Source organism: Pseudonaja textilis, chromosome 10, assembly GCF_049901715.1.
Source record: "Pseudonaja textilis isolate UNSWEBS1 chromosome 10, rPseTex1.2, whole genome shotgun sequence".
NCBI classification, from domain to species: Eukaryota; Metazoa; Chordata; class Lepidosauria; order Squamata; family Elapidae; genus Pseudonaja; species Pseudonaja textilis.
In genome coordinates, this window is record NC_141999.1 from 14,709,848 (window position 1) to 14,840,336 (window position 130,489).

At 43.2% G+C, this 130,489-nt stretch overlaps 1 protein-coding gene across 1 annotated transcript; it reads right to left on the reverse strand.

Moving 5' to 3' along the window:
• Positions 1-16,750: 16,750 nt before the first annotated feature.
• Positions 16,751-109,419, reverse strand: SDC3 (syndecan 3). The gene is made up of 5 exons (XM_087939842.1): positions 108,891-109,419; positions 36,552-36,678; positions 31,986-32,551; positions 21,940-22,204; positions 16,751-18,832 (listed from the first exon to the last, which is right to left on the reverse strand). Exons 1-5 carry the CDS (start codon positions 108,984-108,986, stop codon positions 18,666-18,668), a joined length of 1,221 nt encoding a protein of 406 aa, XP_087795968.1. The 5' UTR covers positions 108,987-109,419; the 3' UTR covers positions 16,751-18,665.
• Between the last annotated feature and the right edge of the window lie 21,070 nt (positions 109,420-130,489).

Below are 130,489 nucleotides of genomic sequence, written 5' to 3' on the forward strand. Positions count from 1 at the left end.
TTGCTTCGTGAATTTGCTATATGATAGCAAAATCACATTTTGCTATATAATAATAATCTTCAAATGTCTGAAAAGCAATCATATAGAAGAGGGAGTAAATTTTCTTGCTGCAGGTGATGGGACCAGACCAGCGGTGGGATTCAACAAATTTTACTACTAGTACTGTGGGCGTGGCTTGGTGGGCGTGACAGGAGAAGGATACTGTAAAATCCCAATTTCCCCACCCCATCCCACTAACCTGCTTTCCAGGTCTGTTTTCCTGTGCAGGGCAACAAAAGAAGACCCAGCCGATCAGCTGGGACTTGATGGAAGGCAGAGAATCGATGGGGGCAAGGCCAGTCAGAGGTGGGATTTGCCGGTTCTCCAAACTACTCAACATTTTCACTACTGGTTCTCCAGAACCTGTCAGAACTGGCTGAATACCAACTCTGGACCAGACCCAGTAGATTAAAAGCACAAAGTTCAACCTAGCCGTCAAGTTGGGATTCAATTAGCTGGGAAGCCAGTAGAAAAGGCTAATCCATAAACTGGTAAATCCTTCACTAGAGATTTTCATACCGAGATTGAATGCTTATCTCTCAGAGATACTCTAATGCAGGTGTGTCAAACTCAAGGCCTGAGGGCCGGCTCCGGCCTGCGAAGTGCTTAGATCTGGCCCTTGGGGGTCACCCTGGAAATAGTGAACGACCGGCCTGCAGTGCCTCTGCCAGTGAAAACAGAGCTTGCGAGGGCTGCACACGGCCCACACGAGCTCCATTTTCTCTGGCAGAGGGTTGCAGGAGGCCATCGCAACCGAAAACGGTGCTCCGGAGCCCACCACATATGCCCCCCTGACACACGTGACATCATGCTGGCAACGCCCCCTGGCCACATTCCCCCCCCCCTCAGGTCAAACACAACCCTGATGCCGCCCTCAATGAAATCAAGTTTGACCCTTCTGCTCTAATGTATTCTGCACTGAGCAGGAAGTTGGATTAGATGACTTCCAAAATCCAAGTCTATGATTCCACGATTTTAAAAAAATCAGTTTTCCTCAGGAATGAAGACTGTGGGTTGCCTCGTGTTCCATGATCAGTCACAAAGATCTTAACAATGTAAAAGGATAGGAAACGTGGATCATCGGTTGCTATTTATCTCTAATTGCAGACATCTTTTGTCGCCTACAGCTTCTACAGCTACTCAGCGGCCATGGTTCTCCTCTCCTAAAATAAACAATGAAAAAAAAAAGTAGCAATGCAATTATAATAAACAGAGGCAGGTGTTTCAGAAAAGATAGGAAAGTTGCAGATGATGAAAAGGAGAGGTCTGTGAAAGGGCAGCAATTATTGCAGCTTTGTGAGGAGCAAACTTCTTTCAAACCCCATCAGCCTAGAGACCTGTGTTTAGTCACCGATTCACTATGAGCTCCTCTCTTCTCACACGAATAAGCAGTGAATCGGGTTCTGTGATTGGCATTTCCCGAGGATATCATGCTACCTAGGATCACAATGGCCCCTGCTGCCTTAACCTTATCTCTGGCAATCCCAGCCTCTTGAAAAACAGAGGTATGCCTTGTTCTTTTACAATAATTTATCACTTCTGGTTTGGATGTCTGCAGTTGAACGAGAAAACAAGGAGGTAGCTCATAAACAGATTTTTATGCATGTACAAATATTGGAAAGATCAGTCAGGCAATTATACATTATGTTCTGCCAAGTGTTTTGGAGAAGGTGTCCGTATTTTTCTTTCTCTGTCTCTGTCTGTCTCTCCTTTTTCATCATCTCCTAATAAATTTAGGAGAACTCTAAGTACATCTGCTGCCAGATCTCCCTTACCTCCCCACCATTTTTTGTAGCTAAATAAAAATATTGCATGAAATAAACATAGCAACATATGGAAAGTACAAGAGCACCCTGTGCCTTCATTTTTAGGAGATTGGCAGTAATGCAGCCCTGTGCAAAAGCCCACCTAATTTGCTCCTCCTTTGATAAAATGTTTTTTCAGGAAGCAGTATACCCAATCTGGAACCCATCGGTGCTTCCCACCAGTAAATTAGAAGAAAAACATTTTGGTAATCATGTTGTTTCTACGTCTTTGGATTCTCAAGGGGAAAAAAACCACCTTGAAACACAGGATTCAGACCTCATTGTGCAGGTAATGCACCCCAGAAATTGTTTTGAAATCTTTGTGGGATTTCACCCATCTCTGCCTTTCAGTAACCACTGTCCAATGGTCTAGGTATATCTGAGATAAAGAAGGTTTTATAGTTCTCCAATTTATAATTCTCCATTCCTTTCTTTAAATTTCAACTCAACATGTGTGGAAATGTGAAAACGGGTGTCCTGGGAGATGCACATTTATTCCACAATTGAATTATTTGGAGGGAATAGAGTGGGGGTGAAGGTGAATTAAGTAGGTCAAACCTTGTTTTTCTAGCTACCTTTTCAACAAGCTACATGGAACCATAATTTGACTTGGTCTAGTGGTTAAGGCATCAGGCCATGATGTAAAAAAGATATTGAGACTCGAGAAAAGTGCAGAGAAGAGCAACAAAGATGATTAGGGGACTAGAGGCTAAAACATATGAAGAATAGTTGCAGGAACTGGGTATGTCTAGTCTGATGAAAAGAAGAACTAGGGGAGACTTGATAGCAGTGCTCCAATATCTCAGGGGATGCAAGACAAGAAGCAATGGGTGGAAACTAATCAAGGAGAGAAGCAACCTAGAACTAAATAAAGTTTTCCTGACAGTGAAAACAATTAATCCATGGAGCAGAAGTTCTAAATGCTCCAACACTGGAAGTTTTTAAAAAGATGTTGGATAACCATTTCTCTGAAGTGGTGTAGGGTTTCCTGCCTAAGCAGAGGGTTGGACAAGAAGACCTCCAAGGTCCCTTCCAGCTCTGTTATTCTATTCTAAAGCAGGAGACAGTGAGTTCTGGTCCCACCTTAACCATGAAAGAAAGCTAGGTGACCTTGGGCCAGTCTCTCTTTCTCAGCCCAACTCACCTCACAGGCTTGTTGTTGTGGGGAAAACAGGAAGAAGCTGTCTTGGATATGTTTGCTGCCTTGAGTTATTTGCAAAAATAATAAAGGTAGGGCAGAAATAAATATAACTTTAGGAAAACACAAGGGTGGGGGAAGGTTGTTTTGAGCTCCCCCTTGTTTTATTGTGTCTTATGTTACAATGCATTTCTCCCCTCATATTCTTTTTCCCCTTTGAGGTTCATCAACTAATAAAAAGGAATGTGAGAAATCTCAAATCTTAAAAGAATTCTTGGACTCTAATAGCACTTATATACCAGCAATAGCACTTATATAATTATATAGCAATTAGACTTATACACCACTTCACAATGCTTTACAGCACTCTGTGGGCAGTTCACAATGACAGCAGTGTGCTCCCAACCATTTGAGACCTCATTTTACCTACCTCAGAAGCAGTGGTGGGATTCAACCAGTTCCCACCAGTTTGGGAGAACCGGTTGTTAACTTTCTGAGCAGTTTGGTGAACTGGTTGTTGGAAGAAATCATTAGGGCAGAGAACCGGCTGTTAAATTATTTGAATCCCACCAGTGCTCAGAAGGATGGAAGGCTGAGTCCACCTTGAGCTGATGAGAATCGAACTACTGGCAGTTGGCAGACTTAACCTGCAATACTGCATTCTAATCACTGTGCCACCACAGCTCTTAGACTTGGTCAACCATCTAAAATGCTTGCTTGCTTTTCATAAAAAGTACTGAACCTTCAGAATAATTTGAGAGACTAATCCCAGTTTAGGGCAATGGTTCCTTTTACAGAGGACAGCTTGCTCAAAGCTCTTTCAATATTGGCAGTGTTTTGAAGGCTGGGAGGCTACAGACATGGTCCCTCCTTGAAGGGGTAGGCCTGGGAGAAAGTTGGGCATCAAAAGACAACCCTCCATAGCTTTGGATCTGCTGCTTAACTAAAACATACACACTATAGGCATTTGGATTATTGATGACACTGTAAATTTCCAGTCTTAAATGTCCATTATACGGCTAGTCCACGACTTACAACCACAATTGACCCCAGAATTTCTGTCGCTTAAGTGAAACATTTCTTAAGAGAATGTTGTCCCATTTTATGACCTTTCTAGGCATAGTTGTTAAGTGGATCAGTGTAGCTGTTAAATTAGTAAAACGGCTGTTAAGGGAATCTGGCTTCCCCACTGCCTTTGCTTGTCAGAAGATCACAGAAGCTGCTCACATGACCTCAAGGCACTGCAACCGTCATACATATGAGTCAGTTGCCAAGCATCTGAATTTTGATCACATAGCAATGGGGAGGCTATAGCAGTCAGAAGTGCGGAAAAAAAAGTCATAAGTCACTTTTTCAAGTTGTAACTTCAAACTAAATGAACTATTGTAAGTTGAGGCCTACCTATAAAAGTCAATACCCAATCAGATGAGTAACAGTGTGTTTATACCACAAAAGATAAATAAATCTGGTTGAATTATTCCTTCAGATCTTGCCGACCGCTTCCTACTTCAGATAGTCCCAGGAGAATTTAAGGTTTGATACTTTTAGAGGTGAAATCTGGTAAATTCTTTTTTCATGTATGGTGTCAGTGGTGGGATTAAATTTTTTTTTTACTTCCGGTTCTGTGGGGTGTGGCTTGGTGGGCGTGGTAGGGGAAGGATACCATAAAATTTCCATTCCCTCCCCACCCCACTAACCTGCTTTCCAGCTCCATTCTCCTGTGCAGGGCAACCAAAGGAGACCCAGCCGATCAGTTGGGACTCAGGAGACAGAGAATAGATGGGGGCAGAGCCAGTCAGAGGTGGTATTTGCTGGTTCTCCAAACTACTCAAAATTTCCGCTACCGGTTTTCCAGAACTGGTCAGAACCTGCTGAATGCCATCTCTGGTGTCACCCTTGGTACTGGTGGGACTGGTGACAGTGGGCCATGTATAAAGCTTTGCGCTGTTTGTAACATTTCCTTCAGAGCAAACTTGGAGGAAGAAACTCATGTATCAACCGATCTCTCAGCAGCTAAATGTGTTGAAGTTTTGAGCAATGTTGCCAAGTGTAGCTTAATAGCCATCTGTAGCCAGGGAATGCTCAGAGTGGTTTAAGTGTATTAACATTCCGTTTGTTGCTAATTGATTGGTTGTGGGTTGCCTTTTGTAAATTTTTTATATGCTTGTCGATTTTGAATTGGAGACCGGGACTTTTACTTAAGTCTCCTTTTATTTTTTCAAAGGATGTTACAAACTCTTCCTTTCCAGAAATGAATTCTTCTGAGAGATTTTTGTGAGCCACTTGCAAAGAAATACACACACATGCACACACCCCTTTCTTTCTCTTGGCTTGCTTTTGTACAAACACAACTTGGAACGCAGACTTCAGAGCCACAACACTGACTTCTTAATTGGAGACAGAGTGAGGAATTCACTGACCTGTCTACTTACATTAAATTCTGATATATTTATAATTTCCTTAACTTCACAGCCCTCTTTGAAGATTTGCAAAGTGATCTGGAGCTGAGATCACTGGGATTTCAAACACAAGAACCATGAATCGACAAAAAGCTCTCAGCCGATTTTTTTTTTATTTTGCATATTTTACATTTTAGATTGCAAGAAACGGACAATATAGTCCTCGACTTAATGACCATAATTGAGCCCAAAATTTCCATTGCTAAGCAAGACAGTTGTTAAGTGAGCTTTACCCCATTTTACAACCTCACTTGCTATAGTTGTTCAGTAGATTACTGCAGATGTTAAGTTAGTAACACGGTTGTAAAATGAACCTGGCTTCCCAATTGATTTTTTTGCTTGTCAGAAGGTGGCAAAAAGTAATCACCTGATCCGGGGATGCCACAACCGTCATAAACATGAGTCCATTGCCAAGCACCTGAAATTTGATCACATGACCTTGCGGGTGCTGCAATGGTCGTAAGCAGTGGCGGGATTCAAAACTTTTTACTACCGGTTCTGTGGGCGTGGTTTGGTGGGCATGGCAGGGGAAGGATATTGCAAAATCCCATTCCCTCCCCACCCCACTAACCTACTTTCCAGCTCCGTTCTCCTGTCCAGGGCAACAAAAGACCCAGCCGATCAGCAATCTTTTTTTTTTTTTGCATGAATAAAAGAACATGTAAAATTGGGAAGTTTGTGGTGTCACGTATCTGAACACGAGCTACCTCACAAACCTCTTTCATTAAGTCCTTTGTGGCACAGGGCCAGGTTATCTGCCGAACCAAGGAGCAGGGTGCTTCCAGTGGTGGTATTCAAATTTTTTTGCTACCTGTTCTATGGGTGTGGCTTGGTGGGCATGGTGTGGCTTGATGGGTGTGGCATGGCTTGGTGGATGTGGCTTGGTGGGCATGGCAAGGGAAGGATACTGCAAAATTCCCATTCCCTCCCCACCCCACTAACCTGCTTTCCAGCTCCATTCTCCTGTGCAGGGCAACCAAAGAAGACCCAGCCAATCAGCTGGGACTCAGGAGGCGGAGAATAGATGGGGGTGGGGCCAGTCAGAGGCGGTATTTGCCAGTTCTCCAAACTACTCAAAATTTCCACTACTGGTTCTCCAGAACTGGTCAAAACCTGCTGAATACCACCTCTGTTCATAAGGATAAAAAAATGGTTATTTATAAGTCCCTTTTTTCAGTGTTGTTGTAATTTCAAGCAATCACTAAATGAAAGGTTTTAAAAAGAAAAATCAGCAGAAGGTTCCAGGGGACCAATAATATCATAGCCGTGTATGCTATCTGGAGGGAAGCGTTGCAACCTTTCATCTCACACTTCCGTATGATTGATTGAATAATGAAGCAGGCAACTTACGGGGTAAAATCTACCAGCAATTTCTGGTTTGTAATCAAAACATTTACAGCCCATGATTGACACCAGTGGTTCAGTCTCCTTTCCTGGAGGATTTTGCAACCATCCTAAATGCTCCTGCTCAGACATATTTGAACTGCCAATTATTTCTACCTATACCGCCTGTCACTTACTTCTCAGAGGACAAATTTCCACTTTTCCTTCAGCGATAGCACTTCCGAGCATTTACATTTCAAAGAATCCACTGAATTAATTTCAGACAAAATGTAAATAAGGCACCTGGATTCTAATCAAGAGAATACACAGCAATCTTTTTTTTTTTCGCATGAATAAAGAAACATGTAAAGTTGGGGAGATCGTGGAGGCACATGAGCTACCTCACAAACCTCTTTCATTAAGTCCTTCATGGCATGGGGCCAGGTTATCTGAGGAACCAAGGAGCAGGGTGGTTCCAGTGGTGGTATTCAATTTTTTTAAACTACCGGTTCTGTGGACATGGCTTGGTGGGCGTGGCATGGCTTGGTGGACATGATTTGGTGGGCGTGGCAGGGGAAGGATACTGTAAAATCTCCATTCCCACCCCACCACACGAACCTGATTTCCAGTTCGATTCTGTTCAGTTTTGCAGCATTAATTCAGCACCAGAAAAATTAACACAGATGGCTGACGCTTCATTTAACATCTTTATAAACATAATAAGCAGATTTTGCAAACCAGTTGTAGATTTCTCCAACGCGGAGCAAACTCAGACAGAAACATGTTGCAAATTCAGAGCAGAGCTCCAGTCTTCAGTAGCAGTTCAGGAGCTCAGAAACAGAAATCAGTTTCACTTCAGTTCAGCAGGCAAGCAAGCAAGCAAGTTAGTTTCATCTTCAATAGACAGTCCCAGAGCTCAACATAGCTGCAGAGTTGCAGAGCTTAATATAGAGCCATGCTTAGGTTACTTCTAGTTTCAGTTTCCAGCCTAGGCTACTTCTAGTTTCAGTTTCCAAACTGTCCTCACTGACTGATTTAGTTGCTATGCCTATTCATTGGCTGACCTTGTTACCGTGCTCTATTCCAGTTCATGTATATACTCTGACATGTTCACCTGTGCAGGGCAATCAAAGAAGACCCAGCCGATCGGCTGGGACTCAGGAGGCAGAGAATAGATGGGGGCGGGGCCAGTCAGAGGTGGTATTTGCCGGTTCTCCAAACTACTCAAAATTTCTGCTACTGGTTCTCCAGAACTGGTCAGAACCTGCTGAATACCACCTCCGAGTGGCTCGCATGGGTAGGATGATGGGCTGGAGGTTAGCAAGTCCACATTTGAGACCCAAGTGCTGCCTGAGGGCAGAGTAACCTCCCGTCCTTAACTCCAGCTAGGGACATGAAAGAAGCCCTAAGCTAGGTGTCTCCGAGAGCAATGGTGATGTCACTGGCTAATCCTTTCAACCCGGAAGTGCCTCAGGGCTTCCAACATGAGTGCGAGGCAATTTGAGGAACCATTTTGTCCCTATGGAATTGGCTCACCCCATTCATTCTAGCGGAAGCAGCAGACTGCTGGCCCCACTGGTCAAGGAATTTTGGCTGATGGGATCTAAGAGAACAGCCTTTTCTGCTATGCCCCCTCCTTTTTGAAAATCTTGCCACTGAAAGTGAGGTCCACCCCACCTTCTGGCCTTCCGGAAGTGCCTTAAAACTTAGCCCTGTTGGTTGACTTGGGTGCCCCTTGCAAAATTTGGAATAGAGGATGAGCAGGCCGTCCTGGACTTAGCCATTTCAATGCTCAGTGCATTTATTGTGTGTGTGGTTTTTTTAATTAACTTCTGGGATTCAACAATAATCTAATTAATCATAGGTGGTGTTCAACAGGTTCTGACCAGTTCTGGAGAACTGGTAGCAGAAATTTTGAGTAGTTTGGAGAACTGGCAAATCCCAGCTCTGACTGACCCCACCCCCATTTATTCTCTGCCTGCCGAGTCCCAACTGATCGGCGTGGTCTTCCTTGGTTGCCCTTCACAGGAGAATGGACCTGGAAAGCAGGTTAGTAGGGTAGGAAAGGAATGGGCTTTTGCAGTATCCTTCTCCCATGAGTGGGGAGGGAATGGAGATTTTGCAATATCCTTCCCTTGCCATGCCCACCAAGCCACGCCCACAGAAAAAATTCTGAATCCCACCACTGATCTGAATGTATAGTGGCTCTATTGTTCCTAATCTCAAGCCATCCCTCCTTCTCCTCTTCTTCCTTCACCCTCTCTCTTAAGTGCCCTTTAGGACTGTCAATTGCTGTCCCTGGCTCAATTGCTCCTTCTATTGAGTGAAGCTAATACAAGAAATATTCTGAGTACAGAACAGTTGAGGTTAATTTTGCTAGCTCAGGTATAGGTTGTTTCATAAAAATTCTGTCCCAGGAGACTCGAATAGCAGAACTAAAAGTGCACATTTGCCTTTTGATACAAGGCAAGTTTTATGAATTAAACAAAAGTAAATAAGCATATTATTCCATATCCCTTTCTTGAGTATCTGCAGATCTTTACTCTGGGATTAAGAGAAAGATCGTGTTTATTCTGTTTCATTCATAACACTGGAAAAGTTGGAAATAAATCCATTTCTGATGTGTTGCAGAATGGAGGCTACACATAACTGACTCTTTCAATACTGTATTCTTAAGAGGACTTGGTTTTATATTAGGGTTTCCAAATTTAGCAACTTTAAGACTTGTGGACTCCCAGAATTCTCCAGCCAGCATGAGTGGCTGAAAGGTGAAATTCACAAGATTTAAAGTTGCAAAGTTTGGAGAGCCCTGTTTTATATCTTCCCCCAATCCTAATTCACATTGTCCAGATATAATCCTGTTGCTAAAGTCTTAATTAAAATTTGACATTCAGATTTTGGCATAAGGAAGCCACAATCTGAACATCACAGAACAAAACCAAATTCTGCTTTCTGTGATCTGGGGCCTCAGATCGCAACAGAATTAAAATCAGGTATCAGTACTGCTCTTGGATCAATTCTTGCCCCTCCTCAATTTATGCTCTTCGATATTTAATTTGAACTCATTTATTGAGTTTTATATTCATGTTGTGGACTGAGCATTTTTAGCCCAACATTCTTTTTACTACCTTGACTGTGAATGAATTCACACATTTGTTAATCTTGTGTGATTGAATAAACCACAATTACAGGGAGTTATATAAGTGATAAACCATGGTTTGTAAGACAACACTGGCTAGATTAACACATCGTGCTAAACCCCAAATCAAACAAACATAGGGGCATTGTGCTAACACAGTCTGCCTTCCTGGTAATAGCTATCCCTCCTTGCTTTGTATCATCTGCAAATTGTATAACAGCCCCTCTATACTTTCTCCCAAGTCATTTATTTAAAATGCTGATGAATGCAGGACAAGTTCTCCAAGTAGGTGCGGCTGTGGTTTCACCACAAGTCCATTCACATTTTTCCAACCTGTCAAAAACAACGTACAACCATAACAAATGCTCTGCTTAAATTACATTGCATGGTTTTGACACAAAATTTACGCTTACATTGGCTCTACTGACCAATGTCTACATATTCATAATCCTTTCCTCTGTTCTAGAATTTAACTTGGTTTATGGAAATGTTTGCAGCTTGAGGGCTCAGTGGTGCTCTCTGAGCTTGGTTGTTTTCTTGCAGACATTTCATAACCCAAACTAGGTAACATCATTAGTGTGAGCACCAATGATGTTGCCTAGTTTGGATAGTGAAACTTCTGCAAGAAAACAATCAAGTTCAGAGAGCATCAACCCCTCATTTCAACCCCAAGCTACAAATCAAATGCTTGAGCAGGGGGTTGGACTAGAAGACCTCCAAGGTCCCTTCCAGCTCTATTTTGAATTGAATTGAAAATATCTTCCTTTCTTAATTTGCAGCTTGTTCCTCGTCTGGAAGGTGGTAATATTTATCTCTACTCTCCTGGAGCTCATATGTTTTCTTAAGAGTTTTCAAAGGCCACAAATCAGCTGCTCCAAAGTCAAGTCCTCAACACCCTGGAGTACAAATTATCTGCCCCTGGAGTCTTGCAGTCTAAACAACCCGGACTTCAATTCGTAGCATCAGTTCCATTTGTCCCCAGCTGGAAACAATTGCTCTTCTTGTAAGAGAAGATTATGGCAAATTATATGTTGATTCCTTCCATGGCTGGTTAACGTATCATAGTTGAGTGTTTGAACTCTGAAACATTAACCTTCATGACACAGTGGCTCTCTTAACCATGAGAAATCCTCCTGGCAAATTCATTTGCAAGTTTATACATTTTTACCTTGAATTCAAGCCTCATATCAGTCTTTTTCTTTTCAAGTTACAAACTGATTAAGCTATGAAATCTAGAATTCTTGGCATTATTGCTGGAACAAATTCATCTTAATATGAAGGATTCTCCAATGGAGGGTTAAATCAAACCCTTTGACTTCTTCCCAAAACATTTTTGTTTTTTTAAAAAGGACAAACCAAAGAGTCCAAGTCAGCATTTGTGTTTATTTTGGCTCCTTTTTATAAATGGGCACAACACAGGAGTAATTAAAAAAAAAATAGACATTACCATTACAATGTTACATTGGCAAAAAAAAATATTTTTAACAATTTTTAAGTTTTGGCCATAGACTCTGGTCAAAAACAATTAAACGTGTGGTTCTTTTTAAAAGAAATTTGTCATCCATCTTCCATTTTTTAAAAACAGACACTAAATAGCCATTTTGATACTAATCTCTAGAAGTTATATACATTCTTGTTTTATTTTAAGACATTTTACCCTTTAAAATATTTACATGTTTTGCTTCTTGGAGTTAATAGCACAGAATATCATTTGAGCTATTTTATCTAAATTCTAATGAAATTTTTCACTGCCATTTCAATTCTTCTTGAGAGTTAATTGAGAGATAGATGTCTCAATGCTTTCTTTCTGAAATTTTATAAACGTTTTGTTTCCTATGTACAAAACTGGTAAATTGGATCTTTTGTCTTGAGAGACACAAACAATGGTGAAGTCATTGCAGCAAGCAAGCTGTTTTACTGATAAAAGGATTTTTTAAAAAAAAAAAGTTGTATAAAACTGTGTATGAGTATGGTATTGTTTTTTGCTCTTATTCTGATTGTCAGTTTTAAAGAAGCTATTTCTGATTTCTCACTCACACAAAACACACATATAAATGAATCACAGAAAATTATCTGCATCATAGTGGAGTACAAGAATGCGGTTTCTAAAGCCATCTACCTCACACTTCTACTCTGATTAGCAGCAATTGTCCAGATATTTTTTCAGCCCTATCTCTGAGATATTAATAATTAAGCTTGAAGCTTTTTCTCTACAAGGCGGAGGTTCTGCAACTGAGCTATGGTTCTTCCAAAGTACAATCCTCAAACCGGTCTAGAATGCTGAACATAATTAGAAAAGAATTAAACTCACAAATATATAATTGGACTTGAAGACACTATTAAATAGAAATGGCAATTTGTTCAAAGGTGAAACTTCGTAAGGCTTTTTCTTCAAAATAAATCTTTCACCAGAGTGATTGGCTGGGTCCCTTGTGCTGGTCCTGATATGAGTAAGATTTAAGGCAGTTATTTCTGAAATATTTCTCAGTAGTATGTTCAGAGCAAGGGATGACAGCTAGAGAGCTCTGGGAAGGAGGAAGGAACATTTTTGTTACTACAGTAGTATTTCTGCAGAAGGATATCATTACTTGCCTTGTTAGTCTCACCTTCCAAAATAGCTTAGCCTTCAGGGCACAAATTAAGCCTCAATGCAGTTGGGTTGCTCAAGCCCAGAGGCAAAGAACTGGTGCTTTCCAGATGTTGGTACCAGCATCTCACATTATTCCCCATGCTGAATGAGGCTGATGAGGTGTAGCAACATCTGGAGGACCATGAGGCTTCAATCTTTTACCTGGTTCATCATCACCTCTTAGAATTGCCAACCATTGGCTATCTTGTTTGAAAATTCTGCGAGTTGTATTTTGCGCCACATCTAGAAGATACCAAACTAGAGAAAGTGTTCTAGAACTTAAGAGCCTCAATTCTAGATTTCTTTTACCCGATGATACCAGAGATCGGTGTTTCTCAATCTTGGCTATTTTAAGATGTGTGGACTTCAAAAGTTATGCCTGACTGGGGAATTCTGGGAGTCAAAGTTCACACATCTTACAAGGGCTGAGATGGAGAGGCCCTGCCATTGCGAATCCTCAAGGAAAACACAGCAGCTTTTTAGAGGTTGAGAAACAAAGACTGCCAGAAACATTATGGAATGGGACAAGTTGCTATAGCCAACTTGCCATGGCCAACTTGTTATGGCCAACTCACCACTAGACAACTCACCACAGGACAATTTAATGATGCAATTTAATTATTTGAAATGAATAAAAAATAGTATTAATTTTTGTCATTCACATTTCATTCAGTCCCTCCTTTTGCATTCTTTCTTTAATGATTCTATTCCATCATTTCTTTGATATTAGTGTAACTCCTGTCCTGCAATGAGCTGTCCTGTGGCAAGTTGGTCACAGCAAGTGGGCCATGGTGAGTTGGCCATGACAAATTGTCATAGACCCAAAACATTACTGTCTGATAGGAAGTCTGGAATTGGAAGTGTGTGGCTTAATCCCTATATAAGTGGGAAGTTTCAGACAACTACTGTGTTTGCTCACTGCAAAGCTTGAAACCAAGTACAGCCCTCCCCAACTTGGCGACTATAGGTATATTGGAATGTGAACGCCATAATTTATAGTCATGTAGTGTCCCTACTTGGAAATGATGTATTATCCAACACAACTATAAAGTGTTGGTTGAAGAATGCTTACGCAGTATAGTGTAACACCAAAACTCAACAGCTCATAACAGCTCATAAGCAGTATATTCAAAGTTGACAAGGAGAGAGATTAGCCCTCTTTCTACCATTAAAAGGAACTAAGTTAGAGTCAACTAGTTAACTGTAGTCAGAGTGAACTAGTCGATTAAGCTCTTTTAAGAAGAGATTGGTCAACCATTTTTCTGAAATGTGTAGCGCTTCTTGCTGGAGCAGGAGATTGGACTACAAGACTTCCAAGGTCCCTTCCAACTTGGTTATTCTGTTAGAATTGAATTTCAGCATCTTAACATCTCAGCATCTTTTCATGTTATTCTGTTAAAGCAGACAATTCGACTTCTCAAGTTCAAACCTTTTGGTTACAATTACTTAAGAGGCACAACTAAATCCATCTTCCACCACTGACTCAGGCAATAACAAGACTCCAACAGATTTCTGTTTTCTTTGGGATAACCACATTTATCTTCCTCTCTGGAGGGAAATATAAGCATAACATTTTGCTCTGTTTTTTCTTCCCTTTCTCCCTATTGATTTACCTTCCTTCCTGGTGAGACTAAAGCCATTAAATCAAACCTGTTCATTCTCTTTTTCAAGTGTTATGACTAAAGAGTGGGAGTTTAAAGGCTCGTAAAATCTCCTTCAAAACCTCTAAAGGCAATTTTCCATGTCCTGACATCAAACAGTTCTTAAAAGGAAGCCTATATCTTCTTGATATCTACAGCTGCAATTCCTTGCATATTTTCCATGGAATAAATCTCTCTCAACCCACTGGAACAGACACAAAAAGGTCTCTTGAATCAACTGAAATCTTTACAGAGTGCCATACATGGATTCAGACACATTGCTGAGTCGTTTAAATCATAGTTTGCTGAACAATCCAAATGACTGCGAACCTTAGCAACCTTTCCAGGGATGTTCCACTCTGTACCTCCACACAAGATCTGGCGTAGAGAGATGGGGTATGGGGTGAGAGTGGGATGAGAGAGCAACAGCAAGCCAAATATTGTGGCTAAAAAGCTGGACTAGGAACAGGGAGAACCAGCTTCTAAACCTCCCTTCGACACCCAACCAGATGGATCACTTTGAACCAGAAACTTTCTCACAAACCTAGAGAGATCAAAAGCCATCTTTCTACCAACCTGCACTGCACTGACAGAAGATGGCCCATAACCTTCAATGGGATTGTCCCACAATGGATTAATATGGGCTGAGAATAAAAAATATGCATATGCCCTCACAAACTTCAAGTGTGAACATACAATGTTCATGGACATACATACATACACACACATATGCACACACACACATGTAATTTCAACATTTTCCTTTTTTTCCAGTTTTATTTTTGTTGTTTTTGAATTCAACAAATTTAAGTGTCTCTCAAATCAGGCTCCCCTCCTGATGGCTGTTCTGAATTTGGTAAGAATTCAGAAATCGGTCTTCCCGTCTGTTCTTCTTCTCAGGTGTTTTTGACTGGATTCCCATCTAAATACTAACCAGGCCTAATCCTTCTTAGCTTGCTCAAGTCCTAGCTTGATTTTTACACATGTGCCCAATATAAGCCCCCCCACCCCAAAAATAAGCCCTAATTAAGATCCCGCCCAATCAAAGGTGCATGGGTAAAAATTAAGCTAGGGTGGCTATGGGGGTGGAGCTGCCCTACTACTAACCTTTGGACAGTTGTATCCAGGCCTTGCACACCCCAACACCCGCCTTGTTGGCCCATTTCTTCTGCAGCCAGCAAGGCTTTCTTAAAGGCCTCTGTAGCAGGTAGCAGAGCCCCAGGTCGATCTGGAGCTCTGTTATCAGCTGCAGAGGCCTTTAGGAAAGCCTTGCCATCTGCAGAAGAAGTTCCAGAAAGGCCTCTGACAGCGAAAAGGAAGCCGGGGCAACGCATGCAAGTGAGGTTAGTCAGTGGATGACATCCCCCGAAAATAAGACCTGGTGCCTTTTTTGGTGGCAAAATAAATATAGGACAGGGTCTTATTTTCAGGTGCCATCTTGCACAACGGACCCATCAGGCCAATAAAATTTCATTCAAATATCCACCCACTCAGACATGCCCAATAATAATTGCATGAAGGAGGGATGAGGGACGAAGGTATTGTTCCTACTCCATCTGTTGGTCCTTGCCCTCTGTACATGAGAGGAAACCTCTGTAACAAATTCATTTTCACTTTACTCATTTGGCCTATCGAATCCAATGTAAGTCTTGATTTTTCGGATTCTTCTAAACCACTTGTTGGGGAACTTGAGGGCAAATCAACGTGTAGATGCTGAATGTAGATGTAGAAGGAATGGATTTTTATCCATTTTCCTGTTTGAATGATTGTAATATTATGAGATAGGTAGGATTTTAACTAACCATTGGTGTTTTAATTTCTTTCATTTTGTTTTGAACAGCTAATTCTATTTTTCCCTCAAGCTTAGGAATGTTAATAAGTTACAGGTAGTCCTCCACTTACAACAGTTGGTTTAGTGACCTTTCAAAGTTACAACGGCAGTGAAAAAAAGGTGACTTATGACCGTTTTTCACACTAACAACAGTTGCAGCATCCTCGTGATCATGTGATCAAAATTCAAATGCTTGGCAACTGGCATGTACTTATGCCAGTTGTCATGTGATCACCATTTGCAACTTCTGACAAGCAAAGTCAATGGGAATGCCAGATTTACTTAACAACCATGTTACTAACTTAATAACCACAGTGATTCATTTCACAACGGTGGCAAGGACAGTCGTAAAATGGAGCAAAACTACTTCAACCACTGTCGCTTAGCAACAGAAATTTGGGGCTCAATTGTTGTCATAAATCAAGGACTAACCTGTACTTTCCAAAAGTCTGAACAGTCTGTATCTGTAAAAAGGTTTGGATACATCAAATCCGAACTGTTGTCTTTTCCATTTTAAGTGATTCTGATATATTACTAGAAGGAGACATCTTTAAGGTTCCAAAGCATAACTTAATGACATTTGTGAGTTCTCCAATTTTTGTAGCAATGAAGAGGCAGTATTGGACAATATGAATCTGGATGCTCCAGGTTTAACAGGAAGTTTAAAAACTAATCTGTAACAATTTAAATAAACATCATACAATACTATTACTTTGACATAACAGAAAAGTACTAATTTTTCCACAATGTTTTTTTTTATATTTTTTCATTCTTTTTTTTCTTTTGTGCTGTTTAATTTTTTTTAGAGATATAATTTACTCAAAAAGGTTGAAATGAAATGAAATGTGTTAATTTGGTTTTTAACCATTATTACTTGTATTATTACTAGCACTACTACTATAATTAACTGCATTGGTTTGAAAATTCAATAAAAATTGCTATCGTTCAAAAAACACTTTCCCCGCCCGCCCCCCCTCAATGTTTTTTTGACAAATCTTTAGATGCCGGAATCTGCACCTTTGATATTTGTTAAACTTTCTCTACTTTTTCAAAAGTGAAACATAATTGCCAGCTTTTCTCCATATGTATTTGTCAGGAGCATGTTAATGTACAACTCTACATCCTTTCTACTTTCTTCACAACCACAAATAATATGATCACAGCTTCTGGTCTTTGCATTCTACTCAAGGTGCATGTGTACAACATTCAGTTAATGCAACAGGAATTATCAATTACCAAGAGCAACAAGCATCTTGTAACAACATTCTATCACTGACATAATTACAGCACATTTATCATTCATATGTCTTTTTTTTCAAACAATTACTACAGATTTGTTATTCTGACTTCACCTTCTAATAGGTTAAAACACTGGTCTTTCCATTGCTTGATTTTATTGCATGGTATCCAACATTCCAATTATCTGGTTCATTTACCATTTTTTATTCTCGTTCTTTGTTCAGACTGGGGTTTATAACGTCCTTATAATTCTTTGGGGTCAGCACAGTCACCTCTCCTACATTGTTAATGGAATATGAAGTTGCTTAACAAACTTGACCAAAACATTTCTCTTGTATGCTTGCTGTTACTCTACAACTTACTGCTTCAGAAGAACCAGAATTCTCCCCCACTCAAGTTCTCTATATACTTATTTCATATATTTTTTTAAATCCCTCTATTTACAGAGTCCCATGGAATCAAAGAACTAGGCTCACGTCATTCTACTCTTGGTTTCCCCAATAAACCTCCCACCAGTCCCCCACCATTGAAGAAATGACCACACCATTCATCAAGATATGTGAAATATGATCTAGTTCCTATAGGATTTTAGAAGATAGCTTGACTTTCTTTTTAAAAAAATCGGTATTGCCATCTCCTCCTCACGATCAATATCTTAGAAAAATGCTCTTCAGCCTCTTGCCTAGACTCGGTAAACTGTGCTAATCAAGGTTTAACGTCACAGTGAATCCCAATAAACCTGGGCACAAGCTTCAGTTGGAAACCAAGGCAAGCTTAGGCTGGGTTTGCAACAGAAAGGTAGCATCAGAGGTCTTTTGGCTGTTGAACAGTGATGAGATGAAGGGGGAAAGGAAGCAAGACACGAGCATTAAGGAGTGCCCCTGCAGACCAGGTTATTTCTTCAAGGAAGCATTCCCAAGAGTCAACAGTTGCTCAGTTGGAAGAGGTGATGGCTTGTGAGCAGCCTGGTCTATCAAATATTGCATCTTCTAGCACATGAAGTTAAACCCTCGTCTCGAAGAGTATCAGAAAGTATTGACAACCAAAAGTGTCCAGTTAATTTTTTTTTTAAAAAAAGATCAGTGCTCTAGTCCTGAGTTAGGTATGAGTCCAGGACTTCCTGTTAATTCCAGAAGATCTTCCAGGAGACAACCAAAAAGGTCTACCTCTTGGCTCCCTTTCATCGGTACTCCTTTCAGCATCTCCTGTACTACAATGCAAGTCAGCTTTGTTGTCTTCTAAAAATGCGCAAGCCTTTTTAAAATGGTTGGTTTCTTCAATCTTTCAGGTTAAACTTGATAAGACTCGATTAGAAAGAGACAGGTTGAATCAGAGATAGGTTTGTGTTGTTGGGGTTGTTGTTGTTTTAAAAAAGGGACAGCATTGAGACCGAAAAAGATGACGAGGCACTCGAGGTTCCAGTCTATGCATAAAATTCCTCCTGCTTGTCAGGTTTTTGGTATGTGACACTTGCCTGCTTGGGCTCTTCCAGCGTGTAGCTTCCTTCGTCTTTCTTCTTCATCCGGTAGATCAACAGCATCACCAGGAAAGTTGCAAAGAGGGCCCCAACGACTCCTCCCACAATCACAGCTGCAAAGGGACAACAGAGGAAAGTTAGTGAGATTTGTATCGGCTTACCTTTTGTATAAACACCCCCCAAAAAATTAATTGAATATTAAAAGCCTGAGGAAGTAGGAGGAATGGGCAAGTGGATGGATGGATGGATAGATGGGTGAACAGATAGTTGGACAAATAGGTATCAGGAGTGTCTACATAAGAAGAAAAATAATTGAATATTAAAAGCCTGAGGAAGTAGGAAGGAATGGGCAGACAGATGGATGGATGGATGGATGGATGGATGGATGGATGAACGGGCAGATGGGTGGACAGATGGGTAGACCAATAGATATCAGGAGTGTCTACATAAGAAGAAGAAAAATAATTGAATAGTAAAAGCATGAGGAAGTAGGAAGGAATGGGCAGATGGATGGATGGACGGATGGATGGATGGATGGATGGATAGAAAGATGGGCAGATGGGCAGACAGATGGGTGGGTGGGTGGGTGGACAGATAGATGGGTGGATAGATATCAGGAGTATCTACATGAGAAGAAGAAAAATAATTGAATATTAAAAGCCTGAGGAAGTAGGGAGAAATGGGCAGGTAGATGGATGGATGGATGGATGGATGGATGGATGGGCGATGGGTGGATGGAGTGTCTACAGAGGAAGAATCAAAATAGTCAAGAGGGAAGCTGCAACCGCACTCCTGAAGCCTCATCCCCTTTTTAACATGCCGCACGCATAAAAATGGAGTGAAACTTTGATTGTATGGTTGTGCACACCATCTTGACTTTTTTTTTTATCATCCTACCTACACCGCAGCTACCTCTGATGTATTTTACATTTCATTGATTCTAAAGAAGGGTTTTCATGCTCCCAAAACTTTAAGCCTTCCATGAAGCTTTGAAAAAACTGGTTTTTCTCCCCCGGGGACTGGACCAGGGCATTAGATAGCCAGTTCTGTAAGGGTTATGAGAATGATTGGGGCTGGCTTTGTATGTACACAAGAATGGAAGGAAGGAGCTCTGCTGGATTGGACCCCTGACACATTTTAGTCTAGCAGCCTTTTGAAAGCTGAAAATTTGGAATTTATTTCTATTTATTTATGGCCAGTGACCAGAGAACTAGCTGCAACAATAAAAACAGCGCATGAAAGGAGGCTCAGATACAATGAGAGCAAAAGGTGTTGCACAATAAATCAAACCTGGCAGGGAGAGAACTTTAAGGAAAATCTGTTTTAAACAACAGCGTGAGAAAAACAAAAACAAAAGAAAAAAGGCCATAAAAAAAAAACAAGGACTGTGGAAAGTTTGGTTTAGAAGGGCATTTGGAGACTCTGAATCAAATCTGGCTTTTGAAACAAATCCGATAAGATCAAATCGCTGAACTGAATGTCTCAAAGTCAATTCTGACTCAGACTGGACCAAAAGTAATCGTCACATCCAGTCAAAATGGTTATGACATGGAATATATATGCTAAACATAATGCACATATAGGGAAATTGCAAATTTGGGCATGTGAACTTTTCTCTATAGCTTTGTGTTTCTCCTTCCTCTGCTTTCTTTCTCCCAAGCTATAGTCCAGCTTGCAGTATCAGATAGCCTGGCAGCTGCCTTAGATTCAGATACAGGTTATCAGAGCTAGAAGGGACCTTGGAGGTCATTTACTCCAAACCCCCCCATACAAACAAGCAGACACTACACCATTTCTGACAGATGGCAGTCCAGTGTCTTCTTGAAAGCTTCCAGGGACGAAGCTCCCACAACTTCTGAAGGCAACTTCTGTTCCATTGGTTGATTGCTGTCACTGTCAGGAAATTTCTTCTCATTTCCAGGTTGAATCTCTCTCCTTGTTCAGTTTTCATCCATTATTCTTTGTCTGGCCTTTGGGTGCTTTGGAAAACAGCTTGGCCCCCTCCTCTCTGTGGCAGCCCCTCAAATATTGGAACACTGCTATCATGTCTTTCCTGGTCATTCTCTTCAGTAGACCAGCCATGCCTTGGTTGCAAGTAATGCCTTCCAAGCAAGATTCACTGTGTCTTCTTTAACATTTATTGAGATTAAAGGGATGGGAAGCGGTCATCAAAATTCTAGCCATGGAATTATTTCCTGTTAGGAACCACTGTATCCCCACATGGACTGGATAATTTCTCTCTCTTTAAGGTACAGCCACAAATAATAGGGGATCAACCTATTTTCCAAAGCATACAAAAGGTAGGACAAGAAGCAATGGATGGAAATTCATCATGGGGAGAAGCAACCTAGAACTAAGGAGAAATTCCCTGACAGTTAGAACAATTAATCAGTGGAACAACTTGCCTTCAGAAGTGGTGGGTGCTTCATCACTGGAAGCTTTTAAAAAGAAACCGAACAGCCATTGGTCTGAAATGGTATAGGACATGGGGCGTCAAACTCAATTTCATTGAGGGCCGCATCAGGATTGTGTGTGACCTCAGGGGGCCAGGGTGGGGCGTGGTCAGGGTGGGTGTGGCCAGCTTGACGTCACTTGTGTCAGGGGCACCTGGGGTGGCCCAAGAGCTCTGCCAGCCAAAATGGGCTCCTGAGCTCCATTTTTGGCTGTGATGGCCTCTTGCGACCCTCTGCCAGCAAAAACAGAGCTCCCTGCTCCCAAGGGTTGCAGGACGCCATCACAGCCGAAAACGGAGCTCGGGAGCCCATTTTGGCTGGCAGAGCTCTTGGGCCGGTCCTTTGTAGTTACCAGGGTGACCCAGTGGGCCAAGCACCCTACAGGCCAGATCTGAACCCTGGGCCTTGAGTTTGACACCCCTGGTATAGGGTCTTCTGCTTAAGCAGGGGGCTGGACTAGAAAAATCACCAAAGTCCTTTCCAATTCTGTTATTCTGCATATTCTTTCTAACAACCTTCCAGTGATCCAGCGAAGTGATGAGCCTTTTCATGGAGAATGGAGAAGGTTGCAGCTAGCTTTCTACACGAATCTGGATCAGTCTGGCAACTAACCGATGCAATACAGTAAATTCCTCAAGGCAGCATTTTGCTTTCAGCACTCTGGAAAGCCACATCATGCACTCCGGTGCAAGGAAGCCAAAGTTCACCCCCTTCTCTCCTTCAAACACAGCTTGGGAGCCAGACTGGCAATCTGTAATACACCTTACCTATGAGCACTTCTTTCCTTTCCAATATGTTTTTCTGGGGCAGTTGTGCTGCTGAATTCCCAGACTCTATTGTATTGTCCAGCAGCCCTGGTTCCATTTTCTTTTTCAACTCTGGCCCAGCTGCAGGGGTGACCAGAGGCACCACTTCGTTGCCCAGCTCGGTCTGAGCTACCTCTTCCTCCTCGTGGATTTCAAAGTCCCCACTGATGGGAACTTCAAGTTCATTCATTGTGACTGTAGAAAGGGTCGTTTCCATGGGTTCCGCCTGGAAGAGAGAGAAGAAGAAAAAAGAGCGTACAGAAAGCAGGAAAGTGAAATAATGCATTTCTCTCCATCACTCCACCAGGCTGATGAGCAAGACAATACTTGTCTACAACTTGGGTTGGCCTGAGATATAGGATGACAGACATTGATGATCCACGCCTTTAAAAGAACCTGCAGAAGTAGGTCGAACAAAAGTTTTAACCCGAGACTATTTCCCCTCTTTTGGGGATGAAAGAGAAGCCTTCAAGGAGACCCATCACCCCTTAAAATCTCAAAACGAGCACTGACTGTTAAGCATTCATCATTTTTATAGGAAGCTATGGGAAGAGGAAAAAGAGGCCAAATGAAAAAATGGTTGTATCCAAGAAAAAAGAACAAGGTATTCCTCCTTCTGCCATGAGCCTAATGATCTTTAATTTCGCTATTCTCCTCCTACAGATGTTCCCTTCTCCATCTCTCTCTCTCTCTCCCTCCCTCCTATCTATCTATCTATCTATCTATCTATCTATCTATCTATCTATCTATCTATCTATCTATTCTTAAGTTTTCGTGGGTACTTACATGTATGGTATTCAGTATATATATATGTCTCTCTTTGTCTCACTCTCTGTGTCCCCATCTCTGTCTCTCTGTCTCTCTCTCTCTGTCTCTCTGTCTCACTCTCTGTGTCCCTATCCCAGTCTCTCTGTCTCTGTCTCTCTATCTCTCTCTGTGTGTCTCTCTTTCTATTTAGAGAGTGTCCCACTCTCTGTCTCTCTCTCCCCCTCTCTCTGTCTCTCTATATCTCTCTCTCTTTCTGTCTCACTCTCTGTCTCTGTCTCTCTGTCTCTCTTTGTCTCTGTCTCTCTGTCTCTCTCTGTCTCTGTCTCTCTCTCTCTCTCTCTCTCTCTCTCTCTCACACACACACACACACACCACCCAAAGACTGCACTGCCCAGGGCTATTTAACATGAGAAGAAAGTTTCAGCAAGACTGCTTTTCCCCCCACCCCCGAATCAAGCTTTATACTTTTGACAAAACAGATCGACTTCCTTCTACTTGGCCTCTGTTCCAGTTTATCTCCCCTGGGATGATGGTGAAATACATGGCAGATAGGTGACCAATTTCACTAGGAACTGTTGTTTTTTGCCGCCTTGGTGGACTCAGCTCTGCTGCTTTTAGGGATGCTGGCCAGGAGAGGGAGCAAGAGATTCATCCCTTTTGAGCTAGCCCCGCCCCCCCACCTCTCCACCCATATTTAGTCATGCCTGTCACAAATTGAGTCTTCAAGATGCGAAAAAGGAAAAGGAAAAGAATAGTCTCCTCCTGTGAGTTTGCTTGGGAAAACAGGAGGAGGAGAATCCCTAGATCAGCAGACTGAAATGTCTAGTGGGTAAAGGGAAGGAATCTGCTTGGACAGCAGCTTCAGGATAGAAATTATGATCCATAAAAGAGCAATGGTGGGCAAACCCCATCTTGAAACCCTTGAGGGGAGAGAGACAGAGTTAGGACATCCTATTGCAAACTGAGTGTGGACTTCCCCAAATTCTCAACAATATTGATGATGGAATTTCGAGAGTTCCAGTTTGCACATCTGGAACAGGCTCAATTTGGAGGTGACTTGATGATGAATGAGAGAAATCAAAACACGAATAGGTAATATAGCCACGTCTTTTCATAATGATGCAAAATGTCTTATTCTGTCTCTGTGTTTCCTGGTACCAGCCTGGGCAATCTTTGTACTGCCCTGAATGAATGAATGAATGAATGAATGAATGAATGAATGAATGACAGACAGACAGACAGACAGACAGACAACAAGAATGAAAGAAAAAGCTTTTAAAAGAGGGCTCTAAATGAATGTTTAAATGCACGAATTTCTCAGGTATGTTGATGAAAAAGGAGGAAAACACATCTGGGATCACAGCCAGGAAATATTTGAAAGCCAGGATGGTAGAAATAATAATATGATAATAACAGGTCCTTAGGGAAAACAAGACAAGTGGACAACAACGCTGTTTCCAATCTAGATACCTGGCTAACTTTGAACCAACCAAAATAAGAAAAAGGGACATTTGAAAAAAAGTACCTGTGGGACAGCAACAAAGAGGCACTGAAGCCAGTACACCATGAAGGTTTACTGAATACCAAAGAGACCAAACTGATCTATAAGAAACAGCAAATTAAGAAAAGGAGAGAAGAAGCCAAGAATAGGAAAGTTGAAGAAAGAGACACAGGCAGGGATAAGCTACTGGGTGATTTGCAGGGGTTTAGGAGAGCCACTAGCTAAGATTCTGTGCAGTTCAGAGAACCCCCAAATCCCACTCTTGGCTGGCCACACCCACCCCACCCCATCCCTCCCAGGAGTCCCTACGTGGCCTGTTTTGGATACAGGTAAATACAGGGCGCGTGTAGAGGTTCAGGAAGGGCAAAAAACAGGCCTCACGGAAGTTCAGGAAGGCCGGAAATGGGCCTGTTTCTGGCTTCCAGAGAGCCTCTGGAGCCCAGGGAGCCCATTTTTGCCCTCCCGGAAGCCTCTGGAGCCTGGGAAGGGCAACCCAGCCCCCGCTGTGGTGCAGGTGGCCGACTAGGCCATGTCCATCATGGCCACCCAGCAACTGTTGCGAAAAATTTTGAATGCCACGCCTGGACACAGGGGCTAATTCTGGCTGCCTTATGAACAAATCCTTAGAAAGTCAGAATTGGGAAGACAATAAACAGATAGCAACTGCCATCTCTGCAAAGTAGCTGAAGAAACAGTGAACTGACTAGGTAGCTGCTGCAAGAAGATCCACAGACAGATTACGAACAATGGCATAACAATGTGGCATTCTGGGACTGTAGAATTCAAACAGACAAGCATCCACTCCACAACATCCCAGAAATGAGAGGAAAGGCTTAGAGGAACAAGTCAAAAGAGTGTCCCAAAGGTGCTTTACCAAAAGGCAACTGGGCCTTCTTGGTTTTTTCCCTTGCAAACATTTCACTTCTCATCTAAAAAGCTTCTTCAGTTCAGTTGAGAGAGGGGGGGTGGTGGGAGACTGAGACTGAGACTGAGACTGAGACTTTTGGCTTCATGCAAGGAAAGCAGCAGAAGCAGTTTGGGGGAGAGAAAGAAAGACCTTTGCTGCTCTCCTTGCGTGCAGCCAGAAGCAGAAGAAGAAAGAAGCAGCCTGGTGGCCAGGCAAGTCCCCCCCCTCCCCCGCCCCCCCCCCCTCACTACCTCGTTTTGCAAGCGACGCAAGCCTTGTGTTCCTGCGGGCCATGTGGGCAGCGCAGCCTTGTGTTGCACTGCACAGCCTGGATTAATGGCTTTGAGGGTGACATTTCTCTGTGGACCACCAAAGTTTTCTCACGGACCACCGGTGGTCCCCAGCTCACTGGTTGGTGACCGCTGACCTGGATGATCGAGAATCTCCACAGGCATTAAGCCAGAGGAGTAAACCCAGCTCTGATTGATCCTTGGCTTGGCACAGGCACTTGGTTGGCACTTGCACTTGGTTCTTCTACTTCATCCTTCACCTCAGCCTCTTCCCACCTACACACAGCTGGTCCCTGCTTTTTAATATGCTAACAATGGCGAAGAAATGCTACCATTCCCTTTTCTTCTTTTTCTGTTTCCCATAGAGAGAATAGAGTGAGATCCGATTTCCCTGCAACACCTGTCATATTTACAACCACCCAGACTGTTAAAAATGATGCCATATATGGCTGTGATTCATTCAGGCCGCATCTGTTGAAGTGACATGACTTTTTTCCCCCTCTCTTTGTCTTCCTCTTAGAAAATGTCATAACCACAATGCGTAATTGATTCAGGAAAAACCATTTTCTCCCATAAGGAAAGGCAATGATGGTCTGCTTGGAGGAACTTTGGAGCTGACATCAAGGGCTCCTTGAAGGGCTGCAGGATTGGCTAACCAAAGTTTTGGGTAATACACTTTCCGAGCTAAAAGTTCAGCATCCCTTTTCTATTGACACAAGGGCCCTAGAAGTGTTTTATAGAACATAGAATAACAGAGTTGGAAGGGACCTTGAGGTCATCTAGTTCAACCCCCTGCTTGACCAAATGTTAGTTTTTACCTAGGATCGAACTCACAGCCTCCGGATTGTGAGGCAAGAGTTCCACCTCTAGGCCACCAGCACTGGACATCTAAATGGCTAGGTCTGCAACAGTGGTGGGATTCAAAATCCCGCCTCTGACTGGCCCCGTCCCCATCTATTCTCCGCCTCACGAGTCCCAGCTGATTGGCTGGGTCTTCTTTGGTTGCCCTGCACAGGAGAACGGAGCTGGAAAGCAGGTTAGTGGGGTGGGGAGGGAATGGGGATTTTGCAGTATCCTTCCCCTGCCATGCCCACAGAACCGGTAGTAAAAATTTTGAATCCCACCACTGGTGTTAGCTACTTTGAGTAATGAAACATCTGCAAGAAAGCCACCAAGCTCAGAGAGCACTAAGGAGTCTTTATTTTTCTCATTGCTTTTGCTTGTTTCAAGTAGGACTACCTTCAGACATTTGAGATTGCACTCAACAGAATAGACTGGAGGATCTGGGATGAATGATATAAGGGAGATTTGTTAAAATGAATAGGCAAATGTTGTTGTTGCTATTGTTGTTGTTGTAGAACTAATACCAATGTAATACCAATGTAATGAACATTATTGTAAACACTTTGATTATTATTTCCTAAAACTATTTGTACTCAGACAACCTACTGTTTAATTGAAAATTGAAATGTTATGTTATAGAATAAAAATTATATCTATGTATAATGATATGACATGACACGACACGACACGACACGACACGACACGACACAACACAACACAACACAACACAACATAACATAACATAACATAACATAACATAACATAACATAACATAACATAACATAGCATAGCATAGCATAACATAATAATATACTGGAGGATCCAAAGATAAATAGTTTAGTTTTGTTTTGTTTAGTTTAGTTTACTGTATTGTCATTGCACCTCGTACAACGAAATCAAACACCATCTTCAGTGCACATCATGACCATGAAAATAAACACAAACACACATCCTTCACAGTCCACACATTGAATTGAAAACCCACAACACTGCACCAACATTGCACTATACAGTAGAATTCAAAAGAGCTACTGCCCTGGAATAGAAGCTGTTTTTCAGCCTATTTATTCAACCTATTTAAATAGGTTGTTATATCATCTGAAATAACAGCTGACATGAACTTGAACCTGGAACTTGAACAGTTCTGGGCTAATGCCTTCCATCACCATTTCACCAACATTCCCCATTGAATCCCAATGACCTAATACGGTAGATCTTGATAAATATATTAAAACGCCAGTTTTCATTTCATTTAAACACTTCTTGGTTTCTAAAACTTTAGCAATTCAAAATCTAGATCTGTTTGCAGCTTAATTTTTTTTTTCGTTCGTGTCATTCCTTTTTGGCGATACTGTTCATTCGATTGTTTTATATGTAAATTCCTGTTCTAAGTTGCCATGGAGACCACACACAAAGGAATAAGACATTAAAGTATTATCTACTCACGTAAATAACTAAATTTTTAGTTTGGGTTAATTACAAGTTTCACTGATGGGGCTCCTGGTTGCTCAGGTTTGTGTGTGTGTGTGTGTGTGTGTGTGTGTGTGTGTGTGTGGTTGTAGACAATAGCAGAAGTGGGATTTCTACAATTAGTTTAATCAATTTTAAAAGTCTGTTTTCTAGTAGGATGGTAACAGGTATCTTTAGATGCATAATTTAATTCTATATTATGTTTCCTCTCCATGCTAATGAGTGTTGTATTTTACAGGCTCACAGAGGAAACACAAATGATTAAATACCAGGGATCTAATTCAAAGCATTGCCAAAGATGTCTCTTTGAGCCCATCTAGTGAGGATGAGCTAATTATCCTCACACAGTGTTGGTTCCTCTGCTGAAATGATTTTTATTATTTTCTTGAACATCCAAATGGAATCTGCCTTCCTGTTGCTTATTTTGTTTCTGGCAGTCTCGCTCAGTTAAAAAAAAAAAAACACAAGTCATCACCTTCTCCTTCCTAACTTCTTTTGTAAATCCCAAAGGTGCTTTTCCAAAAAGCAGCTGGACTTTCTTGGGTTTTTTTCCTTGAAAACCTTTCGCTTCTCATCCAAGGAGCTTCTTCAATTCTCATCCTTCTTGGATAAGGAACGAAACGTTTTCAAGGAAAAACAGAGAAAGTTCAGATGCCTTTGGGACAACCATGATCTGGATGAGTGAGAATCTCCACAGAGATTCTTGTTCTGTAAATCATTCTCACAATCTTCCCATTGACACCATCTTCCTTTAGAACAAAAAAGTACCCGAAGACAGAAAAAGAAGCAATGGGTGGAAACTAATCAAGGAAAGAAGCAACTTAGAACTAAGGAGAAATTTCCTGACAGCTAGAACAATTAATCAGTGGAACAACTTTCCTCCAGAAGTTGTGAATGCTCCAACATTGGAAGTTTTTAAAAAGAGGTTGGACAATCATTTGTCTGAAGTGGAGGAGGGTTTCCTGCCTAGGCCGGGGGTTGGACTAGAAGACCTCCCAGGTCCCTTCCAACTCTGTTATTCTATTCTAAAACCATCATCCCCTGAGTTTCTCCTTGCAAGCCTCAAGGTCTAGACCTCTGGGAATTCTTGGGGCCATTTCTTGGTATTTCTTCCACTTTCCCTGAATGTCTCTTAACATGTGGTGCTTAGATCTAGACATAATACTCAACGCATAACTTGTCCAATGAAGAACAGTGACACACACAAACCTAATTTGGAAAAACTATACCTCTGCCTTTGACTGATTTAGCAAATATGTCACACCACTGACTCACATTTCACTTGTGATTAGTCTCCAGTTCCTTTTCACAAACACTGTTACTAATCCGCAAAATCAACTGTCACATTGCAACCAATTCTACATGGAATAAACATCACATCAATTAAAAACCAGGATCCACGAACACCAGCTGGCAGTCAAACGTCACAATCCCAAATCTTTAATCTCTACCCACACCGACGCTCAACAGCACCAGTTCGATTGGAATAACACAAAAATCATTGGCCACCCTATCGCCCACCGTGCTTGTGAGTTCATCGAAGCCTGGCACCCCACAAGCAATTCCATCAACAGACACAATGACCTACAACCAGCCTATGAACCCCTCAGAATCCAAATCAACCAGATGGCCAACTAGACACAGCACCAACCCTCAACCTGATGGATTTCAAAGATCAGTCATTGTGAAGGATGCCAAGATGTCTGACTTCCTGGGCAGCGTTTATTCTTTTATACCATTTTTACAAGCAAGGAAGAGTAGTATAGACACAGTATTTGGATTGGAGAATAGATTCCACATGGGTGAAACCTCCCAACCACATTGGTACAACCTCCCAACCAATCCTTAAGACTAGTGGTGATGTTAGTAAAATGAGATCACCTACATGTCTGGAAAGTCTAGGACTTTCCACCTTCACCAAGATATAGGGAATGAGATCATGCAAGTAGCCAAGAGGCCCCATATAGGTTTTAAACACTGCAGTTTGCTGCTAGCATCTAGCGCCATCTATAGGATCTCAGTAGCTACTACACAACCAACTCACACAATCCCCCCACACAAGCACATTGCTTCCCATTGACCTTGACCTGATATAATCTCCTTATCAAAATACCCATCACAAAACTCCCTGATGACTCACAGCTGACTCATCACAAGACCCTCACTAGATACACCCATATCTGAAACCCTTATAAACAGAAGAACACTGACATCCAGGGGTGGGATTCAGCCTGTACGGACTGGTTCGGGTAAAGCGGGTAGTTCCCACGATTAGTTTGCCCTGCCCACATACCCCTGCCCTAGTCTGTCTTACATTCCTTTGTTTTTCATGCCAGCTGATTCGCGGGGCACAGCAGATTGCACAGTTCAGCTGTTTTTACTCACCATAGCTGCAGCAGAAGGTAAGTTTTAGCTGAAAAAGTGTCATTTTGAAGTGCTTACACGAGCAAACCGTGCACTCACTGAACCGGTTGTTACACCAGTGGAATCCCACCCCTGCTGACATCCCCTAAACTCCGCTGAAGATGTAGCTGGCCTGGTAAAGAAATGTCTGGAAACCAACCCACAAGCTCGGAGAATGAACCTTTTACCTTCACACTATTGCTATACCCAGCCTGGTATCTCTCATTCTGTACTAACACAACTGATGTTTTTCTTCTAAGTGAAGAACCTCACACCCATCTCTGCTAAATTTCAAGCTGTTACTTTCAACCCACGTCTCAAATCATCCATCTGAATTTTATTTCTCTCTTCTAGAGTGGTAGTAGTACAGTAGTAGCAATCCCACCCAGTGGGATGTCATCTGGAAATCTGATAATCATTCCCTTGACTTCTTCATTCAAGTCATCTGAGGAAACACTGAAACTATTAGAAATTAGGGGCAAAGGCTGTAGCCTCCCGTTATCACTCTACTCTCACTACGGGTAGTCCTTGACTTATGACCATTGGTGTTGTTAAGTGAGGCATTAAGTGAATTTTGCCTCCACTTTATGACCTTTCTAGCCACAGTTATTAAGTGAATCATTTCAGTTATTAAGTTAATAAAATGGTTGTTAAGCAAATCTGGATTCTCCATTGCCTTTGCTTGTCAGAAGGTCATTAAAAGCTGTTCACATGACCCCAGAACACTGCAACTGTCATAAATATGAGCCAGCTGCCAAGCATCCGAATTTTGATAACATGACCACGAGGGTGCTGTGAAAAATGGTCATGTCATTTTTTTTCAGTGCCATTGTAACTTTGAATGGTCGCTAAATGAACTGTTGTAAGTCAAGGACTCCCTGTATTTATTTTTCCTTCTTTGCATATGCAGACTCCACCCCAAATCCTTTTTCTCAGGTGAACAGCCAAACACAGAAGAAACAAAGAAGGGATGAACATTTGCCCTGAAATGGCACTACCAACGTAGTGAACCTATTGCTTCAAAACCAATTGGCCCCAACAATATTGAACTGTTTCTAAACAAAGAATGACAGGAAGACAGGAAAATGGAAGGAAGGGAGGAAAATAATGATTGGCTGGCATTGATTGGTTGATTGATTGACAAACAGGCAGAAAGACCAGAAGGACTGCTTTGTGAGCTTATTATACCTTATCACTAAGTATTGTATCTTATGATTTATCATGAATGTATTTTTACAATGATTATGATAATGATGTATGATTATTGCTTGTATGTACACTGACAGCTTATGCACCGGAGACAAATTCCTTCTGTGTCAATCACATTGGCCAAAAAAGAATTCTATTCTATTCTATTCTCTATTCTATTATTCTCTCCTATTCTATTCTGTTCTGTTCTATTCTACTATTCTATTCTACTCTATTCTCTATTCTATTATTCTCCTATTCTATTCTACTATTCTATTCTATGCTATGTATTCTATTCTCTATTCTATTGTTCTCTGTATTCTATTCTACTATTCTATTCTATTTTATTCTACATATTCTATTCTACTATTCTATTATTTTCTCTATTCTATTAATCTATTCTATTATTTAGTCTCTTTAATAACTAAAGAATATATATTCTATATATTATATTCCATATTCCATATTCTATTCTATTCTGTTCTTTAGACCTGAAAGATTATGGCTTAGCAGGGATGGGGAAACTATGGTCCTTTCGAAGTCCACAAGTCACAAGCCATAGTTCCCCACCTCTGGTTTAGTGCATGCAGAAACCACCATACTGAGAGATACAGCCTGTCTTAAAACACTTTCCTACCTGAGCAGCATCAGTCGGTGTTGCTGTGGGAGGCTGGGGCACTGTGGTAACATCTGGTTCCTGCGAAGTGCTGAGCTGGGCCGTATCTCTGACCTCTGTCTCAGTGGTTGTCCCCAGGGGAGAAGCTGGAATTTCCGTTCTGGCTACAGTAGCCGTTGTCGGGGTTTCGAGCATCATCGACTGTGTCACGGCAACAATTGTGATCACAGGCAGCAGGTCTCTCAGGGCAGTGGTTGGTCTAGAGGTAACCGTTGTGGCGGAGGCCATCGTAGCCATGCGAGAAGCAGTCGTGGTCATTGCGGTAGTAGCGACGTCACGGGCTGCAGGGGTTGCAGTAACCCCTACTGCTTTCCAGATGGTGACTGCTGGCACTTCTGAAATCCTGGGAATGTATAGACCGTTGGTGGCGGATTCAGAAATAACTTCCTCCGTAGGGAGTGGTGCCAGAGGAGTGGCAACCGGTTGCACAGATGTGACAGGCATCACAGCGGAGGTGGTAGCAAGAACGATGGGTGAATCCGTGGTGAGCCGCACAACCGACTTGGATCCGGGATCCTGCTTGAAATCTGCAAGAGAGAACAGGAACTTCATCTAGAAAACAATACAGGAGTATTCCTCGACTTACGACCTCAATTGAAGCCCAATGCTTCTGTTAGTTAGTTAGTTGGTTAGTTAGCTAGTTAGCTAGTTAGTTAGCCAGCTAGCTAGTTAGTTTACTTTATTGTCATTGCACCTCGTACAACGAAATCAAACACCATCTTCAGTGCACATCATGACCATGAAAATAAACACAAACACACATCCTTCACACTCCACACATTGAACCGAAAACCCCCGACATCACACCAACAGTGCACTATACAGCAGAATTCAAAAGAGCTACTGCCCTGGGATAGAAGCTGTTTTTCAGCCTATTTGTCCTTGTTTTTATTATCCTGTACCGTCTGCCAGATGGCAATAGTTCAAAAAAAAAAGGGTGCCCAGGATGAGATGCATCTTTGAGAATGTTTAGAACTTTCTTAAGGCAGCGGAAGCTATAAAGCTCTTCCAAAGAGGGGAGAGGGCAACCAATGATCCTCTGGGCAGTGACATTAACCCTGTGGAGTGCTGGCCTATCTGCTACTGTGCAATTGGCAAACCAACACAGGTGCAATAAATTAAGGTACTCTTCTTTGGTCCAGCAGTAGAAGGTCACCAACAGTTTTTCATTCGGTTGTTGTTTTCTGAGAAGTCTCAGGTAGTATAATCTCTGCTGGGCCCTTTTGACCGGGGCTGAAATGTTAGCACCCCAGGTCAGGATCTCTTTTATGGTAACACCCAGAAACTTAAAACTGGCCACTTGCTCCACTCAGTCTCCACTGATAAGCAAGGGCTGGATGTCTGATCTGTTCCTTCTATAGTCCACCATAAGCTCCTTGATCTTATTGGCATTGAGGACCAAGTTTTAGTCTCCACACCATGAAAGCAACTGGTCCACCTCACCTCGGTAGGCAGACTCATCCCCCCCGAAGATATGTCCCACCACTGTTGTATTATTTGCAAATTTAGCAATATTACTAGCATGAGCAGGAACGCAGTCATGCACATAAAAAGTATAGAGTAAGGGACTCAACACACAACCCAGTGGTGTACCAATGTTAAGAATAAGGGCTGAAGAGGTATGGTTATGTAATCTCACCCTCTGTGAGCGGCCAGACAGGAAATCCATAATCCAAATTCTGTTGCTTGTTCAGTGAATATTGCCCCATTTTTCTTGCCACGGTTGTTAAATGGATCACTGCCGTTGATAAGTTAGTAACCTGATTGTTAAGTGAATCGGATTTCCCCCCCGCTGACTTTGCTTGTCAGGTCACAAAAGGGGATCATGTGACCTTGGGGACAACAGCAGCGGTCATAAAGGTGAACCAGTTGCTGAGCATCTGAATTTTGATCCCAAGGATCTTGGGGAACCTGCAAAGGTCATAGCTGTGAAAAATGGTGATAAGCCACATTTTTTCATGCCGTTGTAACTTTGTACGGTCACTAAGCGAACTGTTGTAAGTTGAGGATGACCTTTACTCTAGATCAGTGGTCGCCAACCAGTGGGCCGAGGATCACTGGTGGTCCGCAAGAAAATTTTGGTGGTCCGCAGAGAAATGTCACTCCCAAAGCAATTAATCCAGGCTGTGTAAGAACACAAGGCTGCGCCACCCACATGGCCTGCAGAAACATAAGATAGTGATGGGAGGGGGGAAAGGGCAGAGGGGGGACTTTGCCCCACTCACACCACGCACCGCGCCCGGCCACCGGACTGCTTCTTTCTGTTTCTTTCTTCTTCTGCTTTTGGCTGCACGTAAGGAAAGTCTTCCTTTCTCTCCCCCAAACTCTGCCAGAAATGAGTCTTCGGGACTTCAGCCCACCGGTTGGCGACCACTGCAGTAGATTATTCAAGCTGATTAATATTAGTTTATGCAGAGTGGCATGGTGGCCTAGAGGTGGAGATCTCTCCTCACAATCAGGAGGCTGTGAGTTCGATCCTAAGTAGAGGCAGATCTTTCTCTCTCTGGGCACACTGAGAATATATCTGCTGAACAAAACTCCTCATTGGTGACAGGAAAGGCATCCAGCCATTAAGGCACTCTGCTAGCTCCATTCAGTTGCCCAGACTCTACCTAACAAGGGATTATGGGGTCATTAAATAATGGTGATTAATATTATTAGTTATAACAACTGCAATGCCACAAGTGAAACAAGATACCACAAAGAGTTATCTTATAATACAAATTGGGAAAACTGTAGTCCTCCAAATAAGCCACAGTTCCCCCCCAGCCCACACAGAATGCCTTAAGGATGACGGGTGCTGGGACTTGTCGTTTAGAAGAATCTGGAAGCATGCCAGTTTTCTGTTAGATGCACAACTCCCAAACTACAAGGGATCTACTCTTCATTCCTACCTGATGGCGCCCACGTTTACTATTCATTTTACTTCCACTGAAAAACTCCATCTCTTCAAAATAACTAAAGTCAATGAATGAATCAAAACAATGCACCGTGAACTGAATGAAAATTGAACTGTGGATATTAGCTGGCAAATTAGAGCATGCCAACTGCTCCAATTTGGGTTTTAATGGCATTCCTGCTATTTTAGTCAGTATTAATAACTTGCTTTGATTTTTTTTTTCAGTGTTTTTTTTACAACCAGAGCTGAATAATAGCATTGCGATTATCTCCGTGCTTCCTTCAGAAGTCATTCTTTTCGATTCAATGGAATTTGCCACTTGTTAATCTTTAAGCGATTTATACTCTTGAAGTATTTTTCCCCCTTTAAAAAGATGCAAATCTCCATAAATCCTAAGGCATCGTTCAACATTTCTTTTAATCTGTTGAATTTGGTCTGCAAGCAACAGCATGGAGAGAGAGTATGAATTGCAAAGGACTTGGGTGGGTGATAGGAACTCCACTCTACAATATTTGGACCCAAAGAATGCAAAGGGGTATCAGATCCAGCAATAAACACATTCTCAGGGGTATTCGATGGACACGGCCAGGATTTCAGCTCATGGTGCATTGGCCTAGAGGCGAAGCTCTTGTCTCACAATCAGAAGGCTGGGAGTTCGATCCTAGGTAGAGGCAGATACATTCTCAGTGTGCCCGGAGAGAGAAATATAAGTGGTGCAATGGCCTAGAGGTGAAACTCTTGCCTTACAATCAGGAGGCTGTGAGTTCGATCCTAGGTAGAGGCAGATATTCCTCTCCCCGGGCACACTGAGAATGTATCTGCTGAACAAAACTCTGCATTGGTGACAGGAAGGACATCTGGCCATTAAAACACTCAGCTATCTCCATTCACTTGCCCAGACTGCACCCCACAAGGGATTATGGGGTCATTAAATGGAGAGGATTGTGGGATTCAAGCAGTAAAACAGGTGAGTTAAGCTTCAAAGCTCCGCTCCTTCTCTTGTCAATAAAAACAGGATTGTTGGCCCCTATCTCAGTAGCAATAGAAATAGCTTAGACTTATATGCCCCTCCACAGAGAGTGCTTTACAGCCCTTTCTAAGCGGTTTTACAGAGTCAGATTAAAAACGCTTAGCGCTTCTTGAGAACTTTTTCCAGTGAGGCAATGGGGGTGACCAGAGACTGTTGATTGTAGTGAGGGAACACATGGCGCTGTGGGGTGTGTGTGTGTGTGTGAGAGAGAGAGAGAGAGAGAGAGAAGGGAAGGAGGGAGGGAGGGAGAAAAAGGGGGAGGAAGAGAGAGAGAAGAATCCGTCCATCATTCTACTGATCTCTGAAAAGTGAGCACACCATGAATGATAAGGCGGGGTCAGGTTTGCAGACTGCATTAAACCATGCTATGAACGAGGTTTGCCCATTGCATGAACCATGAGCAGTTAGCTGAGTTCACACCACATCCAAAAGAAAAATCACAGAAAGCCCCTGGTTGGCTTAGCATTTAAAAAATTCAATCCAAAGATGACATCTGCCTTTCCATCTATTCTACTAATCGGACAAATTCAAGCCACAACTGGAGTGACGTATTCCTTCCTAGCAGGACGTATGCTTTCCATTTTAGTTCCATACTCACATCCAGATCCAGATCCTGAATAGAAGTCCTCCATTTCCTCTAGTTCTTCATCTTCAAAGGAGTCGTCGTCCCCCGAGCCTTCCATGTCAATCGGCCGTTCAAAATTTTCATTCCGCCACTGTTGAGCCTAGCGGATCAAAAGGACCGACACAAATAAACGCATTATTCCCACAGATCCGACAGAAAAAACTTCCTATAGAGCAGCCTAAATAGTTTGGAGCCTATCTGAAGAGCTACAGATCACTTGTCCGGGACTGTGTAACTCTTCCTCCAGGGAACTGAAGATCCTTTCTCTGGCTTTCCTCTCTACTTCCTAGACTGCAAAGCTCATAAATTCCAGGCAGCGCAATTTTCTTTGGCAATGAAGGATAATCACCTCCAGTGCGAATTTCATGAAATCAACGACTAGCGTTCACCAAAGTCAAGCAGCTTGTAAAAGACCACTCACCTTGGGTGTCATTTATTATATATTTTCTCCTGGAGAAAAAGGGATAAAAATAGGTGGAAAACGCATCTAATATTTGTCGTTGTTCATTCAAGGCAGAATGGCTATTTTTCTGTTTTTAGAACTCTGCTGAAAATATTTTTTCTTTAAAAAAAAAAGCTCATAAAAAAACTGGATAGCCTGTTATAATTAACTTAGCTGGTTTAATGTTTCTCAGTGTTGATGACTTTAAAAATGGTTGGACTTCGGTTGGACTTCTGGGAGTTATAGTCCCCGTACCTTAAAAAGGCCAAGGCTGAGAAACACTGATTTATAAACAGCTTTAATGGAGTTTCACACTCTTGCAGATTTGCATTAGCAGAATGTACTTTTGTCCTTACATTGGTATTTGTGTCAATCTCCTCTCATCTAATGCCACATATTTTTGTATCAGTAGCATTTTTTTTTCTTGGAAGATAATCCAAGGATCAAGGAAGAGAAACAGCAACTTATGTGCATCTAAAAATGAAGAGATGCAGTTTTTCACTGGAAAAGTTTGACAGCAGCAGAAATACTACAAGCAATTTTTGCAAGCTTAGCAGAAAAAAAAAACCCTCTGGAATCTGCACTATGGAAGCCAGCCCTTAAGAGAAATCAAATGAATTCTGCAAGCGTCTCCAGCTGAATGTGGTTGCATCAGTGGTGGGTTTCCCAATATTTTCTTACCGTTCTATGCGCACTTCTGTGCATATGGCTCAAATACCAATGCTGGTGAGCTGCCTGAACTGTTTTTTAGCTCAGCTGAGGTGTGGCTATCTGCTCTGCCACACAATCAGCTGTGCTAAAAAACAAGGAAATATAGGAGAGGTAATGGCAGGGGCAGGTGCGTGGGGCCAGTCTGAGATGGTATTTGCCAGTTCTCCGAACTGGTCAAAATTTCTGCTACTAGTATGCCAGAACTGGTCCGAACTGGCTGAATACCACCTCTGGGTTGCATCAACAACTACCTTGCAGCACCCCTATGCTGTAATAGTTAAGGTGTTTACTGGAACTGGGAAGGCCTTGCTTCTCCATTTACCATCGGTCACAAAAGCTCACTAGATCAGGGGTCTCCAAACCCCCAGGGCAGGGACCGGCATCGGTCTATACTCCGCCAGGAACTGGGCCATGCAAGCGAGCGAAGCCCTTTCCACACATGCACAAAATCCAGACAGTGCACAAAACCACATCCACGGAAAAGCTGCCCTCCATCAGTACTGCATATTTGCTATGGTCCTTGGGACAGGCACAGGTCACAAATGTTTGGAGTCACAAATCACAAGTCACAAATGTTTGGAGTCACAAATGTTTGGAGACCATTGCATTGTTGAAGGCTACTTGGGCCATATGGCAAAGTTAGGCATAAGTGATGCAAACTGCAAAAAAGAGGGAGAGAATGTAACCTTGAAGAAGGGTTGAAAACACACAAGCAGGAAATACATTCTTAAGCTGTCAAAATGTAGGGAGTCACCCAGCACTGTTTGAGTGCTGATGAATTATATCATTGGTATCTCCCATTTCAAAGCTGAGATTCATTTACCAGCAAAACTACCTGTAATTTTACTAAGCCACAACAGCCAACGAACCATGGAATTGGGTCTCTGACTTTATCCCTATTTGAACTTAAACGGCACTGGGATTTTGCCACTAAATGATTCAAAGGGAAAATGAAAAATCCTTCAGTGCCAAGAAGTCGGTCCAATGTCCAGTCATCCTTCTAACAATCTCACCTGGCCATCAACCAGGAAAACTGGTTAGGCTGGCAGACCTTGTAGTCCCCATCACACTGAAATATTTATGGTTTGCAGGATTATAAACAGGAAGATGCCGAGGTTGCACTGTTCAAAGCGAAGGAAAGCCAAGGAGACAAGGGAAGCTTTGCTCTTACAGATTCTTTGGGGCTATGTTTTTTGAAAACTTGGCAACCTTAAGATGCCTGGGCTTCAATTCAGCGTGCTGGCTGGGGAATTCTGGGAACTGAAGTTCACGCATCATAAGGTTGCCAAGTTTTAAAAAGACTGCTCTAGAGCCTATGAGAAACCCATGCCTATTTCAAACAGGTCCTCCAGAATACCGTGCGAGAGATTATGAATTCAACCAGTGCGTTCTTCCTGTTTATTCATTGCAGCCATACATGTTTTTATTTTTGTAAATTGCACACCTTCGCCATCAGGCATACTAAGAAGCTGTCCTTCATATCAGATGATGTGTTTAGTCTTTTAGGTCCTCAATAAATAATCACGAGGTGAGACATTACACAAGTCTGTGTCGTTTCCCTTTTCTGCTGAATTCTGACATCACTTTGTATTTATAATGCGGTTTCCTGGCAAGAGTTTTCCAAGGTTTCAAGCTGAATTTTAGGGGCTCTTGTTGGTGATGTCAGGCCCTGAATGCATACACAAAACTCCGTCCTCACTTCTCAGAGGAGAGGCGGGCAATTTTCCAAAGGTCATTTCCCAAAGCTATTGTGGACAATTTTCTGCCCACAATTTTTATTAGGAGGATTTTCAGCAATAAGGCAGGAATGAGGAGCAAAAGCCTAGAATTTTTGAGAGTTGGTGAAATGCATCTAACCATCTATCAAAAACATCCACTAACACTGTCGTTGGTGGTTGGTTTTCCACTGGCTGGTAACCTCTGGCAAGTGGAAATATAGCAGTTGTTTTGGGACTGTTTTTGGAAGTTAGCGGAGTTCAGGACATTTTCCCATGATTTTTCCTCTCAGACCTTTTTGCTAGATTGGCATGAGAAAGGCTAGAGATAACTAATCTATTGCTAGTGGGGATAAAAATAAGATAATATGACAGAAATAACATAAGATGTTAGAGTTATACCTTGTTCACCTGTAGCCTTAACAAAATTGTTGGTTTTCTTCTCAAGGAATATCACAAAAACCTTGTTATCATTTTACAGGGTTACAGTCAGGGCTGGGCTGCTGGGGGTTCGGGAGACCCACTAGCTAAGATTCTGTGCAGTTTGGAGAACCCCCAAATCCCACTCATGGCTGGTCCCACCCACCCCGCCCCTCCCAGGAATCCCCACATAGTCCGTTTTGGATGCAGGTAAATGCAGGGCGCATGCAGAGCCCTGGGAAGGGCGAAAAACAGGCATCCCGGAAGTTTGGGGAGGCTGGAAATGGGACCTTTTCCAACTTCCAGAGAGCCTCCGGAGCCCATGGTGGCCATTTTCACCCTCCCGGAGCCCGGGGAGGGCAAAAACGCCCCTCCACCATGGTGTAGAAGGCTGACTAGGCCACACCTAGCATGGCCACGCCCACCCAACAACCAGGCAGAGAACCCTTTGCTAAAAATTTTGAAGCCCACCCTTGGTTACAGCACCCCAAACTTTACAAGCTTCTGGTCTAAGTAGACATTGAGGTGTGGAGAAGACAGTGAAATCACCAACAAGGTGTTTAGCCAATATTTTTGGCATTTTTTATTTTGGAAAGTCTAGCTATTTATTTAATTGATTTACATGGTTGTTCATCTCACATTTGGGACTCTGGATGGTAAAATTGGATTTAAACCAACAAAAAGCAACAAGTAATAACAATAACAACATAATAATAATCTAATGGCACTCAAAAACAATCTAACCTAGTCCACGCAAACACAAATCATATAAAAGAAATCACATTGATAGGTTTATCTAATCTCAAAACCCCAAGGGAACATCCAGGTTTTCAAAGGTGTATAAATTACCAGCAGAATTGGGGACAAGTGAAACTTAGGAGGTGTGGTGTTCAATGAACAGGCAGTGCAACAGAGGTATCTCTAATACCAAAGAAGTGTACTTGGCTATATAGATCAGGGGTCTCCAACCTTGGAAACTTTAAGCCTGGAGGAATTCAACTCCCACAAACCTGGCTGGGGAATTCTGGGAATTGAAGTCCTCCAAGCTTAACTTTACCGAGGTTGGAGACCCCTCATCTAGAAGGTTATTGACATAATAAAAATCTATCTACTCTATATGGGATAGTTTTTCCCCTATTTCAGTATATTTCTGGATCAAAATGAACAACTCTGAACATTTCTCCAGCCCCCAAGCTTTCAAGAGTCATCAGCTCCCAACCTTCCATATTCTGGTTCCCTAAAGGTATGTTGAATGACAGCTCCCATCACTCTTAATTGTCCATATTGACTGAGAATAAGAGGCTGACTTATAGGCAAACTCATTTGGAGTGAACCAATCTGAGAAAGAATGGGATAAGGATGGGATATGCTTTTCTAAGAACTGGTCCTGGGTGTATCCATCTCAACCCAGGTTTACTGCAAGCCTGTTGAAATGAACGGTAAATTCCACAGGGATTTACTAAGCCTACATCCAGCCCCCAGAAGTTTTGCAAAGGAAAAAAGATGTCATTCTTATCACGTTTTATAAGACACCAAACTAATCTTAGCAGGGGTTTTATTTTATGAGCAAATGTAACAAAACACAGAGAAGGCTGATCAGGATATATTGATAAAAGTAGACTATAAAACTCAGTTAAGAACTGAGGAATCCTGCTGGGATGCTATCCTAACGGTCATTGACATGACAACAGTAACCATAGTAACTGTTTCCTCCTTCATAATGGCTGTGTTCTCATATCTCTTTCTGGGCTTCAGAAGAAGCCGAGGACATTGAGATGAAGGAACACCATTTGGAAGTCAAAGATATTCTCCAACTCTTTGATATCAACTGTGTGACCTTAGCCATCCTACTTAAGTTCTTTCAAGTGTCAGCTCTAGCTGGTTTCACCTTGATGGAATATAAATACTTCCAAGCGGGGGGGTAGTGTTTAAAATAGCAAGAGTGCAATCAGATGAATATTTGAAAAATAAAATAAAATGGTACTCCTTGTAGTTTAAAAACCTGACAGTGATTGAATCCAGAGCCTTGTATATTTTGCCAACACAGATTGTATATTCTAGGTGTCTCTCTTCCACTCCTTCCCAGCTTCTAGCTATGTTAAGAAAATATGGAACCCCAACATCCTACGCATTAGAGTGATTCCCAGACCCCAAACATCCTACATAAGAACAAGTGTTCTCAATGAGCTGATTCTATACTGTCTAATTTGCTAGATGTTTTTATGTTGTCTTCTGGCTCATTCACTGTTTTCAGTTATTAGATTTGTCTTCCAATAAGACATGGTTTTGCATGACAAAAGGACAATTACTATTTTAAGGGAAGCACATACTCCCTGCAAAAATTATGCAAATCTCAATTGTGTGTGTGTATATATATATATACACATACATACACACACACACCCAGATAAAAATAAAACAGATTAAGTGTGGGTTAAGGATATATGAAAAAGTAATTGAACTCAACTTAATTTTCTTAATTTAATTTTGCCAATAATTAAGCATATAAAGATCAAATCAGTAAAAAAATTATCTGCTTTGTCTGCGTGTGCTGTGACTGCAAACCTAACTGTTTAAGAAAACAAGCTATGTTTTGATATATTGTATGCACTCAAAGACCCCAGATATTAAGAATGTCACATAGGACAAAAATAATTTCATTAATTCCCCTTCCAAGGGCAACTATTGGAAGGATGGTTTTTCAACCCACAATCACGAACACACTCCGAATTGGCAATCCTGGTGCATTAATCCCAAACAAGTCAGAATTTGTAAATTCTATTATTTCTCTTTTTATTTTCCAGATATATATTTTATTGTTTACAAATATAAATATCAAACACAGTGCAACTGTTCTAGCATTACTCTGCCATACATACAAGGATATTACTAAACCATTAATATGCATATTATTGGTACAGTATTAATTTTGTTACAATTGTTTTGTCCATCCTACTTGATTAAATCCTCTATCATATCACATTCTGGGTCTATTGATCCTAACCATTTTTTGTTCCAACCTCCACCTCTCTTTTGCAACCATTGACAAAACTTATTCCAGGTATCATAGTATTCTGTTTCCCCCTTATTTTTCAGTTCTAAAGTTAGTTTATCAAGTTCTGCACAAGCAAATACTGTATTTTCCTTATTATCTCTCTTTCTGGTGGTGTATTTTTATTCTTCCAGTAAATTAACATCAAATCCAAGCTTGTATCTTCAAAATAAATGAGGCAAAAAGCGAAAGTCCTCACTTCAGTTTGCATGCTAACCAAATCAATCTTGATTTGCTGAGCTTTGCTGCTAGGGAAGGAACGAAGTGATTTTTCTATCAGCAGAACCAAAGCAGAAATTCAATAGCAAAAAATATATATATTATTTTTCAGGAGTATGTGTGAAGCTTTTTTTGTTTTAATGAAACAGACCCAACCTGGTATGTTAAACTTCTGTTAAGCTTAACATCTCATTTCCCTCAATTCCCCAAGCCTACCATTCTAGAAAATACTTTTATGACATCATTGCTTTGGGGCAAAAAAAAAGAAAACCTTAATTGACCTTACACCATGAAAAAGTTTATCTTCTTGTGTGATGAAAGCAATTGGTCTAAAAAGAAAGAGAGAAAAGCTGGGGTGGGGAAACAAGTTATTAGAAAAGCAGCTTTTAAACCGAGATATAAATAAAATGGATATAAATAGAAGGAATCTGTTCGTATGCTCGGGATTTATTCAGGCGAAATATAAAATGCTCATCACATGCCTCTTAGCCACACGCTATTTCCAAACTGGCTCAGCTCTGTCTTCAGGGAAGAGATGTTAAAAACACCCTTCCCTTCCCCTCCCCTCTCCTCCCCTCTCCTCCCCTCCTCTCCCAGCTTTAAAGCTGGACAGGGCATTCGAAGTAAAGCTCTCGGCTCTTGGCATAAATTGCATCAGTCTGATTTGAGATTTATTCCCAGCTCTGAGACTGGAATGCTGGATTACCTGGAGCAATTCATTTCCCCGTGGATTTCATATTGTGTCCAGCTGTTTCTTTAAAACAACCCCCCCCCAAAAAAACCCTAAACTAATAATAATAAAATACCCTTCAATCTGCCTATATTTACACAAAGAATTCCACTTTCCAAAACCCCATCCTGCTAGTTGGCAGTTAGATGTTTGCGCAGGGAACCACAAACTATTTATTTTAACAAGGTATACCCCACCTTTTGATTGAAGCCATTATCACGGAAAATTGCAATCAATTAAAAGAAAAGGAGAATCAAAAGGTTTTTCGTTCCATGAAGCATCTGATCCTCGGCAGATAAACCAATGAGCTTCCCTTCTTTTTCTGTTTCCATTCATTCTATTGTCTTCTGTCTGGTTGACAAAACCTGCAATTGTTTCAGGTCTTCTGAAGCGAGGAGAATCACAGCCCGGCCTGATCTCACGCTGATGATTGCTCTCGAAAATTAGCCTGTGCCGTGACTGTTAACCAACTTGCAAGGGCAAGCACACAATTGTGAGAGTAGTGGTTTTGGAGATGGTGTGTTTGCTCATGAAGAGCAATAGGGACTCTTGGCAGAGAACGTTTGCACCAGACAATCAACATCCTTGTCCAAAAGAAAGGGTGACATCCGTGACCAGACCCTGCTAGCATGACAGACAAAGGGTTCCTTTGAACTGATACAGAACATTGCCATAGATTTCATCACCACTTCAAGGAGATATATCAAAGCCATTAGACAAAGAAAATGCCATCAGTCTGCCTCATTTCATGTACATATGAGTAAGACTCAGTGTGTTAGAACAAAACTCAACTTCTTAGAAGCTGCAAAGAACTCGGCTTTTCCCATTATGACATTTTTACAAAGCGGGAAGAATAACATGGCCTCATTATTTAGCCTTCATGGCATTGGCACAGTTTATGCACCCGACAAAAGGTCCTAAAATATATGCACCCGCTTATCACCAAAGAACATCTTTTCATGGGCATATACAGCTACAGGCAGACTTCTCGGCCTTAAGAAAGCTGAGGATTGTTCTCAACAACAGGGATGGGGGTAGGAAGGGTATGGCTTGCAGACAAGTAGAAAGCTGCAAAAAGTCCCACTGAATCCTGCATGTTTCTGAGACTCGGTATCAAAAGATTTAGCCTGATTCTTTTTGGTGTAAAAAAAAGATTAGAATTGGAACAGACTGTAGGGTTTTGCAAGGATGGGCAGGGTAGGATTCTACCAGTTTGCATCTATTCACTAGAAGCGGATGTTAACATTCTAAGCGGTTGGGAGAATCAGTTGTTAGAAGAAATTACTGGCCTAATCCTGTAAGGAAGGCAGGAAGGAAACATTCTGGTGTTGCTTACAGAAACTGCCTCTCCGTTAACCCTTATTACATTCTTGGCAGGACTAGACTTCCTGTCTCAGGAACGTCTCTGGAGTTTGTTTCCCCTCCTTTGCTGGTACTTTGCTTGTGTGGAGTGACCTTTCAAAGCTACAATGGCACTGAAAAAAGTGACTTATGACCATTTTTCACACTTGCGACTGTTGCAGCATCCCCACAGTCATGAGAGGCCAGGGGGAAGAGATGCGTGCCTCGATGTGAGTGATATTGAATTGGCCACGCCCAGCCAATAATATGACCACCAAGCCATGTCCCCCCAGTCACATGACCACCAAGCCACCACTACCACCTAAGCCATGCCCACAGAAATGGTTGTTAAAATTTTTGAATCCCACCCCTGAGGACAGGTTATAAAGGATGGGCCCCAGGGACTTCTTAAAGAGTTTCTTCTGAAGGAAAAAACCTGAAGTAGCATCTTCCCCTGCTCAAAACTTCTATTGTTAGGAGCAGCGGTGGGCTTCAAAACTTTTAGCAATGGGTTCTCTGCCTGGTTGCTGGGTGGGTGTGGCCATGGTGGGCTTGGCCTAGTCGGCCTCCTGCACCACGGTGTGGGGGGGGGACGTTTTTGCCCTCCCCAGGCTCCGGAGGCTCTCTGGAAGCCGGAAACGGGCCCATTTCTGGCCTTCCTGAACTTCCGGGAGGCCTGTTTATCGCCCTCCCTGAGCCTCTGTGCATGCCCTGCACTTACCTGCATCCAAAACAGGTCGCGTGGGGACTCCTGGAGGGGAGGGGAGGGGAGGGGCAGAGTGGGTGGGGCCAGCGCTGCTACCTTCCCACCTAAGTGGTCCCTATTTTTCTACTTGCATTTTTTAAATGCTTTCGAACTGCTAGGTTGGCAGAAACTGGGACACGTAACGAGAGCTCACTCCGTTATGCGGCGCTAGGGATTCAAACCTCCGAACTGCCAGCCTTTCTGATCGACAAGCTCAGTGTCTTAGCCACTGAGCCACCATGTCCCTCTCTCATCTGGGTACTGACCAGCTAAATATCTGTTCAGCTTCAAGAAGTCACATAACACCATGCCTTCAAATCATGCCTTATAGGCATATCTATTATTTATCAGTACAATTTATCAGTGCTGGAGAGGAATGTCTAATCTGTCACTCTAGAGTCATTTATTATCTTTGCCTTGATTTTATGCAACCTTTGACCTAATGTTATGCAGACTTGGGCCTAATACATACCTCTTCCATAGACAAACAGCTCTAACCTCTGATAAGAGCTTCTTGTCTAAAAGGAAAGTCTTTGTTGTCAAAATGGTGTGTTCTACCACTTTAATTAGGTTATTTCTGAGGAATTGGGTATACTGGCTTACTGGCTGTGTTCACACAACCTGCATTTTCTGGCCTACAGTTAGTCATTCACTGAGATTGCACAACACAGAGATTCATAAATTAACCCAGCCCAGGTGTGTTCTGCAAATGCAGCCATTAAGTTTCAAACCAAGAACTGACTTAATGAAACAAGGACTCCAAGCTTCATTTATTACTGTGCTTGTTAATTAAAGCAAGCTTCTTTCTTCAAGAACCTTGGACTACCTTACACCATTCACCCTGCTCTTCATTTATTTGATCTCTATAAAAAGCCTCAGAGGTTGCATCATCTCAGAAAGTATCACCCAGAATATCCATCATAAATAAATGACAATCACATCACATCTCAGTGGCGCCTCAGCGGCACAGTGTTTAGAGTGCAGTATTGCAGGCTACTTCTGCCGACTATCGGCTGCCTGAAATTTGGCAATTCAAATCCCACCAGGCTCAGGGTTGACTCATCCTTCCATCCTTCCGAGGGGGGTAAAATGAGGACCCAGATTGTTGGGGATAATATGCTGACTCTGGAAGAATCGCTTAGAGAGGGCTGTAAAGCACTATAAAGCGGTATATAAGTCTAAGTGCTATTGCTATCTCAGAAAGGTTTATGCCAATATGCTCACCGTCACACTGTCTCAACCTTACAAATTCACAGAACAGATTGATTTTCATCTGTAGACACTTTTAGAAATTGACATTCTGGTTTCAGTAGCTGAGTTAGTTCCGTTGTTGTTGTTTTTTAAACTTTGTTGTTCAGTAACACTTGTACCTGCTTAAGTTCTTTTCCGAGAAGTTCCATAGAAAGCTAAAAGAAAGTATAGTATTTGGTATCCTGAGTGCTACAAATGAATGTATCCTCACTGTGCTATTAGATGCAACCGCATTGCAACTGACTGCAATAGCCTTAGATTTAATTTTGCAGCGCTTTGACCAAAAGTGGCAATATTGCAGCTGACATTATCTGCTTTTTTTTCCCAAGTCCTGCTGAGTGGGGGAGTGGAGATTATCAGAATCAAGCCCATGATGTATACCTAGAAAAATGGTCAGTAACTTTTGATGACCCGAGGCGTGGCACAAAAGCAACGAAGTCACAAAAATAGGAAAAAGTCCCTTTAATACCTCCAACTTGACCCCCAATGTCCAGTTATCATTGGCTGGAGAAAAAACTCTCCCAAGAACAATCTTTAAAGGGAAGAAATTCAGCCCAAACCCAAAATACATAGAAATTATAAATAAAAACCAACAACCTCCCCTGGGCTCTGGAGGCCCTCCGGAAGCCAGGAACAGGCCCACTTCCAAACTTCCGGTCCTTCCGAAAAGCCTGCTTTTCTCCTTCCCAGAGCCTCCGCACAGACCCTGCACTTACCTGCATGGAAAATGGGCTGCGTGGAGACACCTGGGAGGGGAGGGGTGGGCGGGGCCAGCCAGTCGGTTCAAATACTGATTCGGGGAACTAGATGCAAATTTAACATCCGGTTCACCCGAACTGGTCTGAACCCCTGTGTGTACGCTATTCATGGCACAATATTGCCCGCCCCTAGATTAAATAGTGCAAGGGAAGCTCAGACTAAACATGGTTTGTGGCAAACACCTTGAAGTCTGAGCACAGATTACAGTTGTATAAAAACCTTTGTAAAGTTACAGGAGAAACAGATTTGATACTTCTGGACCCCTGCAGCCCTCTCTGGGCTGCATCTGCTCCAAATCCTGCACATCAGACATCAACAGGAAAGTTGATTGCATGCAAGGCTGCCAACTCTCAGGTTCCAAAACTATAATAAGCAAACTCTTTAGAAAAATATCCAGCGCAGCTGTGGGAAATCATTCACATAAGCCAGAAACTGAGGATAGTTGTCTTGGGTGGCAAGAAGGCCTACAGAGCATTCCAGTTTTGGCATGTCAGATATATGGACTTGGGGGGTGGAGGCAAATCAGCCTTAGATCCACCTCAAACCAGGTCAGCATGCTTGCCAATAAATGCAACACGAGCAGAAGTCAGCACCCCATTCAAAACTCCCTTTGAGCATGGCTATTTAAACAAAAGACTCCAGCAAAAAAACGTTCTGCCTACCACCCTCCAAGAAAACGGGCATCAACGAAAGGTCTCTTAGCCAGGGAGACTGGCTTCTTGAAGAACAGGAGGTGGGTGGCAGGGCGGGGTTCATGCACGCGCATTTTTTAGACAAGAACATTTTCCATTTGACAACAATGTTGCCTTTCTTTTAAACGTATGCTGTTCCCTTCCAAGTGCAGTCCATTAACATTCTCCCCAAGCAAACACAAACTTTTCCAGTGAGACAAAACATAGCCAAGAAGAAATCCAAAACTCTTTCTCCCCTCCCCCCCTTTTCCATCCTTCTTTACTGCACAAAAAAGCATCCCCCTCATACCCTCCACCCACCACCACCACCCCCAAAAAAGGGTCCTGGAATTGGAAAAAGCATTTTCTCCTAATTTAATCTCTGGAATGAAGCCATTTTTGCAACAACAAAAAAAAGGAAGCCCAGTCTGTGTGCAACCCATTGCATTTGGATGGCGCAATGGTTAGAGTGCAGTACTGCAGGCTATTTCTGCTAACTGCCGGCTGCCTGCAATTTGGCAGTTCAAATCTCGCCAGGCTCAAGGCTGCTTCAGCCTTCCATCCTTCCGAGATCGGTAAAATGAGAACCCAGATTGCTGGGGTCAAGAGGCTGACTCTGTAAACCGTGGTTTTTACCTAATTAACAGTAAAAGTTTTCCCCCTTTCCCAAACAATCAGCCACATGGTCCAATCAAGGTGCTGGCTGGTTGTTTGGAAACGTCACTCCTCCTCTCTTCAGCCACTTGTGGGAATGTCCTTGGTTCTCAGGGGAAGCTATTTTGTTTTGACTACAAAATCCCAGCTATCTCTATTCCCCACTCCATAACCCTCAGTACCATAGTGGCAGCACTGAAGCCCCCAAGATGGTCTCAGTCACGCCAGTTTCCAAATGGACAACTGGTTCTCATGAGGTGTGAATCAGAACTACCCTATTCAACAGTCATGGTTGTTGGGTCAATGCTATTAATGTCATGGAAGCAACTCGCTTGTTTCAAATATTCTATCAGGAAGAAACTGAACAAAATCGGCAAGAGGAACAATCGGATCCAAAGCCACAATCTAAAATTCTAAGGACCGAACCTATAATTTACTCAGGAATGGTTCACTGGCCAGCCAGCTCCACCCTCCATTCAAGGTCTGAGGCCAAAATTACAAGACTTTGAATTACTGGTCTTCCCTTTAGTGTTCACAACTCCCTTCAAACTCTGCAATTCTGATACAGCCTTCCGTTTCTGACTATGCAAACCCTTTCCGTCACCCTTCCTTCATAGCTATAAATAGAGAGGTAAACAGGAGTTTGCTATCCTGCCGTGCAATTACAGGGGAAAGCGTAGCAACAGCCAAGAATATGCAGTTTAAGAACACAAGAGCACAGATCCTCATAGTCCAACTTCTGTTCTTTACAGATGGTCAAACCAGAATTGTTTGGGGTGTATTTAAGCAAAGTAAGACACTTTTAGGGGGCCCAACTTGTTATTAAAAGGAAGGACAGAATGTAGAATTAGCTTCATGCCAAAAGGAGGGAAGGGGGAAAAAAATCCCATCACCTTCTGGCATTTTGTCCTACTCAATCTAATGAAAGAGAAGTTGCCATCACGAAGTTTTCTGAAAGGTGAAACAAATGTTGGGGAAATTCTCATAAAAATAATACACTGTTCTTGCATGGAGCAGGTGACAAGTGAAGATGTGGTGTGTGAAGGCTTCTTCATGGTCAATCTTCTTCTTGCAATAGGCAGGAGCCTCCCTGGCTTTGCACCCTGCTCTGTCATCCCCAAAACAGGATCTTGAGCATCTCCTGCCCTTGGGCATTTGCAGGATGGTAAGAGAATGGCCTGCAAGTCCCTTGGACTGCAATGTGATCAAACTGGTCGGTCCTAGAGGAGATCAACCCTGACTACTCTTTAGAAGGGCAGATCCTGAAGAGGAAAATCAAAGACTTTGGCCACCTAATCAGAAGGAAGGACTCACTGGAGAAGAGCCTGATGCTGGGAACGATTGAGGGCAAAAGAAAAAGAAGGGGACGGCAGAGAAGGAGGTGGCTGCAGAGGTAGTATTCAGCAGGTTCTGACCAGTTCTGGAGAACCGGTTGCGGAATTTTTGAGTAGTTTGGAGAACTGTCAAATACCACTTCTGACTGGCCCCGCCCCCATCTCTCCTCTGCCTCCCCAGTCCCAGCTGATTGGTAGGGTCTCCTTTTGTTGCCCTGCACAGGAGAACGGAGCTGGAAAGCAGGTTAGTGGGGTGGGGAGGGAATGGGGATTTTACAGTATCCTTCCCCTGTCACGCCCAACAAGTTACACCCACAGAAACGGTAGTAAAAAAATTTTAATCCCACCACTGGGTGGTTGGATGGAGTCCCTGAAGCAGTCGGCCTGAGCTTAAATGGACTCCAGGGGATGGTGGAGGACAGGAAGGCCTGGAGGAACGTTGTCCATGGGGTCGCGATCAGGGGTGGGATTAAAACTTTTTTACTACCAGTTCTATGGGCGTGCCTTGGTGGGCGTGGTGTGGCTTGGTGGGCATGGCAGGGGAAGGATACTGCAAAATCTCCATTCCCTTCCCTTCCCACCCCACTAACCTGCTTTCCAGCTCCGTTCTCCTATGCAGGGCAACCAAAGAAGACCCAGCCGATCAGCTGGGACTCGGGAGGCAGAGAATAGATGGGGTTGGTGGGGCCTGTCAGAAGCGGTATTTGCTGGTTCTCTGAACTACTCAACATTTCCACTACCGGTTCTCCAGAACTGGTCAGAACCTGCTGAATACCACCTCTGGTCATGATGGGTCAGACATGACTTTGCAACTAACAACAACAACAAGAGAATGATATAAAGATGTGCAACAGAAATACAGAATAAAAACAAAAAACAAAAGGGAGATTGGGGAAGGAAGGAAGGAAGGAAGGAAGGAAGGAAGGAAGGAAGGAAGGAAGGAAGGAAGGAAGGAAGGAAGGAAGGAAGGAGAAAGGGAAGGGGAAAGGAGGGAGGGAGGGAAGGAGGGAGGAAGGAAGGGAAAGGGAAAGAAAGGAAGGGGAAGGAAGGAAAAGGAAGGAAGGAAGGAAGGAAGGAAGGAAGGAAGGAAGGAAGGAAGGAAGGAAGGAGGGGGAGGGGGAAGGGAATGGGGAAGTGGAGACAAGAACAGATTTGGGTCATAGATTCTCTCCAGAAAATCTCTGGGCAATTCCATGCCAAGCAAACTCCCAATGGCCCAGAACAAAGGCCTCTTCACCTCCACTGCCTAACACTCTCAAACATTTCTCCTGAGTACATAATATTAAGATAAAGCCAAGAAAAGGCGGCCAAACCAGCCTGAGAAAGAGCCACATCACACTTGAGACAAGACTGGAGCATCAATGATGCTACTGTCCCCATTGTGGGGCAAGAATCACAGGGCAGCAGTTACATGGGAAAGGAAAGGAACATTGGCAATGCTTTCTTGATTTATTTTCCCTGAAACATTGGCTGTATTGTAGTCAGTTGGGAAGTGATGCAAGCAAAGAACACTAAGTCATCTATTACTCCTTTTCTTCGCTCCCAGCATCCATCCATCCATCTTTTCTTTCTTTCTTTCTTTCTTTCTTTCTTTCTTTCTTTCTTTCTTTCTTTCTTTCTTTCTTTCTTTCTTTCTTTCTTTCTTTCTTTCTCTTTTTTTCCCTTTCATGTTAAGGCACCAGAAGAAGCTTCTGGCAGTACTTCAGATGTTACTTTTCAGACTATTTGCCTTAATGTGCACAAGCTCAGAAATACAAGAAACTCTTTAGCTGGAGAAAATGTTCACATACATTGGGAAGTCGATGCGTTTCAGAAATGAGAACGCTATTCACTTCGTAAACAAGCGTGAGAATAATGCCCCATTTTAAAATACATCCATTGAGAGAAAACCACAACTCCTTTGGGGGTAATTGGCATGAAGAGGAAACATGGAGAGAAGAGAATTGCTAAGATATAACTTGGGACCCCCTCACTGATAAACCATAGTTCTTCCTGCCTTGTGGCACCCTAACGCACAAGAGGGAGATATGAGTGAGCCGGAAAGAACCTCAATCTTTGCATTTGTAGAAAACCTAGAAACAAGGTCTAAATGAGGAAAATGCCTCCAAAACAGTTTAATGAGCTGAAATATTCTCAAGGATTTCAGAGGTGTCACATCTGGAAAGACAGAAGAGTTGGCTAGTCAGAAAACTTAACATCCCCTCACAATACCAGCTTTTGACATAAGATGCAACAAAACACAAACAATATGAGCACTCTGGACATTTTCCAAAATAAAAGGGTGCTATTAGACCTTTCTCTTTTTCTTGGGCCTACTCAGGAGCTGGGATACTCCATAATATTCTACTACAGGTCACCATGAATTGTGGTTTTACTTGTAATCAATATCTTCAGTAGTAAGCAAATATCTATTGATAACTATGGAACCACCACTGGCTGTTCTCTCAGACCACTTCTATCAAAACCAAAAGTAATAGATGAGCTAATGTAATTACACTGCTGCTTACTTGCAATTTTCATTACTATGATTCATCTTCCAGTAAGTCAGATGTTTTGACTGGTTTTGGCATTTTTATCCCCTGTCAAGTCCTTCCCAAGGACTCGGGATGGGCAGATGTTGCATTTGACAATGTTAAAAGTATTATATCGAGGTTGGAAGCTATCCCAAGTAAAGCTGCCTTTTGCAATTGACTGATAGGGATCTTGTCAATTCCGATGACATTCAGGAGGTGTTTCAGAAGTTTTGGGATTGCACTTATCTTTGTTTCCTTTTGCCACAGCCATTCAATTTCTATTTACAGGTCTTTGTTAACTTCTCCAGATCTTTCTCTTCTATTCCACTATGTCCAGATACTATTATTGTTATGGTTCATTGCACAGTTAGTCAGGTATTTAGATGAATTTGGCATTTTTGTCCACCTATCGAGTCCTTCCCAAGAACCCGGGATGGGCAGATATGGTTGTTTGATGGTGCCAGAGATAAAATTGCAGGATGTAAGCTGTTCTGAGTAAAGCTGCCTTTTCCAATTGACTGATCATGAATCTGTCAAGGCCGATCATGCCTAAGTGGTGCTCAATTACTACTTCTGCTGTTACTATTACCACTACTACTACTATCACATGTGGCAAAAATATTATACAGATTTCTTATATGAATTATCAATAACAGTTGTTCATGTATTCTTTCTTTCCTAAACGATATTTTGAGAAGGATGAAAGGCTCAATTTACTGTTGCATAGGAGCATCCATTGGGCAGAGCCAAGAAGGCAGCTGCACCCATTCTTTCTTACATATGTCATGCCTGTGACCTATGGAAAAAAGCTGCCCTCTTGACTCCCCATGCCCCCCCAGACAACCTTTACACGTAGGGTTCAGTCCCATGTATAAATCTGGGTCAAGCTCAAAGTTCTTACGATTGTCACATTATAAATAATACTTCCCCGCTTCGTAGCCCATTTTCTTTGCTTTCTGTGCATCAAAACTGATCAGCCCCTCCATATGATAATGCTCAAGCCATAGTTGCTGATGAGGAAATTATGATGAGTGTTGATCTTCCTTATGGATTCTGGTCCACACGGTGGGGAGGAAGCATCCAGTGCAATGTTAAATGAAGCTGACAACTGCAATCCAATTAAGGCAGTGCCACAGCTTAATTATATTGTTGTAAATAAAGACTTTAGCATTACTGGCTCAGCAACAAACCACGTTGGGACAAAGCCCAGGATATAAAGAGCTACCATAGCCAAGCCGAAGGGTTCAAATAAAAAAAGTGGGATTGTTGGCATACTGATTCTTTGAACTGCGGATCTGTGTTTGATGGCACAAGGGTTCTGAAACCCTTGGCTTTAGAAAGGCCGTGCCCTTTGGCACCAGGGAGCAATCTGCCCACAGGTTCAAACCCCACAGCTTCCTTTGGGGCCTGCTGCTTTGAACTGAATGGTCAAGTTACAGGTCTCTTTGCGACCTCCATGCCTTGCCCAAGTTGGCCACAACGGTAAAATTCACACTGGGGCCAGCAATGTGTGTTTGCTTCACTTGGAACTAGTTATAGCAGCTAGGATAACGACAGAGTCTCTGGAGAATCAGTTAGTGTACAAATTCAATAACATATAGCAATAGCACTTAGACTTATATATCACTTCACAGTGCTTTTACAACCCTCTCTAACCAGTTTGCAGAGTCAGCCTATTGCACCCAACAATCTGGATTGTCATTTTACCCACCTCGGAAGGATGGAAGGCTGAGTCAACCTTGAGCCTGGTGAGATTTGAACTTCTAAATTATTTATTTATTTATTTGATTTGTCAATTGCTTACAAGATAATAGGTATAAGTATATACATAGTTATGAATACATGAAATGGGTACATATAAGAAAAATAAAAGAAACAATAGGACAGGGACGGTAGGCACGTTGGTGTGCTTATGCACGCCCCCTACAGACCTCTTAGGAAAGGGGTGAGGTCAATAGTAGACAGTCTAAGGTTAAAGTTTTGGTGGTTTGGGGAAGAAACTACAGAGTCAGGTAGATTATTCCAGACATTGATCACTCTGTTGCTGAAGTCGTATTTCCTGCAATCAAGTTTGGTGGGGTTAACCTTGAGTTTGGATCTATTGTGTGCTCTTGTGTTGTTATGGTTGAAGCTGAAGTATTCATTGACAGGTAGGACATTGCAATGTATGATTTTATATAACATACTTAGATCAGACTGAAGACAGCGTAATTCAAGGTTTTCTAAGTTTAGAATTTCAAGTCTGGTGGCATAAGGTATTCTACAACGAGCAGAGGAGTGGAGAACTCTTCTTGTGAAATATTTCTGGACTTTCTCAACTGTGCTAATATCAGATATGTAATGTGGGTTCCAGACTGATGAGCTGTATTCGAGTATTGGTCTAGCAAAAGTTTTGTATGCTCTAGTTAGTAGTGTGATGTTACCAGAGAAAAAGCTACATAGGATTAGGTTAACAACTCTTAATGTCTTTCTGGCTATGAAGTTACGTGGACTCTAGCACTTAGATCATTAGAGATGAGTATTCCAAGGTCCTTTACAGAGCTTGGATCATCAACAAGGTCTTGACTATTCAGCTTGTATTTTATTTTCTGACTTTTTTTGCCAATATGTAAGACAGAGCATTTATTTGTTGAGATTTGAATTTGCCATTTGTTTGACCATTCTGATACATAGTCAAGATCTTTTTGAAGGGTAGCAGTATTGTCTGTGGTATCCCAATTTTGACCATTTGTTGTCTGTTTGACAGGAATGCTTCTATCCAGTTATGCAGTTGTCCAGAGATACCATAAGATTTTAGTTTTAGGAGTAGTTTGTCGTTTACTACTGAATCAAAGGCTTTACAGAAGTCTATGTAGATTGCATCTATTGCTTTGCCCTGATCGAGTTGTGTAGTCCATATGTTTTTGCAATGTAAGAGTTGCAGATTACAGGATAGTTTTTTTCTGAAACCAAATTGTTTATTGGAGAGTAGGTTGTTTGTCTCTAAGTGGAGGATGATGGATTGGTTAATAATTGATTCCATGACTTTACAGGTGATGCAGCATAAGGAGATTGGTCTGTAATTTTCAACTAGGCTGGGGTCTCCCTTTTTGAAGATGGGGATGACCGTGGCTTGGGACCATAGGTTAGGCAAGGAGCTGGTCCTGAAAGATTTTTCAAAGATTATGCTTAGAGGTTCAGCTATGGCAGTGGATAGCTTTTTTTAAGAAGTAGGCACATATTCCATCCGGTCCAATAGATAGAGATGGTTTTAGATTGCGTAGTGCTTTTTCAACATTGTCTTCTGTAAAATCAATATGTATTAGATCATTGTAGTTGTCTGTGGTTTGACTAGGAAATACTGGGCATGATCCATTGCTGTTTACAAATACTGAGCTGAAGAATGTGCTAAAGATGTTGGCTTTTAATGGTGTCATCGTTCACACCATTCAGACATTCAGCCACAACCTCTCCCAGGGGCATCGTCTCAGGGGGTTTCAGGTCAGCCACAACTTGGGCTGGTCAGCCAGCAAACCAAAGGCAAAGGGCTCTTCCAAACACCCGGCCTTCAGAGCACACTTCAAGACACCCGGCTCCCTGCAGCTTGTGCATGAGCATCGATGGAGCACTGCCTGTTAACCAGGAAACTGTTCCCATGGCAACCCATCTCTTGAAGAAAGCCTGTATGAGAAGCCGAGGAGACAAGGGGGGACAAAAGAAGATGCAGTTTCAATGCGAAATGGACACCAGGAACAAAAGCCTGAAGGGCGAGCAGAAGGCGCGATGTTCTCTTGGTGCTCAAAGCAATACTTGGAGGCAGGGAGAACCAACCTTTTTGCAACCCACAGCCCTACTTTGCTCCTCTTCCTCTTCTTCTGGCTACCAAAGGTCGCAGGGGCGTGGCAGCAATGGGACAACATCTCCAAGAGCCGCAGGGGCTGAATGGTGTATTGATTTTTATTATTTATGATACGGTTCTTTGGTCTTAATCTTTCTCAATCACCTTGGGTCACCTCGGTGAGAAAATATATAAATAAATAAATAAATAAATAAATATATTCAGAATTTTTTTGATGCTACCACTTGATTTCCATTAAAAGATATTTTTCTCCATATTAATGGAGTCTACGTGTTTCTTTCTTGGATTTTGAATGGAGCACCACATGACAGTCACTCATGTCAGGGGTGCCTATAGTGGCTGAGCACTCTGCCAGTGAAAACAGGCTCCCAAGCTCTGTTTTCAGCTGCAACAGCCTTCTGCAATCTTCTGTCGGTGAAAACAGTGATCGGGAGGACTGTGCAAGGCCTTTCCGAGCTCAGTTTTCACTGGCAGAGGTCCACGTTGCCTCTTTCACTGTTTCCAGGATGGCCCCACAGGCCAGATATAAGCAACCTGCGAGCTGAATCCAGCCCGTGGGCCTTGAGTTTGACCACACTGCCCTATACTATTTCAGAACCGTAAAAAAAAAATCTAAAAACAAAAAAAGTACAAAAAATAATATTACTATGAAAATATTAAGGGAGGGCATCAGATTATGAATGGTGGAGCCATCTCATTATATCATTGTTCCCCTGAAAAGCCCAGGTCTGTTGACACAACCTGGCGTTAAGGAACTCCAGAAGGTTAGCAAAAACAGGGCCAAAATGAGGCCAGCCTCACCTTTATGATTTGACAGGGTGGAGGCCACTGAAGAAAAGGCTTCTGCAGCAGAGGTGGTCTTCAGCAGGTTCTGACCAATTCTGGAGAACCGATAGTGGAAATTTTGAGTAGTTCGGAGAACTGGCAAATCCCACCTCTGACTGGCCCCTCCCCCATCTATTCTCTGCCTCCCGAGTCCCAGCTGATCAGCTGGGTCTTCTTTGGTTGCCATGCACAGGAGAACGGAGCTGGAAAGCAGGTTAGTGGGGTGGGGAGGGAATGGAGATTTTGCAGTAACCTTCCCCCGCCATGCCCACTTTCATATCTTGCCCACCAAGCCATCTCCACAGAACCGGTAGTAAAAAACTTTGAATCCCACCACTATTGTACAATGTACTGAACTGAATTCTGGAGTTGAGGTTCACACAACTTCAAGGCTGAGAAACCCTGGGTCTACAGGAATGAACTGCCCAGCTTACTTTAAGGGCTTCAGCTATCACTGGCCTAAGTCCACTTTTTCCTCCTTCTTGAGTGGTCTTCATGCTCTTTTCTCCTATAACCATGATGGGAAACCTATGGCACACGTGCTGGAAGCGGCATGCCGAGCCATGTCTGCCGGTACACAAGAGGTTGCCCAGAAGAGCCGCATTGTGCGCACTGCCCACCCAACAGCTGATTGTCAGGTATCTGGCGTGCATGTGCAGGGAGCAGGGGGCGTGGGAGGCGCGTGCACATGCACAGAGATGCGTGGCTCATGGGGGGTTGCGTGCGCATGCGCAGGGGACATGGGGGTGTGTGCATTGCCTTCTGGGTGCTGGCATGTGAGCACAGGAGCCCAAATAGGATAGCCACCACTGTCCTATAATATAAATTGTCAATCATGTTCTCCTTTTGATAGGCACCCTATTACTGCCAGGGACCACTCGTTTCTACTCCCTATTATCAGGGATGAGGGTTATGCAATACTTGGTGTTTGATTCAGAAGACCTTCCTTGAAACATGCAATAATAATGTGACCTATTAAAGCAGTAGTATTTGTTTCCAGAGCTGTGTGATTGTGATGGGTAGGATACAACTTATTCTATACTGAACAGCTAGGAAGATGTTTGCCTTTTAGCATTCATCAGGAATCCACTTTCCTGTAACTTAAATCTATTATTTTATGTGCTCACTCGCAAGGGACATACTTCAGATCTTGACCTTCAGGATGACATCATTTCAGATACTTGAGGAGACCCTCCCTCCCTCCCTCCCTTCTTCCCAAGGTTGAGCTTCTTCAAGAGGCATCCTTGAAGATGTCAAGCTTGATTAATTCCACCACCACTCCATACCATTGAGTGTTTTCCTTGTGACGCAAGCAGCCGTTATTCCCCTGGGTTCGGTAGCACAATATGCAAATTCCCAGCGCAATTCCACATCTTTAAATGCCAGGAAACCCCTTACAATGGGAAACAATGGAGGGGTTGAATGGAGAAGATGAAATAAAAAGGGGGAGGGAGGGGAAGGGGAGGGGAGGAGGGAGGGAGGAAGATGAGGGAGGGACGGAGGGAGGGAAAGGGGAGGAGGGAGGGAGGGAGGAAGAAGGAAAGGAAAGAGGGATGGATGGATTGAGGAAGGGAGGGAGGAAGGAAGGGGAAGAGAGGGAGTGGAAGGGAGAGAGGGAGGGAGGGAAAGATGGAAGGAGGGAGGAGGAAGGAAGGGAAAGAGGGATGGATGGATTGAGGGAGGGAGGGAGGAAGAGAGGAAGGAAGGGGAAGAGAGGGAGGGAGGGAGAAAGGAAAGAAGGAAGGAGAAGACGGAGGGAGGAGGGAAGGAAGGAAGGGGAAGAGAGAAAGGGATGGAGGGAGGGAAAGATGGAGGGCGGGAGGAGGGAAGGAAGGAAATCATTACAGGTAGTCCACGACTTATGACCACAATGGGAACCAGAATTTTTGTTATTAAGCAAACAACTGTTCAGTAAGTCGTGCCCTATTTTACAACCTTTTCCTTTTTTTACTAAGGTTGTTAAACAAATCACCGCGGTGAAGTGAATCAAGCAAATCCAGCTTCTCCCATTGATGTTGCTTGTCAGAAGTGGTTTGGAAAGTTTCAGGTGACAATCAGGTGACCCTGGGATACTATAACTCTTGTAAATACATGCCAATTGCAAATCACCTGAATTTTGATCACATGGTCCTGGGGAATGCTGTGATGGTTGTTGAATGTGAGTATCAGTTGTAAGCCTTTTCTCCCCCCAGTGCCCTTGTATCTTCAAGCGGTTGCTAAACAAATGGCTGTTGGTTAAGGGCTACCTGTATTTTTCGGATCTTGAATCCCCTTCTGTCTAGTGTTGGAAGAAATATCCATCTGGTTCAGTTCCAAGCTGGGAGAAAGACACTGGAAACCTGGAGGCTGATTGGGAAAATGGTTTAATGAACCAGAACCACCAAGCTCATGATTCTGGGCAAGCTGTCCACATGGAGTTGAGCCGGGCGGGGGGGCGTATTTATACCTTCTCTTGGGCTCTGGACTTGAACTTCCTGTTCCTGTGCAAGAACAAGCATTCTTTTGGCTGTTGTAGGGATCACAGCTAACTTTGTAGGCTGACTGAGTCGCAGGTTTGGTTGAAGTTTGGACCGCTGATGCCATGTCCTTAGGAGATTGTGACATGTGGGGAGCTCTGCTGCTAGATGGGTTAATCCTAGTATGTCCTGGAGGGTCATGTCTTAATCCCGTCACCCTGGAGCTGGAGGTCTCGTAGATAGGCTGGTTCCAGTCTTTCTTCATGGATACCAAATATCTGCTGGTGGCAGGGAACTGTTTTCTGTCTTTAAAACATATTTCTCCTTCAGGAAAATGTAATATTCTGCCTTTTTAATATTTCTCAAAATATTTCATTCTTGGTTTAGTTTAGTTTACTTTATTGTCATTACACCTTGTACAATGAAATTAAATACCATCGTCAGTGTACATTATGACTATAAAAATAAACACATACACACATCCTTTGCATTCTATACAATTGAATTGAAAACCCCTGATGTTGCATTAATATTGCACTATACAGTAGAATTCAATAGAGTTACTGCCGTGGGACAGAAGCTGTTTTTCAGCCTATTTGTCCTTGTTTTTATTGTCCTGTACCGTCTGTCAGATGGTAATAGTTTTTTTAAAAAAGGATCCCCAGGATGAGATGGATCTTTGAGAATGTTTTGAACTTTCTTAAAACAGCAGGAGCTATAAAGCTCTTCCAAAGAGGGGAGAGGGCAACCCATGATCCTCTGGGCAGTGACATTAACCCTCGGGAGTGCTGTCCTATCTGCCACTGTGCAATTGACAAACCATTCTTTTGGGGGGGGCGGTGCGCTAACTTTCTATACCAGGTTTCTTCCAGGCGCACGTGGTTCTTATCCAACTTCTTCTGTCCAGATTTACTAGCCAGGCACTGCAATACTGCCAACAAATACTGGTAAATTTCCGCTGGTGGCGGAAGGGAGCATTGGCCTCTTGCCAGTCTAAGAAGAGATGCTATCCAGCCAGCTAGGCTGATAATAACTGTATCACCAGCCTCCGTTCAGCCTTCTCCCAGCCTCCTAATTGCTGCTTAGCAAACAACTGAATTACTACTCTGAACCCAAAACAATTATCTTTGAATAAATGGAAAGCAGGCTCTCCTTTCAGTTCTACACCAGCAACAAAAACAACCAATTAAAGAAACAGGGGCAATAGCACAGCTTGATATCAAGAAGGCTAGGAGAGTGGAGGTGTCAGTCAATGTAAAATCTGCTGGTACGCGGGGCAGGTAGATGGAAGTCAGGGAAGGGAGAAGACTATTGCAATCTGTTAAGTTCGGAAGGTCGGGCTCATAAAGACGAGAGACTTCAGTTCAGTAACAACAGCTCTTTATTTATCGGCTAAAACACGCCCAAAAGAATAGCAGCCACGGCGGCTCTTTTATAGAGCTTGCCAGGGCTTAAGCAGCCAATGACATCGCTTTAAGTCTCCCGTGCTTGGTTTTGACCAATCGCGGCAGACTCTTAGCGAGCCAATCACAGCCGCCCTGGTTGTCCAATCAAGTAGCGGTTAAAGCAGACCAATGGGAACGTTGGGTTACAAGTCTGCCAATATGGAACACAATCCTCTATATATATGGGGACGCGGTGGCTCAGTGGCTAAGACACTGAGCTTATCGGTCAGAAATATCAGCAGAATCCCTAGCGCCGCGTAATGGAGTGAGCTCCCATTACTTGTCTCAGCTTCTGCCAAGCTAGCAATTTGGAAGCATGTAAAAAATGCAAGTAGAAAAATAGGGACCCCTCTGGTGGGAAGGTAACATTGCGTTCCATGTGCCTTTGGCATTTAGTTATGCCGGCCACATGACCACGGAGATGTCTTCTGGCAGTGCTGGCTCTTCGGCTTTGTAACAGAGATGAGCACCGCCCCCTAGAGCCAGAAATGACTAGCACGTATGTGCAAGGGGAACCTTTATCTTTATACATGGGGCTTCCCTTGAACACCAACTGGAAAGTCCAGTTGGGCCAGCATCCAGCAGTCCAGGTACTGATGGATACAGCAAGGTTTGCTCGTGTGCCACCACTATTCCAGGAGATGTTTGAGTTCTTAGTTACCTTCCAGATACAATTCAAGGTGGTAGTTGTTACCTTTAAAACCCCGGGGCTGGATTTTCTCCAAAACCACCTAGGTTCTCCCCAAAACCACCTGATCAGGGCCTGGATATCTCCAAAACCACCTGGAGATTTAATCTGCCACTATAAAGCATCTGGGAGAGAAGGCAAGATGAAGGTCTACCATCATGGGAATGCCATTCTAAGGGACTTCATAGTGAGGATTTTTCGGCCATTTCCTTCTCCTTTGCAACAGCCTCTAATCTAAATGGTGTAACAACCCCTTTGCTCTGTATATTTCAGAAAAGTTAAGAACTTGGCTTTTCGGAAAAGCACTTGAGGACAATTAAAGTCATGCCACACCAAATATTTCAAATTAGCTGATGATTCGTTACAGTTCTTTTGTTTTTTTTAAAAAATACTATTCTATATAATGTGTAAGCAGCTTTGAATTTCTGGAAATGGAGCAGATGAAGGGAAGGGAAGGGGGAGAGGAGGGGAGGGGAGGGGAGGAAAGGAAAGGAAAGGAAAGGAAAAGGAAAAGGAAAAGGAAAAGGAAAAGGAAAAGGAAAAGGAAAGGATCTACTTATTTTTATCACTGTCAAAGGCCAAATTGATCTTTGTCCATCCCCTTAGCCAACCACATGTAACAGTGAGCATCCAGTGAGGAAGGAAAGAATTAACCCAGAAGGTGAAATCTGAGCCCCTGGGAACACACAGCTCCTAACACCTTTGGTGCAGAAGTCAAAGCTGAATTCTAATTTTGAATGCAGCTGAAGGAAACAAATATTAAGACATATGACTAAAGAATCATTCTTTTAACTATATTTAGCCACTGGAGTGTAAAGTGACTAATTAGGGAAAGGGAGGTTCAGGTTCTGTTCCTCTCTGAGCCAAAGAAAATCGAGGCAAAATTTTGGGATCATGATGTTTGATATTGTGACGGGGAAAAAAAATAAAAAAGAAAGTTTTGAGTATGCCACCTTGCATTCCTGAATGAAAGGAATGGTGTACATCTAACAAACACATATATTTAATGTTAATTTAGCTACACCTAGCTTAGTGTATATGAAAAGCAATCCAACTTAGTGTTTGACCTGGACCCTACCTATTTTTGTAGAGTGCAAATGCCAAAGTACTGTATACCCCTTCAACTCGAAGAGGCTACGTACTCTGAATCTCTACAATATAAACCCCAGTTTCAAAAATTAAAGCCACCGGCCACTACCCATTCTCATCTGATACAAACCATCATTTGCCAATTTGCAGAGAAGCATAGATTAGAACTTGATTACAACAGGAAAAGTACATGAAAAGAGGTAAGAACAGAGGTGGTATTCAGCCAGTCCTGACATGTTCCGGAGAACCGGTAGCCGAAATTTTGATTAGTTCAGAGAACCAGTAAATACCACCTCTGGTTGGCCCTGCCCCCATCTATTCGCTGCTTCCCGGGTGCCAACTGATCGGAGTCCCAGCTGATCAGCTGGGGATTCTTTTGTTGCCCTGTACAGGAGAATGGAGCTGGAAAGCAGGTTAGTGGGGTAGGGAGGGAATGGGGATTTTACAGCATCCTTTCCCTGGAGTGGGGTAGAAATGGATATTTTGCAGTATATCCTTCCCCTGGAGTGAGCTCCATGTTTGCTGGCAGATTGCAGGAGGCCGTTGCAGTCAAAAACGGAGCTTGGGAGCCCGATTTCGCTGGCAGAGCTCTCGGGCCATCACAGGTGCCCCCAAGATAAATGACATCAAGCTAGCCATGCCCACCCTGGCCACGCCCACTGTAGTCTCCCGATGTCAAACACAATTTTTCTACAATGCAGTAACAAATCTGGGACTAGAACAACCAGTAACCAACAACACTAGACTTAACAACTTGATCTCATCTTCTGCAATAGTTTGAATTCAATTTATGGAATACAAATTAAAGAACCCTTTTCCAACAGTGACCACAACATGCTTGACTTTTGTCACAACATACGTCCACACAAAAATCATCACAATAATGGAATCCCGAATTATAACTTCAAAAAAGGCAAGTATGATCTTATAAACAACAATCTCTCATCCCTTGATTGGCAATTTCTATTCTCTGGATGCAATACTGTAGAAGACCATTACAACACATTTTTACTTGAAGTCGAAAGAGTCATCAGACTATATGTACCATTAACAACTCCCCAAACCAGAAAAAACAAATTACCCAAAACAATAAGGAAGCTGCAATCCAAAAAGAAATCACTTTGGTGGAAAAACAAATCTGGTCACGTTGCCAACTTCAAAAGCCAATACAAAAATTTATGCCACCAGATAAAAACTGAATGCACCAATTATCACATTAAACAAGAAGAAAACATTCTATGCACCAACTCTACCCACGCTTTCTACAATTTTATAAACAACAAACCCATGAAAGGACCTAATGGTAAAGACTGCAAAGACGACACTTTGAAAGCCAACCTCTTTAATACATTCTTTGGCTCAGTATTTGTAAACAGCAATGGATCATGCCCAGTATTTCCTAGCCGAACCACAGACAACTACAATGATCTAATACATATCAATTTTACAGAAGACAATGTTGAAAAAGCACTACGCAATCTAAAACCATCTCTATCTATTGGACTGGACAGAATATGTGCCTACTTCTTTAAAAAGCTACCCACTGCCATAGCCGAACCTCTAAGCATAATCTTTGAAAAATCTTTCAGGACCAGCTCCTTGCCTAACCAATGGTCACAAGCCACGGTCATCCCCATCTTCAAAAAGGGAAACCCCAGCCTGCGGTAGTTGAAAATTACAGACTAATCTCTTTATGCTGCGTCACCTGTAAAGTCATGGAATCAATTATTAACCAATCCATCATCCTCCACTTAGAGACAAACAACCGACTCTCTAATAAACAATTTGGTTTTAGGAAAAAACTATCATGTAATCTACAACTCTCACACTGCAAAAACATATGGACTACACAACTCGATCAGGGCAAAGCAATAGACGCAATCTAATAGATTTCTGTAAAGCCTTTGATTCAGTGGTACACAACAAACTACTCCTAAAACTAAAATCTTATGGTATCTCTGGACACCTGCATTACTGGATAGAAGCTTTCCTGTCAAACAGACAACAAATGGTCAAAATTGGGAGCGTCCTTTCAAATTCTGTACCTGTCAACAGTGGTGTCCCCCAGGGCAGTGTTCTAGGACCAACTCTTTTCATACTCTACATAAATGACCTCTGTGATCATATCAAGAGCAAGTGCGTTCTCTTCGCTGATGATGTAAAGCTATTCAACATCACAGACAATACTGCTACCCTTCAAAAACACCTTGACTTTGGGGGGGAAAATAAAATAAACTAAAAAAGGGAATAAGGCCATTAGAATGCAATTCATTTCTTTCCTATGGATTGTGTGGGCATTTCAGTGAATGTCTGCGGCTCCCTAGCCTGTTTTCCTTTATTTCCAGGACCTCCTTCTATTGTTCTGCAAGCATTTGGCAGAGCCATTTTTGTATTTTTCTTTCCTTTTTTTTCAAAACGATATAATCTAGGTGGATAAAGCCTCCCATATGCTCAAGAGACCAACTGTGTTCTTTTTTTAAAAAAAAAAAAACAGCAAGCCCTCCCTCTGGGAGAAAATGGTGTTGAAAATTCTGGACCTGCATCCTGAAAAGATGTTACTGTTTTATCATGGTGCTATTCTTCTGTGGCTCTTGGCTGTTGCAGAAATATTTATTTCGAAAAACACGCCTCCTTCTCCAGCTGCATAAAAGTTGCCATTATCTGTTAAGAGCTAAAACCTATCTATCTATCTAACTAGCAGAGAGGCTTCCTGGCTAGCTGGTGCCAATTCTGGTGATCTAAGTGAGTTATGCTCTTGTTCAGTACCTGCTTATTTCTTGGAGATTTGGCATAGATGACTCCAACATGCAGCTGATTCTCTAGGCCAGGGGTCTCCAACCTTAGCAACTTTAACCCTGGCGGACTTCAACTCCCAGCTTTGGTGTCTGGGGAATTCTGGGAGTTGAAGTCCTCCAGGCTTAAAAGTTGTCAAGCTTGGAGACCCCAAACGACTGCCACGTTTCTTAATTTTGGAAACTGTGTGAACTTCAAGTCGCAAAATTCTGGCCAGAGAATTATGGGAGTTGAAGTCCACATATCTTAAAAGTTGCCAAGATTAAAAAGCTTTGCTCTTGATCAGGGGTGTTAAACTCAATTTGATTGAGGGCCACATCAGGGTTTTTATTTTTATTTTATTTATTTTTATTTGTCAATTGCTTACAAGATAATAGGTGTAAGTAAAAAACATAGTTATGAATACATGGATACATATGAGAAAAATAAAAAATATATAAAAGAAACAATAGGACAGGGATGGTGGCACGTTGGTGCGCTTATGCACGCCCCCTGCAGACCTCTTAGGAAAGGGGTGAGGTCAATAGTAGACAGTCTAAGGTTAAAGTTTTGGGGGTTTGTGGGAAAAAAACACAGAGTATTCCAGACATTGACCACTCTGTTACTGAAGTTGTATTTCCGGCAATCAAGTGTGGTGTGATTAACCTTGAGTTTGTATCTATTGTTTGCTCTAGTGTTGTTATGGTTGAAGCTGAAGTATTCATTGACAGGTAGGACATTGCAATCTATGATTTGTATAGACTATACTTAGATCAGACCGAAGGTGGCGTAGTTCTAGGTTTTCTAGGTCTAGAATTTCGAGTCTGGTGGCATAAGGTATTCTGCAACGAGTAGAGGAGTGGAGAACTCTTCTTGTGAAATATTTCTGGACTTTCTCTACTGTGTTAATATCAGATACGTAATGTGGGTTCCAGACTGATGAGCTGTATTCGAGTATTGGTCTAGCAAATGTTTTGCATGCTCTAGTTATTAGTGTAATATTACCAGAGAAAAAGCTATGTAAGATTAGGTTAACAACTCTTAACGCCTTTTTGGCTATGCAGTTACAGTGGGCTCTAGCACTTAGGTCATTTGGGATGAGTACTCCAAGATCCTTGACAGAGTTTGGATCATCAACAAGGTCTTGACTATTCAGCCTGTATTTTATTTTCTGATTATTATTATTTTTGCCAATATGTAAGACAGAGCATTTATTTGTTGAGATTTGAAGTTGCCATTTGTTTGACCATAAAGGAAAATAGGAAAACAGGCTAGGGAGCCGCAGACATTCACTGAATGGCCCACGCAATCCATAGGAAAGAAAAGAATTGCATTCCAATGACCTTATTCCCCTTTTTATTTTATTTTATTTTCCTCCCAAACTGGACTGAATTCAGCAATGCACAAGATCACTTGCAATCAATTATGGACCTTCTTGTTTTGTTTATGTAAATCATCACGCTCATTATCATTGTGGCAGCTTTGGAAGAGAAAGCAAGAAATATGTTTAGTATTTAAAAGGAATAAACATGAAGGAAAACGTCCACGGCATGGCAGGAATTCATTCGTACACCAGGTTCTGAGTGCGGTAGGAAGCTTTTAAAAGAAAATGAATGCCGAGATATGCACATAAAGAATGCCTGCATTTTAAGTACCTGGCAGCCGATGATGAGAGATAATAAGCTCGGATAATTTTAATTTTTTTTAAAGCCTATCCATTTGCAAATGCAAAGGACTAGCCAAGGCATTCTCTCCTGACCTCCCTTTCCTCTCCCTTGTTCCATTGCAATCACATGCTAAGTGACTGTACAATATTCATTATGCTTAATTGTTTCTTCTTTGGTTATGGAGGGGGAATCTTAAAACCTGAGCCAAGTCAAGTATTCCTATACTGCCAAACCAATAGCAATAGCACTTATATACTGCTTCACAGTGCTTTACAGCCCTCTCTAAGCGCTCTACAGACAATCTGGGTCCTCATTTTATAGACCTCGGAAGGATGGAAGGCCGAGTCAACCTTAAGCCAGCCAGGATTGAACTCCTGGCAGTAGGCAGTAAGCTAGCCTGCAATACTGCATTTTAACCACTGCACTGCCACCAACAACAACAACAGCAACCACATTCTCCCCATTGAGGTTTATTTAATTTTATCTTCAATGTAGCGATTCTCAACCTCAGCATCTTGAAAACATGCAGAATGCCAGAATTCAACTGCCAGAATTCCCCAACTAGAATGCTGGCTGGGGAATCCTGGGAATTTAAATCCACATGTCTTCAAGTTAATGAATGGAACTGGAGCTAGGTTCCTGTTGTGTACTCATAATCATCATCCTTGGATAAGAGGGAAGACCACTGTTGTGTCCCACCAGCAGTCAGCGGAGCTGGCAGCAGACTCGAACAATGAGGAGGTTGGGGAGGAACACGGGCCAATCCTGGAGTCTGGGGAAGGCTCTGACGAGGGCTCTGCATCGGAGGCAGAGATGGGCCCAGGGCCATCCGACAGTTATCAGCTGCCTTCGGAGTTGGAGATCAGTGGGCCAGAAGAACAGCTGGAGCCTGTTCCCTGTGTGTGCATGCGCAGAGCTGCCAGGAGAAGGGAACAGTTAAGGAACAAGGGTCGACTCGGGAGTCAAGGCTCAGGTGGATGGTGAATGGCCTCTCCAGAGGGAATAAAGAAGAACGAAAGGGGAGTGGTGTTTGCATGAGACAATTAGTTCAATTCATTAGTTCAATTCATTAGATCTGTTCCTGACTTTTTGCTAAGTAATTGCTGCTACAGTGTGGCGTTTGGAAGAAATCAGCCTGGCAACTCTCCAAGCCTGATAAAGGTCTGCAGTTGTGAAATCTCATGAAAGTCTGCCATGACTTTGCTGGATGATTTTAACCTGAATAAAGGGGGTTTTATCAGGAGGAGGAGTTTGCTTCATGATCTTGGGAAGTCTAGGTCAGAACAACTACCCTTTTGCACACTGTTAGGAAGGCTGTACCAGTGATGGGATTCAAATTTTTTTACTACTGGTTCTGTAGGCGTGGCTTGGTGGGCGTGGCAGGGGAAGGATACTGCAAAATCTCCAGTCAGAGGTGGTATTTTCCAGTTCTCTGAACTACTCAAAATTTCCGCTACCAGTTCTCCAGAACTGGTCAGAACCTGCTGAATACCACCTCTGGGCGGTACATACTCTTTCAATTACCTGCACCCTACTAAACACTTACTGATACCATCCATAGTGCTAAACTAATTATTTCCAAGTGCCAAAGTGTTTCTCCCTGAGCTGTGACTTGATAGGAAAGTAAAAAAAAAAAAGTAAAAATTACTTTTTAATTGCCAACGTTGGTGGCAAATGGTGGCTTGGTACACAGAAGCATTCGGCTGAGGTTGACCAAGTACACACAACCTTTCCCTTCCAAAGGCAGCAGTTCAGTCTCTATCCATCATTCTTACCCTCCCCGCAAAACCCATATCCTGAATCTTTATAGAGGAACAATAGGCTTGCAAACAATACTATTTATATTCCTTTGATTCTTTTTAGCTGCTTCCCAACTCCAAATGTGCCTCAGAAATGTTTACCTTGGAAGGAAGAGAACTCAGACAAAGTGAAGGCAGGAAACCAGACAATCCCCTTGCAGAGAAAATAGACATGAGGAGGGGGTTTTAAAAATGTTTTAGGATTCCATAGGGATTGGAGAGAAGGAGAGAGCCAGGATAAAGGGTGGGGCAACAGGGAGAGGGGAACAAAAAGGAAAACCAACCTATACAACCTGGTAAACACTTTGTGTCTAGAATGAGAACGGGAAGGTGTCCAAAGTTGACAGAGTTGACAATAACTATTCTTACTACACAACTCTATCTTGGCTGAAGAGCAATTAAGGGGGCGGCTCAGAAGAAGATGCTCACAAGATTTGGAGTAAATCAGGATATTAAATGATGATTTCAGCTTTGTTTAATATCAGCATCGTCTTTCCAAGTTGGAGGCAATGGGAAATGGGGATTCCATAGAAGTTGCATGATATAACCGCGGCTAAGGGAGGCGAGTTTGGTGGCAAGTAAAATATTTATTGTCTATGTTGAAATGGCCTGCACTGGAGACCTCGTTGTATGGAACGCACACGTGCTTGCATTCTGTCTCATTCTGCTGGGTGGGTAAGTGTCAGAGCTCAGCTGCCGAAGGGAGTCAAAAACTGTGAGAGCAAAATCAAAGCCCTATGAGTGCTATGACCCCATCTGTCCAGTATTGGCACAAACCCATGAGTACGACTTTGAATCTGTGCTCTCTGAGGTTGGTGGGTTTTGTTGCAGATATTTCATTACCAAACTAGATAAATCATCAGTACATCACTGAACTATCTGCAAGAAAACTACCAAGATCAGAGAGCACCAAAGGACCCCACAGTTCAACCCTGAGCTACAAATATTCTACTGTACTTTGCATCTGGTTCATCCATGCAAAATATGACCCGTAAGAGCTTGTCTACACCTTGTCTACACCTTGTCTACACCTTAGAGACATACCCTGCTTTTCCTCCAGAAATATAATCTGGAATCTATAGCTCTCCTTCTTCCTATTTTCCCCAAAAGAACAACTATTGGCAACTGTCAGATTGGCTCGCTTGGCCCTCCTGTGAGCTTCCATAACTGACTATGTCCCAAAGGTGCTTTTTTTTCAAGAGGCAACTGGATTTTCTGGTTTTTCTTTTGAAGACATTTCGCTTCTCATCCAAGAAGCTTTTTCAGTTCTGACTGGATAGTGGGGAATAGAAGGATTGATACTCCTTGCAATCAGCTGGTCATTTGCATTCTTTGAGGCCACCTGGATATTTATCTGTGTAGTCAGGGTCACCTGAGTAGTGCAAATGGGTGTGGAGCCTTCTTGAACTGTTGAAAGGACTGTGCTGTAGACTGCACAAAATAAGACCTAACTCAAAAATAAAACCTAGCATGATTTTTTCCAGGTGATCATAATATAAGTCCTATCCCCAAAATAAGCCCCAGTTAAGATGGTCAGCCAGACACATTTTAATGCCGCATTTCCTCCAAAATAAGACCTAACCTGAAAATAAGCCCTAGTGCATCTTTTAGAGCAAAAATTAATATAAGACCCGGTCTTATTTTGGGGGAAACATGGTAGATGATATTGTATCTCTCCCCCTCTGCTGAGAGGGATGTTCAATTTTGATGTAGATGGCCTCTTTGATCCCTCTTTCAAACCAGAGGTCCTCTTCATCCAAAATGTGGAGTTTGCTTTCTTCAAAAGAGTGGCCTTTGTCTTTCAAATGCAAAGGGACTACTGCTGAATCCAGTCCTGATTGAAAAAAGCACCTTTGGGACAACCACGACCTTGGATGACTGAGAATCTCCATAGACATCACTGAGAATGCATTTGACTTTGGATCTCTAGTTCAAAAGAACCCCAGGTCTAGAAACCAAAGATTATTTGCAATCCACACTGCAAGCAGACACAAACGGGTAATGATATGAATGCAAAGGTCTTGTCTTGAAAAAGGAGCTCCCAACCAGCTTCACCCAATTCTGGCTAATTCTCCTGCTAAGGTCACTGGTTCTTTCAATTATTGCTGTCATCGGAGCATTAGGCCAGACAACCAGGGATTGGAAGTTGATCCTCTTGTACAGCTGAGCTCACACATTGCTCCAAGCTGCAATGTAGCTTGTTTGCCTTAGCTTACAATGTTGAACAACCCCGTCATGATGTTTTGTAAGCCATTATGACACCGCAATATCCGTGCCTAACCAACTGTACCTTAGTCAGTAAACCGGCATTTTAAGAAGTACGGATTCATATGAAGCCTAAATTGAGGCAAAGGCCATGCCAGTTAAACAGCGTGGCTTAACTGGTCCCGGAATAAAGAAGCTCCGAGAAAATGTACCTTTTCAGATCTACAAGACTGAATTACATGCCAGGATCTAACATTTTCCTCTTTAAAGGGGAAACTTAGCAAAGAATGCAGCTGTGAACCATCTCAAATTGCAAGCAACAGGTCTGAGCTACAGACGTTGCAATCTATTCCTAACCATAATGATGCCATCAGGATGAAAGTAAGCTGTAATATCACATACTCAGGCAGGCATCCACAGGGGGATCAAAAAAAAAAAAAAAACCCACACAAGATGCCAGATGTGGCACATATGCGAAAGGAGACAGGCCTTGCATCACAATACCACATTCCCCCTTTGCCTTTTTTTAACCCTTCCCTTACAGATGTTACTAATGCAGGATCAGTGGCGTTTAACCCAGAGTAGTTCTATCTGGCCGAATTTTTGCATAATCTCTTTCCAAGTTCTTCTTATGGCCCAGTTGAAGTCCATGTGCTAGAGTATGCACTATCCTTATTGGCATTATATCCCCTTCTCTGCTGCCTGTTTCTTCTACAATTTTTTTTAAATGTAAAAATTCTGACCAACCTAGTGAGGGTCCTGTGTTATTGTGGCTAGAAGATACTCTGCTCCTAGACTTTAATTAGGAATTAAATGTTTTGATATATTACCACTGCTTTTTTCTGCATGCTCTTCTTATGGATGTGAGGAACAGGAGTACCCTCCCTCATACAGTTGCCATGGAGGACAATCTCAAGTTTACAGCTTTTATTTAATGTTGTAAGCTGCCCAGCGTCACTGTGTGTGAGCTGGATGGCCATATGAATCTACATATATATATAAAAGCAAATTAAAACTCATGCATCATCACAAAATCTCCAGAACCATAAAGCCTACAAACTTGAAATTTGGCACGTATGTTCCTCTTGGCTTCTAGGAGCTTACTAAGAAAGGATTTTTCAAAATGACCATCAGAGTGTTAGTATTTCGTATATTATTATTAACACACTCTGATGCTAAAGAGTTCTAGTTTGTAAATAAAATAAATAAATTATTAACCTATAGCAGTGTTTCTCAACCTTGACAACTTTAAGATGTGTGAACTTCAACTCCTAGAACTCTTCAGCCAACAAAATGCTGGTTGGGAGATTCTGGGAGTTGAAGTCCACACATCTTAAAGTTCTCAAGGTTGAGAAACATTAACCTACAGGATGTGAGTAGGGTCACAAGGTCTTCAACAAATCTTAACATTGCTAATGAGGGAAAACCACCCAGAGAACAAATACTCTCTGCATTAGGTTCATAATTTTTGAGATCTTTAAATGAATTGAAGATTTGTCTGATGTCTTCTCTTTGTTTTCCATAAGGGGTAACACCCCTGCCTGTAATTCTTCAGAAACAGTTAATCTCAGATTCATCACATGCTGGTCTTTGAAAGCACACGCTCACATACACACTTCCAGGCCTGCTGAACCACATGTGGCAACACTTCAAGCTGTTCTCTGGAGTGACCCCTCCTCCAGGCATCTGGATTATGTCCAAGATGAACTGTAATGAATGTAATAGAGAAGTGACTGGAAAACTCTTTGTCTGTTTCCTTTCTCCCCGAAATGCCATGGCACCAGTCCAAGGAATCCGTCTCTTGGCTCTTAGCAAGCTTGTCTTTCACCACATCCTTTCACCTGTGTTTTTCAGCTTGCATCTCTATAGCCAAAAAAAAGGGTTTAAGGTTCTCCTTCTTCTTGTGATGGCAAGAGGAAATTAACTGCCATTGATATCTGGGTCCAACATTCTCATATGAGAACAACTGATGTGAGTTGGATAAGGTAACTTCCTCGGTGCTTTCAACTCTCAAAATCAGGTCTTCTAAGGAAGTCTTCATGAGGAAATTCCATGGAAGCAAAACTGGGCATCTACCACTGTCATTACTGTATTGTGTTTCAACTGCAAGAGGTAAGGAATGGTATTGGGGGGCTCTTCTATCTCCCTTGGCCAACTTTAGAAGTTACTGAATGGAAGAATATGGTTTCCTGGCTCCTCCACTTCAGGCAGAAAACTACCCTGGATCAAGTCTGGAACAAAGTATATCAGGTTACTCCCAGCTCAAGTCATTCTGTGAAGCCAAATATGGCAGCCAGCTTCAACATGTAAAGAGGCTGGCTTAAATAGGAACCAGGAACCACTGCAAGAGTGCTCTGCCTCCTTCTTTACTAGCTAAAATGAGCTGGCAGCATCATCCTTTCAGGAATCGGTGCTTCAAGAAGTCCCATCCATCAATGCTGGACTGGAGACAGATTGAGTAAGACTATGCAGAAGGAAATCAATTACAATGGCGATTGTGGAAATCACTGCACACACACAATCCTTCATTTTTGCTCCTGATCCAACAGTAATGGCACCTCTAAACAAAGGGTATGATGTACTTGAACGTCCCCAGCAGAACAGTCAAAAGGGCACACGTAAGCAAATTTCAGAGCTCTGCAGAAAGTAACAGCTAATCAATCTCAATAGTTCCAGTGACAAGGTGATCCTTAAGCCCCTAAATGAATCAGTCTTGGAGCAAGTCAGATGGGAAGAATCAGAAGAAGTGGTTTTTGTACCTCTTCAAGCCACAGAGGAGACAAAAATAAATTCCCAGGGCAGGGATCAAACTTGTATCATATACTTGTGTATATCATATATCAGGGCTTGTCAACATCAGTGTGGACTTCAACTCCCACAATTCTTCAGGCAGCATGCTGGCTGGGGAATTCAGGGAGTTGAAATTCACACATCTTAAAGGTGCTGAAGTTGAGAAACAAGATCGTAGATCAGGGGTCTTCAAACCTGACAGCTTTAAGACCTGTGGACTTCAGCTCCCAGAATTCCTGAGCTAACATGACTGGAGGAGGAATTCTGGCAATTGAAGTCCACAAGTCTTAAAGCTGCCAAGTTTGAAGACCCTTGTTGTAGATAGTCAATTACCCCAATAGAATAAGTGAGACTTGGCACAATCTTCATGTCTCAGAAACGCAGTGTGTTAGATCTTTAGTATCATCAACAATGGTCTAGCTTTCTACTAGTCCACAAATAGCCAAAATAGGTTTTGTTTTGTTTTTTGCCACAGGCAGTGAAATGGACACCTCTATGATGTGTGTTGGTGTCACTGATGTTCCTTAAGTTGGCTGAGATTTTTTAAACACAAGGAAATCTCCCTTTTAAGGTCCTGTCCTTCTCTGGCCCACAACACAATTATTAAATTTGCGAATGACACAACAGTGGTGGGGCTCATTAATAAGAACAATGAGTCTGCTTAGAGAAAGGAAGTACAAGGTCTGATACTGTGGTGTAAAGAAAATTATCTTACACTTAACACCAAAAAAACCTAAAGAACTTATAATTGACTTCAGGAAGAAGAGAGATGTACATTTACCATTGTACATAAATGGCAAGGAGGTGGAAAAGGTTGGTAGTTTTAAATTTCTGGGCACTTATATCTCAGAAGATCTCTCATGGACTATGAATGCTAACATGTTTGTAAAGAAGGCTCAGAAGAGGCTGTACTTCTTGTGAATGCTCAGGAAGATAAATCTATCTCAGCATCTACATCTGTCCTACTACCGTAGCACCATTGAGAGTGTCCTGACATACGGCATTCTTGCATAGTATGGGGGCAGCTCTGTAGCGGACAAAAAGGCTCTACAGAGGATTATTAAAAGTGCCCAGAATATCATCGGGCTCCAGCTACCAGCCTTGGACAACATCTTCACATCTCCCTGTTTGAGGAAGTCATACAACATTCTCAGGGACTCTTCCCATCCTGCTCACAATCTTTGTGAACTGTGACCTTCTGGCAGAAGATAGAGAACAATTAAAACTCAGACCACACATTTTCTGAACAGTTTTTATGCCAGAGCTATAATTGCACTTAACAATGAACTTAAGGACCACCATCAGTGAGTTGTTGGACAGTATTACTTGGTCTGTTGTTTGGATGCTTGTGTGTGCTTTAGGGACCAGGGAATTTTGGTGGGTGGGTGGGTGTTTGGGGATTGTCATGTGTGTGTGCATGCGTGTTGGGTCTGGTCTCTGGGTGTTATGTGAATTTTGTTGTTTGTATACTGTACATATACGTACAATGACAATAAAGAATTCAAATTCAAATTCAGTTTAAGACCTAAGGGCCCATCATTCTATTCCAGGAAATTATATGAGATGCACAATCTTTTTTTTTCAAGTGGGTGGACTATATTAAGAAAGTGTTGCTTCACCAAATGTCTGCCGAGGGACCAGGAGTGTCTGCCCCAAGTAGGACGAGATATGACAAGCCACACCTTGCAATGACATCACTGCTCAAGCCCTTCGTTTGCATACTGGACGAGGCACCTGCATCATGACGTCACTGAGGGGCAGGGTTTGCATAACGCCATCACTGGGCATGCTCACAGGCTGCAAAAGGATTTCTTCTTCGCTTGCAGGCAAAAAGCAGGTCAGCAGCCCATCCAGATTGTTTTCTGCTGATAATTGCCAATTACCAACAGAGAGCAGGCAGGCTATCACCTGAAACCGCTAGCCTGTTGTTGTTTTGCTGGCAAGGAATAATTAAATGGCTTTTATTTTATTTATTTATTTGCTGCCTTGAGTTTGGGCTTTTTTTAAAAAAAAAATACAAGTAACAAATGCAGGGACTGAGTTATTTCAATTAACTTAGCTGGCAATAGAGGAGACATCCCCCTGTGAGGCAGGTTTACATATTCACAAAACAGCTGCCATTGCGAGTTTGGCCAGTTGCTAAAGATCCATTTGCCAGTTGTTCCTTGCTTAAGCCCTTCATTCTGAATTGATGCTACAGACTAACCCAACTTACTTTGGTTTTTTGAGGCTTGAACAATGCCCTAGGCTTCTATCTTCCACCCTCCATGTTTTCCAATTAAAGTATTTATAGAGACTTTATGGGGCCAGGAAAAGTCTCTCAAAATTCTAGCAGCCTGTGTTTTGCAGAACAGAATGCTACTTCACCCTTTCTTTCTTTCTTTCTTTCTTTCTTTCTTTCTTTCTTTTTCTTTTTCTTTCTTTCTTCTCTTCCTTCCTTTATCTTCTTTCCTTTCTTACTCTTTTTCTCTTTTTTCCTTCCTTTCTTCCTTTTTTCTTTCCTTCCTTTCTTTCTTTTCCTCCTTCCTTTTCTTTCCTCCTTCTTTCCTTTCTTTTTCTTTCTTCCTACCTTCCTTTCTTTTTCTTCCTTTTTTTCTTTCTCTTTCTTCCTTTCTTTTTCTTCCTTCTTTCCTCCTTTCCAGCAAAAGGATTTTAACATTTACACCTAGGCAGGACAACCACCATGGAACAGTTTGCATTATTGCTCCCACAGCCCACCCAAGTAATATTACCGCCATCTGGCATGGACGTCTCTGCTGAGCAAGAGATTATTTACCCCTCCCCCAGGAACAAACAAATCTTTGATGAAAACCAAACTTGACACCCTCCCACTTGATTAACAGATACAATGAACTGTTTGAGGCAAAACCCTTGGAGATCACACTTGCTGATTCACTCATGTCCTTATTCCTCTCACTGGAAGATGACCAAGGCGGAGAAGAAGCGTCCATAGAAAGCAAAGACGGTTCAGCAGAAAACAACAAGTGGGTCTCGTTGCTGCCATCGTCATGGTCGTGCAAAAGACCGTGATCTTTCCAATCATTAACTCAAAGCAACTTCTAAGCATATGCTTAGGGAGAAACAGCTTTTTGTACTGCAACATTTTGGCAGACCGGGGAGAGAGGGAGGGAAAAGGAAGAAGAAAGAGAGGGATGGAGGGAAGGAAGGAGGAAGGGATGAAGGAGGAAGGGAGGGAGGGAAAGGGAGGGAGGAAGAAAGGGAGGGAGGGAAGAGGAGGAAGGAAGGGAGGGAGGGAAGGGAAAGGAGGGAGAGAGAGAAGGGGGGAGGGAAGGGAGGAAAGAGGAGGAAGGGAGGGAGGGAGGGAAAGGGAGGAAGAGGAAGGAAGGAAGTCTGATGGTGTGTTTTTCCCCCAAATAAGACATTCCTTTTAGCTTCTTGACTCAGGGGCATATAATCAATGACTCAATTAACCAAAATGTACTGAGATGGAAAAAAGGAACATCAGAATTGGCAGACAAACTGGTAACGTTATTCCCGGCCATTTCCTCTATGGCAACTAAGAATGTTTAACTGCAAGTGTATCTGGAAGGGCGGGGGGAGGAGGGAGGGGAGTAATGATATCTGCATGCATCATATTATCACTCAAATGATACAAATGGCATCAGAGGCACGATGACGTCAAGACGCCCATGACATCATCCTCACTTGACCCAGATGGCTTTGTCTACTGTATGTTTGTTTTTTTCAGATGAACCCATTTTGAAACCGTTCGAATTCTAGCTTCCTCACCCCTATTTTTTATTCATCTTGAACAATGCTATATGCAAGTGGGTGGCAACCCTTAAGACATGCTACTATGGTTTGCAATTCAATGAACTGCTTTGCGCTCCTCCCCAGCATAGATCGAAAGTTGACACAATGCTTACCATTTTTATTTTCCAGAAGTACCTATAGAAATCTCCTTGGGGCCAAGAAGCATTCTTAGATGATGCTTTGTTTTGTAACACACTCTTTCCTCAGTCTTTTTTATTTTTCCTAAAAGCATCTTGAAAATGTAGACACCCCGTCAGGCAAATGGACTGAGAGGCACCTCCAAAGCTTTCTGTAGACTTCAGGCTCACAGATATTAGGACAAGCCTCCTGGATCAAGGATTCGATTGAGAATGAAGCAACTTCTGCTCTCAGTTTCTTGTCAGCACATGCTGTCTATGAGTAACCGAATCCAAGATCAATCATCAGTTTAATTAGACAAGCTGATCTGAATGAATTCAAATTATCATCTCAAGAGTTGAATTAGATGGATCTGATAAGATCCGTATGTACGCAGAAGTTCACTGAATTTGTAAATCAGTTAGAATATTTCAAGTCCCTTCAATGCACTGAGCTGATTTAATCCTTCAGTTTGATGATTTGGTTATTGAAGGGGTTAGTCAACTGACTCATGATTGCATCCAATCTTCAAATCAAACCTTCACATCAGTGGTGGGTTTCAAAAAGTTTTCCTACTGGTTTGGTGTGAGCACATGATTTGCGCACGCGCAGCATTTGCAATTCACCTTCTGCTGCTAGCCCAGTGTATAAAACAGCTGACACGCGGCAATCAGCTGAGGTCGAAAAGCAGGAAATAAAGGTCAGTACAGAGCCAGGGCAGATGGAAGGGCCCAGCAGCTGATCATGGGAACAAACCAGTTCACTCACAGATGATTGTCGAAGCTACTAGTTCTTCCGAACCGTGCCAAACCGGTAGAATACCACCACTGCTTCACATCGAATCTTCAAATGAAAACCATAATAGCAATAGTACTTAAGGCTTATATACCGCTTTATTGTGCTTTACAGCCCTCTCAAAGCAGTTTACAGAATCAGCCTATTGCCCCCAACAATCTGGGTCCTCATTTTACACACCTCAGAAGGATGGAAGGCTGAGTCAACCTTGACCTGGTGGGATTCGCTCTGCCAAATTGCAGTAGGAGTAGCATGCGGTACTGCACTCTAACCACTGCGCCACTGAGACTCCTTAAGTAATACTCATGGAACCAGAAATAATCTATCAATGATTAGGATGTTCAAAGTGAGATTAGCCTGACAGTTCTCTTTGTGTTGGTGCTGGATGGATGGACCAAAGGCCTAAAATGTCTACTGAAAACTTTGGGTCGAATTCAAGCTTTGCCACCTGTATTTTTTATTCTTCTTGGAACAATGCTATATGTAACTAGGTCACAACCCTTAAAACACATGACGGCAGTTTGCAATTCAGTGAACAGCCTTATGCTCCTCCCCGGCATAAATTGAAAAACCTAATGTGGATTCGTTTGGAATTTGTGCATGCAGATCCATCTGTTCAAACAAGCGAGGTCACGAGGCTTGATGGGAGAAATTGCAGAGGACCTGAATGTCATAAATGTGAATTTCAGTGATAAGCACGGAGTGTAGCATTAATACAGAAAAGGCGGGTCCTTCGCCAGCAACAACACTGGATTCTCTACGTTAATAAGGCATTGCGCTAGGCCAGCTTGTTCACCCACCGTTCTCTTTGATGAGTTTAATTAAATGTTATCCTACAGAATAAACAAGCTAGGAGACCAAAAGCTATTATGGAGATAACCATTTCCTGGGATTATGCCCCAAGGGACCGTAGAGCTGGTGGCTGATCTAGCCATGGGCAGGAACGTTTCAAAGCAGTGACCTTTCCAGTTCAATTTACTAAAGGCTCATCTGACAGGAACCATTACTGTTCATAATGGGCAATCTGTGAATTTAAATGGCTGCATAAATGATGCCTCCTGGGCACAGATCTGAGAAACAACTTTCCTTCCTGAGCTCCCTCCAGTCCAGGGTTGTGTAAATGAAGAGGCAGACCGCATGAGGGCTGGAGGTGGGGGTGGGGAGGAGGAGGATAGCTCTGTTTCAGTGTCACAGTATTGCAGACATATATTCCTTTCAGCTGCGCAGAGGGAGAAATTTGGCAAAGTTTGAAGAGCATTAAAGCAGCTGCATCCTCCAGAAAGCTCATGCAGTGGTGTTTCAAAGGCTCTCCCCAAGGCCCAGAAACTAATTCCACCAGCCCATTCAGAGAACCAAAGTGGCTGAGCCTAAAGGTAGTTCCTCAACTGACGACCACAACTGAGCTCAAAATTTCTGTTGTTAAGCAAGACATTTGCTTACGTGAATTTTGCCCCATTTTATGACATAGCTTGCCACGGTTGTTAGGTGAATCGCTGCAGTTGTCAAATCAGTAACACGGTTATTAAATGAACCTGACTTCCCCAACTCACCACCAGACAACTCAACGTGGTGTTGGTTCCTTTTATTATTCATCAAAGCATTACAAAAGCTGATCGTCGTAGGAATGATTGGGGGTGGGGGGTTTGGATACGAGGGATAAAATAATTTTGACAAAAATGTGGTCGAGAAAAATAAAAGGTACTAGCTGAATTCTGTGTGTGAGTGGCAGATTGGCTGTGGCGACTTGGCCACAGTGAATTGGCCACGGCGAGTTGGCCAGGGCAAGTTGACCCATTCTGCCTGCAAGCATCTTCTTTGGAAGTCTTGTCTGATCCTTCCGGCTTCCCTGGAACAAACAGAGAAGAACCCAAAATGGCGAGCACCAATCCAAGGCCTCTCAGACCTCCAGCAAAGGGAATTAACCAATCTTCTTGAGCCTGAGAGGGGAGATTGGAAATTTAAACTGCAGTATCACTCCTCACTCAGTTATTAATGGCCCTCAGAGATCTGCCAAATAATCTTGCTTCACATTCTAATCAGCACCCCATCTCTTCAGAAACTCCAAACCATTCACCATTCTTTAAACATCTATGGAGATTCTCAGTCATCCAGGTCAGGACTGTCCCAAAGGTGCTTTTTTTTCCAAAAGACAAGTGGACTTTCTGGGTTTTTGTTTTTTTAAGACAGTTCACTTCTCAACAATGGTGGTTATGCTACCGGTTCAGACCGGTTTGGCCAAATAGGTAGTTAAAAATAGAGTCTCCAATGATCAGCTGAGAGGAGGGGGAAAAAGCCACCAATCAGCTGAGAGGATAAAGAAAAGTGCAGGATCATCCCTCCCACTTGCCCCTGTGCTTTTTTCTTTTTTATCCTCTCAGCTGATTGGTGCTGCAGCCTCAGCTGGTGTGGGGAAAGCTGCTCAGGCATATTATATTCACATGCATTAGGTGCGCATGCGCGCACCGTCACCAAACCGGTAGCGGAACAGGTAGGATCCTGCTGCTGCTTCTCATCCAAGAAGCTTCTTCCGTTTAAGTTCAAGCTGAAGAACCTTCTTGGATGAGAAGTGAAACGTCTTCAAAGAAAAACCAGAAAGTCCAGTTGCCTCTTGAAAAAAAAATCTTTGGGGGGACCATTCTTTAAACGTTTCACCCCTGACTAACCCATCCCTGGCGTTTCTTTCCTCTGCTCACCATGACCCAAAAGAGAGGGGGAAAGGGGAGGGATGAAATTTCTCTTCCACCATTGCTCTTCACCTACTGGTGTTCAAGACACAATGGACTGGACTTTGGATTGCTGAGGTAGGCCTGGCCAGTGAATATTCTCTGCAAATGCATGATTTTTTTATTTATTTTACACTATTTCTAGAGTACCAATCATACAGATTTTGGGCAATGTACAAGGAAGGAATCATCAAAACTAAGCAAGCATTACATAACAAAGTAATAAAGGCTTTCACAAATAATCTCAAATCATAAATTATGATTTACAAGCCACAATGGCCGGACTTAGCTACAATGTTCTAAGTCAAAATCAAACAAGCCCACTTCTGGGCTTGGTACTATGAATGAACGCAGGAAGCACATGAGGCTTAAGTGCAGGAAAGATAACAGCCAACGGCTCTTGGACAAAGTGATTTTTGTTTTCAAAGCCAGAGTTTGTCATCTTTTCTATCCATTTGCTATGCCTCTACAGTATTATATTCTAACTCCATTTTAGAGCCAGTCTGAGAAAGTGCTTCTTTTGTCTTGAAGGAGAACGTATAAATATCTTCTAGACTGACTAAAAATATACACTTTGAACTCAATCTAGAAGCCAATCAAGGACCAAGGAGCTGTCCTCAAATTGAGAATTACAAGCTCCGAGAACCCAGCCAAATATCAGATAGGCATGCAGTGTGCATACTCACAGCTGGGAAAAGATTATCCAATTTACTGAACGCATAAGATTTCTCTGCCATCGTTGCACTTGGCTACATAGAAGAATGAAGATATAATGTGTCGTCCTGTGACACCATCACTGCTCTTAACTACACTTCTACACTGTGGGATGTTCACATCTGATTTTCTCTCTCGTTTATTCATTGTCTCTCCCAGCTGGATTCCCACATTTAGTGAAGCCTTCGTGTCAGTCTTTAATTCTGTCTTGACATGTTGTTTCAACCTAGCCACCCGAATTTGCAAACCGTTATTTATGTCTTGGCATGTTGTGTGAATTCAGCTAATTGCTGCTTATTCAACAACCATAGCTCAGGGTGATATGTAGAGCCAGCTTCTTTTTTTTCTTTTCTTTTCTTTTTATCTCTCTCTCTCTCTCTCTCTCTCTCCCTCTCTCTCTCATTCAGGGAGGGAGGGAAGGAAGGAAGAAGGGAAAGAGGGAGGGGGAGGGAGGGAAGGAAAGAGGGAAGGAAAGAGGGAGGGAGAGAGAGGGATGGAGGGAGAGATATGCAGCCCCAAAGTTATGAGTTTCTATAATGAGATTTAGCTACCGCCTAAGAAAAAAACATTATTTGCGGCAGGGGAGGATTACAAGAAGCATTTTTGATCAATATGTTCCATTTAAGTTTCGGGGGTGATGGCGGAAGGAGGGAGAGAGTGGAGTGACCGAGAGTTCAGCATCTCTGTTTATTTAAAGATTGTGATTTAATTGCTAGCCTTGGAAAGTAGCCCTGTGCTCCCCAATGTTTTCACAGCAAGGAGCATAAGACACTCACCTTTATTTTGGTTTAAAAAAGGAACAGTTTAATGGAATGTATCAGCATGTGCGCTCAGTAGATCCAACTAAGGAAAAAAAAAACCTTGTTCATTTAGCTCCTGATGGAGATAGAGGGTAATGGACAAAGATTCTGTGGTCCAATTGCATTTTCAAATTAGGGTAGATCAACTGTCTCTAGTTCCATGAGCATTCAAGATGACAGCCAATGTCATGTAGTGGTGAAGGAGCTGGACCAACTATGGGGAGACCCTGGTTTTAGTCCATTTTCAAACACAGAAGGTCCCTGATGACTTTGAGCCAGAGACTCTCTCAGAGGTAGCACAAGCCCATATGTAGATTGATCTATCGATCTACTGTCTATCTTCTATCTATCTATCATCTATCTAACAGTCTATCTTCTATCTATTTATCTATCATCTATCTACTGTCTATCTTCTATCAATCATCTATCATCTTCTACTGTCTATCTTCTATCTACCAATCATCTATCATCTATCTACTGCCTATCTTCTACCAACCATCTATCATCTATCTATCTACTGTTTATCTTCTATCTATCATCTATCTATCTATCCTGTCTGTCTGTCTGTCTATCTTCCACCTTTATTATTACAAATAACTCAGATCAATGAACATATTCAACATACCTTCATCCTCCTATTTCCCCCATGACAACAACCCTGGAAGATTAATTGGGCTGACAGAGAGCAAGCCACTGGCCGAAGATCACCCAGCTGGCTTTCACGGCTAAGGCGGGACTAGAACTCACATTCTCCCACATTCTAACCTGGTGCCTTAGCCACTAGTCCAAAGTGGCTTTCCTCCAGAATTCTCTATAGAATTATCATCTGCAAATGGTTTCCAAGTTAAGCAAAATGGTATATCCACGGGTGGGATTCTACAGTTTCGTACCTATTCGCTAGAACCGGTTGTTAACATTCTAAGCAGTTCAGAGAACCGGTTGTTAGAAGAAATTACTGGCCTAATCCTGTAAGGAAGGCAGGAAGGAAACATTCTGGTGTTGCTTACAGAAACTGCCTCTCTGTTAACCCTTATTACATTCTTGGCAGGACTAGACTTCCTGTCTCAGGAACCTCTCTGGAGTTTTTTCCCCTCCTTTGCTGGTACTTTGCTTGTGTGGAGTGACCATTCAAAGTTACAATGGCACTGAAAAAAGTGACATGACATTTTTCATACTTACAACTGTTGCAGCATCCCCACAGTCACGAGAGGCCAGGCAAGGAGATGCGTGCCTCAATGTAAGTGATGTTGAGTTGGCCACACCCAGCCAGTCACATGACCACCAAGCCATGCCCACCAACTAAGCCACGCACACAGAACCGGTTGTTAAAAAAATGAATCCCACCCCTGGGTATATCAGATTTGTTTTTCAAAGATGAGGATATTTTTGACATCAATACACACTCCCTCAAATTAATTTGCCATTCTTCTATAGAAATAGTGATGTATTATTTCCAATTTCCAGTGCAGCACTGAATTTATAGTGGTCTTCCCCAAAAGGGTGTTCAACAAAATTGTTAATTTATAATTCCTACCAACCTCACCTCCACAACTGCTGCCTTATTCTTCCACTTGTTACTTTTTATCCTGCTGTTTGCACAGAACTTCTGTCTTCTCTGGATAACCCTGCAGGTATCTGAAGTCTACAATTTTGACTTCTCCAGCCTGAACATCTGAGGGTTTTTTCCTCCATTCTTCTGTCATATGTCTTGGCTTTTCTTGGTTTTTTACTGATTTCCATAGTTTGAATATCTATGATTGGAAACCTGTCTCCAAAGAGACTCAGCTGGCCCAAAACTGAATTCTCTGTGGGACGAGTTAGAATTTTATTCAAATGTTAGTAAACATGACCATGTTTTTGATGCTTTTGCTGTCGTTTCTATCACTACTTGGTTTGAATCATAAGTCACGCTGAGCTGAACAAAACTGACAAGCAATGGACCAGGTCAGGAAAACAAGAAAGAGGCTTCAGATATGACAACTGTTAAACCACAAAAGAAAAAAATATCCAAGCTTTGGTGAGGACGTCGAGTGCTGAGTTTCACAACTGAAAGAACTTCTTATGCTCACCTTAAACAAAGCTCAAAGAGATGCATTCATTCAAGAACATGAATTCTGGGTTGGCCAAGGTTAAGCATTTTGCCTCAACATGTTTACAGCAATCTGGAGAGTTAATGGTCCAACAGTGAAATCCAATGAATAGATTCACTTGGGATTTAGGCTCGGGCAAACAAATATAGATGTACAACAGTAGAGTGCAATCCTATAGAAACCAAAAATGGATGAACTCCACTGAATTAGTTATTATATCTCCAAACTGCATTAACCAAACAATAGCTTGCATATCCATATTTTATTGAATAAACTACATGGCTATGCTCAATTGATATCTTCAGCAAAAAAGAACCAACAACCCTACATTATGGCTTTACATGATATGTGAATCCAGAACCATGAAACAGATTTCTAGTGGGGTGGGGTGCGGGAAGACCATTACAAATGGAGGAATCAGAATCTCAAAAATGGGATCCTGATTATTGATTCCATGGCAGATTTTAATATATGATCAACCTCTTATGGAAGGTAGGTACATGACACTTGGTTCTTGGGAAGAACACAGCTGTTCCAACTTTGGAGATTGGAAACTACTGTTGGATCTAGATAGCTCCTAAATAAAAAATTACTTTCGGAATACCAGAGCTGTGCGGGAAATCAAAAATGTATTTCAGGACCAGGCCATGACAAACCATTTCCTACTATTGCCAAGAAAGCTACTTGGACGCATCTATGCAATCTAAATCAACCTCTTTGATTAGAGGAAAAAACAATATCTTTATTTATGGCTGACTGGAAATCCCGTGTAGACTTTTTGCCTGAAACAGGGGGAAAAAAGCACTTATGATTTGTGGTTTTGATGATTAGTGGAAAAAACTGGATAACAAAAAAAAAAGTGAGCTTTTTTTAATAATCGTAGAGTAAGGGATAATGTTGCAAGGATGTGTATAATTGATGCAAGGGAAATCAAAAAGTGTTCTATATTTCTTTTTATTCATTCTGCATTTTTGCTTTTTTTTCTTTCCTTCTTTCTGAGGCTTTCAAGAAGAGATTGGACTGCCATTTGTCAGAAATGGTGTAGGGTCCCCTGCTTGGGTGGGGGGGTTGGACTAGATGACCTACAAGGTCCCTTCTAACTCTGATCATTTGTAAAATCTACCCTGTGTTTTTGTTTATTTATAACTGTTGGGAGGAATATAAGAAGTCTTTAAACCTTCGTATTTTTCTTTATATCTTTCTCTTTTTACCCTAAGCTTCTTCTCTTTTCTTGTATTGCACGTTTCACTTTTTCTGTTATTTCTCTTTCTTTATCGTTACCTCTGTTCTAGTTTAGTTTATATGTGTTTCTTATAATTGTTCTTAAAATTTTAATAAACACGCACATTATACAATATATCCCGTTTGACTGCAGCCCTCAATTTTAAAACAATGTATCCATCCATGGAGTACCTCACAGCCCCACTCCCATCACAATTACATACACAAATTAAATCATTTGTGCTAATGAGTACATTAAGATTTCTCATGCTTTTGTAAGCCATTAACCTAAGCAGGGAAAAATGGCATATTTGTTAACAAAAAAACAACTATTGGCAAAGCTTGACTAAAGTATGGAGAAAGTGAAAACATTCATCTCACCCTTACATATTTATTGCTCATTTACCAATGCCCGATTGACTGAAACAGCATTAGTCAGTGGGGACATCCAAATATGCTGCACTCAGCAGTTAAATTACAGAAACCCCTTTTACCAGCTCCAGATAAGAGGCTAATATCCACAGCTCACAGACAAAAAAAGCAAAGGAGAATAATGTTTGCAAACTCTTCTGTATTTCCTTTTTCTTATCTTGAATGCTTAAAGAAAGCTTTAGGTTATAAGATGTGCAAAGGTCTTGCTGAGACATTCAGAGCTCATGCAAAGCTTCATGTCTTTATTTAAATGCCAACAGCTTCTGGCAAACAAACCATTTTTTTTTTAGTTTAAATCCCGCAGTCAAGCAGAGTTTCAGCTTTCAGGAGCTGAGAGCAGACAACTTCTTAACAGGACTGAGTGTGCAAGGAATCGGTTAACTCAGGAGGGTCCAACCTTGGGAACTTCTGAATTTCAACTCCATGGCTGGCTGAGGAATTCTGGGAATTGAAGTCCACAAGTCTTTAAGTTCTCAAGGTTAAAGACCCCCTGAATTGAGAGATTTGATGGCCATGGGATCAAACTGTTAGGAATATGCACACAAATTAGTTGGGTTGGCAATATATAAACCAACAATGTATGTTTGTACCTTTAAGACAAAGTGACCTTATTGATTTATACTATATTCTGATTGATTATATTGCAAATTACCATAAGAGGGAGCTAAAGATCATAGCTTGCTTTCTCTGACATTCTGTTGCTATCTAAGGTTCTCTGTTGTATTTATGCTCTGCTTATACTTTGAAATCTTTGTTTACTGTAAATGACAAAGGCAACTGGTAAGAAGACTTTGTAATTGGATATTCTTTGGACTGTTAAACGTATATGACACAGACCGTTTATTGGACTGTGCTATTTCTTAAAGTAAACTTTAACTCAATTTAGTGTATCTGTGTGTGGCTGAATAATTATTCGTAACTACTCTCATAAACGTTCCCATAACCCTTGAGTAACCCTTGTTACTCAAGGGTTATTCTGTACATATCATCACATGCTCAGATTGGGAGGAAACTCGGAGATCTTCTAGTCCAGGGCATTAAACTCAAGGCCAGCCTGCGGGGTGCTTAGATCTGGCCAGGAGTAGGCTTCAAAAATTTTAGCAATGAGTTCTCTGCCCAGTTACTGGGTGGGCGTGGCCATGGTGGGTGTGGCTTAGTTGGCTGCTGCATCACGGTGGGGGGGAAGTTTTTGCCCTCCCTGGGCTCCGGAAGATTTCCTCAAGCCTCTGGGAGGGCGAAAATCGCCTCCCTGGGCTCCGGAGACTCTCTGGAAGCTGGAAACAGGCCCATTTCCAGACTTACTGAACTTCCGGTAGGCACATTTTTCACCCTCCCTGAGCCTCTGTGCATGCCCTGCACTTACCTGCATCCAAAATGGGCCACCTGGGGACTCCTGGGAGGGGCAGGGCAGGGTAGGTGGGGCCAGCCAGGAGAGGGATTTGGGGGTTCTCTGAATTGCACGGAATCTTAGCTAGGGGATCTCCCAAACCCCTGTGAACCCCCAGCAGCCCAGCCCTGGGTCTGGCCCACAGGCCCACCCTGGAAACAGTGACGGACCGCCCCGTGGTGCTTCTGCCAATGAAAAGGGAGCTCAGGAGGGCCACACGCAGCCTTCCTGGGCTCTGTTTTGGGCCACGACAGCTTCCTGCAACCCGCTGCCAGCAAGAATGGAGCAGCCCCCACGAGTTCCATTTTTGCTGGCAGAGGGTTGCAGGAAGCTGTTGTGGCCGAAAACAGAGCCTCAATGAGTGACTTTGAGCTGGCTACACCCACCCTGGCCACATCCACCCAGGCCACATCCACCCAGCTCCCTGAAGTCAAACACAACCCTGATGCTGCCCTCGATCAAATCAAATTTGACACCCCTGTTCTAGTCTAACCCCTTGCCCAGTGTAAGCATTCTCCAGTACGGCATCCCAATAAATGGTTCTACTGTCTCTGTTTAAACAGCTCCAGCAAAAGAGAGTCCACCTTGTTCTGTTTTATTGCTCAAATGTTTCCAGTTAGAAAAATGATCCTGATGTTTAAATCCACTTCCTTGCTTTACTGAATTAAATCATCAGAACCCTTCCAATCATGTGATAACATTATCGCTTTTGCACAGAGACAAGAGCATCTGGGGTTTTTTTTCTCCATACCCAGCTGAGAATTGCAACCAACATTCCAGGTAGAATCGTTTTGATGTTTCAAACTGGAACACCGTTTTGAATTGAAAGAATTTGACATTTTGAACGGAACTGAACATTTAAGTGAGGTCAGGATTGTCGTAGGCTCCATCATTGACATGTTTATTGAGTTTTAAAGTAATGTAAAATACAAAATACAAAAATAAATAGGAAAGCAACTGGGAAGAAAAGGGGAAGGAGAAGTGAGGAAAGGTAAGAGGGGAAAAAAGAAAAAGAAGCATTGACTTCCCACTCTGTCTTTTGCAGTGAATAACATCAAATCACAACTTTTTGCTTTTTCATAATAATATGAACACAAACAATTTCTGTAAAGAACTATCAAACTAATCAGTAAAACCCAAGTCATTCTTCCCCACATCAAGCACAAAGTTCAGAAGCTGTCTCCACGTGGAAACAAAGGTACTTATGTTTTTTTTTTTATTAATTCAAGTGGTCAATTTTGCCGTTTCAGCCAACACCCTCAACTTCTGCAATCATTCATTCTATAGTAAGAATCGAAGTATCCTTCCATTTTTGTGCATACAATAGTCTTGCTGCTGTCAACATACAAAATAACAAAATTCCATTTTTTCCTCTAGTTCTTTTTCTATTAATCCCAAAAGAAAAATATTCTGGTTTCATCTTTAGGAGTGTTATATACTCAATTGTCCAAGAACTAAAGCTGAGCAGGATATTAAAACCAATAATACTAGTTGCTAAGTAGAAGTTATCAAGTCATAATGGAATTTATTTGTCTCTGATAACCAAAGCAGAAAATGTAGTCTTAAGGGCATGGTGAAGGCTCAAGACAATGAAAAGCCTTTCATCCTGAATGCTGACTTTTTTTTTTTGTTTAAGATTGCTGGCTGGGAACTATGGGAGTTGTAATCCCACACATCTGGAGGTTACCATCTAGGAATCAAACAGGTTGTGTACTACCTTAAATCTCATCCAGAACAAGCCACGATTCAGCAGAAGTCTCTAAAAATCTGGTTTTCTGTTAGGTGTCAATAGTTGGCATCTCTCTTTCTCTTTTATTTCCTTAAAAACTTGAACCATTTATAACAATCCCAGTTTAAATTGTTTCCAAAGAAAGCTGATTTGAAAATATATCTTCCATTACCGAAAATACACTGAATTTTGTCATTCAAATATCTCATCTCTACGAAGGAAACTATATAGATACAAATCATAAACGTTATGTTTTAGTTTTTATGATCATGAATTCTAAATATACACCAAAGAAATATGACACATCACAAGGCAAATCAATTATGGACCTGTGTGAGCTTTACTGGAAAATTTAAATTGCCACTAAAAACAGGGGATATCTTAGGATCAGAAACAAGGAAAGAGGAGAAAAAGAAAAAGAAAAAACCCGGATTTGTAAGTCACCAAGGCAGCGGCTAGTTAGAGAAACAAGATGCTTCATATCCTGGAAACTGAATTTAAAATCACTCCATCTTCTGAAGATTTCACAAAGGAATTTACACTGGAGAAACAGGTGTGTTCGAAATCCTGAAGAAATAAACTTTCCAAAGAGCACTGGGTTTTAATTTTAAAAAGCTAAGATTTGAAGAATGCTTTTCCCTCCTTATTTCTGAAAAGCAGTCAGCTGAGTACCTATTTTCATGGTCAAATATGATTAAATAATCCATGAAGCCAATGAGGCTTGAAGAACTGGCTTGATGTTCCACCGAGGCTGAGGTGGTTTGTTTTTTTAAAACTGCATTTTGTTGCTTCTCCCTCTATTTCTTTTCTTTCTTTCTTTTCATTGTGCAACTGTAAGCTGAGCCTGGTCTCCTAGGATAAATGCCAAAAGTAATTGAAATGGAGATTCTCATTTATGGAACGCATCATTCATATTTATAAAGCAATCCTTGGAATGATTTGATTGTCATTCATTTCTATCTAGCGATCCTCAGGCTGAAAGAGGTACCAAATGGAGGAGGAGGAGGAGGACGCTTAGAAGAAGAGAGATCGTTAGAGGGAAATAAATGGTTTTAAATACCGTGGACTCGTTTATTATATATCTTTTATCCTGGTGAGTGTATGATTCTCAGTGATAAGGTGTCATTAGATTGAACGGATGGGGTCATATAAAGGACAGAGTTTAAATCCCCAGCCGAAATTATGGATTAAGTCCTCAGCTTAAATCGTAAATAACAAAGCTATTCAGAGTTCGGAAGGAAGGTTTTGCTTTGTTATCGCTGCAGGAAGGATCCTCTTTTGAAAACACCCTGCAAAGCAATGCCTCTCCTCTTCCTAAAGAACAAAGCAAAGTTGCGTATCGTTCCATCAGCCTGCCCCAGCACACATTCAATAGCCAGAAGAGGCATCGGGCATCTCTCTTATGGGGTCTATTTCCAGCAAATTAGTGAACATGGCAAAGGATGTTCAGGACAGCATGGAAAGTGTAAAGCAGGAGTCCCCAACTCCTGGGCTATGGACTGGCATCGCGCCACAGCACAACAGGAATCGGCCCGTGCAATTAACAGAATCCCCATCCACATATGTGCAGGATCACGCAGCTGTTCTGACCCAAACTCTTTTCCAATAAAACAAACATGAACCAAAGGGAACAGAAACCTTTTAATGATTCTTACAAATCCCCGGTTAAAAGGTTGCTCCAAACTAATTATCTTTGATAAGCACAAACTTCGCCCAAACTGAGCAAGGCTGCCAAGAATAACAGATAAGAAATATTTCCCAACACAAGAGTCTTCAAATACCAATTTAAGATACTGTAATGTCCACGAGGCTGAGTTTCAAAATGTCTTTGCTTCCTGCAAAGAACGTTCGCTTCATAAAAGGCTTTTATCTTCTTGAAGGAGGGACCATTGCCCTGCAGCCTTACTCCCGAGTCACCTGTGCTGATGCAACTGCTCTTTCCTGTGAGCAACCCTGTGCACATGCGCACTTGGCACAGGCTCCTCGGGAACCTCCTCATTGCTGCTGCCAGCCCCTATAATCTCTGAAGGCAGCAGTCCACTCCCTAATAGTCCTGGCCCCTCATCTGAGTCCTCGCTCTCCTCAGCCATCCACACCTGCTGCTGGCTAACCACAACAGCAGCGTGTGAAACCACACACACACACACACACACACACACACACACACCAGTCTGTGGAAATGCTGCTCTCCACAAAACCAGTCCCTGACTTCCAAAAGGTGGGGAGCCACTGGTATAAAGAGTATAGAACAGGGGTGTCAAACTCAAGGCCTGGGGGGTATGATCCAGTCCATGGGATGCTTAGATCTGGCCCCTGGAGCCACCCTCGAAACAGTGAAGGACCAGCCCATGGTGCCACTGCCAGGGAAAATGGAGCTCTAAGCAGAGGGTGCAGGGGGCCACTGCAGCTGAAAACAGAGGGCTGCGTGTGGCCTTTCTTGGGCTCTGTTTTCACCGATCGAGTTGCACAAGGACATCGCAGCCGGAAACGGAGCTCAGGAGCCCGTTTTTTCTGGCAGAGCACTTGGGCCGCCAAAGGTGCCCCTGACATAAGTGACATCAAGCTGGCCACCCCCACCCTGACCAGCCCACCCCCACCCCCACCCCCCAAGGTCAAACACAACCCTGATGCGGCCCTCAATGAAATCCAGCTTGACACCCCTGGTATAGAAGATGATCTTCATGGAGATTTACAGATTCCAATACCTAGGCAAAGAGGGATGAAACATTTTGTAACTCGAGAACAGGGGTGTCAAAACTAGATTTCATTGAGGGCTGCATCAGGGTTGTGTTTGACCTCGGGGGACCAGGGGGCCGTGGCCAGCATGATGTCATTTGTGTCAGGAGCCGCCTGTAGTGGCCTGAGCACTCTGCCAACAAAAATGGGCTCCCGAGCACCGTTTTCAGCTATGACGGCCTCCTGCAACTCTTTACCAATGAAAATGGAGCTGGGGGGGGACACACACGGCCCTCACAACTCTGTTTTTTGGCTGGGGGAGCCTCCTGCAACCCTCTGCCAGCAAAAACAGAGGTCAGGAGGTCCATGTGCAGCCCTCACAAGCTCCGTTTTCACTGGCAGAGGCACCATGGGCCGGTCCTTTGCTATTTCCAGGGCGGCCCCACAGGCCAGATCTAAGCACCCCATGGGCCAGATCTGAGCCTCAGGCCTTGAGTTTGACACCCCTGCTCTAGAACAATAGGGTAATATTCAGAAGTGGCTCAGGGAGATGCCTCCTTATTTTGCTGAACTAGGAGGAGGAAGAGGTGGTGGTGGTGATGGTTGTTCTCACTTAACCATGGTAGTTGAGACTGGCAATAACTTACTAAGCAACATAGTCATAAATCGCAATGTCACATGACCACTGGTTTGACAATCACAGTTGGGCCAATCCCAGTTGCCATTATTGGGCAAATCCCGAGCAGTTACAGCATTCTGTGGTCATGAAATCACCCTCTGTGACTTCCTGCTGGCTTCCCCATAGACTCTTCTCATCAGAAGCTGGCAACGGAGGTCGCAAATAGCGGTCATATGACTGTGGGACACTACCATCATCATAAATGCAAGCCAGTTGCCCAGTGCCCAAATTGCAATCACGCAACCGTAGGGACACTCCCAACAGGTACAACTATGAAGGCCTGCCATCATTTCCCCTCGTTCTGCACTGTCATAAGTTCATACAGTCTCTTAACTAAACAAGGATGCTAAACAAGGACCACCTGCACAGAACAGACTTCCAAATTCTGTTTATGATAGCCAATAAACTCAATAAAATTAGCTTTCCTGGACTTGATTCCCTAGTTTGGTTTAACCTAGTGAGGTTGAATGTTTTGAAGGACCAAACTCTGCCTGAATGTTAAAGCTTAATCTGACTTATACATCCCTTCAGACATGCTACAAAACCTCAGTTCTCCACTACCAGCCCACTGACTACAAAAGACAGGGTTTCTTTCCTATAAAAGCACTTTGCCTCCCTATCACAGTCTGCTTTCTCCATCACCATGGAGTTTCTTGTAGCTGCTACAACTAAGCAAACACTTCAGCTAATATTGACACTTCTGTTAAAATGCCTGTCTATTTTTGAAAGAAATGAACCTTCAATGGAGTCACAAGTGCTCTTTACTCCAAACCAAATTATTAAATCATGCAATACAGTCTGTATGTGCTCCAGTCCCGTTTGATGAACAATCAATGACTGGTTCACTCAACAATATTAAATCCTAATTCCTGGTAAAAGAACACAATAGCCAGCCACACTAGATGTTTGGCACCCCAATTAATATCACTTAACCTGCTAGTGTTGTTCTCTCTGCTTGTAGACAATGACCAAGTTTATACTAAACTGTAACCAACACAACAAACAACCCATCCTCTCCTCTAGTCTAGATTAGGATGCTGGGTAGACCCAGTTGCTGTTAAACCCCAATTTTTAAACCCAGTTATTGAATAAGCCATTCTATCTTGATTTGAACATGAGGCCAACTAGAAGAGCTGAATTTGTACCTCATGCTCAGCTCAAAACAAGCAAATCAATTTTTGGCTTTGTGCGATATGTCCATGGTCAATGTCATTCTACCCTATTGCTTATTAACTCATCTTCCAGTGCCTGAAAAGATCATGTGGAGGTCATCTAGCAAGAAGTCCAGAAATAATGGGACCCCATCTGTTGTTTCTGTCATCTATCTCTGACCCAGAGCTTTGCTTCAGTAGATAGTTCCAATCAATCAAAATTATATTCACTCGATTCCCAAGAAATGAAAAAGGCTATCAGTTGGTCCCCAGAATCTGAGACCAGAATGACAAAGCAACTTAAAGCAATATGCTTTTTATTTTATTTTATTTCTCTTTCAAACATCTTGGGTTTCTTTTTCATTTCTTTAAAAAAATTGGTAAATATCCCAAGCGCCTCGAATATCCCATTTCTGAACCCCTTTGTTATACAACATATATCCCTTGGCATCACTGCATGACTTGTAGCGCATCACTATAAGGTAATTAAAATAAGGCACAAAGTACAGAAGGCTCCCTAAGTTTTGGGGATTCCATGGGAACCCCCAAATTGGAGAAGAAACACATCCCCTGTATTGAGAATATAGGAAAGGAGTTTCAACATTTCTCACTAGTTTGTACCAATTCAGACAGCAATTAGAAGGAATCACCCAATCACCCCCCAGGATGGTCTCCCTTCAGCATTAAAATGCCCCCACAAAGATCTATCAAAGATATTAAAAAATTTCCTGTTCATAATATACAGTACTAACTGGCATCCTTAAGAAGCAGATTATATCCATTATATCCGCTCTGGTGATATTTCCTACCGTGTTTCCCCCAAAATAAGACTCAGTCTTATATTTTTTTTCCACCAAAAAAAGCACTAGGTCTTATTTTCAGGGGATGTCATCCACTGACTAATCTCACTTGAGTGCATCCTTTTTTGCTGTCAGGAACTTCTTCTTCTGTGGCCGGCAAGGTTTTCCTGAAGGCCTCTGCAGCTGATAACAGAGCTCTGGTTCGATCTGAACCCTTGTTATCAGCTACAAAGGCCTTCAGGAAAGCCTTGCCAGCCTTGCCGACTGCAGAAGAAATGGGCCAACAAGGCAGGTGTCAGGGTGCGTGAAGCCTAGCTACAATTGTCCAAAGGTTAGTAGTAGGGCAGCTCCACCCCCCACCAATCCCCACCCTAGCTTAATGTTTACCCGTCCACTCTGGAGTTGACAGGATCTTAATTAGGGCTTATTTGGGGGGTAGGCCTTATATTGGGCATACATGTAAAAATCAAGCTAGGACATACTTTCAGGGTAGGTCGTATTTTCAGGGAAACAGGGTAGTTGGGTACTAAAATGCCTTCAAGTAAACAACCAAGCTCAGAGAACATCAAGAACTCCACAAACACTTCTGTATAGATAAATTAATGAAAGAATTGAACTGGCAAGGTAAAAGTCAAAGGGAACCCCTGGATCCATCTAAAGCAGGTAGACAGGCCAGGATCTGCTTGCAGGCTCAGAACATAATCGCTGAGAGAGAATGTCTTACATGCAGCTTGACAGAAGCGACAGCAGAGCCTGAGGTTCAAATAAGCCAATTCCAAGGAATTTAAAATATGGGATACTGATTAGCCACACCTTCAACATTTAGGCAGCTAGAAATCTGTGTTTTTCTCTGGACAAAATATTTCACTTCTGCTGTTCATCTAAACCAGGGGTCTGCAACCTGCGGCTCTGGAGCCATATGCAGCTCCTTCGGTCCTCTGCTGCGGCTCCCTGTCAGCTGATCACACCACTGGTTGGCCCCTCCCCTCCCTGTCACTCCTCACCTGGCCTGAGAAGGTAAGGGTGATGGAGACTCGCTCCATATTCCAGAGCAGGAGGTGACTGGGTGGGAGTAAGTGACGTTGGGTTGGCCATGCCCACCCAGTCACACCGGTTGTTAAATTATTGGTTCCCGATGTTTTCTTTTCTGTGGGACACGGGTCCAAATGGCTCTTTGAGTGTTTGAGGTTGCAGGCCCCTGATCTAAACTATATATCTTATAAAAGAATGAAACAGAGAGCATTTGATACCATGTACAATAATGTGAGAAGCTATTTAGGGATCCATTAAAAATATCACCCAGGTTTATTCCTTGATATTCCACTGCTTAGTAATTGTGGACCGAAGCAGTAGCCATTCACTTCCACAAGACAACCCCTAAAAACGTTTAAGTCATTTCACTTCCAAAACAATAGTTGTAGTCAGAACACTATGCCAGACCTCTATGTGATTGTTTGATTTAATGGGTTAGATGAACTCAAGCTTTTGTGGTTCATTTGTTTAAATGTTGTTTGAACAAGCCATGGGTTAGCATGAGATGTGAACCCAGGCAACAGCTTTTGAAAGAATTAGTTCAGCCCAGAAACAGTGAATCATGGGACCCATGTCCCTAAAAATACAGTGGTACCTTGGTACTCAACAGCTTTGAAACTCATCAAACGTGGTATTTAATGCATTTTGATGCAAAATTTTTGTCCAGGTACTCATCATTTGTTTGGTACTCAATGCACAAGCTACAACCTGTCAGTATTGGCTGCCTTGTGACCAAGGGTAGGCTTCAAAAATTTTAGCAAAGGGTTCTCTGCCCGGTTGCTGGGTCAGCATTGCCATGATGGGCGTAGCATAGTTGGCCTCCTGCACCATGATGGGGGGGGGAGATGCCCTCCCCGGGATCCGGAGGCTTTCCTTGAGCCTCCAGGAGGGAGAAAATGGCCTCCCAGGGCTCCGGGGGCTCTCTGGAAGCTGGAAATGGGCTCATTTCTGGCGTTCCCGAACTTCTGGGAGGCCTGTTTTCTGCCCTCCCAAGCCTCCACGCACATCCTGTACTTACCTGCATCTAAAACGGGCTGTTTGGGGATTCCTGGGAGGGGCGGGGTGGGCGGGACCAGCCAGGAATGGGATTGGAGGGTTCTCCGAACTGCACAGAATCTTAGCTAGGGGCTCTTCTGAACCCCTGCGAACCCCCAGCAGCCCAGCTCTGCTTGTGACTCACTACATTATTCCTTATGGAATAAAATATCTGTTTGGTACTCATCATTTTTGGTACTCACCATGCCTCCCAGAATCAATTAACAATGAGTACTGAGGTACCACTGAACAGTGAATTGGCTTTTATGCTGAAGCAGTCTTTTTGGGAGGACATTTGAGGAGAGATGCTTGAACTTTGAAAAGGATCTTGTGGATAACAAGAGCAATTTCTGTCACAGCAGGAAAAAATTAGGAGAGAAAATCTAAAGCCTAGATTGTATATGTGCTGGGAATTATCCCTGGAGAATTTTAATGCAGTAGATATGAGGATGGACTCAGGCATTGCTGTGTCTAGAGGGGACAACATCTATGAGAGGAGTCAATTCTTTTCTTAGTCCTACGAATTTTAGTAATGATGTTGACATGTGCTAAACCTTAATGTGGATTCCGTATTTGTGGCTTAGATTGAGATTGTGTTAGAAATGGGATTCATAACATGCATTAACCATGGTCTACTGGATAAACCATAGTAGTTGGTTTCAGATATAGCACTAAGTCATAAAGCAAGTTCATTTATTTCTCATGTTTTTAAATCACACAACGTTAATTTAAAAGCAATCTCATAGAGAAATATGAACGAAGGAAAAGGAACCTCAAGCCAATAAAAACATACAAAATTCCTAAACAAAAATTAACATCATGACTAGGTGCAAACATTAAACTACAGTATATGAAATACCTAAAGCTATAAATCATACAACTGAACCATGGCAATGACTGAACTCAGACATTACACTAAGACAGAAAATAAATCCAAACCAACAAGTCCCAAAGGTGTTTTTTAAAGGCAACTGGATTTTCTTTGTTTTTTGCTTGAAGACATTTTGCTTCTCATCCAAGAACCTTCTTCAGAGGAGGAGGAGGGGGAGGAGGAGGGGAGGAGGAGGAAGAAGGAGGAGGAGGAGGAGGAGAAGGAGAAGGAGCTGCTGCTGCTTCTTGGATGAGAAGTGAAATGTCTTCATGTAAAAACAAAGAAAGTAAACACCTTTGGGACAACCATGACCTGGATGACTGAGAATCCCCAGAGACACTAAACCAATGAGCTTAACATCTAGCTTATTAACGTGCAAGTGGAAATTTGATCTAACTCAACCATTGCCATTTTCTGCAGCTGCTGATGGAATAATTTCCTTTACCCATTCAACCAGGAATTTCACAGTGAATGAATCCTTCCGGGATGCCTTTGCAAACTTGACATGGTCTCCCTAGTCACTGGATTCCAGTTGCTTAACATTTGTCTTTCGTACCCCCATTACAATGACAAAGTTTTTGTTGGTGGTGTTCTTAGTACTTTCTGGTTAGAGTTGAGACATTTGTTAGCAACTCTGAGAAGTGACTACAAGAGATGGGGGGGGTTTTAAAGGGAGAAGAACTCTATAATTTATACTAAGGTCAACATTTGTGTTTCGTTCATGATAAACTTTCTGGAAAAAAATACTTGGGAAATGGATGGTCTGCTAATTAAGTAAGCTAATTCCTATAAATATTTGTCTTTGTGAATGCTTAAAATCAAACTACAAGAATTAAATAGATGTTGTTTATACAGAGAACAGACTGTCTAGGAAACAAGAGCATCGTTTGGATAAACAGGTTAGTTTCAGCTATTAAAATAGGACTTTTAAAAATCTTTTACAGCCTGCATGCTGAATTTTTTTCAGTTAAGTGTCTTCCTGTTACACAGACACATGATGTTGCAACCCACATTTATTAGAATACATTAACCACACACCCATTCAATGATCGATTATCCTTTTCTTGCTCAAATTATAAAATGACCATCTTGCAGAATTATTTTTCTCAGAGATATGTTTTGGAAGGGATGAGGGTATATTTTCTTACACTGGCTCAGATGAGTCTAGAGTGGTGGTTTTCCAATGGGGTAACTTTAAAGATGTGTGGATTTCAGCTTCCAGAATTTTCCAGCCAACGGTGTCTGGGGAATTCTGGGAACTGAAGTCCACACAATTTAAAATTGCTAAGTTTGAAAAACACTGCTCTAGAGCAGCGGTCGCCAATTGGTGGGCCATGAGAAAATTTTGGTGGGCTGCAGAGAAATCTCACCCCCACAGCACCCCCACCCAAGCAATGAAACACAAGGCTGTGCCGCCCACCTGGTCTGCGGGAACCTTCCCCGCTCGCTCACTCCTTACCTGGCAAACTTGCCTGCTAAATTGCTATTTTTGCTTTCTCTGACCATTATCTGTTCTGCTGTGCCAGGAGATTTAGATTAGCTAGGAAGCAGGAAATGGTTGGATTTCTTGCTTTCTAGATAGTCTTTAGATCTTCGGCTCTGCTTTTAAGCACAGCCAAACCTCCCTTAGGGCTGAAGGTTCTATTATTCAGTGCAGACTCACGGCAAACAAATTTTATGTGACAGACTAAGCTAGCCGATGGCAGATAGATAGATCACTGAACAATTCTGTGAGCAACTCAATCTGCCTGCCTGCTTTGCCTGATTTTGGATAAAAGTTGCTCTTTTTTATTAAAAAAAATCAATATTTACATACATGGTGTGTTGTGAGTTAATTTTGTGAGTTTGCTTGCAAGCAAATTTTATGTGACAGACTGAGCTAGCCAATGGCAGATAGATAGATATCTCTGAATGCATCTGTGATTCTGTGAGCAATTCAATCTGCCTGCCTGCTTTGCCTGATTTTGGGTAAAAGTTGCTCTTTTTTATAAAAAATTCAATATTTATAAAAATATTTATAATATTTACATACAAGCATGCCCAGCCGGTCACATGACCACCAAGTCACACTCACAAATTAGGCCATGCCCACAGAACCAGCTAGTGGTCCCTGGGATTTAAAATTATGAGTTTGGTGGTCCCTGAGGTCCAAAAGGTTGGTGACCCCTGCTCTAGAGCACTAAAGAGGATTTAAAGTACTGGCCACACTGACAGCTGAAAAGATTGTCATTAATAAGGCTGAGGCCCAATTCTGAAAATCCTCTAGAGAAGTGCCAAATTAACATGTCATGCTAAGCCAAAACCAACAAACCATGTGTTAATTCAGCACCGGTTCTAAGCTGCATAACTCTGGAAGACCTCAAAATGATAAAAATAATAAGAAGAAGAATATTCAGATCCCTGCCTTGGTGATCATCTGGATTCCATGATCCAGATCTAGAAGCCCTTTTCCACATGTTGCTTTGAACTCAGCTGGTTTTCCCTTAACCTATAGAAATTCAGGTAAAGGTTCCCCTACCCAGTATCTGGTTAACAAAAATCTCCTTGCTAACTCATAAATACAAAGAGGTCGTTTACAAATCAGAGCCTGTTTTTCTGCATTTCACTTCCATCTCACCATTTTCAGCAATAAGGCAGAATGGGAGACCACATGATTTATAAAGCTCCTGCTATGTGAGAGCACCAGAAAGAAAAGGCAATTTTAAAAAATCTCAAACTCTGCCCAACAAGCAATACAGCTAAACATAGTTCTCATAACACACTAAAACAAGATTTTCAGTCTGTGTTTCTGTAGGCTATGAAAACCCAGCCAGGGTCTCAGAACATGATATAAAGCACGGGCGTCCAATCTTTTGGCTTGCCTGGGCCGCCTTGAGTGAAGATGAATTGTCTTGGCCACATATAATATACAGTATATAACATAGTTAATGTATATAAATAACAAACTTCCTTTACTTTTTATGTTTTTGTTACAACATTGTGAGGCTACATTGTGGGGCTGTAGGCTGTGGGTTGAACCCAACTGGTATAAAGTATACTAGGGATAGATAGATAGATAGATAGATAGATAAGATAGATAGATGGATGGATGGATGGATGGATGGATGGATGGATGGATGGATGGATGGATGGATGGATGGATGGATAGATAGGCAGGCAGGCAGGCAGGCAGGCAGGCAGGCAGGCAGGCAGGCAGATATGGATGGATGAATGGATAACTGTTTTATATTAACCGAGAAGTGCACAGTGGTAGTATTCTACCGGTTTGGCCTGGTTCTGCCGAGCTGGTAGCACCAATGAGTAGCAGAGACTGAACCGATTCCCTCCGTCGCTCTGCTGTTGGGCCCACCCACTTGCCCGGGGTCCCATACTCACTTTTACTCCCTGATTTTGAAGCACAGCTGCTTTGCGTGGCACAACAGAGTGCTGTGTGGCAGCTGCTGAAGTGACCGGGAGAGTGCAGGCTGGCAGGAGGTGAGTTGGAACACCTCTGTGACTGCGTAAATGCCTCTGTGCCTGTGCACATGTGCACCAAGTGTGCGCGCACACTCAAAGCACGCCCAGCAAGCCACACCCACCAAACTGGGGGTAAAAATCTTTGAATCCCACCACTGAAAGTGAATGTACCCAGTGGGAGTCACAGGGGGAAAGCCAATGTATGCCAGTGAGTTTCACAGGCAATTATTTCATTTTAAGATGACCAATTCAAGCCAACCACAAGCCTCGGTCTAATTTCAAAAACTTGGAAAGGATCCCCGCAGATTGCTAGTGAAAGCCCTCTGTCCCTCTGCCACAAGCTACTATTGTGAAAGAAGAATGACGGAGAGAAAAAAATAGGAGGAAAGCAGACTATGAAAAATGGAGAAAAGGTTATCAGAAAGAAACAGGAGGAGGTCATTCACTTTTGACTTTGCTTCCCAACCCCTTTTATTTCTCTTTTTCAGCTCTTAATACCACACAGACAGTCAGTTCGATGTAGTGCAGGGGTGTCAAACTCGCATTGTCACGGCAACGTCATGTGACGTATCGGGACTTTTTTCCCCACGCACCCAGCCCTCAGGCCATGAGTGTGACATCCCTGATGTAGTGGTTAAGGCAGGAGGCCAGAGACCAGGAGATTGGGAGTTCTAGTCCTGCCTTAAGCATGAAGCCAGAGGGGTGCCCTTGGGCCAGTCACTCTCTCTCAGCCCTAGGAAGAAGGCAACAATCAATCTCTATTGAGATTGCCAAGAAAACTGCAAATTGACTTCGAAGTTACCTCACAAAACCACACACCCCAAAAACCCAAGTAAACTCTCCAATTATTTGCCAGGGTTTGTGGGAAGAGTTTGTCCATCACTCTGTTTAAGAATAATCCATAACTTTGAAACGTTGCAAGGCTGAACATTTATTTAATAATCGACGTATGCACAGTCCTGGTGCCCTCAAACCCATCCCTTTACTCGTTCCTCTCATCCTGCCTCTTTAATGGCTCCATTAATGGCTTTTAAATGGAGCTTTACTCTGAGAGACAGGAATTAGGAAGTTTTGGGCACCCACCGCAGCCAAAGACAGCAATAAAATAGCTACAGGGAATTAAGATTTCCCCTACTAAATTTTCCATCAGCAACCTAGAGGCTTCTGAGAGTGACCTCATAGGCTGTGAATAAGGCACGTGAATCAGGCTCACAACGGCTGAATTTATATTAGGGGGAGACAGATTCTGCCACAGGATGATTCTTCCCAATATTTAGGTAAGCTGTCTGTAGAATATGAAGTCATCTTGGCAACACACTGGCCAACTATTTGAACCACAGCCAACATCATGAACTCAGGGCAGAAGGATGCAGGATATAGAGTACATCGCTGTAGCCTAGATCAGCTTTACTCAGGAGTCCCTAGACCAGAGGTCCCCAAATTTGGCAACTTTAAGACTTATGGACTTCAACTCCCAAAATGTTGTGGTTTGCTGGCAGTCGGTGCAAGAGGTATCGGACAGTGAGGACAAAGGGAACCACTCAGGGAGTCTGGGAAGGACTTGGACGAGGGTCCTACATCCGATGTAGAGATGGGGCCAGGACCATCTGGGAGTGGGGTGCTGCCTTCAGAGCTTTCGGGGTCTGGCAGCAGCAAGGCAGAGGAACAAGGGGAGCCTGTTCCCAGTGCATGTGTGCGCAGAGCTGCTAGAAGGCGAGAGCAGCTGAAGCAGAAGGGGTGACTTGGGAGTAAAGACGGGAGGTGATTGCCCCTCCCATAAGGGATAAAAGTCAGTTCTCCATGATGAAGAGCTTTGCAGGAAGCAAAACAGTTCAGTAATTTAAATAGTTCTTTAGGAAGCCCTGTACTCTGGTCATGTTTTTCTAGGTTTTTGGGTTGGTTTATGTTAGCCTTAATTGGATTTCTGTTTCTTGGCAGCATTCAACAGCACTGAAAAGCATGTTCTTATTTGGAGGAACTGTGTCTAATGAGTTTTGGCTGGGAATTCAAGTAATTCGCAGCATCACATTAAAAAACGTTTTACTTTTAAATTCAATGTGTGTTTTATTAAGTTTGACGAAGCCTGGGAGTTGAAGTCCACAAGTCTTAAAGTTGCCAAATTTGGGGAGCCCTGACGTAAATGAATGAGCAAGGAGAAAAAAAAAGAGGCTTCAAAAACTTGGCCAGACTTCCCCAAAATTGGTAAAAATATCAGTTTGAGGGGCAGCACGTTTCAGCCTTTTTTATTTATGGCAGGGGTCTCCAACCTTGGCAACTTTAAGACTTGTGGACTTCAACTCCCATAATTCCTGAGCTAACATGACTGGAGGAGGAATTCTGGGAGTTGAAGTCCACAAGTCTTAAACTTGCCAAGTTTGAAGACCCCTGCTCTACTAGGGTCAGGATTTGTCCATTGTATTTTACCAGAGAAAGATCTTGAGATCTCCTCAATGAGTGTACAGGTAGTCTTATACTACTTACAGGTAGTCTTCGACTTATAACCCCTCATTTAGTGACGGGGTTTGTCATTACAACTGCACTGAAAAAAGCGACGTATGACTCGCCCTTACAACGGTTGCTGCATCCCCACAGTCAAAAATCAGCTGCTTAGCAACCAGCACAGTATGGGTAGTCCTCAACTTAGGACCACAATTGTGCCCAAAGTTTATGTTGCTAAGTGAGTAAATCTGTTAAGCGAGGTTTTGTCCCGTTTTACGACTGTTCTTGCCACTTTTGTTAAGTGAATCACCACAGACGTTAAATTAGTAGTACGGTTGTTAAGTGAACCTGGGTTCCCCATTAACTCTGTTTGTCAGGTCACAAAAGGGGATCACAGGACCTCGGGACCCCGTAACTGTCCTTAATGGGAGTCAGTTGTCCAAGAATCCAAATGATCCGTAGAGATTGATAAACTCGCTCAGAAGTTAAAAGACAAGGAAGACCCCAAATATTTTACAGTTTGGGAAAACTGGTACGAATGGACAAAAAATAGAAACCAGTGAGTGAATAGATAGGGGAGATAAAATATATAGAGGTTATAATAGGAGTATTAACCAGAGAGAGGAAATAAGTATTAGAAAATAGTCTCATAGGAATACACCATTTAAGCAATTAGAAATGTATAGGTACATGTTTTGCGTTTATTGGATATGTTCTCTCATCTCGATATTGTTTTTAATTAAATGTTTTCTGATGTGTAAATATTTTTTAATGTTTAATAAAGTTTATTTTAAAAAAATTTAAAAAAGAAGAAGAAAATTAAATGAGACCATCCCATGGGGATGCTAAGGGTGAAAAATGGTCCTAAATCGCTTTTTTTCAGTGCCGTTGTAACTTCAGTCACTAAGCGAACTGTTTGTAAGTCAAAGACTACCTATATTTATAGTGGGTGCAACACGCGATCACTGCTTGAGACTTTCCCAGCCAGTTTTCGACAAGGAGACAAAGCCGGATTTGCTTAAGGATCCCATCATGGGATTAAGACTTATATACCGCTTCACAGTATTTTTACAGCCCTCTCTGAGTGGTTTACAGAGTCAGCCTATTGCCCCCAACAATCTGGGTCCTCATTTTACCCACCTTGGAAGGATGGAAGGCTGAGTCGACCTTGAGCCAGTCAGGATCGAACTGCTGGCAGTGGGCAGAGTTAATCTGCAATAGCACTAGAGATTATAAATTTGGCTATTTTTTTTAAAGCTATTCATTTGCAAATGGAAAGGACTAGCCAAGGCATTCTCTCCTGACCTCCCTTCCTATCCCTTATTCCATTGCAAATCACATGCTGAGTGACCACACAATATTCATTATGCTTAATTGTTTCTTCTTTGGTTATGGAGGGGGAGCGGAAGGTCTTAAAGCCTGAGCCAAGTCAAGTATTTTTATACTGCCAAACCAATAGCAACAGCACTTAGACTTATATACCTCTTCACAGTGCTCTACAGCCCTCTCTAAGCGGCCTACGGAGTCAGCATATAGCCCCAACAATCTGGGTCCTCATCTTACCCACCTTGGAAGGATGGAAGGCTGAGTCAACCTTGAGCCTGGTGTGATTTGAACTACAGGCAGCTGGCAGTCAGCAGAAGGAGCCTGCAGTACTGCACTCTAACCACTGCGCTACCGCGGCTCAATGATTTACTTAACAACTGCCCTTATCCCTTACAACCATGCCAAAACAAAAAAAAGATTGTAAAATCAAGCACATCTTACTTAATAATCCTCTGGCTGGTGCCAATAGTGGCCATAAGTTGAGGACCATACCTATAGTATGGACTCAGTCACTGGGTCTCTTCTCTAGGCATTCACACCCCAGTGATGTCATACTAGGCCAGCCTGTTCGGTGTGTTATTCTGGCCAGATGGGCTACTGCGTCTATCACTCTTAACCAGCAACAGTGCCTCTGAAAACCACACACATACACACACACACCCTTGTTAAAAAGTACCTCTTCCCTAATGTCACAATTTCAGAATTCACAATATCCTCAAGTCCCACCTCCCCAGAGCATGGACCACATGTGGACGTGCTCCACCCCGCCCCCCCCAAGAAGTCTGATTTGATTTTATTCTTTATGTTATTTATTTTGGATCCCTGTGAAAACAATAAGCGTAACACACCCTTCTTCTATTAAACCCTACCTCCACCACCTCCCCGCCCCCTAAAGTGTAAAAAGGATGGATGCTTTCAGCCACGCCCCATTCTGATGATGTCATTCCTGGCACCAGCCACACCCCCTGCAGGCCTGAAAACACAGGGAGGGAGAGGATAACACGGGACCCCCCCCTCCTGCCCATGGAAAGATCACTGGCGTGGTGGAAAAAGATACGCCAAGCGACCCAGACTACAGGAAGGAGTGAGGGGGGGGGGGTGTACTCCCTGGAACTAAATGAACAGCCCCTATTTCCATTCCACCCCCCCCAATCAAGACCCCCTCCTTCCCAGCTTCTGCCCAGGAGGTAGTCCTGGCTATCCCTAGATCGGGGAGTGGGCAATTCTTTCCCCACCCTTGAAGAGAAATTCTCTTTCACTTTTATTACTTGAGACTTTGCTTCCGCTGAGAGGGAGGGGGCTGAACCCAGAAAGACGGACCAGCAAAGCAAGGATTACAGTGCACTCCCACCCAACTCAAACCCCCTTCCTCGTATATATGATTTCCCTGCAGACCTTGACCCGCTGGGATGATGAGCAAATATCGTTCTATATATAATACTAGACATAATCCTTCCCTCCGTTTCCCCTCCCACCTTCCCCACAAAACACCCACGCTGTACAGCAAAGCAAGAAGGGAAGGTGGGGGGGGGAACGCCCCCCCCCCTTCTGTGCAAACCCATCGACCTTCAAATGACGTCACAGCTCACCTTTCCCCCTCCCCACCTCACCTCCTCCCATCCCCCTCCCTCCCGAAAAAGGGGAGTTTGTAGCGGGTGAGAGGAAAAAGAGCGGAAGATTGGCTGGTGACTTTTGGCGTGGCTGGAGCGCCCCCCCCGTCAATTGACTCCAGATGTGCAATCGAATTGGGGGTGCGGTGGGGGAGGGAGAGAGAGAGGTAATACCTTCTCCTTTCTATAAAGACTTTTTTGCAACTAGACTAGAGCTTACAAACCGGGACATCTGCTCGTGGCCCAGCGAAAGAGATGGGGAGGGGTTGTCTTTAATTCTCCAACAAAGCTGCAAAGCTTCAAACATGCTGACCCGGGGAATGTAGCACGACCGATCGGGACCCCCCCCTCCCCACTCGGCTTTCTTTCCAAATTAATTCGGCCCAGCCTCTACTCCTAAACTAGAATGAGCCATTCCCTCCGGGAGATGGATGCTCCCTTGACTTGCTTCGGAGCGGCTCGGTACCCTCCAAGCAAGCCGAGCCCCTCCCATCTTCTTCTCGGGTGCAGGAGCGGGATGCAACCCCCCCCCCATCCCCTAAAAAGGGGGCGTGTGAGCCGCTGGCTAATCCCTCCAAATCACGCGCAGCCAACTGGTCACCCCCCCACCCCCACCCCAGTGCAAACGGCGGCAGCTGCTGCTCAGACTCCCCTCTTTCTCCCCATCTGACCCCCCCTCCCCACTCCCGCAAGCCACACACGCCCTCCGCCCTAAAGGAGAGAAGGATGCTCCTAAACAGAGGAGCCGACTCCGGGGTCTCCGGCGTCCAGACGCACCTCTCTCTCTCTCTCTCTCTCCTCCCTCTCTCTCTCTCTCCTCTCTCCCCCTCCCCCTCTCTCTCTCTCTCTCCCTCCCCCCTCCTCTCTCTCCCTCTCCCCCCTCTCTCTCCCTCCCTCTCTCCGTCCCTCCCTCTCTCTCCTCCCTCTCTCTCCTCCCTCTCTCGGCAGCCAAATGACTAGAGGGGTCCTAGCCCCCCTCAATTCAGCAGGACTGCTTTACCGCCTTGGGAACCCTTCGCAACCCCCGCATTGGCTTATTTTTTAGAAACGCGCCTTCCGTGGGTGGTCGGGGCAAGGAGAGGGCGGGGGGGGTGCTTTTCTCTTGCCTTCAGGCCTTTTTATTAAGAGCGGGGGGATGCTGAAGCCGGGAGGGGGAGTCACTCTAATGCAAGACTCCGGACATCCCGGAGCGAACGGGGTGGGGGCGCTGGATCCAGGCGAGGGAGCCTGGCAAGAGGAGACGGGTTAGAGAGAGCCTCCCCCCACCCCAAAAAAAAGCTCGCCGGCCCGGGATTGCCTGACAGGCGCGGCAGATGCCACTTACCCGGGCGACGTGGCCGGCCAGGAGCAGGAGGAGCAGGAGCGGCGGCGGCGGCAGCCCTGCCTGGCTGCGGGGCCTCGACGGCTGCAGCCGTGGCATTTTGGAGTCCGGCTGGGCGAGGAAGGCACGGCCGATCCGGCTGCCCGCCGCGGCTGGGAGTCCAGAGGGACGGAGAGGGGAGGGGAGGGGAGGGACGGGGAGGAGCGGGAGAGGAGGAGGAGGAGGGGGGGGGCCAAGTGCCGTTCCTTTGTTTCCGATGCAACCAGAAACCCGGACCAACGCAGCGGCTGCGAGGAGGAGGAGGAGGAGGAGGAGGGAGAGCCGGAGGGCTGCGAGAGGCAAACCGGGAACGGGAGAGATGCAGCCAATTCGGAAGGGCGGAGGCCGGCCCGAGGTGCAAAAGGATGGCGGCTGGGACGCCTCCTCCCTCCCGGCTCCAGCCCAGAGTCGCCCGCGGCCGCCGGGACCGTAACAATCAGAGCGCGCCCCGCTCACGAAACGGCCGCTCCTGATCCGTTTCCCTTCGCTCCCCGTGGCTGGGAGGAGGCGGCGGGGGGAGAGACGGAGAGGCTGCGGCGCCCTCTAGCGCCCAGCCCAGATCCGAGCGTGACGGTCGGCCTCTCCCGCTTGCGGAGGCGAGTTGCAATGCCCCCTCCCCCGCCCCCCAAAAGAGGGGCCGCGGGTCAAGCCCAACACCCTCGTTTCCCGTCCTTCCCAGTTTTGTATGATTTATGGCTTGGGACGAGGTTATCTGAGGGACCAGCCGGTCACATCTATCTACCGGCCCATTAGCGCAGGGGGGCAGGGGATGCTGAGGGTCCCATCCCTGAGGGAGATGCACCTGGCGAGACCCAGAAAAAGGGCCTTCTCCGGGGGTGGCTCCCTCCAGTGGTGGGATTCAAACATTTGACTATGGGTTCTGTGGGCATGGGTTGGTGGGCGAGGTGTGGCTTGGTGGGCGTGGCAGGGACAGCTCCCTCCAGTGGTGGGATTCAAACGTTTGAATACGGGTTCTGTGGGCGTGGCTTGGTGGGCGTGGTGTGGCTGGGTGGGCGTGGCAGGGGAAGGCTCCCTCAAACGTTTGAATACGGGTTCTGTGGGCGTGGCTTGGTGGGCGTGGTGTGGCTTGGTGGGCGTGGCAGGGGAAGGCTCCCTCCAGTGGTGGGATTCAAACATTTGAATACCGGTTCTGTGGGCGTGGCTTGGTGGGCGTGGCAGGGGAAGGATACTGCAAAATCTCCATTCCCTCCCCATCCCACTAACCTGCTTTCCAGCTCCGTTTTCCTGTGCAGGGCAACCAAAGAAGACACAGCCGATCAGCTCAATGGGAGGCAGAGAATAGATGGGGGCGGGGCCAGTCAGAGGTGGTATTTGCCGGTTCTCGGAACTACTCGAAATTTCTGCTACCGGTTCTCCAGAACTGGTCAGAACTTGCTGAATACCCCACCTCTGGTTCCTCTCTCTGGAACATCCTCCTCCCCAGAGATTAGAACCACCACCACCCCACACACACACACTCTAATACTCTTACAGAAGGTGCTGAAGACCTGATTCTGCCAGCAGGCCTGGGGAACCCAGAGTGGAATGGAGCCCCTTAAATGGCTCGTGTGATCTGCTGTTGTGGTGGTGGGGAGTTGGGGTGATTTTGTTATATTGTACTTTATTAATTTACTAGCTCAGTACCCGTGCTTTGCTACGAAACTATGTGGTCAGGCTTAATTTGGGGGGAGGAACATAAGGGGGGGGCGGAATTCTGCTTCTGCCTACCAGCATCCATTGGTATTCATCTGGCTAGTGTCCTGTCAGTGTGTGAGTTGAGGGCTGTTTGAAAACGGAAGCAGTACTTGCTGTGTGAGCAAGAAGGAGACAGCAAGGGGCCTGGGCATGGCTTAGCTCAACTGTTCCATACTAAAGCTGCTTGGTGCTGTGAAACTGAAAGTGAAACTCCTCTCCTCTGCTTGTGTTTTGCATTTGGAAGAGATTTCTTTTCAGGTGGGGAGGGGGAGTAGAACTCCTTAGCATCAGAGCATGTTAATAATAATAATAATATCTGAAATACGAATGCTCCGATGGTCATTTTGAAAAATCCTTTCTTGGTGAGCACCTAGAAGCCAAGAGGAACATAGGTGCCAAATTTCAAGTTTGTAGGCTTTACGGTTCAGGAGATTTTGCAATGATGCGTGAGTGGCATTTTGCTTTTATATACGGTATATGGATTTGATTCTTTTGATTAGTTTGTATTGTTTTAAATGTGGTTTTATGTTCTGTAAACCATCTGGAGACGCCACGGGTGAATAGGCAGCAAGAGAAATCCAATCAATCAATAATAAATAAATTTAGGAGGAGTCCTTGACTTACGACCACAATCGGGCCCAGCATTTCAGTTGTTGAGCGAGACATTTATTCAGTGAGTTTTTTGCCTCGTTGACAGCTTTTTGCCCCAGTGGCAGGGTTGGTTAAGCAAATTGGGCTTTCCCCTCTGACTTGGCTTGTCAGAAGGTCGGGACACTTCAACCGTCATAAATATGAATTGGTTGCCAAGCATACGAATTTTGATCCTGTGACCAAGCGGATGCTGCAGTGTTCGTCAGTGTGGAAAATGGTCTTAAGACTTTTTTTTTTCCATTGGAAAAAGTCTGTTTTTTCCGTTGGAAAAAGACAGTTGGAAGTTCCAACGGTTATTAAATGAATGGTGGTAAGTCAAGGACTACCTACTGTATATTGGAATAGATTTGAACATGCCGAGGGGTAAAGAGGAGACTTCCTGCTCTTCAGATCCACCCCCAAGTGCCAAGTATAGGGCATATAGTACATAGGCTATATACCCGTAATGGTGAACCTATGTCACAGATGCCGGAAGTGTTAATCTTCTCATAACTCCTTATCACCCATCCCCTCCCACTTGTGACTGTATGACTGTAACTTTGTCTCTTGTATCCTTAAAATTTATATTGACTGGTTCCTAGTATGATTTGATTGCTTATTGTACCCTATGACTATCATTAAGTGTTGTAACTTATGATTCTGGACTCTTGACAAATGTATCTTTTCTTCTATGTACACTGAGAGCATTTGCACCAAGACAAATTCCTTGTGTGTCCAATCACACTCGGCCAATAAAGAATTCTATTCTGTTCTGTTCTGTTCTGTTCTGTTCTGTTCTATTCTATTCTTTTGCCACTGGGGAATTTAGCATTACAAATGGAACCATGTTCAACTTCCAGGATTGATATTTGCCAGGAAGGTCATGTTTTTTCCAACACAGGTCTATGAACACTTTAAAGCAGGGGTCTCCAACCTTGGAAACTTTAAGCCTGGAGGACTTCAACTCCTGGCTGGGGAATTTTGGGAGTTGAAGTCCTCCAGGCTTAAAGGAATACCTGCTGCTAATTCACAGAAGGGCTTTTGCAATCATGTCACCATGTCCCAGGAATTAGAGATGGTGGAGGAAAGGAGGAAACTGGCAATGTTGAGACCCAATTCTCGTTGTTTTTAATGCCAGAATGGTAGAACGATGACCGGTGAAACCGATTCTAGAATCTAAGTGGAAGTAACCCATCACTCGTGATCCTAATCGCATCTCCTTCCTTCTTACAGCTTTTAAGTGGGTTGACCATGAATGAAGCTCCTCCTTGGAGGAAAAGGCTCCAGTGGTCCTTATTCCCAAGCGGGCTCATGGAGGGGGACTGGATGTCGGTTCAATCTGTACCAGACTGGGGCTTGAAGAGGCCCTAGCTGCTTCTCCTTCTCTTTGGAAGAACTGACAGGCTTAACAGCTACCGGGAGACTCTGCTTTGGGGGAAAGGAACCTGATGCGTTGGGATGGGTTCCCAGCCTGTCCGTCTTGGTCTGGCAACTGCCAGGTGGAATGGACACTAACGGAGTCTTTAAGAGTGGGGTAGAAGTGACTGGTAATTCCTCCCAGTTAGTCTTATGAAGTGGACCTAAGAACCTCCCTCCATACACTTGACCGCTGTTGTTGGGTTCCTTGGGTAGTAGTGGGATCTGGGAAGAATGTAAAGATTGCTTAGGGTGGGACCCTGTCTTGTTCATCATCTTGTGCGTGGAAGCTGGAATGGCAACAGAGGGAGACTGTATTAGAAAGGAAGAACCCAGTGATGGTTCCAGGACAGGCTGCTCCCAAGTGGGCTGGTGAAGGGGGCCTGGGTACCTCTCCTTCCCCTTCTTAGAACTTCCAGGATAGTTTATATTGGACGAGCTTTGTCCTGAAGGGACAGATCCAGAGGTCTTTAGGTTTGTGTCATACAATGATTTTGGCTCTTTCTCTTCTCCTTTCTGACAGCCAGAGGTTGATGTAAGCACTGGGGGGAAAGCATCTGGAAGGGAGGTGTTCAAGAGGGGTTGCTCCCAGATTTGTTCATGGAGAGGACCTGGATAATTTCCTTTTGTCTTCTTCTTAGAGCTTTCTTCTTTTCCTGGGGAATCCAGTGGCTTTTGGCCCAAGCCAAAAGTTACTGACTTTTGCTCCTTTTGATAGATGCAAGGGGGAATAAAAATTGGTGACACCAGTTCCGGAGCTAAAGCATGGGATGGTTGGTTCCAGACAGGCTCATGAAGAGGGCTTATCTGTTTGTTCATCCAGTCCTGACATCTCTGCTGTGCCATGGCTCCTGGAGTCCATTCTGGACTGAGAAAGTCCAAAGGGACTTCAGGAAGTTGCTGTTCCCAAACAGCTTCATGGAGAGGTCCTGGCTCTTTAGCAATCCGTGTTGGGTTCCCACGGGGTGGAACAGTTACTGAAGGAACATGTTCTAGGGAGTTAGAATCCAATGATGGTTTCTCCCAGACAGCTTCATGAAGGGCTCCCAGATTTCTGTTCATCCCCTACTGACAGCCTCCTCCAGAAAGAATTACTGCAGATGGTGTCAAAATGAAGATGGATGAGTCCTCCTGATAATCTATAGCAAGTTCTTCAGCAGCCTTCATCTCTCTTTTTTCTCCATTCTGGCAATTCAGTTATGGAATCATCTTAGCTGTGGAATAATCTTCTAACTAATCATTGTGTGTGTCTCACCTTCAAATGGTTAGATAGTGTGAGCAGTATGATTAGTGCAGTTTGGACATCTCTAAGTTTTGTTTTGTTTTTTGTTGGTACTGGTTTTATTGTTGCATGGGAAGTTGTGTCATCCCTGGGATGAAGGCCTTTGTTATGGTGCAAGATGACTAATGAGCAGAAATGACAGGACCTCTAGTGTTTAAACTAAGAAGCTAATAGATCCAGGGTGATCACCATTTTTGTTGGCTTCCTTCCTTTGGCAGCCTTGATAACTATATCTGATGTGGGGATTCTGAACCTATTTCCTTTGGGTGACATTTGTTTGTGATCCATGGTAAGATGCACTATTTCTTGTAGAACTGGTAGTAGATTGACCCCTTCTGGAAAGCAATACCTTGGAACAAGGGAAGGGGTACATAGGTACTTCTATTGACAGTGCTCATAGGTGCACATTAAACATGTGAAGCACACAAATGCATTTCGTCAGAAGCAACATTGTACCACTGCATTTTGTATCCTCTCTATTAACTTTACCTTTGAATCACTTACATTGGGTATCAAACTCAATGTCAACTTTAGAAGCCATATTAGCACCAGACGCTTCCATGCTGCTACATTCTTGAGCCTGGGAAAATGGGAGGGGGGGATTTTGTGGAGCATACGTGGTTAGACATAGTAGCATTCTTCTTTAAAGTCAAGGTCATGTTATTCCTGTACCTGGCTAAGGAATGGTTGAGGGGATGTCTCAAATTGAGATGGATGGTGATTGGGACATGTGATGGAATGATGGGTGAAGGGGGTGGATTTGTAATTTTTTACTTATTGGAGGGAATTTCCCAAATGTGCCAGTTTACTAGTCTAATAAATGGAAACTTTGAGAACGTGTCTGTCTTGGAGTTATTGATTGGAGTTGAGGTTGAGGTTTCCTGGAATGCTGACGCTCAATTTCATTGGGGGCCGCATCAGGGCTGTGGTTGACTTCGGAGAGCCAGGTGGGTGTGGCAGACTGGGTGGGTGTGGTCAATTGAGCGAGCAACCAGCTTGACACCACTCACTGGGCATGGCTGACTGGGTGGGCACGGCCAGCTTGATACCCCTCCCCAACCTGCTGGCATGTTTCCTCTTCGCACTGGGTAGACTGGGCTGAAGTCATGCTGGCAGGCCTCTTACATTTTCCAGGATAGCCCCACGGGCCGGATCTGACCACATTGTGGGCCAGATCCGGCCCATGGGCCTTGTGTTTGACACCCCTGACTTGCATAGTTAATGCAATGACTTCCATCAGAATGGTTTGCAAGTCAATGTAGGTAGTATTAAAAGTCACAGAACCAAGTATTTGAAGAAACAAGCACATTCGGGACTTGGGAATGCTGATTTTTAATGAGACCTGGTGGAACTGTTAGAACTTGTTCTAGAAGGGAAGAGACCTCATCACACTTTCTTCTAGCCAGCTAATAGGAAATCCCTGTTTCTCCCACTCTCATTCTTCAGAGCCTAGAAAAGATGATTTTAATCCCAGGCAGGCTCATGGAGAGGTACGGGATGTTTGTTCAGTCTGTACCATACCGGTGCCTGGAGAGGCCCCGTCTTCATTTCTTTCTGGGAACCTTCATCTTTACTAGCTATAGAGGAATTTGGCTTTGGAAAAGAGGAGCCTGGCCCAGCGAGAGACTTTTCCTGCCTCTGAAACGTCTTCTGACCATGGACGGGTGGAATAGATACTAAAGGAGTTGCAAGGAAGACGGGAGAACCCATAGTTAGCTTCCTCAAAGGAGTCTCAGCAAGAGGAGTTATGTGTCTCTCCTTCCCTTTCGGAAAGCTACTTGATTCAACAGCCACGGGAGGAGTCTGTTTTGATTGGGCGGAATCCAACGGCTTCCCCCAGAAAGAATCTTTTTCCCCTTCTTTCTGAAAGGTATCGGCCAAAGCTGTCGACGATAGGACCTGCACCTGAGAAGAATCTTGTGGTGGTGGTTTCCAAACAGTCTCTTGGAAAAGGACTGGATGACTCTCCTTTTCTTTTACAGGTTTTACAGGTGCAAATGAAGTTTGTTCTGAGAAGACAGGGCTCAAAGGTGATTGACCCAAGCCCTGGACAGCATCTGACCCTCTCTGTCTCACCTTCTGAGAGCTACCTGGGGATAAATTCCCTGTTGGCTTCAATTCTGCAGGTCCGGGGTCCAGTGTTGGTGGTTTCCAAACAGGTTCAGAGAGAGGGCTTGAAGGCTTCTCTTTATAACTTTCAGGTGCAGTGGCTCTTGAGAATGATTGTCCTGATGAAACATGGTCCAATGGCTGGTACAAAGTTTCTGTTTGCTTCTCTGTCTCCTTCTGAGAGCTACATGACGCCGCAGCTACTTGTTGTTCATTTACAGGCTCATGTAATGGACTTGTCTGTTTGTCCATCCACTTTTGACATCTGTGCTGTGCTATGGCCACTGGTGGAGCCTCTTCTGGCTTGGAAGATTCCAAGGGGATTCCAGGAAGCTGTGGCTCCCTACCATCCTCACAAAGAGGGTCTGGCTCTTTGTAAAATTCCAGGTTGCCATGAGTAGGAATCGTAGTCAATGATGGGATGTCCCAGTCAGCTTCATGAAGTGGACCTGACTTTTTGCTCATCCCCTTCCCACCTACCAGGGAGAGCAACAATTCAGACAACTTCTTAACTGATGAGGCCCTTCCAGGACCTGGATAGTAAAATAGCCACTGAAGAGATCTGTCTTTGGAGTTATTGTGATTTCTTATACGACATTTCCATCAATTGCCAACATAGTGATGTTATGTGAGTGAAGATGATGTAGGTTAGATTTGGACACCCCAGTTTTTCTTCACCTTGGTCATTATTGCATGATAGATGTGTCATCATGGGAGAAGGAGGGCTACTTGGCAGTCTTTTGTTATGATGTAGCATGTCCATCTAGCTTGCAATGGGAAGGCTTGAGTACTATACCTTACAGGAGACTCCAAAATTATTTGTACTGGGGATTCTGGTAACAGGATCTGAAACTATGGGTGATGTCATATGGGTGAAAGCCAATCATGTCCAAAGATTGCCAGCATCATTCTCCATACCACTGAGAGACTATTGACCAACTGTGCAACGCAATGGAGAAAACATACATACAGTATACACGCATGTACACACAGAGATGAAAGCGGTATTTTCTGTTGCTTCACTGATGTCTACAAGTTCTGTTTACTGTAGGATATGCATGGGGTGGGGGGAAGCACCACTGTATTGCTTGCCTCATTTGAAGTAGAATATCCTTGATCTACTTCCGTACATGATATCTGTTCTTTGAGTATGGAGATTACTTTATACATAGGCAACTTACACGTAGGTGTCCCTTTAAAACAGGGGTGTCAAACTCAAGTCCTGGGGGCCGGATTCAGCCCATGGGGTGCTTAAATCTGGCCTGTGGGGCTGCCCTGGAAACAGTGAAGGACCGGCCCGTGGTGCCTCTGCCAATGAGAACAGAGCTCCTGGAGGCTGTGCAAGGCCCATCCGGGCTTTGTTTTTGGCTGCAATGGCCTCCTGAAACCCTCTGCCAGTGAAAACGGAGGCCTGGAGAGGCCACACACTCTGTTTTTGCCAGCAAAGGGCTGCAGGAGGCTGTCACAGTCAAAAATGGAGCTCCTGACGAGTGACGTCGATCTGGCCACACCCCCTGGCTATGCACCCTCCCCTCCAGCCCCCTGAGATCAAACACAACCCTGATGCGGCCCTCAATGAAATCAAGTCTGACACCCCTGCTTTAAAGAAACCCACACGCAGCTCACAGGCTTTGGGTGCCCAGGATGATCCATGAACTTGAACCAAATTCACCATGAGTATCTACTATTGGGATGTGAAAGATTGGTTTGCACTGGGCTAAGATTCAAACTCTGAAGAAGCTGGCTTTGATTTTGAAAAAGAGGCTACCGTAGAACCCATGCAATGTCAGCTTCAGGAGACACAAAACCAAGAATCACGTGGGCTGTTCAAAACCTGGACAGCTGGAGTCATCGGATGAGGATGACTAAGGCCTCCCAGCCTTCTCACCTGATGAGTAGAGAGATGAACAGAATAGAGATGTTCCATGAGGCTCCTTGCCAAGCAAAGGAGTATGTCAACAGCATGCCCTGTCCACCAGCATCAGATATTAAATCTCTTGATTAAAGATTAAAGAAATCAAACTAGCTGCCATTTGATTTAAGAGGTGGCCCTGGTCCACGTCCCTCTGTTGGAAACAGCCCCCTGATCTCCAGTGCTTGCATCGTGTTCTTGTGGATTCTACTGATGAAACTCTGACCATCCTGTCCCGGCTCTCAGTATATTGAACTGATTTTGCAGCATTCTTCTGTGTCTTCCTGTTTAAAAGCTAACCATTCAGGCAAGCATCTTTCCAGAGACTCTCTCGGACCTTGAGTAAACTGTGAACTACCACACCAACTGTGTGTGTGAGTTAGTATTCAAACTCAGAAGTAGGACACAGGCAACCCGAGAAAGGATTGATACCCATTTTCCATCTGGGGAAGAGACATCCTTTGTCCCTCTGTGAGGGAGTTGCAGTGACTTTGTGATGTCATGGATGGGTGGAGCCAAATTCCTCAAACCTCTTCAGGTTTTTAGTTGCCATGGGCGCCTTTGTTCTTTGAAAAGCTTGTTGGTCATTTTGCCTCTTAAATTCCCTACCTTGCAAAATATTTTTTTTTAAAAAAAAATGGAAGATTATAGCTCCGCTCACTTTGGTAGGTCCCACAGATGGCTAGGGGCCACATGGCTGGCTATCAGTTGCTCACCAATAGAGCATAACTGACAGTACAGTTACCATTTTTCACTAATTGGGTGCTCTCTAGTTTTTCAGACTATAATTGCCATCAATCTGTTAGAATAACTAATAAGTGAGATGAGAAAAACTGAAGTCCAAAATGCTACCATTTATATGGACGCGATTACTACATTACATTTTCAAGATATTTTGGCTTTTCCATTTCATTTGTTTTTGCCACTAGTTTTGGAATCCCACAGGTGGCATCAAGCAGAAGTTTTCAGATAAAATACAGGGTCACTAATACCTCTGTTGGATTGGTTTGAAAGGAGTCCCTAGTTGGATTGTTTCTGCAGAAACCCAGAGGCCCATCCCATCTTATTCCTTCTCTTGATCGGTTGTCCTTTGTGTCAATCCTGGAACCCTTAGGTTTATCCAGAAGAAATAATGACATATAACTTATAAAATCACATTAGTCATAGATGCACCGATGCATCTAATTATCTAAATTAATAGTTCATCCATTTCAAACACAATTTCCACACTATCTTTTTCATATAAAGTATTTGCTTTGTTGGTGTGTTTATGTCTAGTTAGAACCCAGGAATCTGATTTATTTTGAAGGGGGCAATTGGTCCATTTATCTGAGTATTGTCCATGCAGCTGGAAGAACGTTCAATTCAATCCAAACACAAAATTCAAAGGTGATTTAATCGAAGCTCCACTTTGAATCAAATTGTCAGACCAAATTGCAGAATTAATTTGATGTGTCTAAGCAAAATCAAGGAAACTCTGAATTGGTGGAGGTTTCACCAGACACTTGCAGAAGCTGAGTTTACTTTTGTTTCCAATTCCAGTAGCTGATTTGAACCCAATTAATTCCGTTTGATGATTCAAATTGATTCAAGTCAATTGACTTGACTCAGCGAATAAAATTGTCTCCTTGACTTGACTCATTGAATCTACAGGCAAAATCTCTTGTTAGATTTCTCAGGAATGAGATAATGCCTAACATTATAGTTTGCCTTAAGGGATAATACTAATACTTCATATTCCGTGGTCTGGTCAAATACTTAACACATTGGGGGGGTTAATCTTTAAAATTACGTTATCTTTTCTATAACACTAAGAAAAATACTTCTCTTCCAATCTATTGAGATCAGCTTTTATAAAATAGAATCCTAGTGTTGGAAAAGATCTTGAAAGTCTTCTACTCCAACCCCCTGACCATAGCAGGAGACATTATTTCATCCCAGACAAATGGTTATCCAATCTTTTCTTGAAAGCCTCCAGTGATGTTGCACCCGTACCTCTAAGAGGCGACATGTTCTATTGATCATTGATCTTGATCTTGTTCTTGTTCTCATTGTCAGAAAATTTCTCCTTAGCTCCAGGTTGGATCTCCTTTTGATGCGCTTCCATCCATTGCTTCTTGACCTACCTTCAGGTCCTTTGGAAAATAAGCTGACCCCCTCTTCTCTGTGAGAGCCCCTCAAATATCGGAAGACAACTCTCATGTCACCCCTAAACCTTCTCTTCATTAGGCTAGACATATCTAGTTTCCTTAACTGTTCATCTATGATTTAGCCTTTTCAGACTCCTTATTATTTTTGTTGCTCTTCTCTGCCCTCTTTCTGGGGCAGGATGACAAGCAGGGTAGAAGCTTTTAAAAGAAATGTACGCTGATGCTATCAAACGTGTTCTTCCCAGATTGCCTGTAATCTAATAAACATAGCACAGCAAGGAGTGGTGCAATTCAACCGGTGTAACAACTGGTTTGGTGACGTGTGCGCTTTGTGCGTGCTTTGCGCACATGCTCTGCATTTTAAAAAGCCCATTTTCAACTCAATTACTTACTTTCTACTGCAGCCCTGATTAAAACAGCTGAGGCATGGCAAACCACCCTGCCATGCGAATCAGCTGAGCTAAAAAAAAAAAAACAGGAAATAAAGAACAGGAAAGAGCATGGGTGGGTGGGTAGGGCCAAACACTCACCGGAGCTACTGGTTCGCCCAAACCAGTCCGAACCGGTAGAATCCCACCACTGATAGCAAGCAAGGATAATGAAAGTGAAGGGAGAACAAAAACACAAGGGTCAAGTCTCAATTATGTTCTCTCTTCTTTTTTTTTAATGAAGCCAATTAAAACAACAATTGATGGAATTCTCTGAAGGAGACATATCTCGTGGGAAAAGTCTGACTTTTCTCCCCAAAATTTCCAGCAGTTCCCCAATGGCATAGTCACTGATGGTATTCTTTTAGACAAGTAGAAGCTCCATGACCCCGATTCCCTAGAAGATTCATAGAGAAGGATTCGGGCCACTCTGAGACCACAATGGCCAGAAGACAGAGTTGAGTTTCTTCACTTTTCCTGGCTTGGCCAGGAGAAACTTGGCAGATTGAAAGGATGTACCTGTCGGTCTGTTGTGTTCCAGCATTTGGCAGAATCATCACTACTGGAGTTTACAGAAGGTGAATGGAGACCAGGGGTGATTCCTCAGTCTCTTCCCTTTTTGAGAATTGTTGGCCGTGACCGGCTGAGAAGAAGGCAATTGCTCCTCATTGTGAGAGTCTTTCTCCCACTCCCTTTGAAAGTTGACAGCTGGAACAGCCACCACTGGATTCTGCACTAGTAAGGAAGAATCTAAAGATGATTGCTCCCAAGTGGGCTCATGAAGAGGACCTAGGCGATGCCCCTTCTTATGGCTTTCAGATGCAGTGACCCCTGGTGACATTTGATCTGGGAGAACAAGGCCGAAAGGCTTCTGGTTCAAATTATTAATAGATGTTGGTTCTTTCTTCTTTCCTTTCTGACAACTTGGCAGTGACATAACTACAGGTAGAAATGGTTTCGAAGAGGAAGGTTCTAATGGTATGTTCCAGATAGGTTCATGGAGAGGACCTAGATAATCCTGTTTCCTGTTTTTTGAGCTTCCAAATGAAGTAACCCCCGACAAAGTTTGTCCTAAGACCACTGCTGCTGCCGAAGGTGGTGGTGTTGGTGGAGGTGGACGTGGTCGTGGCCGTGATGCCAAGCCAGCCTTGCAGAACATATCTGATGGCTGTTTCTTCTTCTCCAGATGGCAACTGCGCAATGGGATAAATAGTTCTGGAGAAGTGGGATGCAGTCTTGGTTGATCCCAGACTGGCTCAGGCCTGGGATTTTTCATGTTGTCCATCCACCTCTGACATTTGCATTGTGCCTTGATCACTGGTGGAATCCAATCTCGTTTGGAAGAATTCAAAGGGAGCCCAGAACGCTGTTGCTCCAAGGCAGCTTCGTGAAGAGCACCTGGCTCCTTCTCGCTTTGCGTTGGATTTCCATGAGCTGGAAGAATCTCTGGTGAATCACATTCCAAAGATGAAGAGCTGAGTGATGCTTGTTCCCAGGCCGGCACAGGAAAAAAAACTGGCTTTCTGCTCATTTCCTGCTGCTAGTTTCCAGAGAGAGAGAGTGACAGTTGGTAGTATCTCTTGTGAGTAGGTAATACTCACTGGCAATCTCCATCAAGCTTATGAGCTGACCTGATCTGCCTCTTAATTCTTTCAAGAGTGGGTTTTAGAATAGCCACTGCTGGAGAATCTGCTGAGATTTATTGTGGCTTCCTATCCAGGATTTGTATCACTCGCTACCATGTTGATGTTGTAGGAGTGTGGCTGATAATGAGATAGATTTTGGACATCTCAATCTTTGCTGACTCTGGTCATTGTTGCATGGATATATGTGTTGTCATGGGTGCTGGAGGAGTCATCATCATCATCACTGATGAGCAGGAACCATAGCAATTACAATGATAATAATTGGCTACTGATGGGATGATCCCTGTTTTCCCTTGACTTTCTTGTCTGGGGAGCTGTGGTAATTATTACTAGAAAGGGGGTTCCTGGATAGGTTTACCAATAGTTACAGGAGGTTATTCATTCAAGAAACAAGGTTACTTGTGAAATGGCATTTTGTTTGGCTCACTGGAGAGTGTATTGGATGGAAATAGTATATGCATAGAAACCATGGAGTTGGAAAAGGCCTTTAAATTCAAATTTTCACCCAAGCAAGAATTTCAGTGTAGAGCATATAGGCAGAGAAGCTTCCAACACCTGTGTCAGCCTTGGAAGCCCTATTTTACTTGGAAGCTACAAGGCTGCCACATTTAGTGCCTGGGAATTTGGGAGGGAGGGATTTCTTAGTGAGTAGAAGATTGGATTCAACAACACTCTTTCTCAGAAAGTCAAGGACATGTTGCCCTGCACCTGGAGAGGAATGTCTCCAGTAGGGTTGAAAATTTGATTGGGCCATGTGATGGACCAATGGGTGCAGGGGATGGATCTTTGTATTTCTCTTGGGGAAGGGAAAACCCAGAACTCTCAGATTTGGGTTTTCCCATACGTGCCAATATGACTTCTCTAATAAATTCTTACTTGGATGAACTTTGTTTCTGAGTGCTGAATGAGTATGGGGAGTTTCGTTCCAATGCTGACAACCTGCTTGAATACTGCAGACTGTAGTCAATATGGGAAGTTCATCCCTTCTATTCGCTATCAAACAGTTCTTATACCGTAATTAGATTTTTTCCCCCTAATATTCAACCAGACCCAGCTTTCTGTTGCTTGAAATAGTGAACCTGTGACCCACATTCTGTATTCTTGAGGTTCTTCTATGTGACTTCTATTTATCTACAATATTTGGAGAGTGTTACTTTATCCCTCTCACCCCCCATCTCCAGTCATCTTCTCTTAGTTCCTTCAGCCTTTCCTTGTTAAATTTATTTTCCATCTCACTTACTACTGTATCTACATTATTCTTCTTTGCACCTTCTACAGTTTCTCCTCTAATCTCTCTCGAAATGAGTGTCCCGAAATAGAGACAATATTTGTGCTGGAGTCTGACCAAAGCAAAATACAGGGAAACTATTAATTCCCACAACTGTGAAAGTATACTTTTACTGATACCATTCGAAATTGCATATTTTTTTTGCAGCTGTGCCTCACAACTGACACATATTCAGCTAGTAATCAGTTACAACTATGAGATTCTTTGCATAAGTTCTTTTCATGTATAGCAACCATCTATGAGTAAATGGAAGGTGGGGGAAAAGTCCACGCATAGGCACTTATTTGAAGGAATTCTGCTCTTAACACCTGGATATTGTAGGACAGGAGTCTCACTAGATTTCATTGAGGGATGCATCAGGGTTTTGTTTGACCTCAGGGGGCCAGGATGGGCATAGATAGAGTGGGCATGGCCAGCTCAATTCACTTGTGTTGGGGGCACCTATGGTCGCCCAAGCACTCTTGCCAGCTGCAACAGCAGGGGTGGGATTCTACAGGTTCACACCTATTCGCTAGAACTGGTTGTTAACATTCTAAGCAGTTCGGAGAACTGGTTGTTAGAAGAAATTACTGGCCTAATCCTGTAAGGAAGGCAGGAAGGAAACATTCTGGTGTTGCTTACAGAAACTGCCTCTCTGTTAACCCTTCTTGGCAGGACTAGACTTCCTGTCTCAGGAACGTCTCTGGAGTTTTTTTCCCCCTTCTTTGCTGGTACTTTGCTTGTGTGGAGTGACCATTCAAAGTTACAGTGGCACTTATGACCAGTTTTCACACTTATGACTGTTGCAGTATCCCCACAGTCATGAGAGGCCAGGAGATGCGTGCCTCAATGTGAGTGATGTTAAGATGGCCACACCCACCCAGTCACATGACCACCAAGCCACACCCACCAACTAAGCCACACCCATAGAACCAGTTGTTAAAAAAATTGAATCCCACCCCATGCAACAGCCTCCTGCAACCCTCTGCCATTGAAAATGAAGCTCGCGAATGCCGCACACGGCCCTTCCCAGCTCCATTTTTGCTGGCAGAGGCACTGCAGGCCAGTCCTTGGGCCCAAGGCCCCATGGGCCAGATCTAAGCACCCCATGGGTTGGATCCAGCCCATGGGCCTTGAGTTTGACACCCCTTGTTGGGAGACATTTGAAGTATATCTGATATAGAACACTGGTGTCTATTGCTTGTATTTCAGATAAGAATATTACCGAACCTTTGTGGAATTGCTGAATATTCAACAAATGAGCTGCCACCCAGCACATAGGAAGTTGTATTCTAACAAGGCAAACTCTTATGAGAGTTCTACATTAAATGGTAAGCCCTCTCCATGTTTTCAAAAGTGTCTCCTCCTGCTAAAGCTGGTACAAAGCTGCTACAAAGAATGCATTTCACCACTAAACTACAAAAATTGCTTTGGGGAAAACCTTTAATAGCCAGTGTGTCAACTTATAAAACATGCCTGTTTCCGAGTTGGCTTCAACTGGGATAATGCTGACTTGTTGCTCCTAATAAATCTTTTGGATTCTTTTGAAGCTTGGCTCAAGGCTCATAATTTAATTAGGACAATCGCTGGAACCCTGACCCGGTGGGTATTTGATTCCCTCCCAAAAGACCCAATTTACAATGTAGTGGTTGGAGATTAGCAAGCCCACATTTGAGATCCAAGTGCTGCCATGGGGCAGGGTGTCTCATCCGTCGCTCCAGCTCCTACCAGGGACAGGAAAGGAGCCCCCAAATTGGCATCTCCCAGGCAAGAGTGATGTCACCAGCTAATCCTTTCAACCCAGAAGTGCTTTGATACTTCTGACACAAGTGCAATTTACTGTGTATCTTAAATTTGCAAGCTATCTAATGGGAGAGCGAGAATCCTTAATACTTTGCAAGGCTGTGTGATCTTGGGAAAATAGTGGCAATGTTACATGTTCGTCGTTGTGATCATGCTCATTTTTGTGACAGTCTTCTTATTACACAGAGCAATCTGCTTCATGCATTACACCAGGAGTCTTTAAATTTGACAGTTTTAAGACTTGTGGACTTCAACTCCCAGAATTTCTTCTCCAGTCATGTTAGCTCAGGAATTCTGGGAGTTGAAGTCCACAAGTCTTCAACTTGCCAAGTTTGAAGACCCTTAACACTACACAGTAGTGTTAAAATTATAGAAACTTTGCAGCTGAAATGAGTTACAATTTCATAAAAGTGGAACAAAAAGTACGAGCGGTGGAGGAAAAATAAGAAAACAAGCCAAGTCACTGCTTGGGTACCTTCATTTTTTTTTTTTACCAAAACAGGCCCAGGTGTAATGGCTACTGGTGGTATTGGAAGGAGTAAGACAGCCAGGCTTTGAGAAAGTCCTTCTTGTACCTAGCCTCTCTTTTTGAGAGTTTGGCTACTGATGGACACCATTTTAAGAAAAGAGGATTCCAATCATTCCCAGAGAGTCTCATGGAGGGGACCTAAGGGTCTTCCCCCTACTTCTTGGCCTTTACCAGGTATGATGCCTACAGACGATGCCCGTTCTAGGCAGGGGGAGCCAATTGGCAGTCGGCACCATGTAGGCTCATGGAGATTGCCAAGATGACTACTACAATGTGGAATGGTCACAGAAGTAGTGTGTTGAGGTTGGGAGGTATCTGGCACAGGCAGTGCATCTAGCTGGCCTTGCTCTTTCTTGTGACTATTGTCTAGTTTAATTGGCTCAGGTGGAGTCTGCAGTAGGAGGGAAGAGCCCAATGGTGGTTGATTCCAGTGAGGCTCGTGCAGAGGTCCTAAATGCCTCTTCATCCCTTTCTGGCAGCTGTTAGGTGCAATAGTCAATGATGGTGACTGTTCACGTTGAGAGGAACTCGATGCGTCAATAGGATCTGGTTGCCTTTCTGCCCTCTTCTGGTAGAGGGGATTTGGAATGTTCAGTGGTGATGGAATTCGTTGCAGGAGGTAGGAAACGAATGGCATTCGGCACCATACAGGCTCGTGGAGAGGGGTAAGATGCTGCTTCTTCCCTTTTTCACGATTGCCAGATGCCACTGGTGGAGTTTGATCTGGGAAGGTGGAGCCCAATGACTGTTGGGTCAAAGTAGGCCCATAAATATGATTCAGGTGACTTGGACTTATCTTCTGATAGTTGCCAGATTCAATGGGTTCTGGTGGAGTCTGGAATAGAAAGGTCTCCAATGGTGGCTGATTCCAAACAGGTTCATGAAGTGGGCCTAATGATCTCACTATACTCTTCTTGGAGGTCCTCAGATCAGCAACTCCTGTGGGAGTTTCCCCTGGAAAGGAGGTAGCTGGTGGCTGTTGCTTCACGCTAGGACCATGAAGATACAACGGCCTGTCTTTCTCTTTATCAGAACTGCTGAATTCAAAAGGTACTGCAGGGGTCTGCAAGAAGAGAGAGGTACCAAATGGTGGTTGTTCCCAGACAGGCTCGTGGAGTGGGCCTAGACATCTATTCATCCATTTCCTACACTTGCGTGGAGGAATGACCACAGGTGGAGTCGGTTCTGTTTCAATGGAATTCACTGGCAGTTGATCCAAGATGGGTTCATGAATGTGACCTGGCTCTTTGTCAATCCCCAGATGATAGCCATGAGGAGGAACAATGACTGATGGGATCTTTTCTACAGAGAGAGTCTCCAATGAGGATTGTTTCCAGACAGGCTCATGGAGAGGGCTTGCTTCATTGGTTATTCCATTCTGATATTTATCATAGGGATTTGCCATTGGTGTTGTCTCTTCTGGGTGGGAGGAGCCCAGCAACCATTATCCCCAGCTAGGCTCATGAAGAAAGACCATCTATCTTTCTCTCCATTGTGCTGGATGTGTAGTGGAAGGGCCACTGGTGGAAAGGTTTGCTGAGATTTAATGCGGTTTTCTGTTAAAACTTCGCAGCATGTCTCTGCATGGCGAGGTTGCAGGAATGGGGTTGATGAGTTGATAGATTGGACATCCCAGACTTTTGTTGCCATTAATCATTATTGCATAGCTAGATGTGTCATCATGGGGGATGGAGAGTAGCCCTTTCCTATGATGCAACATAGAGGACCTGTGGTAGTTATTATTTTCCCTGGCTTGGCTTGACTTGTACTGACAGCAAACTGCTTCTTTTTTATATGCAGTTTTCTGAAATCATTTGTGATGTCATGTAAGCGTGAGAGATTTGTAGTACCATGGTAACTGAGCCATTCTTTGTGGCATAATATTCTATAAAAACTAGAGTAAAAGAGAGATTTCTCTTGCGCTCTACTTATATATTTAGATCAGGAAAGAAAAGGCTTACAAATTTCTAAAGCCAATTAAAGATAACCAGCAGGATCTCTCTGCCAAGAGATTTTCAAAATTTTCCCAAGGTAATTAAAAAAAAACCACCCTAGAATCCGAATGACATTCATTAAGAAACTTCCATCTCATCTGGGATTTGGTTGGTCAATGGCTTCTTGCTCTACCCTCCACTGGACTTGTAGACATTGTAAACTTGTAGACCTTGGAGTACTCATCTCTAATTATTTAAGTGCTAGAGCCCACTGTAACTACATAGCCAAAAAGGCATTAAGAGTTGTTAACCTAATCCTACGTAGCTTTTTCTCTGGTAATATCACACTACTAACTAGAGCATGCAAAACATTTGCTAGACCAATACTTGAATACAGCTCATCAGTCTAGAACCCACATTACGTATCTGATATTAACACAGTTGAGAAAGTCCAGAAATATTTCACAAGAAGAGTTCTCCACTCCTCTACTCATTGCAGAATACCTTATGCCACCAGACTTGAAATTCTAGACCTGGAAAACCTAGAACTATGCCACCTTCGGTCCGATCTAAGTTAGTATATAAAATCATACATTGCAATGTCCTGTCAATGAATACTTCAGCTTCAACCATAACAATACAAGAGCACACAATAGATACAAACTCATGGTTAACCACACCAAACTTGATTGCAGGAAGTACGACTTCAGCAACAGAGTGGTCGATGTCTGGAATACCCTATCTGACTCTGTGGTTTCTTCCCCAAACCCCAAAAACTTTAACCTTAAGACTATCTACTATTGACCTTACCCCTTTCCTAAGAGGTCTGTATGGGGCGTGCATAAGTGCACCAACATGCCTACCGTCCCTGTCCTATTGTTTCTTTTATTTTTCTTATATATATCCATGTATTCATAACTATGTTTATACTTATACCTATTATCTTGTAAGCAATTGACAAATCAAATCAAATCAATCAATAAATAAACATCATCTCTATGCTCAAGACTAGATAGACATCATCCCTCCTTCGAACACTGATCATCTTAAAAGGTCAGGAGCAGATTACAGCCATATCTTTTTAAAAACTCATTGAATTTGGTACTAGATGCATTTTGGCACAAAAATTTTGGGTACTTGTTTTTAGTACTCGTGCCTCCTGGAAAAAAAACTGACGAATCTCAAGGTATCACCGTATATAGAGGCAAAATGTGCAGTATTATATATATCTGTGAAGACGAACCTATGGCATGCGTGCCGGAAGTGGCACACAGAGCCACTTCTGCCAGCACGTGAGAGGTCGCCCGGAAGAGCCTTACTGCACATGCGCACCGCACCCCACCAGCCAGCTGTCAGGTATCTGCCATGCATGCAGGGGGGGAGATGCGCATGCGAGAGACACATGTGCATGTGCATAGGCATGTGGTGTGCAGGGGTTGCGTGCACAAAGGCAGAGGCATGCAGTGCGGGGAGGTCACATATGTGCAGAACGTGATGCATGCGCAGGGGGCGGGGGTAGTCACGCCATATTGCATCATGAGTACAGGCATGCAAGCGCACTTTTGGCACGCAACATGGAAAAGGTTAGCCATCACTGATATATACAAAATGAATTTAAACACACACTGAACACTTATTGAAATATTTGTGTTCAAACAAGCATTGACACCCACAAGAGTTTTAAACACGCCAGAAATGTGTTCAAACACCAGAAATGTTCAAAACTGTGGTTTGTTGAGAAAGCCACAGTAGCTACGGGTAGAATCAGCTATAACACCATGTCATACAGCACAGATTCCTAATCAATGACTGGCTTAATGTATCAGATTAATGTGATTTATCATGATGTGTCAATCGAATCAGAATATACCTAGCATAGGTAGGTACATTTCCCTCTCTTTTTGGCTGTGTTCGAAAAATATACTTAATCAGATCATTGCACATTTTGACAAATGTTATATTGGTTACTTTTAATCTTGGTTATTGTTGAGGATGTCTTAGTACATTGTGTGAACACCATCAATCCAATCTTGAAAAACCAAGCTCTAGTCTATTACAGCTTAATTATTTGAGGAGGTGTTGCATGTTTTCTTACTTGGCTTTATTGTAAACCCCCTTGGAATTATACAACAGGTTGCAGCTCCCTCAAGTGGCCTAAATTGGGCATATACAATCCACAACTGTTTCTCTAAAATGCACACTGAACGAAGTCTAAAATGTTGTACTTTGTATTGTTTTACAATCAGGTAAAAACAAAACAATATTGTTGAAAAAAAAAAGCTACTTATTGAGTCTACAGGTCAATTAATTGCTATTCACTTTTTAAAATATGTTAGCTAGCCGCGTGAAGTTTTCAAATAAATAAGAATTGATGCCCTCTCCTAGTCACAGGGAATTTAAGATTGAATACAAACTTCCGTTTAAAACCATTTCTTTTGGAATGGTTTTATTCATTTCTTGGAAAGCCAACAAACTGGGTTCCATGATGGTTGCAGTCCTATCCTTGTGAGTAGACACCACTGAATTAAATAGGATTCACTCTTGAGCAAATCTAAGTCAGATTCCCATATGGTTTGGATTTGATTTAACATTACTGTTTGTTCAAAAATAAATTAATCATGGAGTATTACCATATTTCAAGTATTTCTGCCCATATTCAGAAGAGAGCCTCGTAAGGAAAAGTATTAGATATCTTGGATTAATTAAAGGAACCCTATCACTATAAAAAACAAGATAATACCACTATCTCCCACCAGAACTAA

Bases quoted from the DNA above. Each gene is read 5' to 3' on its own strand.
- SDC3 (XM_087939842.1), bottom strand. From the start codon at position 108,986: ATGCCACGGCTGCAGCCGTCGAGGCCCCGCAGCCAGGCAGGGCTGCCG. The intron at 36,679-108,890 runs GTAAGTGGCATC...TTGATCCGCTAG, and splicing joins TGGCCGGCCACGTCGCCCGG to GCTCAACAGTGGCGGAATGA. The intron at 22,205-31,985 runs GTAGGAAAGTGT...TCTCTCTTCCAG, and splicing joins CACCGACTGATGCTGCTCAG to GCGGAACCCATGGAAACGAC.